General features: G+C 42.1%; 2 protein-coding genes across 4 annotated transcripts; both read right to left on the reverse strand.

The window, feature by feature from the left end:
- Nucleotides 1-24840: 24840 nt before the first annotated feature.
- On the reverse strand, nt 24841-89345 carry ifngr2 (interferon gamma receptor 2). 2 transcript variants are annotated; one of them, XM_079666146.1, is made up of 7 exons: nt 89188-89345; nt 33175-33289; nt 32521-32690; nt 32110-32255; nt 30007-30148; nt 28398-28540; nt 24841-25344 (listed from the first exon to the last, which is right to left on the reverse strand). In XM_079666146.1, the coding sequence occupies exons 1-7, from the start codon at nt 89225-89227 to the stop codon at nt 25249-25251; spliced, it is 852 nt and encodes a 283-aa protein (XP_079522272.1). In that variant the 5' UTR covers nt 89228-89345; the 3' UTR covers nt 24841-25248. The 2 variants fall into 2 exon arrangements, with proteins under 2 accessions (XP_079522272.1, XP_079522273.1); XM_079666147.1 differs by lacking the exon at nt 28398-28540.
- Nucleotides 89346-97826: 8481 nt separating this feature from the next.
- On the reverse strand, nt 97827-124738 carry stat4 (signal transducer and activator of transcription 4). Of its 2 annotated transcripts, none has more exons than XM_079663400.1 (24): nt 124640-124738; nt 124375-124508; nt 123222-123357; nt 120700-120798; nt 117991-118083; nt 117819-117897; nt 117551-117642; nt 115484-115635; nt 112268-112426; nt 111279-111371; nt 110857-110916; nt 110681-110701; nt 110164-110254; nt 104953-104997; nt 104659-104742; nt 104475-104573; nt 103871-104006; nt 103195-103247; nt 102894-102988; nt 102633-102769; nt 102339-102530; nt 102209-102254; nt 101889-101994; nt 97827-98090 (listed from the first exon to the last, which is right to left on the reverse strand). In XM_079663400.1, the coding sequence occupies exons 2-24, from the start codon at nt 124500-124502 to the stop codon at nt 98067-98069; spliced, it is 2220 nt and encodes a 739-aa protein (XP_079519526.1). In that variant the 5' UTR covers nt 124503-124508; nt 124640-124738; the 3' UTR covers nt 97827-98066. The 2 variants fall into 2 exon arrangements, with proteins under 2 accessions (XP_079519526.1, XP_079519525.1); XM_079663399.1 differs by having other exon boundaries at nt 110164-110257.
- Nucleotides 124739-144179: the final 19441 nt, after the last annotated feature.

The raw sequence follows: 144179 nt of genomic DNA on the forward strand, positions 1-144179 counted from the left end.
ATAAAATATTGAAGTCTCCCAGTCCGTGACTTTTCCTGAAAGTGTGTTATGTAGCACCCTATGTTGTTGAAAATTGCATTCTAATAGCGGGATTTGACAGGTTTAGGTAGGCCTATACAAAAACCTCTGGCGGTTCTAGTGTTAAGGTAATTAGGTACAGTAGAAGCCCTTTTTTTATCAGTAACAAATTTAGCAGTTGAACATAAAAGTCAACTAACTGAGGGTCACTTGCAATGGCAGAGTTGTGTCTAACTGTAAGCTTGTCACTCAGAGTAACCTACAGTTAATTTAGCTGCTGGAGAAGAAAGATCAGGGGGGGAGGGGGGGAGAGAGCTGTGGTTGAAGGATTTATGAAATTACAATGAATATTGTCATTGTTGAAGGCTTTTAGAGAAGGGTGAACTATAAGCCTGAATTACATAACATTTTATACCTAAAAACATAAAAGCCACAATAAATAAATCACAATTATTCTAGTTATTTTTACCTCCCGTATTGCTTTCAACCCACCAGCTTTTAAGGTGTTGTTACGTCACTAACTGTAAGCTTGTCACATACAGTCTATGGTAACTCAGAGTGACCTACTGTTAATTTAGCTGCTGGAGAAGAAAGATCAGGGGGGGAGGGGGGGAGAGAGCTGTGGTTGATGGGCCATTAGTTGTGTAAATACACAGCTGAGAGCTGCCGTTTCATTCAGACTGTTTAAAAAACGGTAACAACGGACTATTTTTCTTAGCGGATGCATGTAAATTTAAATCAATACATAAATCTATTTTTTAAATCAATACAACTATTTTTTAAATCAATAAAAACATTTTCTAAATCCATAAAAACATTTAAATTAATATTGGGAGTAATGTCGTTACTTTGTTGAGAATGTGGCCATGTAATAAGCGAGATAATTTGCAGCGACTTGTTCCTTATGTGGAAAATAACACCCGTCATGTGTGTGTGTAGAGGTGTGTGTGGTTAAAACACTTCCATGAAGTGAAGGTTTTCCTTCTATAAAACAGCTGTGGGCAGCAGTGAGTGTCACGGACATGAATTCATAGATCAAGGCAGACTGGTGCACACACTCTCCTGTCCTGCCAGGCGACACGCCCGTTCTAAGCCGTGTCCCTCACTCCTCACATCCCAAACTGCATCCCCACAAGTGTATTATGTTGTTACATCTCAGATGTTATGTTTCAGTTGTGCTCTGTCTATGTTCAGTGATGCAAACTTGTCACCTTTCGGCGAAATTCGCCGTTTTGAATCCAAAATAGGTCGTTTGTGTGATTCATGTAGATATGCAATAAAAATATTTTTGGGGTATGGGGGGTTCTGGGACCCGGAGTAATCTGCGGCCGTGAGCTGTTATGTGCCATCATGACACGCGTGGTGTTCTTTTTTATATATTATAATGAAGTGCGAGCTGTTTGCTCGAGTCTTCCTGCCTGTTGGCTCTGCTCTCATGGATGTATAATAAGACTCTGCTGCTCCGACATGATGGTCTAGCTTCAGCAGCTACATTACCTACGGGTGCGTTCGTTAATATTAACTGTGCGTCCGGAATCACTGTGGCACAGACTGGACCGCTGGTGAACAGCTGTTAGAACGGGCCGTTCAGGTGTTCAGAGCAGAGCTCCCTGTCGGAGCGTCAGAGCGTGATGTGAACTGAAAAGTTTTTCTGTGGCAATATTATTTAAGGAATCGTTAAGCTAGCTAGCTAGCATACATTGTCACTATCTGCTAACGTTAGCTTTTGCCTTCTATTTCTAATAGTTTTTTTCATAGGCTATAAACAGAGGTGGTATAAGTATATATATATATATATATTGTACTTGAGTAAAAGTAGAAGAACTCAGATCTTGTACTTGAGTAAAAGTAGAAGCACACAGATCTTGTACTTGAGTAAAAGGAGAAGTACTCAGATCTTGTACTAGAGTAAAATTACTCAGATCTTGTACTTGAGTAAAAGTAGAAGTACCAGAGTGTAGGAATACTCTGTTACAGTAAAAGTCCTGCATTCAAAATGTTACTCAAGTAAAAGTAGAAAAGCATTCTCATCAAAATATAGTGAAAGTAGCGACAGTAAAAGTAGTCATTGTGCAGATTGTTCCATTTCAGAATAATATATATGATATGTTTTATAATGATTGATCATGAAAGTGTTCTCAAAGCTGGTAAAGGTGCAGCTAGTTTGAATGACTTTGTATACTGCAGGGTAGCTTGTGGATTTACTCCAGGTGGAACTAAAGTCTGATTTAACACTTGATTATATTTCACTTAATTAATCCACATCTGTAAATTAACTAAAGGTATTACATACATGGAGTGGAGGAAAAGTACAGCATGTACCTCTGAACTGTAGTGGGGTAGAAGAACAAAGTAGCAAAACATTGAAATACTTAAATAAAGTACAAGTATCTCAAAATTGTGCCCAAATTTAGTACTTGTTGAGTTTATGAACTTAGTTACTTTACACCATGTGGCTATAAAGATAGAAAGACTAAGCCTTGCACAGAGGCATGAAAATACATTTTCAAAATGCTCAACAGTGCTGCCAAAATTATAAACTGACTGCTACACAATTTAAAATAAATGCTTTTATATATTTCTATTAGATGTGACTCTTTGGCGTTTCTGTTATTATTAACACTGCTGCTTTAGTTGTTCTGCTAATATCCTCTGTTATTCCTCATTTTAAAGCCGATATTCTGTGGGGTGGGCGAGCCGGGGGCTCGGATCCGTGTCACCTTTTTCATACCTGATGAGTTTGCATCCCTGTATGTTAAAAAGCCTCAGTCACCTTAATTCATGTAATAAAAACATCTCAGGTCAGTAACACTCAAAGCTAAATGTGCAATACCATGTTCAGCTATGTTACTATTTATAATGTTATTGTTGTTACATCAGAAGATGTACATATTGGAATGATTTCTTAATTTACAGTAGGCAATTTTTTACAATGTGTGTTAGAAGGATTTATTAAATTACAATGAATATTGTCATTGTTGAAGGCTTTTAGAGAAGGGTGAACTATAAGCCTGAATTACATAACATTTTATACCTAAAAACATAAAAGCCACAATAAATGAATCACAATTATTCTAGTTATTTTTACCTCCCGTATTGCTTTCAACCCACCAGCTTTTATGGTGTTGTTACGTCACTAACTGTAAGCTTGTCACATACAGTCTATGGTCACTCAGAGTAACCTACAGTTAATTTAGCTGCTGGAGAAGAAAGATCAGGGGGGAACGGGGGGAGAGAGCTGTGGTTGATGAGCCATTAGTTGTGTAAATACACAGCTGAGAGCTGCCGTTTCATTACGACTGTTTAAAAAACGGTAACAACGGACTATTTTTCTTAGCGGATGCATGTCATTTCAAATCAGAATAACTGAGTGTGCATCCAGACTCGGTGAGGACACTATCGATACTGACTCAGCAATCACTGTAAGTTATATTCTTGTTTAAATAGACTTCTCTGTTTCATTTATTCTACTCTGTATAATTGTTCTGTAGTTATTGTAGCTAAAACGGCGATTTCTGAGAGATTTTAAAATCTCAGATCTGCTCAAAGTCCAGCAGCTGTAACTCAGGTCTCAGTGAGTCACGCCCCTCAAGTGTGCATTCCAAGAGGTAGGAAGACTCTGCTGATTGCGTGAAGTGCAAAACGCTTCCCAGCCGAAAAACATTTTAAATAGCGCATTTCAAATCAGAATAAGTGAGTGTGCATCCAGACTCGGTGAGGACACTATCGATACTGACTCAGCAATCACTGTAAGTTATATTCTTGTTTAAATAGACTTCTCTGTTTCATTTATTCTACTCTGTATAATTGTTCTGTAGTTATTGTAGCTAAAACGGCGATTTCTGAGAGATTTTAAAATCTCAGATCTGCTCAAAGTCCAGCAGCTGTAACTCAGGTCTCAGTGAGTCACGCCCCTCAAGTGTGCATTCCAAGAGGTAGGAAGACTCTGCTGATTGCGTGAAGTGCAAAACGCTTCCCAGCCGAAAAACATTTTAAATAGCGCATTTCAAATCAGAATAACTGAGTGTGCATCCAGACTCGGTGAGGACACTATCGATACTGACTCAGCAATCACTGTAAGTTATATTCTTGTTTAAATAGACTTCTCTGTTTCATTTATTCTACTCTGTATAATTGTTCTGTAGTTATTGTAGCTAAAACGGCGATTTCTGAGAGATTTTAAAATCTCAGATCTGCTCAAAGTCCAGCAGCTGTAACTCAGGTCTCAGTGAGTCACGCCCCTCAAGTGTGCATTCCAAGAGGTAGGAAGACTCTGCTGATTGCGTGAAGTGCAAAACGCTTCCCAGCCGAAAAACATTTTAAATAGCGCATTTCAAATCAGAATAACTGAGTGTGCATCCAGACTCGGTGAGGACACTATCGATACTGACTCAGCAATCACTGTAAGTTATATTCTTGTTTAAATAGACTTCTCTGTTTCATTTATTCTACTCTGTATAATTGTTCTGTAGTTATTGTAGCTAAAACGGCGATTTCTGAGAGATTTTAAAATCTCAGATCTGCTCAAAGTCCAGCAGCTGTAACTCAGGTCTCAGTGAGTCACGCCCCTCAAGTGTGCATTCCAAGAGGTAGGAAGACTCTGCTGATTGCGTGAAGTGCAAAACGCTTCCCAGCCGAAAAACATTTTAAATAGCGCATTTCAAATCAGAATAACTGAGTGTGCATCCAGACTCGGTGAGGACACTATCGATACTGACTCAGCAATCACTGTAAGTTATATTCTTGTTTAAATAGACTTCTCTGTTTCATTTATTCTACTCTGTATAATTGTTCTGGAGTTATTGTAGCTAAAACGGCGATTTCTGAGAGATTTTAAAATCTCAGATCTGCTCAAAGTCCAGCAGCTGTAACTCAGGTCTCAGTGAGTCACGCCCCTCAAGTGTGCATTCCAAGAGGTAGGAAGACTCTGCTGATTGCGTGAAGTGCAAAACGCTTCCCAGCCGAAAAACATTTTAAATAGCGCATTTCAAATCAGAATAACTGAGTGTGCATCCAGACTCGGTGAGGACACTATCGATACTGACTCAGCAATCACTGTAAGTTATATTCTTGTTTAAATAGACTTCTCTGTTTCATTTATTCTACTCTGTATAATTGTTCTGTAGTTATTGTAGCTAAAACGGCGATTTCTGAGAGATTTTAAAATCTCAGATCTGCTCAAAGTCCAGCAGCTGTAACTCAGGTCTCAGTGAGTCATGCCCCTCAAGTGTGCATTCCAAGAGGTAGGAAGACTCTGCTGATTGCGTGAAGTGCAAAACGCTTCCCAGCCGAAAAACATTTTAAATAGCGCATTTCAAATCAGAATAACTGAGTGTGCATCCAGACTCGGTGAGGACACTATCGATACTGACTCAGCAATCACTGTAAGTTATATTCTTGTTTAAATAGACTTCTCTGTTTCATTTATTCTACTCTGTATAATTGTTCTGTAGTTATTGTAGCTAAAACGGCGATTTCTGAGAGATTTTAAAATCTCAGATCTGCTCAAAGTCCAGCAGCTGTAACTCAGGTCTCAGTGAGTCACGCCCCTCAAGTGTGCATTCCAAGAGGTAGGAAGACTCTGCTGATTGCGTGAAGTGCAAAACGCTTCACAGCCGAAAAACATTTTAAATAGCGCATTTCAAATCAGAATAACTGAGTGTGCATCCAGACTCGGTGAGGACACTATCGATACTGACTCAGCAATCACTGTAAGTTATATTCTTGTTTAAATAGACTTCTCTGTTTCATTTATTCTACTCTGTATAATTGTTCTGTAGTTATTGTAGCTAAAACGGCGATTTCTGAGAGATTTTAAAATCTCAGATCTGCTCAAAGTCCAGCAGCTGTAACTCAGGTCTCAGTGAGTCACGCCCGTCAAGTGTGCATTCCAAGAGGTAGGAAGACTCTGCTGATTGCGTGAAGTGCAAAACGCTTCCCAGCCGAAAAACATTTTAAATAGCGCATTTCAAATCAGAATAACTGAGTGTGCATCCAGACTCGGTGAGGACACTATCGATACTGACTCAGCAATCACTGTAAGTTATATTCTTGTTTAAATAGACTTCTCTGTTTCATTTATTCTACTCTGTATAATTGTTCTGTAGTTATTGTAGCTAAAACGGCGATTTCTGAGAGATTTTAAAATCTCAGATCTGCTCAAAGTCCAGCAGCTGTAACTCAGGTCTCAGTGAGTCACGCCCGTCAAGTGTGCATTCCAAGAGGTAGGAAGACTCTGCTGATTGCGTGAAGTGCAAAACGCTTCCCAGCCGAAAAACATTTTAAATAGCGCATTTCAAATCAGAATAAGTGAGTGTGCATCCAGACTCGGTGAGGACACTATCGATACTGACTCAGCAATCACTGTAAGTTATATTCTTGTTTAAATAGACTTCTCTGTTTCATTTATTCTACTCTGTATAATTGTTCTGTAGTTATTGTAGCTAAAACGGCGATTTCTGAGAGATTTTAAAATCTCAGATCTGCTCAAAGTCCAGCAGCTGTAACTCAGGTCTCAGTGAGTCACGCCCCTCAAGTGTGCATTCCAAGAGGTAGGAAGACTCTGCTGATTGCGTGAAGTGCAAAACGCTTCCCAGCCGAAAAACATTTTAAATAGCGCATTTCAAATCAGAATAACTGAGTGTGCATCCAGACTCGGTGAGGACACTATCGATACTGACTCAGCAATCACTGTAAGTTATATTCTTGTTTAAATAGACTTCTCTGTTTCATTTATTCTACTCTGTATAATTGTTCTGTAGTTATTGTAGCTAAAACGGCGATTTCTGAGAGATTTTAAAATCTCAGATCTGCTCAAAGTCCAGCAGCTGTAACTCAGGTCTCAGTGAGTCACGCCCCTCAAGTGTGCATTCCAAGAGGTAGGAAGACTCTGCTGATTGCGTGAAGTGCAAAACGCTTCCCAGCCGAAAAACATTTTAAATAGCGCATTTCAAATCAGAATAACTGAGTGTGCATCCAGACTCGGTGAGGACACTATCGATACTGACTCAGCAATCACTGTAAGTTATATTCTTGTTTAAATAGACTTCTCTGTTTCATTTATTCTACTCTGTATAATTGTTCTGTAGTTATTGTAGCTAAAACGGCGATTTCTGAGAGATTTTAAAATCTCAGATCTGCTCAAAGTCCAGCAGCTGTAACTCAGGTCTCAGTGAGTCACGCCCCTCAAGTGTGCATTCCAAGAGGTAGGAAGACTCTGCTGATTGCGTGAAGTGCAAAACGCTTCCCAGCCGAAAAACATTTTAAATAGCGCATTTCAAATCAGAATAACTGAGTGTGCATCCAGACTCGGTGAGGACACTATCGATACTGACTCAGCAATCACTGTAAGTTATATTCTTGTTTAAATAGACTTCTCTGTTTCATTTATTCTACTCTGTATAATTGTTCTGGAGTTATTGTAGCTAAAACGGCGATTTCTGAGAGATTTTAAAATCTCAGATCTGCTCAAAGTCCAGCAGCTGTAACTCAGGTCTCAGTGAGTCACGCCCCTCAAGTGTGCATTCCAAGAGGTAGGAAGACTCTGCTGATTGCGTGAAGTGCAAAACGCTTCCCAGCCGAAAAACATTTTAAATAGCGCATTTCAAATCAGAATAACTGAGTGTGCATCCAGACTCGGTGAGGACACTATCGATACTGACTCAGCAATCACTGTAAGTTATATTCTTGTTTAAATAGACTTCTCTGTTTCATTTATTCTACTCTGTATAATTGTTCTGTAGTTATTGTAGCTAAAACGGCGATTTCTGAGAGATTTTAAAATCTCAGATCTGCTCAAAGTCCAGCAGCTGTAACTCAGGTCTCAGTGAGTCATGCCCCTCAAGTGTGCATTCCAAGAGGTAGGAAGACTCTGCTGATTGCGTGAAGTGCAAAACGCTTCCCAGCCGAAAAACATTTTAAATAGCGCATTTCAAATCAGAATAACTGAGTGTGCATCCAGACTCGGTGAGGACACTATCGATACTGACTCAGCAATCACTGTAAGTTATATTCTTGTTTAAATAGACTTCTCTGTTTCATTTATTCTACTCTGTATAATTGTTCTGTAGTTATTGTAGCTAAAACGGCGATTTCTGAGAGATTTTAAAATCTCAGATCTGCTCAAAGTCCAGCAGCTGTAACTCAGGTCTCAGTGAGTCACGCCCGTCAAGTGTGCATTCCAAGAGGTAGGAAGACTCTGCTGATTGCGTGAAGTGCAAAACGCTTCCCAGCCGAAAAACATTTTAAATAGCGCATTTCAAATCAGAATAACTGAGTGTGCATCCAGACTCGGTGAGGACACTATCGATACTGACTCAGCAATCACTGTAAGTTATATTCTTGTTTAAATAGACTTCTCTGTTTCATTTATTCTACTCTGTATAATTGTTCTGTAGTTATTGTAGCTAAAACGGCGATTTCTGAGAGATTTTAAAATCTCAGATCTGCTCAAAGTCCAGCAGCTGTAACTCAGGTCTCAGTGAGTCACGCCCGTCAAGTGTGCATTCCAAGAGGTAGGAAGACTCTGCTGATTGCGTGAAGTGCAAAACGCTTCCCAGCCGAAAAACATTTTAAATAGCGCATTTCAAATCAGAATAAGTGAGTGTGCATCCAGACTCGGTGAGGACACTATCGATACTGACTCAGCAATCACTGTAAGTTATATTCTTGTTTAAATAGACTTCTCTGTTTCATTTATTCTACTCTGTATAATTGTTCTTTAGTTATTGTAGCTAAAACGGCGATTTCTGAGAGATTTTAAAATCTCAGATCTGCTCAAAGTCCAGCAGCTGTAACTCAGGTCTCAGTGAGTCACGCCCCTCAAGTGTGCATTCCAAGAGGTAGGAAGACTCTGCTGATTGCGTGAAGTGCAAAACGCTTCCCAGCCGAAAAACATTTTAAATAGCGCATTTCAAATCAGAATAACTGAGTGTGCATCCAGACTCGGTGAGGACACTATCGATACTGACTCAGCAATCACTGTAAGTTATATTCTTGTTTAAATAGACTTCTCTGTTTCATTTATTCTACTCTGTATAATTGTTCTGTAGTTATTGTAGCTAAAACGGCGATTTCTGAGAGATTTTAAAATCTCAGATCTGCTCAAAGTCCAGCAGCTGTAACTCAGGTCTCAGTGAGTCACGCCCCTCAAGTGTGCATTCCAAGAGGTAGGAAGACTCTGCTGATTGCGTGAAGTGCAAAACGCTTCCCAGCCGAAAAACATTTTAAATAGCGCATTTCAAATCAGAATAACTGAGTGTGCATCCAGACTCGGTGAGGACACTATCGATACTGACTCAGCAATCACTGTAAGTTATATTCTTGTTTAAATAGACTTCTCTGTTTCATTTATTCTACTCTGTATAATTGTTCTGTAGTTATTGTAGCTAAAACGGCGATTTCTGAGAGATTTTAAAATCTCAGATCTGCTCAAAGTCCAGCAGCTGTAACTCAGGTCTCAGTGAGTCACGCCCCTCAAGTGTGCATTCCAAGAGGTAGGAAGACTCTGCTGATTGCGTGAAGTGCAAAACGCTTCCCAGCCGAAAAACATTTTAAATAGCGCATTTCAAATCAGAATAACTGAGTGTGCATCCAGACTCGGTGAGGACACTATCGATACTGACTCAGCAATCACTGTAAGTTATATTCTTGTTTAAATAGACTTCTCTGTTTCATTTATTCTACTCTGTATAATTGTTCTGTAGTTATTGTAGCTAAAACGGCGATTTCTGAGAGATTTTAAAATCTCAGATCTGCTCAAAGTCCAGCAGCTGTAACTCAGGTCTCAGTGAGTCACGCCCCTCAAGTGTGCATTCCAAGAGGTAGGAAGACTCTGCTGATTGCGTGAAGTGCAAAACGCTTCCCAGCCGAAAAACATTTTAAATAGCGCATTTCAAATCAGAATAAGTGAGTGTGCATCCAGACTCGGTGAGGACACTATCGATACTGACTCAGCAATCACTGTAAGTTATATTCTTGTTTAAATAGACTTCTCTGTTTCATTTATTCTACTCTGTATAATTGTTCTGTAGTTATTGTAGCTAAAACGGCGATTTCTGAGAGATTTTAAAATCTCAGATCTGCTCAAAGTCCAGCAGCTGTAACTCAGGTCTCAGTGAGTCACGCCCCTCAAGTGTGCATTCCAAGAGGTAGGAAGACTCTGCTGATTGCGTGAAGTGCAAAACGCTTCCCAGCCGAAAAACATTTTAAATAGCGCATTTCAAATCAGAATAACTGAGTGTGCATCCAGACTCGGTGAGGACACTATCGATACTGACTCAGCAATCACTGTAAGTTATATTCTTGTTTAAATAGACTTCTCTGTTTCATTTATTCTACTCTGTATAATTGTTCTGTAGTTATTGTAGCTAAAACGGAGATTTCTGAGAGATTTTAAAATCTCAGATCTGCTCAAAGTCCAGCAGCTGTAACTCAGGTCTCAGTGAGTCACGCCCCTCAAGTGTGCATTCCAAGAGGTAGGAAGACTCTGCTGATTGCGTGAAGTGCAAAACGCTTCCCAGCCGAAAAACATTTTAAATAGCGCATTTCAAATCAGAATAACTGAGTGTGCATCCAGACTCGATGAGGACACTATCGATACTGACTCAGCAATCACTGTAAGTTATATTCTTGTTTAAATAGACTTCTCTGTTTCATTTATTCTACTCTGTATAATTGTTCTGTAGTTATTGTAGCTAAAACGGCGATTTCTGAGAGATTTTAAAATCTCAGATCTGCTCAAAGTCCAGCAGCTGTAACTCAGGTCTCAGTGAGTCACGCCCCTCAAGTGTGCATTCCAAGAGGTAGGAAGACTCTGCTGATTGCGTGAAGTGCAAAACGCTTCCCAGCCGAAAAACATTTTAAATAGCGCATTTCAAATCAGAATAAGTGAGTGTGCATCCAGACTCGGTGAGGACACTATCGATACTGACTCAGCAATCACTGTAAGTTATATTCTTGTTTAAATAGACTTCTCTGTTTCATTTATTCTACTCTGTATAATTGTTCTGTAGTTATTGTAGCTAAAACGGCGATTTCTGAGAGATTTTAAAATCTCAGATCTGCTCAAAGTCCAGCAGCTGTAACTCAGGTCTCAGTGAGTCACGCCCCTCAAGTGTGCATTCCAAGAGGTAGGAAGACTCTGCTGATTGCGTGAAGTGCAAAACGCTTCCCAGCCGAAAAACATTTTAAATAGCGCATTTCAAATCAGAATAACTGAGTGTGCATCCAGACTCGGTGAGGACACTATCGATACTGACTCAGCAATCACTGTAAGTTATATTCTTGTTTAAATAGACTTCTCTGTTTCATTTATTCTACTCTGTATAATTGTTCTGTAGTTATTGTAGCTAAAACGGCGATTTCTGAGAGATTTTAAAATCTCAGATCTGCTCAAAGTCCAGCAGCTGTAACTCAGGTCTCAGTGAGTCACGCCCCTCAAGTGTGCATTCCAAGAGGTAGGAAGACTCTGCTGATTGCGTGAAGTGCAAAACGCTTCCCAGCCGAAAAACATTTTAAATAGCGCATTTCAAATCAGAATAACTGAGTGTGCATCCAGACTCGGTGAGGACACTATCGATACTGACTCAGCAATCACTGTAAGTTATATTCTTGTTTAAATAGACTTCTCTGTTTCATTTATTCTACTCTGTATAATTGTTCTGTAGTTATTGTAGCTAAAACGGCGATTTCTGAGAGATTTTAAAATCTCAGATCTGCTCAAAGTCCAGCAGCTGTAACTCAGGTCTCAGTGAGTCACGCCCCTCAAGTGTGCATTCCAAGAGGTAGGAAGACTCTGCTGATTGCGTGAAGTGCAAAACGCTTCCCAGCCGAAAAACATTTTAAATAGCGCATTTCAAATCAGAATAACTGAGTGTGCATCCAGACTCGGTGAGGACACTATCGATACTGACTCAGCAATCACTGTAAGTTATATTCTTGTTTAAATAGACTTCTCTGTTTCATTTATTCTACTCTGTATAATTGTTCTGTAGTTATTGTAGCTAAAACGGCGATTTCTGAGAGATTTTAAAATCTCAGATCTGCTCAAAGTCCAGCAGCTGTAACTCAAGTCTCAGTGAGTCACGCCCCTCAAGTGTGCATTCCAAGAGGTAGGAAGACTCTGCTGATTGCGTGAAGTGCAAAACGCTTCCCAGCCGAAAAACATTTTAAATAGCGCATTTCAAATCAGAATAAGTGAGTGTGCATCCAGACTCGGTGAGGACACTATCGATACTGACTCAGCAATCACTGTAAGTTATATTCTTGTTTAAATAGACTTCTCTGTTTCATTTATTCTACTCTGTATAATTGTTCTGTAGTTATTGTAGCTAAAACGGCGATTTCTGAGAGATTTTAAAATCTCAGATCTGCTCAAAGTCCAGCAGCTGTAACTCAGGTCTCAGTGAGTCACGCCCCTCAAGTGTGCATTCCAAGAGGTAGGAAGACTCTGCTGATTGCGTGAAGTGCAAAACGCTTCCCAGCCGAAAAACATTTTAAATAGCGCATTTCAAATCAGAATAACTGAGTGTGCATCCAGACTCGGTGAGGACACTATCGATACTGACTCAGCAATCACTGTAAGTTATATTCTTGTTTAAATAGACTTCTCTGTTTCATTTATTCTACTCTGTATAATTGTTCTGTAGTTATTGTAGCTAAAACGGCGATTTCTGAGAGATTTTAAAATCTCAGATCTGCTCAAAGTCCAGCAGCTGTAACTCAGGTCTCAGTGAGTCACGCCCCTCAAGTGTGCATTCCAAGAGGTAGGAAGACTCTGCTGATTGCGTGAAGTGCAAAACGCTTCCCAGCCGAAAAACATTTTAAATAGCGCATTTCAAATCAGAATAAGTGAGTGTGCATCCAGACTCGGTGAGGACACTATCGATACTGACTCAGCAATCACTGTAAGTTATATTCTTGTTTAAATAGACTTCTCTGTTTCATTTATTCTACTCTGTATAATTGTTCTGTAGTTATTGTAGCTAAAACGGCGATTTCTGAGAGATTTTAAAATCTCAGATCTGCTCAAAGTCCAGCAGCTGTAACTCAGGTCTCAGTGAGTCACGCCCCTCAAGTGTGCATTCCAAGAGGTAGGAAGACTCTGCTGATTGCGTGAAGTGCAAAACGCTTCCCAGCCGAAAAACATTTTAAATAGCGCATTTCAAATCAGAATAACTGAGTGTGCATCCAGACTCGGTGAGGACACTATCGATACTGACTCAGCAATCACTGTAAGTTATATTCTTGTTTAAATAGACTTCTCTGTTTCATTTATTCTACTCTGTATAATTGTTCTGTAGTTATTGTAGCTAAAACGGCGATTTCTGAGAGATTTTAAAATCTCAGATCTGCTCAAAGTCCAGCAGCTGTAACTCAGGTCTCAGTGAGTCACGCCCCTCAAGTGTGCATTCCAAGAGGTAGGAAGACTCTGCTGATTGCGTGAAGTGCAAAACGCTTCCCAGCCGAAAAACATTTTAAATAGCGCATTTCAAATCAGAATAACTGAGTGTGCATCCAGACTCGGTGAGGACACTATCGATACTGACTCAGCAATCACTGTAAGTTATATTCTTGTTTAAATAGACTTCTCTGTTTCATTTATTCTACTCTGTATAATTGTTCTGTAGTTATTGTAGCTAAAACGGCGATTTCTGAGAGATTTTAAAATCTCAGATCTGCTCAAAGTCCAGCAGCTGTAACTCAGGTCTCAGTGAGTCACGCCCCTCAAGTGTGCATTCCAAGAGGTAGGAAGACTCTGCTGATTGCGTGAAGTGCAAAACGCTTCCCAGCCGAAAAACATTTTAAATAGCGCATTTCAAATCAGAATAACTGAGTGTGCATCCAGACTCGGTGAGGACACTATCGATACTGACTCAGCAATCACTGTAAGTTATATTCTTGTTTAAATAGACTTCTCTGTTTCATTTATTCTACTCTGTATAATTGTTCTGTAGTTATTGTAGCTAAAACGGCGATTTCTGAGAGATTTTAAAATCTCAGATCTGCTCAAAGTCCAGCAGCTGTAACTCAGGTCTCAGTGAGTCACGCCCCTCAAGTGTGCATTCCAAGAGGTAGGAAGACTCTGCTGATTGCGTGAAGTGCAAAACGCTTCCCAGCCGAAAAACATTTTAAATAGCGCATTTCAAATCAGAATAACTGAGTGTGCATCCAGACTCGGTGAGGACACTATCGATACTGACTCAGCAATCACTGTAAGTTATATTCTTGTTTAAATAGACTTCTCTGTTTCATTTATTCTACTCTGTATAATTGTTCTGTAGTTATTGTAGCTAAAACGGCGATTTCTGAGAGATTTTAAAATCTCAGATCTGCTCAAAGTCCAGCAGCTGTAACTCAGGTCTCAGTGAGTCACGCCCCTCAAGTGTGCATTCCAAGAGGTAGGAAGACTCTGCTGATTGCGTGAAGTGCAAAACGCTTCCCAGCCGAAAAACATTTTAAATAGCGCATTTCAAATCAGAATAAGTGAGTGTGCATCCAGACTCGGTGAGGACACTATCGATACTGACTCAGCAATCACTGTAAGTTATATTCTTGTTTAAATAGACTTCTCTGTTTCATTTATTCTACTCTGTATAATTGTTCTGTAGTTATTGTAGCTAAAACGGCGATTTCTGAGAGATTTTAAAATCTCAGATCTGCTCAAAGTCCAGCAGCTGTAACTCAGGTCTCAGTGAGTCACGCCCCTCAAGTGTGCATTCCAAGAGGTAGGAAGACTCTGCTGATTGCGTGAAGTGCAAAACGCTTCCCAGCCGAAAAACATTTTAAATAGCGCATTTCAAATCAGAATAACTGAGTGTGCATCCAGACTCGGTGAGTACACTATCGATACTGACTCAGCAATCACTGTAAGTTATATTCTTGTTTAAATAGACTTCTCTGTTTCATTTATTCTACTCTGTATAATTGTTCTGTAGTTATTGTAGCTAAAACGGCGATTTCTGAGAGATTTTAAAATCTCAGATCTGCTCAAAGTCCAGCAGCTGTAACTCAGGTCTCAGTGAGTCACGCCCCTCAAGTGTGCATTCCAAGAGGTAGGAAGACTCTGCTGATTGCGTGAAGTGCAAAACGCTTCCCAGCCGAAAAACATTTTAAATAGCGCATTTCAAATCAGAATAACTGAGTGTGCATCCAGACTCGGTGAGGACACTATCGATACTGACTCAGCAATCACTGTAAGTTATATTCTTGTTTAAATAGACTTCTCTGTTTCATTTATTCTACTCTGTATAATTGTTCTGTAGTTATTGTAGCTAAAACGGCGATTTCTGAGAGATTTTAAAATCTCAGATCTGCTCAAAGTCCAGCAGCTGTAACTCAGGTCTCAGTGAGTCACGCCCCTCAAGTGTGCATTCCAAGAGGTAGGAAGACTCTGCTGATTGCGTGAAGTGCAAAACGCTTCCCAGCCGAAAAACATTTTAAATAGCGCATTTCAAATCAGAATAAGTGAGTGTGCATCCAGACTCGGTGAGGACACTATCGATACTGACTCAGCAATCACTGTAAGTTATATTCTTGTTTAAATAGACTTCTCTGTTTCATTTATTCTACTCTGTATAATTGTTCTGTAGTTATTGTAGCTAAAACGGCGATTTCTGAGAGATTTTAAAATCTCAGATCTGCTCAAAGTCCAGCAGCTGTAACTCAGGTCTCAGTGAGTCACGCCCCTCAAGTGTGCATTCCAAGAGGTAGGAAGACTCTGCTGATTGCGTGAAGTGCAAAACGCTTCCCAGCCGAAAAACATTTTAAATAGCGCATTTCAAATCAGAATAACTGAGTGTGCATCCAGACTCGGTGAGGACACTATCGATACTGACTCAGCAATCACTGTAAGTTATATTCTTGTTTAAATAGACTTCTCTGTTTCATTTATTCTACTCTGTATAATTGTTCTGTAGTTATTGTAGCTAAAACGGCGATTTCTGAGAGATTTTAAAATCTCAGATCTGCTCAAAGTCCAGCAGCTGTAACTCAGGTCTCAGTGAGTCACGCCCCTCAAGTGTGCATTCCAAGAGGTAGGAAGACTCTGCTGTCGCCCATCAGCAGAAAATAGTTAACTAATTACAGCGGCGTGCCCCCAAAGCTGTGAGAACTGAGCAATCAGGTATCCATCTTAGGTTGCGTTTTCCTGGAGCGTCAGCTTCAGCGTCAGCCAGACGAAGACTGACAAAGACATTAAGAGTCCTGTGGGAGTAAGACTGACAAAGACATTAAGAGTCCTGTGGGAGTCACGTGGGAGGCAAAGAGGAGGCAAATCCTACTCTGATTGCGCCAAGTATCGCTGGTGTTATTTAGTTTTATTCAATTCTCTTGGGTTCTCTAGCCCCTCATGCTATAATCATGTGTATTTTCTGCATTCCTGTTCATGTGTCTTCTCGCAATTATCACTGGCCCCGTGTTTCTCCTAATCGATTTCACCGGCCTGCTCTCGTCTATCCCACATGCTCCACTGAGATCCAACATCTCGTTTCAGGGGGCCTGTGGAACTGCCAGTCAGCTGTCCCTAAGGCTGACTTCATCTCTGGCTACGCTTCCCTGCAGTCTCTGGATTTCCTTGCTCTCACGGAGACCTGGATCACTCCATCCAACACATCCACCCCAGCAGCTCTCTCCACAGCATATTCCTTCTCCCATACACCCAGACCCTCTGGCAGAGGAGGTGGCACTGGTCTCCTGCTCTCTCCCAAATGGAGCTTTTCCCTCTTCAAGCTACCTAATTTCACTCCTTCTACCTTTGAATTCCATGCCGTCACAGTAACCCATCCTATACAATTAACCATTGTTGTTCTCTACCGTCCACCAGGCGCCTTGGGGGACTTCTTGGAGGAATTAGATAATCTCCTCTCACACATCCCTGAAACTGGCCCTCCCGCTGTACTTCTCGGAGATTTCAACCTCCAGACAGGGAAGATATCTGAACTAACATCTCTGTTAACCACCTTTGCTTTCTCACTGTCTCCATCCCCACCAACTCATAAAGCTGGCAATGTCCTTGATCTCATATTCTCAAGGAACTGCTCTACTTCTAACCTCTCCGCTCCACACATCCGATCACTTCTTCATTTCATTCTCTCTACCCCTTTCCAAACATAACAACCTAATCTCTTCTAACTCTGCTCCTGTCCGCCGTAACCTCCGTTCCCTCTCCCCCTCTACCTTTGCCTCATCGGTGCTCTCAGCCCTCCCTTCCTCTGACTCGTTCCAACTCCTGCCTCCAAACGCTGCTGCAAAAACTCTCCTCTCTACTCTCTCATCCTCTCTGGACTCTCTCTGTCCTCTCACATCGCGGCCGGCTCGTCAGTCCCCTCCTGCTCCCTGGCTAAATGACGCACTGCGTGCTAATAGAACCATCCTTCGGGCAGCAGAGCGGAAATGGTGGAAATCCAAACACCATGACGACCTCCTAACCTATCAGGCTCTCCTCTCCTCTTTCTCTGCTTCCATCTCTCAGGCAAAAAGCACTTTCTTTCAAGATAAGATCCAATCTTCCTATTCCAATCCCAAAAAACTATTTTCTATCTTCTCCACCCTCTTGGACCCTCCCAAAGCACCTCCCCCCTCCTCCCTTCTGTCAAGCGACTTTGTTAACCACTTTGAAAAAAAGGTTGATGATATTCGCTCTTCCTTTTCTGACTCACCTTTACTCACCGCTGGGTCACCAGACCCTCCCTTCACCCACACACTGACCTCCTTCTCCCCTCTCTCTCCAAGTGAGGTTCTTACCCTCGTTACCTCTGCCCGTCCTACCACCTGTTCTCTGGACCCTATCCCCTCAAACCTCCTTCAGACTATCGCTCCTGATATTCTACCATTTCTCACCCATTTCATCAACACTTCTCTAACTTCTGGTCACTTTCCAAACAGTCTCAAGGAGGCAAGAGTAAACCCTCTCCTTAAGAAACCCACTCTCAATCCGTCTGATGTTATTAACTACAGGCCCGTCTCTCTCCTCCCGTTCCTGTCTAAAACACTTGAACGCGCTGTCTTTAAACAACTCTCCTGTTATCTCCATCAGAACAACCTTCTGGATCCGCACCAGTCTGGTTTCAAGGCAGGTCACTCAACAGAAACTGCTCTCCTTGCTGTCTCTGATGAACTGCACACTGCTAAAGCAGCCTCCCTCTCCTCTGTCATCATCCTTCTGGACCTGTCTGCTGCATTCGACACAGTGAACCATCGGATCCTCCTTCGCACTCTCCAAGAACTTGGAGTTTCAGGCACTGCACTTTCCCTCCTCACCTCATACCTCAACGACCGCACCTACAGGGTTACTTGGAGAGGGTCCGAGTCCGACCCTTGTCAATTAACTACAGGGGTCCCTCAGGGCTCGGTTCTTGGTCCCCTCCTCTTCTCCCTGTACACAAACTCGCTCGGGTCTGTCATTAGCCCGCATGGTTTTTCATACCACTGCTACGCTGACGACACCCAACTAATTCTGTCCTTTCCCCGCTCAGAGACCCAGGTCGTCGCACGCATCTCTGCTTGCCTAGCAGACATCTCTCGGTGGATGTCTGCTCATCACCTCAAGCTCAACCTTGACAAGACTGAACTGCTCTTCCTTCCGGGAAAAGATTGTCCCACTCTTGACCTAACAATCAACATCGGCACCTCTGTTGTTTCCCCGACTCAGACTGCAAGGAATCTGGGTGTGGTCCTAGATAACAAATTGTCCTTCACTGCAAACATCGCTGCTACAACCCGCTGCTGCAGATACACGCTTTACAACATCAGGAGGATACGTCCCCAGCTGACCCAGACATCAGCGCAGATTCTGGTCCAGGCTCTCGTCATCTCACGCCTAGACTACTGCAACTCCCTCCTGGCTGGTCTACCTGCATGTGCCATCCGACCTCTGCAGCTCATCCAGAATGCAGCGGCTCGTCTGGTCTTCAACCTTCCCAAATTCTCCCACACCACACCGCTCCTCCGCTCCCTTCACTGGCTTCCAGTAACTGCTAGAATCCACTTCAAGACACTGGTACTTGCGTACCATGCTGTGAATGGATCCGGCCCTTCCTACATCCAGGACATGGTTAAACCGTACACCCCAGCACGTGCACTCCGCTCTGCATCAGCCAAACAGCTCGCTGCACCCGCACTGCGAGGGGGACCCAAGTTCCCGTCAGCAAAAACACGTGGGTTTGCTATCCTGGCTCCAAAATGGTGGAATGAGCTCCCCATTGAAATCAGGACAGCAGATAGCTTACACATCTTCCGACGCAAACTGAAAACTCATCTCTTTAGACTCCACTTCGAGCGATAGAATTACTAACAAAGCACTTATATACTAATAAAGGGCTGGCTTTCTAAATGCCAGTTGAGTAGCACTTGAAATGTTTGGCTCTATGAAACCTGATGTACTTATATGATTCTGTTTTCTTAAAGGTTGTATCTTCCTGGTCGAATGCACTTATTGTAAGTCGCTTTGGATAAAAGCGTCAGCTAAATGCAATGTAATGCAATGTAATGTAAATCAATACATACAACTATTTTTTAAATCAATAAAAACATTTTCTAAATCCATAAAAGCATTTCAATTATTACTGGGAGTCATGTCGTTACTTTGTTGAGAATGTGGCCGTGTAATAAGCGGGATAATTTGCAGCGACTTGTTCCTTATGGGGAAAATAGCACCCGTCATGCAGATCAGGATCCCTCCGCCACGCTTTGGGATCCTGATCTTCCGACGAGGCTCCATTAAAATATAAATATTTGTAGTGAATTACTTTGTTTAGGCACGTTAATAACGTTTTAATGAAGTTGAATACAGTATATTCATATGTGTCAGTGATTTCATGTCAATTCGGCGAACATAAACATAAATGATCGTGGTGAAGATGATTAAATTAGGATTAAAAATCGAGAGCCGGGCTGCATTTCCTCCTTTTCGTTTTTTTCGACGAAACAACATTATTTTGTTAAATAAGAAAAAAGGTGATGTTTTGTAAATGATTACATGTCTCTTATTTAGCACAGAGTATGATATCCGTGACATATGGATCTTAAAGTTCCGCTGTACATCCAGTGTACTGTCTCTGATTTTATTTCACATGAGCTCCAGTGTGGAACCTCACTGCACCCCCTGGTGGATCAATGATCCATTGCAGCTGGCTTCATTATAATTACATTTATCTATCACGGGGGCGGTCTCAAGTCAAGCTGGAGGTTTTCCCTTGAGCGAGGGCAGATCACGTACCAATCACGGCCCTCGCGTTTCAAACTGTCTGAAATGAATCGCTACATCTGTACGTTGGATTTCTGTATTCACTTTTCAGCTTGATAATATCTAAGCATTGACAAGTAGAAGCAGTATCACCAGGAAATTATTCACTTTGTCAGTATCATGATTTTAGTTGTTTTTTAATCCATAACATTAGTGTGTTCCATTACCAGAAACATTAGCAGTTAATATTATATTTAGATTTTAAATAGGATCTCAAGGATTTCATTTAAAAATAACACAGATGCTTGTCAGAAATTCAGAGCTATTGAAATATGTTATTTAGTTCACCTAAAGATGTTGGGGTTTATTTTGTTGACACAGGCCAAGCATTAAAATTCTGAAGCTGCACTGGCAGATAGGAGGTCTGCAACTAATTTAGAAAACCTGTTCACAGACAGCTGTTGTTTTAAGACACCCCACCAACAGGCTCGAAGCAGCCTACCAGTGGTGGGTCAAACACCTGAGGGCCCAGAAGCCCTGAGCGTAGACTTGAGGGGTGGGTATCAGATTTCTCCACACAGGTTCCTGACGCCAAAAGGGGGACCTGAGGAGCAGGAGGCCGACACAGCGGAGTTCGTCTGGCTGAAGGTCATCAGGTCTAGGTGGCTCTACCCCAGGTTCTCCGGCCTCTACAGAGTGACCCAGAGGACATCTCATGCCGTCCGCCTAGGACAGGGGTCGGCAACCCGCGGCCCACGGGCCGCATGCGGCCCTTTAAGCCCTCTGCTCTGGCTCCCTTGAGCTTAGACAAAAAAATAAGAAGGAAATAAAATAAAAGTATTTGTAGGACTATTTATATTTTGTTGCATGGTTGAAAATGTTTCGTATCTTGTATTTTGAGGTGATACTGTGACACATAAATAAAAAACAAAACGGTTTTAATTAAGTCAACTAAAATATGCGTCACATCCTGCTACGGTCCCGCGCGAGCGCCTTTTCCTGCGGGTGAATAACCTGATCCCCCGGCTCGATGAGCGAACTATGGATAAATCAAAGAAAAGTACCGGAGGAACACAGGATTTAATTCTGTGTGGACAGAGTTATATGCTTTCACAGCAAACGATGCTGGTTTACCGGTATGTTTGATATGTAGAGAGAAGTTGTCAAAGGTGCTGCACTGCAGCCTTTACGTATCGAGAAACAACGGGAACAACACGGAGAGGAAGACAGCTGACGATCTTCAGTCATAATTCAATGGGGTATGTAATTTATTTCAGAAAACACTTTTTGTTATATTCCATGGAATGCTCTTAACATCCCGATAGCAATGAATATATTAAATGCTTTGACAATAAATATATACAAAAATTAATCTCTGGAAGCCGTAGCGCTGTAAAAAGCACGACCAATCATCTGAGCCGGCCCGGCTAAAATAACTGGATGGCCTACCTGCCTGTCAGCCTGTCAGCCTTCCATCTGTGCACACATTTATCTCGTGCCCTCATTGGTAATGTGCGCGTTCGTGTGTGTTGGAGGAGGGGCTCTGTGAGGAAGTCTGAAGGAAGAGGCATATTTTTCCCGGTTGTGTATTTTCAAATTCTAGCGCACTCGAGCTGGTTTCTCCATTCTTACCTACCCTACCTTTAACTATTTTTAGGGTGCAGCTATATGTTTTATTTATTTCAAAGTGGGCCCATTTTAATAATATTTTTTTTCCTTCAAATGTGTAGAGGACTCCCCAAGTGCTATGTTTAATTTATTTTAAAGTAGACCTGTGTATTATTTGTAATTCTCCTTATAGGAGTTCTTTGTTTCTTATTAGAGGTTAACAGTTTTATATAATGTAATAAATAGCCTAATAAATGCAAAAAAACTGTAGTTTTTGTCTGATATAACAATAAATACAACTTTATTAGCTATCAAGCTATGAAATATGTTTTGCGGCTCCAGACAAAAAAAATGTTTTGGAAAAAGAGCAAAATGGCTCTTTTGGTCAAAAAGGTTGCAGACCCCTGGCCTAGGAGAAAAGGGGGACATCTGGTACTACTGGAGCCAGTGTGCGGCGGGGAAACCTCCGGCTAGGACCTTGGACGACATCAGGACGGACCTGGCTATCGTCAACGAGGACATCCCTACAGCAGACGACTCGGAAGTTGTCATCAGCGGACTGGAGGAGAAGGACCTCGCGGACATCCCTACAGCAGACGACTCGGTAGCGGCTGTCAGCGGGCTGGGGGACTTCTCGAGGCAGCAGAGGAGTCTACTTCTCTCTGATCAGATTCATCAGTTCTACCTTTGAAGGAAAGGCCGCATCTCCCCCTCCCTATCAGCTACCCTTGTTGGCGTATTCCTTTGAGGGGGAGGGGGGCCCGGATGGTTCAACACACAAGGATGCTGCTTTCTGGCACTCAGGATCGTACTCTGATATGAAAAGTTGTGTTCTGTTCCCAAAGGTTTAATGTAGGGGGACAGACGAAGTAGCAAAGAATGACAGTAGTCGTGTTTCAAATGTCTTATGTGAGTTGGTCTCGTGGGGCGAGACCAAAAGGGGGATTTGTGATATATTTATTTTAATGTCACCTTATATATATTCGTGTGTGTTAAATTTGAAGGGACAAAGTACATTTTTCTCTTTTAAATATAGCGCAATAGTCTTTTCTTCCACTTTTATGTGTAATCAAAAGGGTGTTTTTTTTTCTATCTGTGGTTAGGTATAATACAAATGACCTTTGACATCTGCTTTGCAGTTCCCAGAATATCAGGAGTGTTAGGGTCTCTCTGTTAATCATCCACAGTTTTTGCAATTAACAGGGGAATTCCCAGATACATTTTCAGATATAAGGCAGTTAAAGTCTTGTAGAATTAATGATTTATCTCCTACAGACCCCAAAAGAGGCCTTGAGAATTGAGTCAAACTCTTACCGAGGCCATAGTCTTTTGTTCTCATTAATGTCTATATTAATTCTAAAGTAAGCTGACTTTGGGGTTAAGGGAAGTTCAGGGAAGGCCTTAGGTCATGGGAACAGTTAAGCTTTGTTATTTACCTAATCCTAAAGATGTCATGGGACGATGGCGTTTGGATATTTACAAATATGGCTTTCATAGAGAAAAACAGGTGACTGTTGTGTGACAAGATACATGATAGGATGTGTGTGTGTGTTGAAGATGTTTAGGGGGAATGAGTATGTGTCCTGTCAAAGAGTCCTCTGTCATGACTCCAAATCATTGATTGGGGGATCTGCCTAAGGGCAGAGGGACAAACACACACACACACGCGCACAGAAGCAACAGATGGAATCAACAAACTGCTGACTCACTACCTGGGGTCCCGCCCAGAAGGGAAACACTGCCAACTCACTGGCTAGCTCGCTCAGAAGTGAACTCGCCAATAACAAATAGCTATGGAAGAGCAAGCGATAAAACTCCTACCCACCTGTGTATAAATGTTGTGATCATTTTGAAGATCGGCGCTCTTGTTTTTGACTTGCCGTTCCTGAGACGTGTCTCACACGGTGGTAGAACCTGAGTCCGGAGTACTCTGCAGAGTGCTTCTTGATTAGGTGATTGGGTGATGTATTGTATGTTTTTACCATTAAAGCAGATTATTGTTTAACCCTTATCCTGGTGCTTTGACTTTTCCTTCTTTTAAAACAAACTCATAGAGGATCGCGCGAAGCAGAGATTCTGCCTCAACAATGCTCATTCCAAGGTTCAGAAATTCTGCCAATAAGTCCTTATGTCTTTAATTCCCTAAAATTCTTGAAGCCACATTGAAGAGAGAATCAAGGTGGATTGTAATGGGACAGGCCCGGTTCCAGAACAAAATGACTCAGGGTGCATCTGAGATTAGAGAGGGTGCAGTGATAAAGTGTTATTTTTATAAGTGGGGAGTGGACCTAACACCCTCTGGGGGGTCCTCACCTCCTCTAGGGGGGTCCGGGGTCATGCTCCCCCGGGAAGATTTTTTTTTTTTAAATATTGAAGTTAAAAGCATCAATCTGGTGCACTTTGAGAGCAAAATGAAGAGATCTACATCTCAACACCCATATGAAACAGAACTGTAAACAGATTTACTTTTTCTTTATGGATATTTTACAAATCACTCCCCTTTTAAGACCAAAATGTCTACATGCACAGCAGAAGATGGCATCTTTTTGACATGAATATTCCAGCCAATCTATGTTTTGAAACCATGAGCTGCAAAATGAGCGCCTTACCCCACTGTACAGGCGAGTTGGGTACTTTTTTAAATATACCTGGGCAAGTTCTGTTTTGCCGAGGTCCTCTGGCACTTGCGGGTCGCTGAGGGGTGGCGGTGTTTGGGGCAACGAAGATGGCTGCGGCTGCTCCACCTCCGTGGGCGAGGCGGGCAAAGCCGGCGAGTCGGTCGGGAGGACGTTAGTGTCCACGACAGTGGCCGCGGGTAACGTAATGTCCCCATGATCTGTTATTACCTGCAGTAGATGCATTGTTACTGCTGGCGATAAGGGCTGGTTGTTTGAACCATTTTCTGATGCCCATCATTGACTGCTGTGTAAGCACCTTGCAGATGACGAACGTGTAGCGGCACAGGTCATGCGCACCTGACATAATAACGTTACTTACCGTTTAAATTGACCAAATAAATGCAGCAGACAATGTTATTTAACCACAATTACAATTTATTTTTATTTCAACTATATTCTTATTATTATTATTATTACTACTATTATTATTATTGTTATTATATATGTAATATTTTTCACTTTTAATTTTTCAAATGAGGGTGCATAACGACTCAACTGAGGGTGCAATGCACCCTCATGCACTCCCGTAGAACCGGGCCTGAGTGGGAAGCTTGTTTACTCGATGTAGACCTTATACCCTCTACCCAGCAATCACATTTCAACCTGACATCAAATCATTACTTGTAATGAGTTTAAATCCATCCCAGCAGAAAGTTTGTCCTAAGGGAGAAGCAGTGTCTCCCTACAGCTCAGTGTTGAGGTCTAATCGCCACACAAAAAAATAAGAAGGCCACTTAGAGGAATAGTAGTGCAGAAACAGTTTCATTCTCTGAGCTCTACTGGGGACATGGAAGTAATGACATCATAGGGCTCCTCAGTGCGGATGGGAAGGAAGGGCTCAGGAATTGGCTCGAGTAACTAGAAGAAAAGAAAAAAACAAGGATATTGTGGAGATAGTGGCATCATATGAAGGTATAAAACCTAAGAAATGTATCGGTGAGGGTAAACAGGCCCAGTGTTTCCCCTATGGAGTCATAGCAGCGATGCTAAGGCACGTGGGCCCAGCATAATGTGAGCGCGGAGCGCGTGGAATTCTTTCTATGTGTCAGCCAGCACAAGAAAGGCTCTTGAGGCCTATACCTAGCCAATTTGCTGCCCGAGGCGAGATGTTATATATAAAGAATAAATAAAAAATCTCTACAAAAGACAAATACACTACAAAAACAGAAACGTATTGACATAGGTAATATACGTCAAAATGGGTTCAAATGTATTCAGTATAGTATGAACATGTTTGACGTCACATCCTCTAGGGGGGTCCGGGGGTACGCCTGCCTGGGAAGATTTTTTTTGAAAGTAAAATGCTTCAATCTGGTGCACTTTGAGCACACAATTACTAGAGACCTGATCTAGGGGGTAAACTCTAAAACACCCATATGAAAAAGATCGGTTTACATTTTAATAATCAAATAAGTATGTGAACATAACCAATAACCTACCATAGCCAATAACAAATACATGTAGCTTATTTGATTTTTGTTGTTCATTCATATCTTATTTTACCTAGTTAACATTTATTTATTCATGCATATTTTGTATCTCTCCAACTTTAAACAATATTTTTGGTTTACTATCCTACAGTATACATTGGAATGATTTCAAACCTGTTTTTATTAATCCTAATAATTATAAAGGAGTGCCTTGGAAATATGTGTTTACATAATTTGTAAACACATATTTGTTTGAGACCCACTGAGATAACTTAGACTAAAATTAACTCTCTAAACACTCAGAGAGTCTTTTACCTCACTGAGCCTCTCAGTCTGACAGGAGAGCTCTCCTCCACCCTGGTTGTAGAAACATCTACTTCCTATATCCGTTAGCGCAGCTAGCACCAGATTCTAATAACAACAGAACCGGTACCGGTGCGCCCTCTCTCTCTCTTTCTCCTTCGCTCGCTCCCTCGCACTTTGGCTGTGAGCTGCGGGCGCCAGATAAGCCAACATCCCCCACTTTCATCACTTACAGCGCCCATCGTACAGGGCAAATGAAAAGTGTAACCGGGGTGAAAAGGGTGTTACATTTACTTAATTATGAATGTTGTTACATGAAGGCCGAATATGAGGATGACCCCCAACGGTCAAAAAAATGTTTTTCCCTCCCAGAGCTACCAGTGCAGCACCTCCCAGATCTATGCCAAAAATCGGCCCTGCCTAGTACATACAGTGGCAATGTCTCAAGATTTTGCAAAAATACACCTTTATTGAACATACAGTAACACAAATAGTACAAATCCACATAACAAACAATCAAAAATGAAAAGGGTCGCCACTTATTATTATTTTAATAAAAAAGTAAAAGAACATTTTTTCTTTTTTTTGCGTACCTGGCTGGCGCCCCCCTAGCAGCGGCGCTATTTGTATATACGGGAAACACTGAGGCCATATTCACCCCTCACCTCAAGATCTGTGATGCCCCTTTCCCATCAAAGCAGTTCCAGGGTCAGTTCGGAGCTAGTGCCCGATTAAGCACCGGTTCTTTCTGTTTCCAACGCAGCGGCCCCGTTCTAATCTGGCCCCACTCGACTGCCCGTCAAGAAACAAGATATAAATAGATAAAATACGTTGCGCTTATGTCTGAGGCGGGCCAGGGGTGCTGAGCAAAGTGACAAGACTAGGGGGATATTTATCAGCTGCTGTGTGACAGTCAGACACTGAATACTTTACAGCGGACGCTGCCTTGAGTTAACGGTAGACTAAACGGTAGACTAATCTCCGCTGGACGAGCAGCACTGCAGCAGTTGGTAAATGCCGCTGAACCACATTAATAAACAATTAACCACTGCACTCCGGAGAAAAGTGTAAGGGTTGAGAAGTAGTTATTTAATTTAATCTGGCTTTCTACGATTAATAGCAACACGATCATCGACGTAAGCGGTGATGTCATGACGACACAGCACCAGTCGGGCTCTGAGCGGTGGAAACACACCTGGGGCTAAAAAGAAGAACCGGTTCGGAACCAGAAACGCCCAAGCATGGAGCCTAAACTGGAACTGGTTTGATGGGAAAAGGGTATGAGTGAAAATGGTTCTATGGATTCTTCCCTTTAAAAAGACATTCCCACATTCTGTGATCCTGTTTGGGGTAAAAAATTATGCAGTTTTTTGATCAAGTATTTCTGCATGCTGGGGTCCCTAAACGGTCTTTGAAATTCACAAATTGGGTATGACTGGAGAGGCGGCTGGAAAGCTGACTCGTGTGGTACCAATGTGTTCATGTGAAAATATATGGTGACCAGGGGCGTCGCCTGGACCTGAAAACATTCGGGGCTTAGCCCACAGTGGCGGCGGCGCTACAGTGGAATTTTTTACTGCAACACTCCCCACACACAATACACCGCGACTGTTACAATGAAGGCTCGATAATCAGCTCACGGCATTAAGGCAGGGGTGAAGTGCTATTTTTTATGAGTGTGGTGCGGACCTCACCTCCGGGAAGATTTTTTTTTAAATATTGAAGTTAAATGCATCAATCTGGTACACTTTGAGAGCAACATTAAGAGATCTATGGATACATCTCTCAACACCCAGATGAAACAGAAATGTAAACAGATTTACTTTATGCATATTTTACAAATCAATCCCCTTTCAAACTGTATTCTTGTTTTACTGTCATATAGTATTTCATACCTTTTTTTCCCATTTATTCTCTTATTTTTTATAATAATAATCTGTCGTCATTCTCTCTCTCACACTCACACTCACTCACTCACACTCACTCACTCAAAAGCACCGGATGCCCAGGCCAGGCGACACCACTGATGGATGCCTTTTTTACCTTTAGGATAACAGTCCAATCTCGGTCCAATTGACAAATTGAAAAATGCATTTGCTGTGTGTGTATTGTATATTCGCTGTCTGAAACAGTGTGTACAGTGTGATTGAGGGGTTGTGTTTAAGTGTTTGTGCTTACGTGTTCTCGGAACGTGTATCGAGGTTGCAACCAACGTTTGAATCTCCCACGCTGGAAGAGGAAGAAGTACGCTATCACAGGAAACACAAGGAGCAGGACGCCCACAAGCACCACAGAGACTATGGTGACTGTCCTTCTGGAGTCTGACACACACACACACACACACACACACACACACACACACACACACACACACACACACACACACACACACACACACACACACACACACACACACACACACACACACACACACACACACACACACACACACACACACACACACACACACACACACACACACACACACACACACACACACACACACACACACACACACACACACACAAAAATACAGAAGAGGCCAATAAATTACAAGCACAGATGAAGATATGTTGTGGAGAATATCTTGAGTGCTACTGCTGTTTCAGAGCCTCATTTTTATCTCGTTCCTATCAAACCAGTTCCAGTTTTGGTTCCGTGGTTGGGCGTTTCTGGTTCCGAACCGGTTCTTCTTTTTAGCCCCAGGTGTGTTTCCACCGCTCAGAGCCCGACTGGTGCTGCATCGTCATGACATCACCGTTCACGTTGCTGATTTATTTCTGCGTCGGGTCGATGATCGTGTTGCTTTTAATCATACGAAGCCAGATTAAATACATTTTCTCCAAGAGTGCCATGGTTCATTGTTTATTAATGTGGTTCAGCAGCATTTACCGACCACTGCAGTGCTGCTCGTCCACTGGAGTTTAGTCTACCATTAACTCACGACAGAGTTTAGTCTACCGCTAATTCACGGCAGAGTCCGCTGGAGAGTATTCATAGTATCCCCCCCCCCCCATAAGTGAATGTGTGTCAGTCTGAATTGACACTGAATCACAACACTGTTATTAAAGTGTCTCTGGTATAAGACATGTGATGTTAGCATAGCAACCTAAGCTAATGTGACTATATTGACTGAAGGTTGTTATCATATTGTGGCATTAGCCGTTTTCTACAGGCACATTTTACCGGCTTATTTTTCTTTATGATTTAACTTGTTTATCCTGCCAGCGGGTGACTGACTTCACCCGCTGTTATAATAAAAAAAAAACAATCATATGAGACAGTGTGCTGATCTTCAAGACGGGAAATAACAGAGAGCAGATGGTCAATAAAAGTAAGGTAAAAACAGACAGCATCACACTATGCCTGGTTATTGTTGACTGGCTTTATAGAAGTGTGTTTTGTATGCGTGGCTCTAGTCACTTTGCTCAGCGCTGGTGCCCCCTCCGAAGTAGCCAGATGAGAGCCGGCCCTGCTGCGGTGGAAACAGGAAGAACCGGTTGTTAATCGGGCACTAGCTCCGAACTGACCCTGGAACTGTTTTGGTGGGAAAGGGGCAACATAGTGATATGATACTCAAAAGGAGTACATTTCAGCGGAATATTTAAAAATCTGTAAAATAATACCAGCTTCCATGCCAAGGAATGTTCATCTGAAATTGCAAAACCATAAAAACGGGGCAACTTTTTGGGAAAACTGCAGAAGCCAACCAAAGTAATGCGGCCAATGTGCTTTTTTAATGCCTGAACACTGGCTTTGCATGGCTGAAAAACTACCATGTCCTTACCTGACTCGGGGATGAGCTCACACTGGGTACAGGTGGGTAGTCCCTCGGTTTGTTTGAAATACAGGTACTGCACCCTAGTACAGTAGCGCTGTCCCTCCTGCAGCTCATCAATGGTCACTGAGGCCGGACCATCTTTATAATCCTGCATAAGAGTGCAAAGCGTTTGGATAATATCACTGCATTTTACACACACAAGGCCAATATTTCCTTTAGTGATGAACAAATGTAATTAAATATATAATTGCCATTATTATGACTTATTTCTACTATGACTGATATTTGCGATACAAGATAGAATGATCATTTTTGTTTTCCTTTTCATTGATAAACATATTAAATGATTATGGCGTTTGCCGGACTCTGTACAAAATGAAGAGAAATGCCTTGCTGAAGGGAACTCGACACAAGAGGTGAGCCTGCTTCCTTCCAGGGGTTAGGCCACACTCCGTACTTAGTCCATTTGGGTGGTGCATGTTAGTGCATGTGAGTGTAAGTTAGTGTAAGTTTAGCATTTTAGCACATTTGAGCGCAGTGAGCACATGTTAGTGCAAGCTCTGCACTGTGCTCAAACAGCGGGTTCGCTCAAAACGTCTATAAATGTAGTGGCAAGCGAGCGGTTCCCTCTCATGTAAACACTGTTGCTGTTGTTAGCACTGCAAGCACTATACGCTTTTGATAGCACTGTTAGCTGTTGTTATCACTGTTAGCTGTTATCCTCTGGCTCAGCAGTCGCCATGTGGAGGCAGTCCCTCTGCTTTACCCTTAAGTAAAACCATACAAATTGGAGGAATTGTGTTAAGACTCATACTGAGCCAGATAAAATTGGAAAGTGTTCTGCATTTTGGCCTTCTAATATAAGATGGATTTCTTGACAAACGAAAAAGATAATTTAGGTATTCAAAGCCTTGACTGTGAAACAGAATGTCAACATGTGGACCATTGCTGCACACCTTTGTTCTCAGTCTGTTTTCCTTCCTTTCAACTGTCTACATTGTATTCAATCATTAATTATCATGATTAGTCAATGGAGCTGTTGACACGGTTAGCATTTATGAGCCACTACCAAACACATCATCATACATAGTGAAATTGGCTTAAAAACACAGCACACAGGCAGGTGATGGCAGAGACAGTAGCAAGTCTGTCCTTCCCAATGCTGATCTCATCTTGGCTGTTGTCGACAGGGAGAGGAGATTAAGCCTTTTATTTAGTGTAAAAGGAGATCTTCACAAAAATGTTAACACCTAAACAGCACTTCGAAAATGAACCAGCTTAGTGTGAAAACAGTCTTAGATAACCTACAAAGTGAAACAGGTAGCAAAAGCAGGTGTCTAATAGTGCATTTCCACTGCAGGGCCTCGTGCGGCTTAGTACGGTATAGTTAGGCCCTGGTAGGACAGGCTCACTTTATGCTGCGTTTCCATTACAGTTTAGGAACTGGGGCAGTAACTATAGTAACGCAGTGTAGGCGGAGCCGTGAAGCCATCTTCAATGTGAAACACAAAACCAACATGAGCCGTTAGCTGTTAGCCCTCAGAGCTCACAGCTCTGAGGGCTAACAGCCATATCTGTTCAGAAACTAGACAAAAGTTAAACGAGTACAAACCACAGACTGTCTGTGTCATGGCGAATACAGTCGCTAGTTTATTTGTTCTGCAGGCCGTTGCTGTGAGTGTGGACGGTCGGTGCTTATACAGCGTTAGCTTAGCCGATCTCCATTCAGAAAACACGCATTTTAAAAGGTTTCTAGCCTGCCGTCTGTCTGCAGACTTGTCAAAGCATTAATTCATGGTTTTTACTAACCGGTATCAGTATGTTGTTACTTCGGCATCATTTTGAAATGTGTATTACAATTAAATCACGGTCAAATATGTTCATTTTGTTGTAGTTGCCAGCGATTCTCTCACTAGTTTAGCATACTCAGCCTGGTTGTTGGCCCGGAAAGAACCTCGATTTTGGAGAGCCAGAAAAACTGAAAAAGTACCCACTAGCCGGAACTACGCAGAGTGGAAACGCAAACAAACACGGGCGGGGCACGGCACGGCACGGGACGCTTATATCGCGCTGTAGTGGAAATGCGCCATAACTGACAAGGTTCCTCACCTGGAGGGCCTCTCCTTTCTTGCCATAGTAAACCCTGTACTTTGCATGGTCGGCATTTTCCCGAAGAAAAGTGGTGTTCCTACTCAAATGTACAGTGAGGGAGCCAGGACTCGCAGTGAGAATAAAGTCCGGAGTACAGAGGTGACCTGGAAAAGCACAATAAACATGTTGAGTGTTGACAAAATTAAGACAGAGATCAGTGTTTACTGTATTTGGGAATTGAAAGGATTTCTTCATGCTGTTATTCATAATGTCCACTGAAAATATTTCCCTCTAACCAACATTTGAATTGTATAGAAAATAGGCAACCATTTAATATCGACATATCTCGTTCGCACCACTGAGCCAGTGTGAACAATGCTATCATGGCGATCCACAGCACCCTCTTTACATGGTAGGTGGTGCTCTTACCATGTTTGCTACAGGCTTGGACTGATGAGGAGTTCTGCCCATGCCTCTCTGCTTGCACACGCAGCTTCACGCAGCCGTACTCACTCCTAGCTTTGATGGAACTGACATTGCAGGAATTTAAAGATGTATGGACACAGTATGGAACATCTGTCCACACAAAACTGTCAAAGCTGAGAAAAAGAAACAGGAGAAACCATTAGTTCTGTCATGATGCAACTGTCATGATAACTACTAAGAAAAAGACTGTCTGTGAGCTGTTTCACAACAAATAATACATCTGTCTATAAATAGAATGGATATAATAATAATAATAATAATAATATAATAATAATAATGTAAAAAGTATAATTCTACAGAAGGAAAAAATAATCAATATTCCTGCATTTTACATGCATTATTGTGTCACTTGCACTTTTATACTGCACATTTACTTCCTCTTTTATGTATATTACTTTATGTTGCGCTGTTGGAAGTGCCTGGGACTTGAGATTCTCATTGCCAACAAATGCACTGTGGCTATTGTGCATATGACATTAAAGCCTTTGAATCTTAACATATGTCCAGATATGACAGACAACAAAGAATCTTACTGATCGCTCCTCATGCAGGGTGTTGATTGGCACGCTGCACAAGGCCCCCACCATCAGAGCTCACCTGCTGTATTGAGCGGTGTAGGTGACATCTCCGTCGTCAGGGTCAGGACTCCATCTCAGCAGCCAGTTATCTACCTGGATGTCCTGTGGGGGTGCTGGAGGGGCTTCAGAAAACACTGGGACACATGGGGAGGGACATGAACAGAGAGGCGGATGAGAAGAGGATGTTCAACACTTTATGAAGCAGGCTTAATACAAGCTAAAGGCACATTGTGTCATAAGATCTGAGCTTTTTGTAGGAGTTAGTACTTGTCTGCAATTTTGACACAAATAAAACGTTTTTGAATTGTTAAATTAGACTTGGAAATTCTTTTTTTAAGATTGACTAACATCATAGAGTGGGGGAAAAAAGTATTTAGTCAGCCACCAATTGTGCAAGTTCTCCCACTTAAAAAGATGAGAGGCCTGTAATTTTCATCCTAGGTATACCTCAACTATGAGAGACAAAATGAGAAGAAAAAAATCCAGAAAATCACATTGTCTGATTTTTTAAGAATTTATTTGCAAATTATGGTGGAAAATAAGTATTTGGTCACCTACAAACAAACAAGATTTCTGGCTCTCACAGACCTGTAACTTCTTCTTTAAGAGCCTCCTCTGTCCTCCACTTGTTAACTGTATTAATGGCACCTGTTTGAACTTGTTATCAGTATAAAAGACACCTTTCCACAACCTCAAACAGTCACACTCCAAACTACACTATGGCCAAGACCAAAGAGCTGTCAAAGGACACCAGAAACAAAATTGTAGACCTGCACCAGGCTGGGAAGACTGAATCTGCAATAGGTAAGCAGCTTGGTGTGAAGAAATCAACTGTGGGAGCAATTATTAGAAAATGGAAGACATACAAGACCACTGATAATCTCCCTCGATCTGGGGCTCCACGCAAGATCTCACCCCGTGGGGTCAAAATGATCACAACAAGCAAAAATCCCAGAACCACACGGGGGGACCTAGTCAATGACCTGCAGAGAGCTGGGACCAAAGTAACAAAGGCTACCATCAGTAACACACTACGCCGCCAGGGACTCAAATCCTGCAGTGCCAGACGTGTCTCCCTGCTTAAGCCAGTACATGTCCAGGCCCATCTGAAGTTTTCTAGAGAGCATTTAGATGATCCAGAAGAGGATTGGGAGAATGTCATATGGTCAGATTAAACCAAAATAGAACTTTTTGGTAAAAACTCAACTAGACGTGTTTGGAGGAGAAAGAATGCTGAGTTGCATCCAAAGAACACCATACCTACTGTGAAACATGGGGGTGGAAACATCATGCTTTGGGGCTGTTTTTCTGCAAAGGGACCAGGGCGACTGATCCGTGTAAAGGAAAGAATGAATGGGGCCATGTATCGTGAGATTTTGAGTGACAACCTCCTTCCATCAGCAAGGGCATTGAAGATGAAACGTGGCTGGGTCTTTCAACATGACAATGATCACAAACACACACCGCCCGGGCAACGAAGGAGTGGCTTCGTAAGAAGCATTTCAAGGTCCTGGAGTGGCCTAGCCAGTCTCCAGATCTCAACCCCATAGAAAATCTTTGGAGGGAGTTGAAAGTCCGTGTTGCCCAGCGACAGCCCCAAAACATCACTGCTCTAGAGGGGATCTGTATGGAGGAATGGGCCAAAATACCAGCAACAGTGTGTGAAAACCTTGTGAAGACTTACAGAAAACGTTTGACCTCTGTCATTGCCAACAAAGGGTATATAACAAAGTATTGAGATGAACTTTTGTTATTGACCAAATACTTATTTTACACCATAATTTGCAAATAAAGTCTTTAAAAATCAGACAATGTGATTTTCTGGATTTTTTTTTCTCAGTTTGTCTCTCATAGTTGAGGTATACCTAGGATGAAAATTACAGGCCTCTCTCATCTTTTTAAGTGGGAGAACTCGCACAATTGGTGGCTGACTAAATACTTTTTGTATGTGTAATTCATGGCTCAATTCAAACGGGATCGAAAGGTAACTTTTCTCTCGCCATTGACTTCAATACATAATTTTTCTGAAATAGAGAGCCGAATTCCCTCCCTTTCCGGTGGAACTCCATGGGACCTTATTTCGGAAAAATTATCTGCCTGCTCTCCACAATGATCAATAACAGCGAACGGATGGTCAAAGTAAGGTACAAATAAACAGCATCACACGAAGCCTGGTTAGTGTTGCCTGACTTTATAAAGTCTGTTTTTTTTTGGTTGTGTTCTAGTCACTTTGCTCAGCGCTACTGCTTGTTACAACTTTCATTTGCCTTAATCGCTGTAAACTGTTATGCTTCTACACCGACAATGTTTGGGTGCTTGGTAAGCACCGGTTTTCGGTGCTTAGAGCAGGCTCCGCTGCGGTGTGAACAGGAAAAAACTGTGCTTATCAGGCTCTAGCTCCAAACCGGCCCTGGAACCGCGTTGGTGTGAAAGGGAAATTCAAAACCCTGAGGGCTGGCGCGCACCGGCTGAGGTGGGATCCCGGCCCCGCGGGGCTGGGCGCACCACCGGCCCGTCTCACCCGCACCGTCTGGGAGGTGGAGCATGAGTACGTGCAATAGGACCAAGCGGCAAACTCTGGGGAAGAGCCGGGACGCCAATACGGAAGTGCCTCAAACTGCAGTTCATCTAGTGGCCACTAGGAGCAGTCTACAGAAGGGAGCAATTTCCATAGACCCAAATGTTAAAATGCCCAACTTTAGAGCAGAATTAAACATGTTTACATCATGGTTCAAAAAACCATATTCTCTGAATAGTTAGATCCCCCCTTCATGAAAATGGATTGGGGGGGTGAATTTTTTCTCAACTCATCTGTTTAATTAATATTAAGCCTTAAAGCTTTTGCATAAATTAGGGCGTGGTCACTTTGATGGACATGTACATGGCTCACTGTCAGCTAACAGCAACTTGTCCACTCTGCTAGGCTACAACCATAGAGGCTACAACGTTAGTTAGTTGTAGTTACTGTACTTGACCCTTTAGCTTTAGCCGTGTTCGTGGTGATTGTGCCTTTTAGGGAATATTGTTACAAATACCAGACAATTAATTAAAACTTAATTAAGTCTAAAATGATAATATTATACATGTCCCGTTCACAGGTGTTTGTGTGCTTAGTAGCTTAGCTTGTTACTTATTAGCCAGCTAAGGACGTAACCCTTTACACATACATATACATTTTAGTTTATGATTCAGCCTTGGGTAAGACTTTTATAGTCTATGGCAGGGGTCGGCAACCCCTGGCACGCGTGACAGCATTGGCACGCGGCACCGTAACCAGTGGCACACTAGGAATAAGTGGAATAAGTGTGCAAAATATTTAAATTGTATTTTCGGATCCTGAACGAGACCGCCGCCAGAGCGCGTCTCCCCGTTACCTGCAGAAGGAAGCCATGCACGCAACGCAGCCCCGCTCTCTTTACTCCAGGTGACTTTCTGCCGCTTTCCTCCGTGGTGCAGTGCTGATCGTTTCACCACGGAGGAAAGCACTTCACAAATTGCAGTACCCATAAGGAGCTGTACTGTTTAGTTGAAAGCCCAGTGGCGATCTGCTCATCTCTCATCGAAATAATATGCTACAAAGGGGCGGACTGGCCATCTGTGTGTTGAACTTTCCTGTCGGCTCCCAGACCGTAGTCGAGGAGGGCAGAAGCAACAAGCTTCAGGTTCAATAACCCACTTTAGCTTAAATGACTGGAGAGAGGTGAGCTCTTCTTGGGAGGCCATTGCATTTATTTAGCTGTTCTTCTGTTTCACAAAATACATCACAGACATCTGTTTTTCTGCTTTCCCGTTTCACTTCCAGAAAAATACACACGCTCGCTCACTGTCGCTCTACCATCCACAAACACATGCACAAGCCACACCCCTCTCTCTCTATCTCTCTCTCTTAAAGGGACAGCGATCTCATCTCACTCTGCATGACCGGACGCGACCCTAATATCATAACATGTGTGCTCTGGAGAATCACAGAACGGACGATCGCCCTTATTATTATGCCGTTTAAACCAATTACTTAAATTTGTTTGTTAAATTCGGCATCGTGTATGTTGCGACACTGCTTCCCCGCAGCGAGGCTCCCCCGCCTTCCTGCTGATAGTTGACGAGCGTCAAGCTCCTCAACCCCCCCCCCCCCCCCCGTTGATAATTCTCGATAGTTGGCACGCTGATAAAACTTTTTTTTTTTAAATGGCACTTCATATCAAAAAGGTTGCCGACCCCTGGTCTATGGCTATGACGCCCATAATGCTAAATTTGGAGCAAATGTTAATAGGGGACCCAATTATCCCAGTGGTGGCCGCCAGAGCTAACGGAGCCGCAGGGGGCTAGCTCCAGCCGGCGTCCCGGAGCTAGCCCACTGCGGCTCCGTTAGGTCCGGGCGGTGGAGTCCGTCTTTTCTTAACGTGTTAATGACAAGCATTAAGAATAACAAAATATAGCTAATTCTCTTGCAGATTGTCTCATTTGATTATGAATATAACGTTTATATAGGGGAAATACACTGTTAGCAGTAACTTGGTATGCATGTATTTCATGTTAGCTTAGCTTCTTAGCCTGAGCTAGCTCTGTTTACTTCCAGTTCTGAGGCAGCAGGTCCCGCCTCGGCTCCGCCTCTTTGCCCTTATTTGGAGCAGGCGGGATTAGACTCTGACGTCGCTGTCAAGCCGTTAGTGGCCGACTCCGCCTACTAAGGGCTTCTCGGCAACTCTGCAGAATCCTATGGGTGACGTCACGGACACTACGTCCATTAATATATACAGTCTATGGATAGGACCCGAAAGATGGTGAACTATGCCTGGGCATGGCGAAGCCAGAGGAAACTCTGGTGGAGGCCCGTAGCGGTCCTGACGTGCAAATCGGTCAAATGCCTCAGTGCTAGGGATGGGTACCGAGCCCCGGTATTAAACAGGCCCCGGGGCTGAATTATTAAAGAGCGTGGTACAGTTAAGCTCCGACGTTATCCGTCTTTTTATCGGTACTGGAGACATGTAAAAAATATGTCATCCAAAAAATATGTCATTTCCAATCCAGACGAGATCTCTCTGCGTGCGAGGGGGCTGGGCACACCCACACACACATAGGGATGGGTTACCGAGCCCCGGTATTAAACAGGCCCCGGGGCTGAATTATTAAAGACTGTGGTACCGTTAAGCTCCGACGTTATCAGTCTTTTTATCGGTACTGGAGACATGTAAAAAAATATATGTAATATGTATTATTGCTATACAAACATTATATTGCAGTTTTAGTGTCGCCAACTCCGTTTCTAATATCAGTGATGCAAACACAGGTATGGTGAAAAAAGACAGAACTATTCGAAGCAGAAAAAAAACAGCGTAATATATACGTATATATACGTGCACGGTTGTGGCATGACCACCTAAAAAGAAAGATATGGACACAAGATGTGTGTAAATGTATTTAGTATCCTATCCATGTAAACATGATTTAAGTGGGGGGGGACCTAACCTCCTCTAGGGGGGTCCGGGGCCATGCTCTCCCGGGAAGATTCTTTTTTTAAATATTGAAGTTAAAAGCATCTGGTGCACTTTGAGAGCAACTAGGAGATCTATGGATACATCTCAACGCCCATATGAAACAGAACTGTAAACATATTCTTCTTTTTGGATATTTTACAAATCACTCCCCTTTAAACTATTCTTGTTATTTTTTACTTTTTTGTTACTGTCATATAGTATTTTATACCTGTTTTTCATGTAGTCTCTCATGTCTCATTAATAACTATAATGATCATATCAAGGTGTGCCTTAACCTCACTGAGCTGAGGTTATTTGAGCCTCAGGAGAGAGCTCTTTTCTACCTGGTTGTAGAAAAGCTCTTTAAATTCGTTAGCATAGCTAGCTAACCAGATGCTAATAACAACAGATCGCCACTGTGCTTACAACTAAAGACACAGCCACGCAAACACTGCGGTATGTGTACGGCTCCTTATGGTTACTCCAATATTTGAAGAGTTGGAGCGGCGTTCCGGTGCTCTCCGTCAGCACTCCTTTCAGACGAGACATATACCACGTGAAGACACGTTACGCTCGTGTTGTGTTCAAGGAACCTGTCCGTGGCCAGGAAAAACAGGCACTCGCTTGTTTAATTATTTTGCGGTCTAGATTTCTTCTTCTTTTTTGAAGTGAGAAGTTGTCCGTCAGTCGGACGGACGGAAAACTGGCAAACTATTCGGTTCTCCACAAATTACACAAGTCACCCAAATCAAGCTTAAAAAACCGGGAGGCGCCGAAAAGCGACTAATTTGCATCACTACGATACCTCCACACAGCGGCCTTGGAAAAAGCTTGCCGGCAGGCGTGTCTGAAGCTCGACCAACAACCAATCACATGAATCTCCCGCCCCTGACACACAAGTAGTGTAGTGACTTGTAAAAAGTTTCGGTTCAAGTCCGGTTAAAACCGGAACGTCGGGAACCGGTACTTACGTATATTCTCCTTTTTGTTCTAAACCATCTAAAACCTTCCATAGATCGAGAAATTTGCGCTGAGAAAAGACGAAAAAACATTGTTTTGGCTTCTGATATGGCGGCCATTACTGAACTTACGAAGTCTCGCAAAATATCGCAACTGCTCGCGAGATCTGTGTGACGTCAAGGGAAGCTGGCTTAGACATAGTGGACACTGACAGCGTGGGATGCTGGTTGCCATATTTGGGAGTGTAGCTTACTGACAGCATGGGATACTGGTTGCCATATATGGTAGTGTAGCTAAGCTAACTCCTTTGTATGTATGGTGATATAGTGTCTGCCGAAAGAGCAACACTTCACCCAGACAATGTCAATATGCTGTTGTTCTTGAACAAGAACCCATAGACTTGTACTCTTGCATATTGAGTCTTGTATGTACATCACTATGTATGTAGTTGTGTTGTGTAGTTAGTAACACATGTAGAGTTCTAGAAAATACATGGTGTAGACACAAGTTGGAAGGGGGCACAATAAACCTGACGAGTTTGAATTTGAGTTGATTATGAGTTTATTTTCAATTGATAATTAGCTCACAATAAGTTCACTTTAGTTACTCACACAACTTGACATAAGTCCGGACCTGAACCTGAACTTCTGGACCTGAGTTCGGACCTGAACCTGAATGTGAGTCCAGGTACACAGCACTACACACAAGCAGCGGTTTGATTGGCTAGAGCTTGTACTGGCATATGATTTGATTGGCTGACGCTTCCACCGAAAGCTTCAGAAGATTCAAAAGTTGAACATTGCTCAACGTTTGATTCCTGACGGCCCCTACACACGGCGGCGTGCGTTGCCGCTTCAACGCTTCTGCCCATTCACTTTGAATGGGGTGACGTCACGATTCACCGAACTGCATTGTGGGAGCAAAGCGTAGCTTCTCTCGTGGTGCTCGCTGCAAAAGTAGAGCAATGTTCTACTTTTGCCGCCTCGATGGAGGCGTCAGCCAATCAAATCCTGTATATGCAAATCTGCCAGTAACAGCGCGAGCCAATCAAATTGCGTGTATGCTGGGAGTGCCAGACCGCAGTTCATTTCCTCATATGCCAAAAAATGGAGGAGAAAATAATCATAGCGGTAGGGAATCACCCGGTGCTTTATGGTCAGTCCCTGTTCACCCGGCAGGGGCGTGCCAGGGATTTTGGGCCCCATGAAAAGATATCACATTGGGCCCCACCACAGGCCACGCCAACCAAGCACAATTGCTGTAACCACACCTTCAGAAACCAACCGACTCATTTATGCTTTAAATAACTCCTGTACAGGCTTGCATCTATCTTGTAGTCCAATACTAACCGCACAATATTTACTGACACTGAGCGGTAAAAATATAACACTGTGCTCACTACAAATTCTACTGCAGTAGAATCCACTATTTGATATAACACTAACATTCCTGCCAATAGATCTCAATAGTCTTCTTTTATGGTGTACATAACATTTTTGAATAGAACATTCATAAATCAAAAATAAATATAACTTAAATATACATGACCTCTTAAATTAAAATAAAGTGAACATTAACACCAATATTATAATTTATAAAATGCTATAACAAAAAAACAAAGTACAAAAAACAACAACATAAGCAGATTATTTTATTAAATATACATACCAACTAGAAAATAAGCAGGTATTAAAGTGTAAATGGACAACAAAACGGAAATGCCTGATGGTGGTGCTAAATCAGAGCCTATTACCTGTTCTCAGTCTTTTTCTCATCATGCATCTTGTGTGTAGTGATCCAATACCGTTACCATAGCCTTGCCCTTTAACAGTTATTACGAGCCCTGGCTCATCCTTACTCACCAAGAGCCCAGCGCCTAGCCTTCTTACAGGCAAAGTCACTGATCAAGTTCTTGAAGTCCAGCTTTCTAGCCAACTGGCTTTCAATGGACAGCATGGCAAGACTGCAAAGCATTATGGGGGGACAGGGCTGCTGAGCCTTGTTGAGGCAGAATCTCTGCTTTGCGCGATCCTCTATGAGTTTTTTTTAAAAGAAGGAAAAGTCAAAGCACCAGGATAATCAACAATAACAATAATCTGCTTTAATGGTAGAAACATACAATACATCACCCAATCACCTAATCACGAAGCATTCTGCAGAGTACTCCGGGCTCAGGTTCTAACACCGTGTGAGACACGTCTCAGGAAGGGCAAGTCAAAAACAAGAGCCCCGATCTTCAAAATGGTCACAACATTTATACATAGGTGGGGAGGAGTTTTGTCACTTGCTCTTCCCTAGCTATTTTTTATTGGTGAGTTCACTTCTGAGCGAGCTAGCCAGTGAGTTGGCAGTGTTCCATTGGTCGGTTTCACTTCTGGGCGGGACCCCAGGTAGTGAGTCTGCAGTTGTTGATTCCATCTGTTGATTCACAGTGTGTGTGTGTGTGTGTGTGTGTGTGTGTGTGTGTGTGTGTGTGTGTGTGTGTGTGTGTGTGTGTGTGTGTGTGTGTTTGTGTGTGTATGTGTGTATGTGTCCCTCTGCCCTCAGGCAGATCCCCCCAATCAATGATTTGGAGTCATGACAGAGGACTCTTTGACAGGACACATACTCATTCCCCCTAAACATCTTCAACACACACACACATCCTATCATGTATCTTATCACACAACAGTCACCTGTTTTTCTCTATGAAAGCCATATTTGTAAATATTCAAACGCCATCGTCCCATGACAGTCACCGAATCAGTCAACCAACATAAGTTAATTGTTCTTGTGGCTTAATGGCTTCCCTGAACTTCCCTACACCCCAAAGTCGGCTCTCTGGAATGAATACAGACATTAATGAGAACAAAAGACTATGGCCTCGGTAACTGTTTGACTCAATTCTCAAGGCCTCTTTTGGGATCTGTAGGAGATAAATCCTTAATTCTACAAGACTTTAACTGCCTTATATCTGAAAATATATCTGGGAATTCCCCTGTTAATTGCAAGGACTATTGATAATTAACAGAGAGACCCTAGGGGCCTCTTCTTGGTATCTGCTAGGCAGAAGTCACTCAATGCAGAAATCACAAGTTGAACACACATTCTATAATTTTCGGCGGCCGAATATTCGGTGCATCTCTACCTACAACTGTTTTATTGTGAAAACATTTCCGGTTAGCATTCGTCTGTGGCTAACGTTGATGCTAAATGCTTTATTATGAAAAGCTTTACCGGAAGAAGTCTCCGAATATCAACAGTGAGCTCAACTTCCGGTTTTGTGTGAACAACGATTGCAGCCGTTAAAATGCATTAAATAAAAAGTCATGAAAGAGAGTAAAAGGAGAAAAGGTGTGTGGAGTTATACAATGTAGACACTACGTCTAAATCCTCTGTTTTTACGCGATATCGGACATAGAAGATAGCGGAGGGAGGTCCCCGACAACAGCTGGAGCCATGAGAGGAGGAGCCAACGGAGGAGATAAAGCGAGCGGGCGAGCGATGTTCGACCTCTTTTCACGGCCGCGACTACGAGTGAGCAGCTGCAGCATTCATTTAAACTGTTAAACTCAGATGTATACGGACAACAGTGTGCAAACAAAGTAAGTGAGATTCAATATAGGACATACAGTGTCTCCCACAGATCTGAAATATACTTGGGGGGGTGCTGGTAACGGGGGGGGGGGGGGGTTGAGGTGACGTGCCTTTGTGACGTGCAACAACATTAACCTTTCTGTTGGTCGCATGTTAGCAGACCCTTCACGCGATGGCAGAGCGAACAGGTACAGGCAGGGCCCATAGTGATAGCCCTATAGTTTAAATCTACTACCCCACGAATAAACATATGGACATGGGTTACTATTTTAAAAATGGTAAATGTATCTGTGACGCTGACAATTGAGCGGCCCAGACAAAGCAAGGAGGCAGAGGCAGAACGTCCAAAATACAACCCGGTGTGGGCATTTATTACTCACAAACATATGACACAGCCTCAATCTGCTGTTCACGTGAGCACAAGCCACCACAAGGATCTCACACACACTACCTGCCCAACAAGAAAACAGCACCTAAATACACACAAAGTTTATTTACATAAATTACATATATTCCCATGCTTCCTGTGCAATGTTTTTATTGCTATATTACCCATAACGGAGGCAGAGATCTCAGAACTCAAATCCTCTAGGGGGGTCCGGGGGCATGCTCCCCCAATTTTTTAAATGTTGGAGTTAAATGCATCAATCTGGTGCATTTTGAGGGGAAAATAAAGACACGAGATCTATGGAAACACCCATAGGAAACATAACTGTATACATTTCAATAATCATAAAATCATGGCCATAACCAATAACATCCCATTTCCAATATGAAAAAACACTGAAAATTGTTTGTTTATTTATTTTTGGTTCATTTATAGTTGTGAGTGTGTCTGTGCTCCTGAATCAGCCTCACCTGTCTCCCTCCTCTCCCCCTGCTCCTCTTTGAGGCAGCAGCAAAGACTCGTTTTAGCTCTCAACAAGTTTTAAAAGTTTATCTTACCTTTTTTTCGCCTAGTTAACTTTGTATTTATTTATTCATGCATATTTAATAATAATAATAATAATAATGTCTGTCTCTGATTTTACTAATCACTACCCCCTCAAATGGAAATATGTGTTTACATAAATGGTGACCATTTGAGACCCACTGAGAACTTAGACTAAGTTAACCATCTAAACACTCAAGAGTCCTTTACCTCACCTGAGCTGAGGTTATCCCGAGCTTGAATGACACACAGAGACCAATCAAGGGCTTTGATTTATGATCTGTATGACAGTGGCCATTTACATGTAATAGAGGGGGGTGTTCAGAGGCTTTGGATAATTAACTTTTGGAAGAAAAAAAGTGAAATGAATCGTAAGTTTAGTGAGTACATCATCAATATAACGTTATATTAATGTTAATTATTGATGATTGATGAAAGGTTACTTAAACATTTTTTCTTAATGTTCTAAAAATGTTTGGGGCCCCTGTCAGTCAAGGGCCCTTAGAATCCTCCTAACTAACCCTGCCTACCGGGATACAAACCGGAGGAGCCAGGCATGGAGGGAGGTGGCAGAGACAGTGGGTGAAACTGGTAGGTTTTCGCCTGTTTGGGGAGTTTATATCCAGTGTACTTCGTTTGAATGGACAGCTAGCAGGCATATACAGTATTTAGCCAGCATGTAATGTTGCGTAAAATAGCACCACAGACATTAATGTCATAAATGTTCATCATATAAAGTGTGACATGTAAAACCTTTTATGCAATTGACAGGAGAGATTCATGTGATTGGTTGTTGGTCGTGTTGCTCGCTTAAACTCCCCAAGCTCAAGACACGCCCGCCGCCGTGTGTAGGGGCCGTGAGATGCCTGGAAATCTCCGCTTTGCTTCCCACAATGCAGTTCGGCGAAAGGTGAGGCAGAGTGACGTCACCCCATTCAAAGTGAATGGGCAGAAGCGTTGGAAGATTTTTTTAACGCTGCTGTGTGGACGGGCCATAATATGCAAAAAGACAGCAAAATGCTAACCTGTCTATGATTATTTTTTGTATTTTCGATCTTTCCAATCCAGACGAGAGATCTCTCTCCCCCGCCTGCTTGCGAGGGGGCGGGGCAGTTTACACACACGCAGCTGCTACATGCAGCAACACACACACGGAGGAGATGGTAGAGAGAACCAAGCGCTCCAAAGTGTTGTTAAAACTGTACCCGTCTCGATGTGGACAATGCTCATTGCCAAAAGTGCAATAAGAGTTTAGCATGTAAGGGCGGTAACACGAGCAATTTGTTTAAACATTTAGCAAAAGTGCACCACATTCAGACGGAGAAATGCACCGGGTTCGACTGTCTTTCTAGTAGCTCTGTAGCCACATCCACGAGTAACGTTTCCACCTCAGGTATTATGTATGCTCGCAGCAACACACAGAGTTAACTAAATTATACAAACATGGGTTAATCATTAGAGGTGACCGAGTTATTTATTTTGTTAAAGTTTCAGCTATTTTGTTTACAGTTCTGTCATCACTGCTCCAAGTACTGGTGCAAGGATGGGTTAAAACAGGGGCGGACTGGCCATTGGGAATACCGGGAGTTTTCCCGGTGGGCCGGTGCTGTGCGTGGGCCGGAGGGCCAAAGAAAAAAAAATGTAAAGATTTTTTTTCTTTGCCTAAATCCTACCGGCCCACATTTGTAAGTGTTCCGGCCACTCCCTTTTTTATTTTTTTTTGCTTACCTAAATCCTACCGGCTTACATTTGTAAGTGTATAAGGCCACTCCCAGGGGGAGTGGCTGTACCCGTAGGATAGAAAAGGTGGAAGTGCCGTCTGACTCAGAGGTCGCGCGGCTGTGGAGAAGAACGTGTTGCCCACATTCTGTTACTGAGTTTAGGCTAGTTAGCTGGCAGGTTTATTGTTTTGGGTGCAGTCACTTTTGCCTCCACTTGCTGTTCAAATAAATGTTGAAAGAAAAAGTAAATCTGTTTACAGTTCTGTTTCATATGGGTGTTGAGAGATGCATCCATATATTTAGTCCCTAAATTTGCTCTCAAAGTGCACCAGATTGATGTATTTAACTTCAACATTTAAAAAACATTCTTCCTGGGGGAGCATGCCCCCGGACCCCCCTAGAGGAGGTGAGGTCCACCACCTGCCCACACCCCCTGTTAAATTGTCTCACCCACATTGAGGATGCTTCCTACGCCCATGTTTTATTCCATGCGTCAAGTCAGGCAAATTGGGTCCAAATGTTATTGCATCAATGATCTGTTAATCAATAAATATATGCTGTAACTATTTTGCTCTAGGCAACTCAAGGGCTCAGGTAATGTGATTACTATATGAATAATGGTCCAAAATAACATTAAATGCATAGGATTTTTTGTTAAGTAACATACAGTACTTTCTTCGCCGGCCGGCCGATACATGCCGCAAATTAAGTGGGCCTGTCTGTCAATTAATCCCCGGGCCACTTTTTCCTCCCAGTCCCCCCCTGCGTTAAAAGCAGAGAACACATTTCACTGTGTGTGCTGTGTGCTCTGCATGTGCAGGGCTCGACATTAAGGACTGCCCGATGGCCCGGGGCCATCTAGTATTTAGCTCGGGCAATGAAGCCTCACCTGCTGGTTGCCCGATCGGGCAATCTATTATGCCAGTATCATGCAGCTCGCGGATCCGGTAATGAGTGACCCGACAGTAAAACTAAACATATCTATAACTAGTTTAGGTAGTTTGAGAGGTAATTAAAATAGCTACGAGTGATATTCTAACCTGAAGTGTGAGTTTTGTCCGCTCACCGCTGCATGTGATCATGCAGAGCTGCGTGTCGACTTGTCAGCAGCAGCTGATCTCTCTCTCCCGTCAGATTAGACTTCACTCGCGTTTATGTCCATATCGATCAGATCCAGCTAGTTCTAGCTAATGATATGACTACCTGCTTATTAAAAGACACTTAAACAATAAGTGTCTCTATGCAACCGGGTGAGGCCACAAAGTATAGCGCAGCATTATGCATTTGTTTACATGCCCACCGGAACCCCGAGGCATTACCAACAGATCAACGCACAATCAACCAAGACAGGACATCTCTTTCTCCACATTACGTGTTAGACAATATAATTGACTATTATTGTCTGTCACATACTCTTCTTGTCTGTCACATAAGTGGCGCAACTGAAGCGGTATTGCGCTAAAGGGAAATTATTTTGACCGAAGAGATTTAGATTTGCCGGCTAACGGGAACTCCAACGTCCCCATGTTGTGTGCTTCGCGGATGCGCTCGTCTGCTCGGTCAGCTTCCGGATGAGGAAGCATTCATTCGACCAATCTACAGTAGATAACATTACAAACATTTTTAACAGGGGCCATAATAGTGTAAATAATGTTTGTTTTGGCAGTTATAGCTGAATGTAATGTTTTCTACTTTTTCACATCTGGGAAGGCATTTGCCTTCATCAGATGGAAAATGTCTTGACCAACAACTTAAGTATTTCTTATAGCTATGCAGGGCATGCAAGCGAGCAAACAAGAGCAAACAAACAAGTGAAATGAAGAATATAATTGAAATTGTACAATATAATATTGTGGTGGTTCATCGTATAATTCAGTCTAGAGAATGCACCAGACAGCATCTACAGGAAGACCTGGAAAAATCTAAATGTTCTAGGGGAAGGCCCCCCAAACCCTTCGTGCTATTTCGTCCGCGCGCATTTTTCAGGGCAATCTCTATTGGGCTCAGGGCCATCTGTAAATTAGCTTACAGATGTAGCACTGAATTTCATACTCCAGCTTACAGCTTCCTGCCTACGACCTGCCAAAGACCAGTATAGAGGAATGTTAAGCCCTCCCACTATTTTCCAAGAGGGCGTTGCCAGATTTTCAATTTCAGGTTTTAACTAGACCCTCCAGAAAAACGCGGGCCAAAATCCTTAATTATGCGGGCTAAAATCATTGATTATGCGGGCTAAAATCCTTGATTATGCGATAAAACTGCGGGGTTTTTATGTGATTTTATGCGGGAAAATTGCGGGAAGTTGCGTAATATGCGGAAAGTTGCGAAATATGCGGAAAGTTGCGAAATATGCGAACAGTTGTGAAATATGCGGGAAGCGGAAAAAAGGTGATTATTCTCCCGCACCCTGTTACTAGGCTACTACTGAATGAAAGGGAGCACTTTTAAAGAGTTGCTATGATAAACAAGCATACTAGAAGCAAGCTACATCACAGAAACACACACACACACACACACACACACACACACACACACCCACCCCACCCCCTCCTCCTCATTCTGTTTTCATTTACTCGTTCGTTATCTGACCAGCTTCAATATTGTAGGCTACTCACCTCGTTTCTTGCAACCCTCGAAAGGGTTTTGGAGGTTGAAGCCTCTGTGAGCGTGAGTTGTTTGGCTTTCTTGTCTGCAGCAGAAACCATTTTTGAATGTTTGAGCGAATCGAAGTGGGTATTCACAGTCGATTTCCTTTTATGCTCCAACACACAGTTGCACGGGGTACAGAACAGTTTCCCCCCACTTTCGTGCAAGACATTGGGGTACTGCTTTGCCCGGTCTTTAGCTGAAATGTTCGTGGGTAAATGTGATGGATTCGATTTGTTCATCTTGGTGTGTGAATTCCACACCTTCACACGACGGTGTTTGCCTTCTGTGATGCGCGGGCTGATGACGTTGCGTCATCATCATTACTCGTGGCTGACGAGTTAACTTTTTAATTTTTTTTCTCAACTTTGTGTGGAAAAATGCGGGGATTATGCGGCCTTTTGATAAATATGCGGACGTTTAAAAATCTGAGGCATTTTGCTGATTATGCGGGAAATTCTGCGATCGCAGAATCGCGTTTTTCTGGAGGGTCTATTTAACCAGGAGATGGCGCTTCATTCACAAATACAGAAAGACAAGTTTCATGGACTTTCAGTAGTGTTTTGAAGAGCATTTGAACACATCAATATTTTAGATCAACTAAAGTATATCTAATCTTGTAATTCAATAATATATAGTCTTTATATATTAAATAATCATAATGTAAATGTTTACATTACACTTCTTTATTTGTTATGCTCATACTTTAACCTTTACAATCGTTTGCTTTAATATGCAGTATATTTTTGTGTTTGCTTCCTCCTGCTCCCTTTCGGACACATACTGTATGATTTATTATTAATATGAAGATATTATTAAGATAAGATAAGATGTTACTTTATTGATTTAACATTTTAGTTTACAATGTGCTGACGCACGGTAATTCAGAAGGCTCACAGGTCACATTCCGACCATTATTTAAAACAATAGGTGCTTTCACACCGTCTACGGTTTGATTTGTATAGAGGGAGCTCTGTCAGTTTTCGAATTACCCATTTGCTTTCGGGGAGCCCTATTTTTCAGAGCACATCCTGCTACTAAATATGTCACACGCACGTTCTGTTGACTGGCGCAGCAGCGCGGATGCGATTAATTGCTATAAAAACTCTCTTCTACTAATACAGACGGTGTCACTATGCCGGCGGATGTGGCCGTTGTTGAAGCCTCTTCAGGCTCCGCATCGGCAGGCCTCTCCCTCGGTGTGGAGCTGTCAAGCTCGACCCTAACGCCGCTTACAGCCGGCCAACTAAAAGTTGTTTTCCGTTCACGTTGTAATTTTTAGACTCCTTCGCTTCTTTGCTTGTGAATCCAAAAGCTGTGACGCTTGGCTGTTTTCGTTTTGCCATATTTTTTTATTACACAGCCAGAGTTAAAAAAATATCAATATGAACATTTCAAATACCGCGCCGGCATCACCGCCATAACCATAGCAACGTAAGTAAGAATGCAGCGCCGCCACGTACAGATGGCAACACCCAGACATATTCACAAATATAAAACGAATATTCAGAAACTGTAATGAACAATAACTATTATTTATTTCAAGAACTGTTATTTTTATGGAAACTCAACATTTCTAATCTGTGTGACACAAATATGCACGATTGTTTTGGGCTCCCCCTATTTATCTCAAAGTCTGCCTTCAGGGGAGCTCCCTCCCTCTTCGGGGGAGCCAAGCTCCCCCTAGCTCCACCCCATTTCGAACAGTGTCTGTGGCTGAATGGCCAGCGATTAGGTGCGGCGCATTTATCATATACCGCCGACTGCCGTCAGATTTCATTTAAAAAACAGATCTGATTTTAAGACTATTTCTGCGCTCATAAAGAATGATAAGAATAAGAATAATGCGTATTGAACTGGTTTCATTAATTAGTGAGTTTATTTAACACTAGAACCGCCAATCGGGTCAATTTGTGTGATGTGTGTTGTGTGTGTGCAATGTAACTTTTTTTCCAATAAAATATTACAGTCTCCCATTCCGTGACTTTTCCTGAAAGTGTGTTATGTAGCACTCTATGTTGTTAAAAAATGCATTCTAATAGCGGGATTTGACGGGTTTAGGTAGGCCTATACAAAAACCTCTGGCGGTTGTTAAATTTGTTCTTTATTCTCGCATCCAGGAGAGAAGCTTTAAAATGAGACTAAATGGAGTCTCTGAAAAGATTCAAATGGGATACTTTAATTAAAAAAGGCGCGGTAGTGTTACAGACAGAATATTGTTCCGGCAGAAAACAGCTGTGATCTGGCTCTCCTGAGCAAGAAGAGAAGGGCTAATCCCCCGTTCGGTGCCGTTATATATCCTCTGCTGGCTCCTCCCCGCCAGCCGGCTCGCCTCTAATGTCCGTTGTTGCATTTAAACAGAGGATCGGTACTTTTCACCTTCAACATATGCTTAACACGCCTTTTCTCCTCATATTCTCTTTCATCACTTTTCATGTAACACATTCTAAACGCTGTAATCAATACTCTAAAAACATACAGAAAATGCTTCACGGCTGGTTTGGTTTCCGGTCATTCCGGATGTTGTCACATGCTACTCTCGTCTGTAAACAATAGTGTATTCAAATAAACTGTACTTTCATTTAATATTCAGCATGGTAGTATCTCGACATCTATAGTTGTAGTGTTAAATCAGTAGGTTTCGGTTTGCACCACTCCATGTCATTTCGCTACTCAATTCACCTCTTTAGGAAATCGTATATTAGCCACATGCTAAATGCTAACCGTAGATGAAGGATTTTCAGAATAAAAGCTTAACTGTTTGTGCAAAAGAATTTCTGGTTTTTCAGTATAAAAGAGCGTTTAAACTGACGGTATGTTTAAGCTACATTATACCATCAAAACATTGATTTTAATTTCTAACACGGTTCTAGTGTTAAGTTAATTAGGTACAGTAGAAGCCCTTTTTTTATCAGTAACAAATTTAGCAGTTGAACATAAAAGTCAACTAACTGAGGGTCACTTGCAATGACAGTGTTGTGTCTAATTGTAAGCTTGTCACTCAGAGTAACCTACCGTTAAGCGTTTCATTCAGACTGTTTAAAAAACTGTAACAACGGACTATTTTTCTTAGCGGATGCATGTCAATTTAAATCAATACATACAACTATTTTTTAAATCAATACATACAACTATTTTTTAAATCAATAAAAACATTTTCTAAATCCATAAAAGCATTTCAATTAATATTGGGAGTCATGTCGTTACTTTGTTGAGAATGTGGCCGTGTAATAAGCGGGATAATTTGCAGCGACTTGTTCCTTATGGGGAAAATAACACCTGTCATGTGTGTGTAGAGGTGTGTGTGGTTAAAACACTTTCATGAAGTGAAGGAATTTCCTTCTATAAAACAGCTGTGGGCAGCAGTGAGTGTCACGGACATGAATTCATAGGCATCAAGGCAGACTGGTGCACACACTCTCCTGTCCTGCCAGGCGACACGCCCGTTCTAAGCCGTGTCCCTCGCTCCTCACATCCCAAGCATCCCCGAAAAGTTTATTATGTTGTTACATCTCAGATGTTATGTTTCAGTTGTGCTCTGTCTATGTTCAGTGATGCAAACTTGTCACCTTTCGGCGAAATTCGCCGTTTTGAATCCAAAATAGGTCGTTTGTGTGATTCATGTAGATCTGCAATACAAATATTTTTGGGGTATGGGGGGGGCTGGGACCCGGAGTAATCTGCGGCCGTGAGCTGTTATGTGCCATCATGACACGCATGGTGTTCTTTTTTTATATATTATAATGAAGTACGAGCTGTGTGCTCGAGTCTTCCTGCCTGTCGGCTCTGCTCATGGATGTATAATAAGGCTCTGCTGCTCCGAGATGACGGTCTAGCTTCAGCAGCTACATTACCTACGGGTGCGTTCGTTAATATTAACTGTGCGTCCGGAGTCACTGTGGCACAGACTGGACCGCTGGTGAACAGCTGTTAGAACGGGCCGTTCAGGTGTTCAGAGCAGAGCTCCCTGTCGGAGCGGCAGAGCGTGATGTGAACTGAAAAGTTTTTCTGTGGCAATATTATTTAAGGAATCGTTGAGCTAGCTAGCTAGCTAGCATACATTGTCACTATCTGCTAACGTTAGCTTTAGCCTTCTATTTCTAATAGTTTTTTTCATAGGCTATAAACAGAGGTGGTATAAGTATATATATATTGTACTTGAGTAAAAGTAGAAGTACTCAGATCTTGTACTTGAGTAAAAATAGAAGTACTCAGGTCTTGTACTTGAGTAAAAGTAGAAGCACACAGATCTTGTACTAGAGTAAAAGTAGAAGTACTCAAATCTTGTACTTGAGTAAAAGTAGAAGCACACAGATCTTGTACTAGAGTAAAAGTAGAAGTACTCAAATCTTGTACTTGAGTAAAAGTAAAAGCACTCAGGTCTTGTACTTGAGTAAAAGTAGAAGCACACAGATCTTGTACTAGAGTAAAAGTAGAAGTACTTAGGTTTTGTACTTGAGTAAAAGTAGAAGTACTCAGATCTTGTACTTGAGTAAAAGTAATAGTCCCAGAGTGTAGGAATACTCTGTTACAGTAAAAGTCCTGCATTCAAAATGTTCCTCAAGGGAAAGTAGAAAAGTATTCTCATCAAAATATAGTGAAAGTAGCGACAGTAAAAGTAGTCATTATGCAGATTGGTCCATTTCAGAATAATAGATATGATATGTTTTATAATGATTGATCATGAAAGTGTTCTCAAAGCTGGTAAAGGTGCAGCTAGTTTGAATGACTTTGTATACTGCAGGGTAGCTTGTGGATTTACTCCAGGTGGAACTAAAGTCTGATTTAACACTTGATTATATTTCACTTAATTAATCCAGATCTGTGAAGTAACTAAAGGTATTAAATACATGTAGTGGAGTCAAAGTACACCATGTACCCCTGAACTGTAGTGGAGTAGAAGAACAAAGTAGCAAAACATTGAAATACTTAAATAAAGTACAAGTATCTCAAAATTGTGCCCAAGTATAGTACTTGTTGAGTTTATGAACTTAGTTACTTTACACCATGTGGCTATAAAGATAGAAAGACTTAAGCCTTGCACAGAGGCACAAAAATACATTTTCAAAATGCTCAACAGTGCTGCCAAAATTATAAACTGACTGCTACACAATTTAAAATAAATGCTTTTATATATTTCTATTAGATGTGACTCTTTGGCGTTTCTGTTATTATTAACACTGCTGCTTTAGTTGTTCTGACTGCTAAAATCCTCTGTCATTCCGTGGGGTGGGGGAGACGGGGGCTCGGATCCTTGTCACCTTTTATATACCTGATGAGTTTGCATCCCTGTATGTTAAAAAGCCTCAGTCACCTTAATTCATGTAATAAAAACATCTCAGGTCAGTAACACTCAAAGCTAAATGTGCAATACCATGTTCAGCTATGTTACTATTTATAATGTTATTGTTGTTACATCAGAAGATGTACATATTGAAATGATTTCTTAACTTACAGTAGGCTATTTTTTACAATGTGTGTTGGAAGGATTTATGAAATTACAATGAATATTGTCATTGTTGAAGGCTTTTAGAGAAGGGTGAACTATAAGCCTGAATTACATAACATTTTATACCTAAAAACATAAAAGCCACAATAAATAAATCACAATTATTCTAGTTATTTTTACCTCCCGTATTGCTTTCAACCCACCAGCTTTTAAGGTGTTGTTACGTCACTAACTGTAAGCTTGTCACATACAGTCTATGGTCACTCAGAGTGACCTACTGTTAATTTAGCTGCTGGAGAAGAAAGATCAGGGGGGGAGGGGGGGAGAGAGCTGTGGTTGATGGGCCATTAGTTGTGTAAATACACAGCTGAGAGCTGCCGTTTCATTCAGACTGTTTAAAAAACGGTAACAATGGACTATTTTTCTTAGCGGATGCATGTCAATTTAAATCAATACATACATCTATTTTTTAAATTAATAAAAACATTTTCTAAATCCATAAAAGCATTTCAATTAATATTGGGAGTCATTTTGTTACTTTGTTGAGAATGTGGCCATGTAATAAGCGGGATAATTTGCAGCGACTTGTTCCTTATGGGGAAAATAACACCCTTCATCCAGATGAGGATCCCTCCGCTACACTTTGGGATCCTGATCGACCGACCAAGCTCCATTAAAATATACATATTTTTGGTGAATTACTGAGTTTAGGCACGTTAATAACGTTTTAATGAAGTTGAATACAGTATATTCATATGTGTCAGTGATTTCATGTCAATTCGGCGAACATAAACATAAATGATCGTGGTGAAGATGATGATTAAATTAGGATTAAAAATCGAGAGCCGGGCTGCATTTCCTCCCGTTCATTTTTTTCGAATAACAAAATTATTTTGTTAAATAACAACATTGTGATGTTTTGTAAATGATTACATGTCTCTTATTTAGCACAGTAGTATGATATCCATGACATATGGATCTTAACAAAGTTCCGCTGTACATCCAGCATACTGTATCTCACTTTATTTCACATGAGCTCCAGTGTGGAACACCACTGCACCCCCTGGTGGATCAATGATCCATTGCAGCTGGCTTCATTATAAATTACATTTATCTATCACGGGGGCGGTCTCAAGTCAAACTGGAGGTTTTCCCTTGAGCGAGGGCAGATCACGTACCAATCACGGCCCTCGCGTTTCAAACTGTCTGAAATGAATCGCTACATCTGTAGATGGCCCACAGGGCCGTCTCCCAAAATCCTTAATGTCATGCACTGATGTGTGACCAATAAAGAGGGTTTCATCCCTGCCAATATTGTTATATCATTATTATTATTATTATTATCACATTATTTAATACGATTTGTATTAATTAATTATTAATACTGTTGTTTCTTTTGATGTGAAATATTATTTATTTAAATTTAAATAAAAAACATTGTTAATTTTGTTCACAATTTGTTATGCGTATACCGTACCTTACCGTTAAAGGACCGGATCGATAAGCAGTATCGATAAAAGTAGTAGTACCGTTAAAACCTTAACGATACCCATCCCTACTCAGTACCTTAGATATTACCATGGTACCTCAAATATTACTACGATACATGTCTCTGTACCTCAGATATTACCATAGTATCTTAGATATTACTACAATACATGCCTCTGTACCTCAGATATTACCATGGTACCTCAGATATTACTACGATACTCGCCTCTGTACCTCATATTACCATGGTATCTCAGATATTACTATAGGCGCTTTCACACCAAGTACTTTTCTCAGGAATAGTTCCCGGAACTTTTTCCCGGAACTTTTATGTCCCCGGAACTATCTAGTTAATCGTGTTCACACCGGAATAAGTCCCTGAGGGAGGATTACGCAAATGAAGCCGCTGACGTCACTTCTTCTTCTTCTGCTGCTGCTGCTGCTGCTGCTGCTGCTGCTGCTGCTGCTGCTGCTTTGGGTTTAATGGCAGGCCGCAAACAACTTCACAGCGTATACTGCCACCCGAAGTCCCGGAGCCACCCGGAGTCCGGGACTTTGGGTGGCAGTAAATCGTCACCCGAAGCCCCGGGTAAATCGCCAAAAGCGCCGACACCTCCTCATCACTCCAACAATCCCACGTTTTATTTTGTGTTGCCATAAGTTAGTCTCTCTCCGTTGGTGCGCTGGGCTAATGCTAATAATGCGAGGAAATAAAATGGTGGCTTCACAAAAACTTTTTAGAGTTTTACGGGCCGTGGTTTGCAATTCGCCCAGCAATCAGAAATTGGAACCTTTTTCTCCCCAGGAAAGTACCTGCTCTCTAGCAGGGAATAAAAAGGGGTGAAAAGGTTCCCGAAAAAAAAGATATTTTTGGTGTGAACGTAACATCCCAGGAACTATCGGAACTATTTCTGGGAAAAGTACGGGAAAAGTATTCCGGTGTGAAAGCGCCTTATGATACATGCCTCAGTACCTCAGATATTACCATGGTATCGCAGATATTACCATGGTATCTCAGATATTACTATGATACATGCCTCAGTACCTAAGATATTAACATGGTACCTCAGATATTACCATGGTATTGTAAGAAATTAAAATCAATGTTTAATGACGTAATTTAGTTTAAACATACAGTAAGCTTAAAACTAGGGGTGCACCGAATGGGAAATTCTTGGCCGAAACCGATACCGAAAATAGGAAACAGTTGGCCGAAAACCGAATGCCGAAAGGCCGAAAATGATTAATAGAAATATATATATATATAATGTATACATTTTTTACCAATGTTGTTCAGCTACCTGATTATGGAAAAAGACATGATTATCGCAAAACTTAACTTAAATAATAATCACTATTATGGGTCCATAAAACATTTATTCAGCACTTTTGAATGCATACAGTACATTAATTCCAAGTCAAGTGCATTTTCTTTTCTCTGTAGGATAACTACAACAAAGTGCATTCAGAACAAAGCCAAGGTGCTTTAAAACTGCATAAACATCTAGGCCAGTAGGCCTAAAACAAAAATAATGTAAATAAAGACTGTAACAGCCAGGCCTTCAACACCAACAAATGCACCTATAAGTGCATGCATACAAATGTGCAAACTGGATAAATCCACATGAATGTAACTATTTACAAATGAAATTACAATTGAATTTCAAGAATCTGTAAATAAGGCTGTCTGTCCTCATAAGCAAAGTCAGGGCCGTATTCACCATATACATTGGGGGGGGGGACATCCCCCCCAATATTCAGATACACTCAAAATGTCCCCCTCAATAAATAGCAAAACAAAAAAAAGTTTTTATTTTTTAATTAAAATAATATTGCTATTCTATGACTTCTTTATTTTGGTTATTTTTATACTTGAAAATCTATATTTTCTGTTATTGTGAACTTCACCAAAATGATATTTCTTTTCAAATGTAAATTGGTTCCTTATTTTATACCCGGGGGTGTCTTTCGCTGTTGCACGTCTGAGTCCACCTTCAGTTAGCTTGATGCTCCAAGCAGGTCATTCATGTTTTAATTTGCCCTCCATCAGTTCTGGTAACTTTTCTAGTTAGCCCTAAAGTAATCTATATTATTTTTATTTCGTAATGGTAATGTTAATGAACCCTCCGGTTTAGCTTCTTTGTGTAAGTAACTTGTAGTTCTGATGTTAAAACCGAACTTTTCAGGAATAGTAGCTAACTAGCTGTGGGCTAGCTGGTTTCAGTTGTTAGCCAGGGTTTGGCGGGCTAGTGTCAGCTATGTGGAAAATGACGGTGTCGTTTTGGATGTAATCCAATAGATATTTATTCATGTGGATTATTTATATTTTATTTTGTCATTTGTAGGGTGTGGAAAGATTTAAAACTGTGATGTGTGACACCTATGGAATAACAAAAGTGCCAGAATTAATTAAATAATAAATACTCTACAATTATTATGAAATAGTATTTCATAATCGTCAGAAGCATTTAAAAGATACTCACACGCAGGAGGTTTGCAGTGTGCATCATAGCTTGTGCTGGGTGTAGAATGCTCTGAATTGCTAATAAACATGTTTAATTATCTTATATCCAGCGCTGCTGACCCGTATTAATCACATCACTAACTGCAGATCGCCGAAGTCAAGCTGTAAGCATGAGCAAGAGGAAGGGTGGCAGTGACATTAGACAGTTTTTTGGGCAGCCTCAAGTTAAGAGCAGTGAGAAAGTGAGTATTTTTACCAGTCAGATAGCTTGTTTACTGATAATATTTCTTCCATGTTCACTCTGGTGTGTTCAGAGTAAAGAGAGAGAGGGAGAGAGAGAATGTGAGCATGGCTACCGGACAGGGAGAGTGTGCGCTGGTGAAATGGAGGTAAGCCAGAAAGGAGCTATATTGATGGTTAAGACAGAATAATGACAACATAGCAGTCTAATGTTAATGTTAATTTAAGATGAGATCATCCTCATATGTATTTCATATAATACCATCAAGCAGGGAGAGTGAGTTTGACAATTAGAGAGAGAGCAGCCAGGCCGGCGAAAATGAAGGTACAGGAAAGGAAGGGGAGGAGCTTGGACTTTGCCCAAATCATCCAAATGTCAAAGTCATACCCAGTCAAACCCTATCAAATAGAATACTCTACTTTCAGGAGAAGTGGTTTTAAGATCATACATGGCTCCATTACAGCCCCTCTGTAAAAGGGGTCCTCTGTTTCTATTGTGCTAAATACTTTGCAGCACAAAAGTCTAAGCTTGCGTCAAAAGCAGATTCAGCGTTTGTCAAGACTGGTTTTAACAATTGGAAGAAGGCACTGGAGAAATGTAGTGTGCATAAACAGAGCCAGTGTCACAAATTAGCTGTGATGACTAGGATTCAGGAGCCAGAGCCTGTTAATGTGCAACTTTCTCGTGAGCTTGAAAGACGGCAGCAACAAGCAAGAAGAAGTCTGATGAAGATTGTTGAGGGTGTGAGGTACTTGGCGCGGCAAGGTCTGGCTTTTCGAGGCAATCAGAAGGAGAGTGGGAATTTAAGCCAGCTTCTAAAGGAGAAGGCAACGGGCGATGCAGAGCTGACCTCCTGGCTAAAAGGTCCCCTTGATTTCACCAGTCCGGAGTTGCAGAACGAACTGTTGAAGGTGATGGCCAATACAATCATCAAAGAAATTGTGTCGGAAATAACATCAATGCCAGTGGTCCAGTTCTCAATTATCATTGATGGCACCCAAGATATATCAGGAGTTGAGCAGGAGTCAATATGTGTGCGCTCTGTAGATGCAGATCTACAACCAAAGGAAGAATTACTGGGAATCTGCCAAGTGTCATCAACAACAGGGCAAAATATAGCCAAGATGGCATGTGATGTGATGACGCGCCTACAGCTTCCTCTGTCTCAACTCCGAGGACAAACTTATGATGGTGCCGCAAACATGGCTGGACGATTGCAGGGAGTACAAGCCATTTTAAGGAAAGAACAACCGCTGGCTGTGTATTGTCACTGTGGTCCCCACTGCGTGAACTTAATTACGCAGGCTGCCTGTGGAGCCTCTCCACTAGTAAGAGATGCAATGGGTCTTGTCCATGAATTGGGGGGCTTCTTTAATCAATCTGGGAGGTTCAAGTTGATTTTCCAGAATATTGCAAAATCAGAGCATGGTTCAACTTTCACCTCATTGAAGCCTCTCTGTCCCACCAGGTGGACTGTACGTACCCCTGCCATCCGCTCAGTTCTCAAGCAGTATGAGTCAGTGCTGATGGCCCTTGAAGAAATGGCATCATGCAGCTCAGCTGAAACTTCAGCCAACGCCAATGGTCTTCATGGAACATTTCTTAAAAGGGAACACTGTGCTCGGCCTTTTAATGACTGAAGACCTGATTGGGGATTTGGAGTGCCTGAACACCTCCCTGCAGCTTAGGAAACAGACCGTTTCAGGCATGAAGATGAGAGGTCTCTTCGGTCAAGTGGAAGCTTTAGTAAGGTTAGTTGGTCGTCCCTGCCTCTTCTGCAGAGGCTGAGAGGAGTTTTAGTGCCCTGAGGAGGCTTAAGACATGGCTTATCATCGATGAGTCAAACGAGGCTGAATAATGTGGCCATATGTCATGTGCACCAGAAGAAACTGGACAGACTGGACCTTGAAGGAATATGCCAGTCTTTTATCAGGGCCAACGATAAGCGCAAAAAGGCTTTTGGGTCCTTTACTTGAGGGTTGGGCTTTTTGGGGGGGTGCCTGGGAGGAAGTTGGAGGTCTTTTTGATTTTGAATGAGCGGCAAGCAGCTAGTGCGAGTCGTGGATGTAAAACAAAAGGGCAATAAAGTGTTCCTGTTTCTACTGAAATTGTGTGGCACAGACCTTTCTATGGATTGAAATGCTTTAATGTGATTATGGTTATAGTTGTACTTTATTCATCCCTAATCTCTGCCATTACAAACAACAAAACAGGATAAGCTAAACTAGATAAAATAGGGCGATGTAATACAATGCACAATTAGACATTATGGTAAAACATTTTAACCAGTTAAGCCCCAAGCCTGTTTTTCAGGTCTCAGGTTTGAAAATGACATTCCCAGAACAATTGACTATGTCTTCACTTCTAAAAATTGTTAAATGAATAATCTTTTTTCTCAAAGCAATGATAAACCTGTGAGTTGGATGTAGAAAAAGTCAGAATAAATATTGATGTTTTTAAAGTGAATTCAGATTGAACATAGTAAAAAAATGTAAATGATAGTGTCCGTGCAAAAGATAAACCATTACTTATTGTGAAAACCACTCTTGAATGATGGGATAGTAAAACTATAATCCAAACTATAACATATAATAAGTACCCTGTATCAAGATTGATGCAAAACAAGTATTTCCAAGGCACACCTTTATATGTTCATTATAGTTATACAAAATAAGAGAATAACAGAATAACAGGTATGAAATCATTCCAACTCATACTACAGTTTAAAAAGGGAGTGATTTGTAAAATATGCATAAAGAAAAAGTAAATCTGTTCAGTTCTGTTTCACATGGGTGTTGATGAGATGTATCTATAGATTTAGTCCCTAATGTTGCTCTCAAAGTGCACCAGATTGATGCTTTTAACTTCAACATTTAAAAAAAAATCTTTCCGGGGGAGCATGCCCCTGGACCCCCCTAGAGGAGGTTAGATCCCCCGCCCGTCCACGGCCCCCGTCAAATTGTCCCACCCACATTGAGGATGCTTCCTACACCCATGCCTGAGACACAGTTTCGTGACTATTGTTGTGTTTTGCCCCCACGGGCAGGGGCATGGGGTTTAACAGGTTTTAAAGTATCCAATGTGTTGGTGATTTCTTATGTATTTTCCTTTAGAATGGCAGGAAATTAGTATTCCAATTTTTATTGAATTTTTGGTCCCCCCCAATGTTGACTCCATGAATACGGCCCTGAGCAAAGTAGTAAACATTGTATAAAGATACATAAAGTGAAAACTGGATACAAAATCCACAATCAATTACAAATTAAATTACAATTTCAAGAATCTGCAAATAAGGTGGTCTGTCCTCATGAGAAATGTAAACAACATTGTATCATTTAGATACCGAAAGTACAATATATTGAACACTGTGCTGCTGTCATTTCCCCCTAATGATAACCTGAGATGGTGAATTATAACTCACAATGAAAATTGTTCAGGAAAGTGGGTATAGAGTAGACATGTAGAACTAGATAAGCTTATGATAAGCCAGCCTTGTCTACTTATTAAGGAAAAGTGGGAGGTTCCTTTTAGTGAACAGTAGCTTCTCTGCTTTATCAGCCATAAGTCTGTTCCTCTTCTCATCAAGCACATGAGAGGCAGCGCTGAACAGTCTCTCGCTGTCCAAAATACAACCCGGTGTGGGCATTTATTACTCACAAACATATGACACAGCCTCAATCTGCTGTTCACGTGAGCACCAGCCACCACAAGGATCTCACACACACTACCTGCCCAACAAGAAAATAGCACCTAAATACAAACAAAGGTGTGTGTGGGGGGGGGGGGGGGGGGGGGGGGGGAAACACAGGGCACTAGGTGCACACAATCAGCAACAGACATGGGGAAAGGGGAACACTTTTCAGAATAAAACCAGGAAACAGAGACAGACAAACTAGTTACATAAATTACATATATTCCCATGTTTCCTGTGCAATGTTTTTATTGCTATATTACCCGTAACGGAGGCCGAGATCTATGGGCCATGAGATCACCTCCGTTACAGTATCTAGGAACCTATCCATGTGATTTTAAGTGGGGGTGGAACTCAAATCCTCTAGGGGGGTCCGGGGGCATGCTCCCCCGATTTTTTAAATGTTGGAGTTAAATGCATCAATCTGGTGCATTTTGAGGGGAAAATAAAGACACTAGATCTATGGAAACACCCATAGGAAACATAACTGTATACATTACAATAATCATAAAATCATGGCCATAACCAATAACATCCCATTTCCAATATAAAAAAACACTGAAAATTGTTTGTTTATTTATTTTTGGTTCATTTATAGTTGTGAGTGTGTCTGTGCTTCTGAATCAGCCTCACCTGTCTCCCTCCTCTCCCCCTGCTCCTCTTTGAGGCAGCAGCAAAGACTCGTTTTAGCTCTCAACAAGTTTTAAAAGTTTATCTTACCTTTTTTTGGCCTAGTTAACTTTTTATTTATTTATTCATGCATATTTAATAATAACAATAATAATAATGTCTGTCTCTGATTTTACTAATCACTACCCCCTCAAATGGAAATATGTGTTTACATAAATGGTGACCATTTGAGACCCACTGAGAACTTAGACTAAGTTAACCATCTAAACACTCAAGAGTCCTTTACCTCACCTGAGCTGAGGTTATCCCGAGCTTGAATGACACACAGAGACCAATCAAGGGCTTTGATTTATGATCTGTATGACAGTGGCCATGTCGGCAGGCCACATCATGTAGACAGCCAGTCACCCTGTGTGAGGCAGGCCACTTAACAGGCCAGGCCATCGGGAAACCCACCGGTCCTCCCGATGGCCAGTCTGGGACTGGGTACAGGAGGCGTAGAGCGAGGGATAATTGTCCAAAAGTTGGCATGGTGGTCGCGGATGAAAAAAAACAAAAACTAAATGGGTCGCGAAATATACTTGGGTGGCCGTTAATATACCTGGGCGGCCCGGCCGTCAGATCACTCTGGATCAACCTCTATACGCTGTGGCAAAACAAAACCAGTGGAGCTGGCCAGCAACTCACAGTGAAGATCATTTTATTGTGATGTTTTTTTGGTTTCACATTGAGATGGCAGCACTCAAGGTACTTGGCGACCTCCTGGAGGGGTAGCGGGTGGACAAGAGCAGTGTCATGTTCGCAGTTCCACTTCTGGTCTATCATCCTGCAGCTGGAAATAGAGTTGATGATCTATGTGCGATCAATAAGAGAGGCCGACTTCCTACTCTACATAAATGCCTTGACCAAGATTGTGCCTTGGTTCATTTCATTTCATTTCAAACCTTTATTTATGCAGGTGAATCCCATTGAGATCATTGATCTCTTTTTCAAGGGTGACCTGAAGGGTCCTTTCCCTGGGACACACCCAATATGCCGGATGGATACCAGTCCACTTACGTGACATGATTGTGCTAAAAGATAACCATCCTGATGTCCATCAACAGTTTCTGAAAGGAAACTTTGCTGTGAAGAAGACGACACGCAGCTTCTCTGCTATTGTCATTGACAAGGCCCACAAGCAGAACAATGCCTCTGTGAAAGGTGATGGTGGTGCTGTAGGCCTGACAGAGAACCCTGCAGCTCTGCGATGCTCGATGGTGTCTGGCACCGAGATGGCATGTGTGGTTGGGGAGTTTAAGGCCTCCACTGAGAAGAGAAAGAAGACTGACACCCTGCACCATGAGCAGACCAAACATGCACAAATGGCATTTGCACAAGATGTTAAAGCACTAATTGGTGCTACATAAGACATGGGCAATCCATTCTGTGAAATAAGCAGTGAATATTTTCTTGTACTGGATACTAGAGACCTTGCAGATGCAGCAGTCATTGACACTCTGAACCAGATTGAGAAACTCGGACAGGACGGGTATGACACCTACAGTGGAGGAAATAAGTATTTTATCCCTTGCCGATTTTGTAAATTCACCCACTTACAAAGAAATGAACAGTCTATAATTTTAATGGTAGGTTTATTTTAACAGTGAGTAAGAATATCAAAAAGAAAAACCAGAAAATGAAATTATATAAAAGATAAACAATTATTTGCATTTAACTGTAGGATAAAAGTATTTGATCCCCTTGCAAAAAACAAGGATTCTGGCTCCCACAAACCGGTTACATAAGTCCATTTCCTTTAGGAAAGTACCCCTCATATCAACTTGCTACCTGTATAAAAGACACCAGTCCACAGAATCAATCAATCAGATTCCAACCTCTCCACCATGGGGAAGACTAAAGAGCTGTCTAAGGACCTCAGGGACAAGATTGTAGACCTGCACATGGCTGGGGTTGGCTACAAAACCATCAGCAAGCAGCTTGGGGAGAAGGTGACAACTGTTGGTGCGATTATTCGGAAATGGAAGGGAAGAAAATGGACATCAATCAACAATCAATCATCCTCGGTCTGGGAATCCACACAAGATCTCGCCCCTTGGGGTATTGATGATCAGGAGAAAGGTGAGGTATCAGCCAAGAACTACAATGGAGGAACTTGCTAATGATCTCAACGCAGCTGGGACCACAGACCCAAGAAAACTATTAGTAACACACTACACCATAATGGATCAAACTCTGCAGCGCCCGCAAGGTCCCCTGCTCAAGAAGAACATCAAAGGCCCTTCTGAAATTTGACAATGAATATCTGAATGATTAACAGAAGGCATGGTAGAAGGTGATGTGGTCAGATGAGACCAAAATGGAGGTGGAAACATTATAATTTTGGGGTATTTCTCTGCTAAGGGGACAGGACGACTTCCCTGCATCGAGGAGAGGATGGACGGGGCCATGTACTGTAACATCTTGGCCAATAGCCTCCTTCCCTCAGCCAGGACACTGAAAAGGGTCATGGATGGGTTTTCCAGCAGGACAATACACCTGAACATACGGCCAAGGCAACACAGGAGCTGCTAAAGAAGAAGCACATTTAGGTGATGGATGGGCCTAGCCAGTCTCCAGAAATTAATCCCATAGAAAATCTGTGGAGGGAGCTGAAGTTTTGAGATGCCAAGAATCAGCCTCAACACCTTAAGGATTTGGAGAGGATCTTCAGAGAGGAGTGGACCAAAATCCTTCCTGAGATGTGCACAAACCTGGAGACCAACTACAAGAAGTGTCTGACCTCTGTGCTGTCCAACAAGGGTTTCTCCACACAGTACTAACACATGTTTTGCAAAGGGATCAAATACTTATTTCCCACAGTTTAATGCATATCAAATTGTATCTTGTATATAATGTACATTTCTGGATTTTCTTTTTTTATATTCTTACTCTCACTGATAAATTAAACCTACCATTACAATTATAGACTGTTCATTTATTTGTAAGTGGGCAAACTTACAACATCTGCAAGGGATCAAATACTTAATCCTCCACTGTATGTAAGAACAGAAAAAGCCCATAAAAGATCCCATTAAAAAGGAAAAACCTCCCTCTATTCAGCCAGCCTCCAGTCCAAGATAAGTGCAGGTCCCAACAACAGCTCTCATCTCTGAAGAATGACTGTTATCTGTTCTCTAGGCTGTACATTGTATCTGAGATACGTGATGGAAGTCTGGATGAGTTTTTTGGGATTAATTACGTGAAATATAATAAACTTGAAAACCAGGCATGTCCATCATCATTGTCACAAATGGGCAAACTCAGAACTGGTACCAAGTCAGACTTGGTGGGCTGTTTGGAGGACCTGATTTCTTTACAAGAGAATGCATTCCACCACACAGTTAATGCCTCATCCTTGATGGGGCTACTCTTGTGAACATGCTACGACCTGGTGCTGCTAAGCCTTTTTTTATTATGCGCAGAAAGCATTCTCACCATACATCCTGTCTCAGCTGGAGCATGTCAGCAGAATTGATGTCGTGTGGGATGAATATTTCCCCGAAAGTCTGAAGGCTGAAACACGCAGCAAGAGAAGGAAGGGAGTTCATAGACGCGTTGAGCCATCCAGTGTCATTCCTGGAAACTGGCCAGAGTTTCTGCGCATTTAAGACAAGAAGGCTGAACTGTTCTTCTTCCTGGCAACAAGTGTGACAGCCCTCAACACTGGCAAACAAATAATCAGTACTTGCAACATGCACACATGAGGAGGCTGATACCCGCATCCTACTGCACCTAGGAGATGCTGTGAAGGAAGGAAGCAAGGTGTCAATACGCACAGTTGACACGGATGTGGTAGTAGCCTACTGGCAATCACAGCAGCCCAATCGACCCAGGCCTGTCGTGAACTCCTCCTGAATGTGTCAAGGTAGCAATTCAGTACACTGCCCTTTGCCACTGTGGTGGACTGTGTTTTCAGACCTAAGTCTGTATTTAGTTGAAAACCTGTAATATTTCATATATATTATGTAACATGTATGACTTCACCATAATAAATATGTTAATGGTTTACTGTGTATTTTGTTCCCTGAATATCAGATACATATAGTTAGCTACATTCTAGCACCAATGCATTCCCCATCCTTGAAAATGTAGGATTAGCCACCAGAATCAAGATCCTAGGTGGTCTAGATCAGTGTTTCCCAACCGGGGGTACGCGTACCCCTAGTGGTACGTGGGTGGTCCCCAGGGGGTACGTGAAAAGATTTTGAAAAGTAAAAAATATATATATATATATATATATTTGATTTTAGATTTTTTTTTTATTAAAGTTTTTACAGGAAAACTGTACCCAAATAAGGAATAATGCATATTCTGTAATAATGTAACCACAATTGGGGGCATTCACATTAAGTAATAATTTGCTGGCTATATATTATTATTGGCGCGGCGTTCAGTTTCCCGCCGGACTGTCAGGTGTGACATCATCATCATCATCATTATAGTGGCGCGCTGGTTTTTTTGCTAGCTAGCAAAATATCAACATCCTATCAAGTGAATGCGCTGGTTTTATTGAGATCAAAATTTCTGTTAACATAATCATTATGGATCAATGGCTGAGTCGAGCTGGTTCACAACAGCACAGGTGATACTGCTGAATCAGGAGAACCCGTTCTCAAGAAAATGAAAACAGAGAAGGTGAAGAATCGTCAGTTTGGTGAACATTATGTGCTCTCCGGGTTTACGGTCACAACTACAGAGCCACCGCAGCCAATGTCTTTCATCTGTGGCGACGTGCTTTCTAATAATAGCATGAAACCATCCCATTTACATCGGTACCTTAGTACTAGACATCCCGCCTTTGTGGGTAAGCCTGCAGAGTTTTTCCACCAAAAGCTGGCTGAATTTAAGGAAAGCCAAGAAAAACTAAAGAAAGCGACATTGGTTTCAACCAAGGCCTTGGAGGCATCTTATGCCGTGTCGCTACTCGTTGCTAAATCGAAAAAGCCATTTACCATAGCCAAAGAGCTAATCTTGCCTGCTGCTATAATTCTCACAGAAACTATGCTCGATAAGAAAGCAGCTGATGTCCTGAAGAAAGTGCCGTTGTCAAATAATACTGTGTGCCATCGGATCGACGACATGGGAATTGACATTATTGACCAAGGGGTGGAAAAATGTAAAGCGTCTGGTACGTTCGCTTTGCAGTTGGACGAATCAACGGATGTCAGTGGGGAAGCACAACTGATTGCGTTTGTGCGTTACAAAGACACTTTGGAGATGAACGAGCACATTCTGTTTTGCAAGAAACTCACAGGGAGAACTACCGGACAGGACATTTTTAACGTTATTGACAATTTTTTCTCTCAACACAAGCTGGATTGGAAATCCTGCTCTCATGTGTGCACAGACGGCGCTGCGGCGATGACCGGCAGAGTAAATGGATTAATGGCCCACATAAAAAAGGTAAACCCTGACGTTACATGGACGCACTGCATGATTCACCGAGAAGCATTAGCTAGCAAGAGAATGAGTCCAGAGTTAAACGATGTTTTGAATGATGCCGTAAAAGTGACCAACTTCATACAGTCCAAGCCTTTGAATCATAGACTGTTTCAGTCACTTTGAGAAGACGGTGGGTCAGAACATAAACAGCTCCTGCTTCACACTGACGTCCGCTGGTTATCCCGAGGGAAGACGTTACAGCGGCTGTTCGAGCTACGCAATGAAGTGAGGGCATTTCTGTCGGAGCACACACACCCACTCGTGGCTATGTTCGACGACGCTGACTGGGTAGCTCGGCTGGGATACCTCTCTGATATTTTCAGCAAACTCAACCAGCTGAATCTCTCTTCAAGGTAAAGACACAAATGTTCTTAGCTTGTATGACAAAGTGTGTGGATTCATGGAAAAGATCAAGCTCTGGCAGATCAAATGTGAAAAAGGGGATACAAGTATTTTCCTGCAGCTGAACGCATACATTGCTACTGGTGAATGTGACAGAGCTCCAATTGTGAAAATAGTAAACACACATTTGTCCAAGCTCAAGAATGAGTTCAATTCCTACTTCCCTGATATTGACAACAAGTCATCCACACTGGCCTGGGTGCGTAATCCATTTGTGACGTGCATTAACAGCAGCATTCCCGCCAGACTGCAAGAAGACCTCATAGATGTGTCCTCAGATAGGAGCCTGAAGATGAGGTACTCAAGCACACCACTGACACAGTTCTGGTGTGGTTTGGAGAAGGAGTATCCTGAATTGGGGAAACATGCCCTGAATGAACTGTTGCCTTTTGGGTCCACATACTTGTATGAGGTGACATTCTCCGCCATGACCCACATCAAGACTAAACACAGGAACAGACTCAACTTGGAGAATAACCTGGTCACAGCTGTTGCAACAATCTCCCCCAGACTCACAAAACTGATGAGGGAGAAACAGGCTCAAGTGTCACATTAATTGGTGAGTTACCTTACTTTTTTTTTTGAGTCTTTAAACAATGGCTATTATAATATATATGATTAGTTATGATTGAATATGATTTAAGTGTCACATTAATTGTCGCATTGGGACACACGTAGACAAAAATATACACACACACACACACACAGCCACAATATATAGACTATTAATATATCCTGGGGATCACCACGATTGATTGCGTAGTAGGGGGTACTTTAGGTTGGCTTGAAATGCTTTGGGGGTACAGTACTCAAAAAAGGTTGGGAACCACTGGTCTAGATCCTAAACTACTGGTAAAATAACAAGCAATGGCGGCCATTTTGAAAATGGCCGCCAAATCTTCCTTAGGGCATGCTCCAACAGTGTGCCAAATTTCATGCTTTTATCATCAAAAGCACAATTCTTTCACATATCTGCTGGACTAAAGTAAAGTCTATGTGTGGGAAACCCTGACATAGTGTTAGCAGGGCTGCCAAACTTTGAGTTCAGCTTGGAGTGAGATTTTTTTTGGTGAACCGAAAAAGAAACGTTCATGTGTACACTGTTACAAATGTATTGAACATGTACAAACTAGGGTTTCCCATTAGTGTACCGGGCGCTACAGTGGAATACGCACATACACAGTGTACCCGCGACTCTTACAATGAAGGCTCAATAATCAGCTCACAGCATATAACATGGCATATAGGCCTAGGTGTAAGCCAGGGTCGGCGTCATGGGGGGTCATTCACGGGCCATGCCCCCCCCCCCCCCAAATGAGTCACTGTGACAAGCCTTGCCACTTTGCCGTTTTTTTTTTTTTATATAAATCATATACAGTGGGGCAAAAAAGTATTAAGTCAGCCACCAATTGTGCAAGTTCTCCCACTTAAAAAGATGAGAGGACTGTAATTTTCATCCTAGGTATACCTCAACTATAAGAGACAAAGTGAGAAGAAAAGAAAATCCAGAGAATCACATTGTCTGATTTTTAAAGAATTTATTTGTAAATTATGGTGGGAAATAAGTATTTTGTCACCTACAAACAAACAAGATTTCTGGCTCTCACAGACCTGTAACTTCTTCTTTAAGAGCCTCCTCTGTCCTCCACTTGTTAACTGTATTAACGGCAACTGTTTGAACTCGTTATAAGTATAAAAGACACCTGTCCACAACCTCAAAAAGTCACACTCCAAACTCCACTATGGCCAAGATCAAAGAGCTGTCAAAGGACACCAGAAAGAAAAATTGTAGACCTGCACCAGGCTGGGAAGACTGAATCTGCAATAGGTAAGCAGCATGGTGTGAAGAAATCAACTGTGGGAGCAATTATTAGAAAATGGAAGACATACAAGACCACTGATAATCTCCCTCAATCTGGGGCCCCACGCAAGATCTCACCCCGTGGGGTCAAAATGATCACAAGATCGCAAAAATCCCAGAACCACACAGGTGGACCTAGTCAATGACCTGCAGAGAGCTGGGACCAAAGTAACAAAGGTAACACACTACGCCGCCAGGGACTCAAATCCTGCAGTGCCAGACGTGTCCCCCTGCCAGTACATGTCCAGACCCGTCTGAAGTTTGCTAGAGAGCATTTAGATCACTGGTTCTCAACGGGGGCGGTACCGCCCCCCAGGGGGAGTTCAGAGAACATGGGGGGCGCTGGAAGCAATATTTTTTGAAAGGGGGGCGTTGAGGTGTTCTTGGGGGGCGTTCACGCATAATGTATTTTTGTCATGAAAAACGCTGGCCACAGCGCCTTTTCCTGTACAAAAAGCAGCTGTCAGCATCTTTTGTTGCTATAGGAAACCACAACTCTGCTTGCGATTGGTCAGCTGTCAGCAGTGTTATTACGGGTACGTTCGTAAATGCACGAATGGTCAGTCCGCTCGGACAACCCGTCTGTTCCATCAGAGCACCCAGCTGTGAGCGCTCAGAGCGCAGCGCTCTGGACTGTGGAACGGGGACGCTCGGAGCGCTCTGAGCGCATTTACGAACGTACCCTACAAAAAGCAGCCGGGAGCGGACCGGAAGTCGTTGTAATTTTGGGATCGCGACTGTTAATAATCTGTGTCACTTTGTTACATTTTGATATGTTTTGATATGACAAATTCCACTAACAGATTCGAACTAAGTGGTCAGTTTATGAAAATAATACCCGTTTCTATGTCTGCTACGACATGGAAGAGCTGGCTAGCCAGGCTGCTCCACACAGAGCTCTGTTTGTTCAAAATTACAACGACTTCCAGTCCGCTCCCGGCACGATGTCTTGTCATGTCACCAGCTAGCCCTCTAGCGTTTGCCGCCATATCGTGACACTACCCCCTCACCCCCTAAATATTAGCATCATAAAACAACAAAAATCATATCAAATCAGCAAAATGGCCACGAAAAAGATAAAATGCAGACAGTACTCTATTGAATATCTTAGCTATGGCTTCATACCGTCTCCTAACAATGCACAACTCCCAATGTGTTTACTTTGCGAACATGTATTTTCCAATGAGGGAATGAAACCCTCACGTTTAAAAGGAGCACCTTACCAAGATCCACCCGGATAAGGCAGATAAGGAGCGTCCGTTCTTCCAGGCCCTCAAAGAGAAACATGGTAGGAGCACGATCAGCAGTCTCTTCGCTAGGAAGACCACCCAGACTGACAGCGGGCTAATAGTGTCATATAACAGCTCCTTGCTGATAGCCAAATGTGGGCAGCCGTTCACAATCGGAGAGAAGTTGGTACTCCCTGCCATCAAAGAGGTCATATCTACTGTGATGGAGCGTGATCCCACACAGGTGCTGAAATCCATCCCACTCAGTAATGACACCGTAGCACGCAGGATTGATGAAATGGGCGCTGATACAGAGGAGCAGCTGTGTGCCATCCTGCGGGAAACTCCATTCAGCCTTCCGCTGGATGAGACAACCACTTCTGACAACAATGTTCTGTTGATGGCCTATGTCCGCTATAGCACCTCCAACAGTCAGGAGATGGCTGAGGAATTTTTATTTTCCAAATATCTGGTCACAGACACCAAGGGCCAGACCATTTTTAATGCACTGGATGCTTATCTACAGGAGAAGTCAATCCCGATCAACAACATCCTCGCATGTGCTACTGACGGTGCTCCTTCCATGGTTGGCAGGTACCGTGGCTTCACCACTCTGCTGAAGGAGCAGGTCCCGCATGTCCTCACGGTCCACTGTGTCTTGCACCGCCACAACCTTGTGGCCAAATCTAAAAGTTCACCTCTCCACGAGTCTCTCAATGTTGCAGTAAAGGCAATAAAAAAATAAAAGCCCACGCCCTGAATAACAGATTGTTCCGACAGCTGTGTCAGGAAAAAGATGAGACCTTTGAGCGTCTTCTTCTCCACACTGATGTCCGCTGGCTCTCAAAAGGAAACTGCCTTGCTCGTTTTTGTGAGCTGTTTGACAGCATCGTGGAGTTCCTGGAGGAGGTGGATGCAGCTTTCGGGGAACAGGTGTCATCCAGCCGCTGCGACATCATGTACCTCGCAGACTTCTTTGGCAAAATGAATGAAGTCACGCTGAAGCTCCAAGGAAAAGGAGTTACTCTGATCCAGAGCAAGGCGGTCATCCACAGTCTCACCTCCAGGCTGGATCTCTACCGGCAGAGCATAGGCAGGAGGCAGTTTGCTCATTTCCCGCTGTTGACCAAGGTGATCTAGCCTAGGCTACTAAATAATGCTAATAATAAATAATACATGTAATAAATGTAGGCTACTCTATGCAACACTATATTTGTGTTCCTGGTTAGTATAAATAACTTATGTTCTGAATGTATTATGAGAATAAAGAAACATCAATTAGTAAACTAATTAGCAATAAAATAACCAGTTTAAAATCGGATGGTAACATTCTGCACCGATAACAATTTCCTGGTTATACTCATTGCAGGTGTTTGAGGCTCTTACCGATGAGCGTCTCCTCATTTACACAGACCACCTGAGGATGGTGAATGCCGACTTGAAGATCCGCTTCAGAGATCTTTTGGACCTCGATGTTCCCACCTGGGTGGTGCAGCCCTTTCAGGCGGACGTGGCGGAATGCGAGCCAGCAATACAGGAGCATCTCATCGACATCCAGAGTGACGATGAGGCCCAGGCTATTTTCCGCACCTCTGGCTGGGGCAACATGTGGGTCAAATACTCTCAGCGTTACCCGGCTCTCTGGGAGAAAGCGAGGCTGCTTCTTCTGGCTTTCCCAACCACATACCTGGTGGAGCAGGGATTCAGCCAGGTCCTCCACATGAAGTCCAAGTACCGCAACCGCTTGAACTTGACGGCCTCAGGTGCACTGCGACTGAAACTAAGTTCTCTGCAACCCGCAGTGAAGAAACTGGCGGAGAACCACCAAGCGCAGGGCTCACACTAACCTTCCCCCCCCCCGCAATTTGGCGAAATGCAACACCTTTCCGACCTGTTAGTTCTGTAGGCCTAATGTACACTTTTGTAGCCTACTGTTTGTTCTGCAGTGGACATGTGTGAAATTGCTGCTGTTCCGTAGCAGTCTGTTTGTATTCTCTGCTCTTGTCTGAGTTTGTTTAACACTCATAAATATCATTTTTATTCACATTCACATGGCTTTTCTGTTCTCTGGTAAACTAATGATAATGATATTCCAACTGCCCAGTTAAATCAAATATATTATTTGGCATTCAGTGACATGCTTTTTAAATGATATAACACAGAATATTAGTCAACATTAATATTCAGGGAAGAAAATAAGTCTACTTTTTTTGATGGGGGGCGGTAAGAGACCTGGATAATGGACAGGGGGGCGCTGGCCCAAAAAAGGTTGAGAACCCCTGATTTAGATGATCCAGAAGAGGATTGGGAGAATGTCATATTGTCAGATGAAACCAAAATAGAACCTTTTTGGTAAAAACTCAACTAGACGTGTTTGGAGGAGAAAGAATGCTGAGTTGCATCCAAAGAACACCATACCTACTGTGAAACATGGGGGTGGAAACATCATGCTTTGGGGCTGTTTTTCTGCACATGTGGGCAATGATGGAGACACTTGGAGGGGAGTGATTGGGAGGAACGGCCCCCCTGATCTGTGCCGGAGTGGTGGTTTGTTAATGGACTTCTGTGCTAGTCATGGATTGGTCATAACAAACACCATGTTCGAACATAAGGATGCTCATAAGTGTACGTGGTACAAGAGCACCCTAGGCAGAAGGTCCATGATCGATTTCGTTATCGTATCATCGGACCTGAGGCCGTATGTTTTGGACACTCGGGTAAAGAGAGGGGCGGAGTTGTCAACTGATCACCATCTGGTGGTGAGTTGGGTCGAGTGGCGGGGGAAGCCTCTGGATAGACATGGTAAGCCCAAACGTGTAGTTCGGGTGAACTGGGAACGTCTGGAGGAGGCCCAAGTTCAGGAGGCCTTCAACTCACACCTCCGGCGGAGCTTTTCGGGCATTCCTGTTGAGGTTGGGGACATTGAACCAGAGTGGTCGGTGTTCAAAGCCTCTATTGCCGAAGCCGCGGTGGGGAGCTGTGGTCTCAAGGTCCTAGGTGCCTCAAGGGGCGGTAACCCTCGAACCCCCTGGTGGACACCGGTGGTCAGGGAAGCCGTCCGACTGAAGAAGGAGGCCTTCAGGGATTTGTTATACCGGGGGACTCCCGAGGCAGTTGCAAGGTACCGACAGGCCCGAAGGGCAGCAGCCTCAGCCGTGGCCGATGCAAAGCAGCGGGTGTGGGAGAAGTTCGGAGAAGACATGGAAAAGGACTTTCGGGCGGCACCAAAGTTGTTCTGGAAAACTGTCCGACACCTCAGGAGGGGGAAGCAGGGAACCATCCAAGCTGTGTACAGTAAGGATGGGACGTTGTTGACCTCAACTGATGGAGTGTTAGGGCGTTGGAAGGAGCACTTTGAGGAACTCCTGAACCCGACAACTCCGCCCTCTATGTTAGAGGCAGAGCTGGAGTATGACGGGGGATCGACACCAATCTCCCGGGGGGAGGTCACTGAGGTCGTCAAACAACTTCACAGTGGCAAAGCCCCGGGGGTGGATGAGATCCGCCCAGAAATGCTGAAGGTTCAGAGGGTGTGTGCCAATTACAGAGGCATCACACTACTCAGCCTCCCCGGGAAAGTTTACTCTAAGGTACTCGAAAGGAGGGTCAGGCCGATTGTCGAACCTCAGATTGAGGAGGAACAATGCGGATTCCGTCCTGGTCGTGGAACGACGGATCAGCTTTTTACTCTCGCAAGGATCCTGGAGGGGGCCTGGGAGTATGCTTAACCAGTCTACATGTGTTTTGTAGACTTGGAGAAGGCGTATGACCGGGTTCCCAGGGAGTCACTGTGGGAGGTGCTGCGGGAGTATGGGGGTCTCTACTCAGGGCCATCCAATCTCTGCTTTGTCACCAATCCTGTTTGTAATATACAGTGGGGCAAAAAAGTATTTAGTCAGCCACCAATTGTGCAAGTTCTCCCACTTAAAAAGATGAGAGAGGCCTGTCATTTTCATCCTAGGTACACCTCAACTATGAGAGACAAAATGAGAAAAAAAAAAATCCAGAAAATCACATTGTCTGATTTTTAATGAATTAATTGGTAAATTCCTCGGTAAAATAAGTACGTGGTCACCTACAAACAAACAAGATTTCTGGCTCTCACAGACCTGTAACTTCTTCTTTAAGAGCCTCCTCTGTCCTCCACTTGTTAACTGTATTAATGGCAACTGTTTGAACTCGTTATCAGTATAAAAGACACCTGTCCACAACCTCAAACAGTCACACTCCAAACTCCACTATGGCCAAGACCAAAGAGCTGTCCAAGGACACCAGAAACAAAATTGTAGACCTGTACCAGGCTGGGAAAACTGAATCTGCAATAGGTAAGCAGCTTGGTGTGAAAAAATCAACTGTGGGAGCAATTATTAGAAAATGGAAGACATACAAGACCACTGATAATCTCCCTCGATCTGGGGCTCCACGCAAGATCTCACCCCGTGGGGTCAAAATGATCACAAGGACGGTGAGCAAAAATCCCAGAACCACACGGGGGGACCTAGTCAATGACCTGCAGAGAGCTGGGACCAAAGTAACAAAGGCTACCATCAGTAACACACTACGCCGCCAGGGACTCAAATCCTGCAGTGCCAGACGTGTCCCCTTGCTTAAGCCAGTACATGTCCAGACCCGTCTGAAGTTTGCTAGAGAGCATTTAGATGATCCAGAAGAGGATTGGGAGAATGTCATATGGTCAGATGAAACCAAAATAGAACCTTTTTGGTAAAAACTCAACTAGACGTGTTTGGAGGAGAAAGAATGCTGAGTTGCATCCAAAGAACACCATACCTACTGTGAAACATGGGGGTGGAAACATCATGCTTTGGGGCTGTTTTTCTGTAAAGGGATGAGGGTGACTGATCCGTGTAAAGGAAAGAATGAATGGGGCCGTGTATCGTGAGATTTTGAGTGACAACCTCCTTCCATTAGCAAGGGCATTGAAGATGAAACGTGGCTGGGTCTTTCAGCATGACAATGATTTCAAACACACCGCCCGGGCAACGAAGGAGTGGCTTCGTAGGAAGCATTTCAAGGTCCTGGAGTGGCCTAGCCAGTCTCCAGATCTCAACTCCATAGAAAATGTTTGGAGGGAGTTGAAAGTCTGTGTTGCCCAGCGACAGCGCCAGAAAACATCACTGCTCTAGAGGAGATCTGCATGGAGGAATACCAGCAACAGTGTGTGAAAACCTTGTGAAGACTTACAGAAAACGTTTGACTTCTGTCATTGCCAACAAAGGGTATATGACAAAGTATTGAGATGAACTTTTGTTATTGACCAAATACTTATTTTACACCATAATTTGCAATAAATTATTTAAAAATCAGACAATGTGATTTTCTGGTTCTTTTTTTCTCATTCTGTCTCTCATAGTTGAGGTATACCTAGGATGAAAAGTACAGGCCTCTCTAATTTTTTTAAGTGGGAGAACTTGCACAATTGGTGACTGACTAAATACTTTTTTGCCCCACTGTACATGGATCGGATTTCGAGGCGTAGTCGTGGGGGAGGGGGTCTGCAGTTCGGTGGACTAAGGATTGCACCACTGCTTTTTGCAGATGATGTGGTTCTGATGGCTTCATCGGTCTGCGACCTTCAGCACTCACTGGATCGGTTCGCAACCGAGCGTGAAGCGGCTGGGATGAGGATCAGCACCTCCAAATCTGAGGCCATGGTTCTCAGCAGGAAACCGATGGACTGTCCACTCCAAGTAGGGAATGAGTCCTTACCCCAAGTGAAGGAGTTCAAGTATCTCGGGGTCTTGTTCTCGAGTAAGGGAACAATGGAGCGTGAGATGGGTCGGAGAATCGGAGCAGCGGGAGCGGTACTGCAGTCGCTTTACCGCACCGTTGTGACGAAAAGGGAGCTGAGCCAGAAGGCAAAGCTCTCTGTCTACCGCGCCATTTTCATTCCTACCCTCACCTATGGTCATGAAGGATGGGTCATGACCGAAAGAACGAGATGGCTGGTGTCTCCCTTAGGGATAAGGGGAGAAGTTCGGTCATCCGGAAGGGACTCTGAGTTGAACCGCTCCTCCTTCGCGTCGAAAGGAGCCAGTTGAGGTGGTTCGGGCACCTAGTTAGGATGCCACCTGGGCGCCTCCCTAGTAGGGCTGTAGCGATACACTAATCTCACGATACGATACGATACGATACACGATATTGAGCTCACGATACGATATCAGGGTATATGCAGGAATCCTGAGGTCAAATTTAATACCTTTTAAGACCTTTTTTAAGACCCTTTCCATACATTTTAAGACCTCATCGCAACTTTGAGTTCTAACCGGTTACATTGGCAACACACTTTACCTCACATTTACTATATTGATTGTAAGATAGCACAACTAAACAGAATGCAGACAGACTACTGAAGCCTCCTCTCCACATGAACTTCAACCTCTCTGTGAAGGTCAGGTTTAATGTAGTATGCTGCTTTGTTGCTTCTGTACTATGTGCTCTTTCATTCCAGTAAAACTCCTCAGAGACCATTAGAAACCAGTATTTGACCAATAAACAAAACAATTGACAAAACTTTGAACTATGAAATATATTAAACTTTGGTGAGCTTCAGTGGGGTAATGCCATATAGGAGCTCCCTCACAAATACCCAGGGGTTAAATTGGGCTGGGGCTGTCCGGGGCTAAGCCCTGGCACATAGGACGATGCTCTGACGTCATCACCCTCACACATTTGTCATATGTTTACAAAAAACGATATATATGTTAAGACTTTTCTAGTTCTTAATATAGACTATATTTGGGTCGATATGTGTTGACTTTACTTTAAAATAGCAGATCTCTGTGACCGGATATAGTTTGGCTTAGACCCCGGCCCCACGAGGACGCATACGGTAAAACGCATACGCAAACGCAAAAAAGTCTTCCGTTCACACTTATTCGATTCATTAACGTGTCCGTTCACACTAGACTGCTGGAAATGCTGGAAACGTTGTAGTACATATGCCAGGCCTGTAAGTGGCGCTGCTGCCGCCACAAAATACACCAAAAGCAGCAAAGAAGACCCCGGAGCATGGTTGCCATGGTTGCCCTTCTGTTTATTCTCCGCAGTGGACGGCGTGTTCTCCTGCTGTATATCTCTCCGGTGGTCCACCAGCAGATATAAAACACCCACCTCTCCGCCTCTTCCAAGGGACGAGGGAACCGTGCGGCAGTTTCCGTTAAAAAAAATGTTCCGCCGGTCAACATGTCTGTTAAAGTTTAGATCTTCCGTACAAAATTAGAAAAGTGCCAATCAGAGGTCTTCCTTGTTATTTATTGAGCTTTAAAACAAATTGATAACGACTCTGTTCTCTGTATAATAATATTTAATAAACGGTGCCTGCCTCTCTTTTCCTCCCCCTCTTCTGACAGCCCAGCAGCAGCAGGAGACGTGGGGAGATTATCAGAAAATGATCATATAGGGCTTGCACACGGAGCCGTTGGACCCCCAGAGCGTTGCGTATGCCGGTCTACCCACCTTGGGACCCCCCCCACAGAGCGGAGCAAGGCAACGAAACTTAAAATAAGAAGCAGCATTTTACGGCGCGCTGTGCATGGGGCCGCCTTGAGGGGGTTTCCCGACATGTCGTTTCAGTAAATTAAAGGATGTTTCATGTTGTTGTTGCTGTGGGACTTCTTAATACCTTGGAAAATGCCGTTTAATACTTTTTAATAGCCTTCATTTTCGCTAAATTGATTTATCAACTTTTAATACTTTTTAAGACCCCGCGGACACCCTGGATATATATGACGATATTCAGTCAACAATACGATTCGATATAATTCGATACACTTACATCATTTTCTGAAAGATTTTAAAAGGGACAGTGTGATTTTGGTGACATCTTGTGAGTGTTCCATTGACTTGGATTGAATTGATTCAACTGAAAACTGAAAGCATCAATTATACAATATATGGCTCTGACTAGACAGAGAGTCTACAGCTTGCAAATGCTGGACAAAATGACTCAAAAGATGTGGTGAGAATTTGTTTCATTTATTGAAACAGTGCCAACTGTAGCTTACAAGCCTTTGAAACGTAAGTACATAAAGTGCAGTATCACCATAGACAATGGAGAATTAAAGGTGCAGCAGGTGGCCTGTTCTGAACAGATTATTTTACAGCATTTTTAGCTTAACACAGAATATGAGGTAGCCAATAATTCAAGTCACTAAGAACAACATTTAATGTAAAATGTACCTGCCAATAATTCAAGTCCAAAGGAGTAACATTTAAGCCAAAAACACTAAACAGAAAGGCTCCTCTCTACATAACTGCATCTACATTCTCTTCAGATTTTTGTTCAGGAATATAATCTGATCAACGTGGTCTGGGAGAAGTGCACTTCTCTGAGCAGTGACGATGGCCCATTCCCAAACCGCCCCCTACACCCTACCCCTCCGTTTGCGCGTTCACGCGGAGGGTCCGCCTACGTGTGGAGCGGTGTGGAGGGGGAGTGGGCTATCAAGCCCTCAAACAGCGAGTCTGCAGCGGTGCTGACTTGAGACCGGTCTCTACCTGACCGGAGTCGCGCTGTGTGTGTCCGCTGCTGTCAAGCTGTTAACAAGTAGTTCCAGCAAACATCCACTGATAAACTGCGATGTTAACAACCTCATGATAACCTCATATGTTTTAACTTAGGATTATACCTGTGTTTAGTCTAGAAAAAGGTAAATGTGTGCATTTTATTATAAAGTTGTGTATATTTACTGACCGTTGCAAAAACTAAGTAGCTTATAAACATCAGGTTTAAAACTAAAAGAGCTTTGAAACACAATGAAAGATGTTAGGAGTTTTATTTGAGTTATTAATTTAAAGTTTTTGTCTAAGAGATGCTGATTTGAAACCGTTGTTACATACAGTTACGGCATTTCCTGTTTCTGCCGGAGAGAGGGGAGGCCGTCCCAAAGCTTGCTGCTGTATTTACTCCCTCCATCTGACAGGAGGGAGTCTCGTTGAGCTGCGAGTGTGGCTACAGACGGAGTTCACTCCGTCGAGGGAGTGGTTTGGGATTAGGTCGATATCTCCGGCGGTAGAGAAGACCCTCTCCAGTGTGGTTAATGTTTGCCGCCATTCTCCTGAATTGCTTCACACTCACTGCGAGAAAAAGACACCAGCGTCTGTGTATCTAGAAATGCTCTACAGCGACACTAGCGGCTCGGCTGGCTGACGTAATCGCTCTTCATGCAAAGCGAATGGGGGGGAATGGGCAGCGAGCAGAGTGCCAGGCGGAACACGGGGGATTTGAATGGGAGTTAATGTATCGATACCCGCGGCTGAAATATCGATACTTTCTCGGGAAACAAAATATCGATATATATCGCAGGATCGATTAAATTGCACAGCCCACTCCCTAGGGAGGTGTTCCAGGCACGTCCAGCTGGGAAGAGACCAAGGGGTAGACCTAGAACCAGGTGGAGGGATTATATCTCTTCACTGGCCTGGGAGCGCCTTGGGATCCCCCAGTCAGAGCTGGTTGATGTGGCCAGGGAAAAGAAAGTTTGGGGCTCTCTGATGGAACTGCTACCTCCGCGACCCGACCACGGATAAGCGGGAGAAGATGGATGGATGGAAGGATGGATAGTTGAGGTATACCTAGGATGAAAATTACAGGCCTCTCATCTTTTTAAGTGGGAGAACTTGCACAATTGGTGGCTGACTAAATACTTTTTTGCCCCACTGTAAGTGAAAATGTTTCCACTAAAGTTTTTTTGTGTGAAATACATCAGAAATAAAGAATACAAATATAAAACACAGCCTGAGGTGAGCTCACTGCTGCTCTCTGATTCGTGTGTTGCTTGACCAATGACCCCCGACCTTTGTTTTGTTATCATTACATGGCTGTGTGTTTAGATGAAAGCCCAGTGGCGATCTGTTCATCTGTTACACTGATTATACAGTAAAGCCATCGAAAATAATATGATATACAGTACAGTACAAGTACATGGGTCTCTGTTTAATTCAAGCTTGGTTGTGTGTGTGTGTGTGTGTGTGTGTGTGTGTGTGTGTGTGTGTGTGTGTGTGTGTGTGTGTGTGTGTGTGTGTGTGTGGCACGAGCGCATTTTGTGAGTGCGCGAGCGGTAACGTGGAATGTTGTTGTTAGCATCTGGTTAGCTAGCTATGCTAACGGACATAAAGAGCTGTTTCTACACCAAGGTGGAGGAGAGTCCTCTCCTGTCAGACTGAGAGGATCTTATAACGTCAGCTCAGTGAGGTATAAAGGACTCTCTCAGTGTTTAGATCAGGGGCCTCCAACACGTCGATCGCGAGCTACCGGTAGCTCGCGGGCAGCTTTTCAGTAGCTCGCTGCTTGATTATCGATCATAGCGTAGTAACGTTGCTTCTTGATTTTTCGGCCACGGCTGGACAATAAAGTTTTTTTATTTTAGAATTGTTTTCTGTCACACAAATATAAAATTGGACCATGACGCAGAGTTCAAGGAACAGATGTGACAGCGGCACAGCGACACCACACATTGAGCAGTCTGCTTTGTCCACCAACACCAGCAACACCAGTCCAGAACCAACAGCAGAATGACCCGCTCTGAATCAGTCCGTGTCGCTGCGGCTGAGACACACAGCAGGGATTTGTGTTTCTAAAAAACACTCGTTATCATCATGTCAGGTTTTTGGTGGATTCAATCAAGTCTTGGATTGCAGAGTATGAATGTCCTCTTTATATTTTCAGTTGGTTAATACGTGTGTAAAGTTTGTGAAGGCAGGAGGAAAGCTTCCACGAACACGGTCTCCTCTGTTCCCCCAAACCCTGCCCCCTCCTAAAAAATAACTACTAATAAGAGTGACAGGCTGATAGTAACCTGATGTTATTATTCACTTAATCACTGATTGAGATATGATGAAGCTAACTTCATCTCATACATTTATGGGATTTTTGCAACAGTAAGACAGAGAATGTAAGTGTGCACCCACATGCACTATTTTTGTTTTTATAATGCTGTTATACTCCTGTTGTCGGCTGTGTTCAGACTGAAGTCATGTTTGTGATGTCACATTCAGGACATTCAGTGTCCTTTTTTTTTTTACAGAAGACCATTGCTAGAAGCTGCAGCTAGACTACAGAAGCATTAGGTTTTTGTTTTTGAGGATGGAACAATTTCACACACAGGGAGGCTAGACCTATACAATTGATTTATTATGGTTTATAATTTAATGTCAAGACGATGAAGAAGAAAAAGATGGCTGCATTGTTCAGTGTCAATCCTATGGAGATGGAGCTTATAAATCTCCAAAATCATGTTCAGCTTAACGGCCCGTCCACACTACAGCTTCGACAGCTTCAAAAACGGTTTCCAACGAGTCTGCCCATTCACTTTGAATGGGGTGACGTCGCGTTGCCTCGCTTTTCGCCGAACTGAATTGTGGGTAGCAGAGCGGAGCTTTCCTGGCGTTTCAGGCTGCAAAAGTTGAGCAATGTTCAACTTTTGAAGCTTCTGAAGCTTTCGGTGGAAGCGTCAGCCAATCAAATCATATGCCAGTACAAGCTCTAGCCCAGGGGTCGGCAACCCGCGGCCCTCGGGCCGCATGCGGCCCTTTAAGCCCTCTGCTCTGGCTCCCTTGAGTTTAGACAAAAATAAGAAGGAAATAAAATAAAAGTATTTGTAGGACTATTTATATTTTGTTGCATGGTTGAAAATGTTTCGTATCTTGTATTTTGAGGTGATACTGTGACACATAAATAAAAAACAAAACGGTTTTAATTAGGTCAACTAAAATATGCGTCACATCCTGCTACGGTCCCGCGCGAGCGCCTTTTCTTGGAGGCACTCGCGCGGGGACCCCCGGCTCGATGAGCAAACTATGGATAAATCAAAGAAAAGTACCGGAGGAACACAGGATTTAATTCTGTGCGGACAGAGTTATATGCTTTCACAGCAAACGATGCTGGTTTATCGGTATGTTTGATATGTGGAGAGAAGTTGTCAAAGGTGCTGCAGCCTTTACGTGTCGAGGAACAACACGGGAGAGGAAGACAGCTGACGATCTTCAGTCATAATTCAATGGGGTATGTCATTTATTTCAGAAAACAGTTTTTGTTATATTCCATGGAATGCTCTTAACGTCCCGATAGCAATGAATATATTAAATGATTTGACAATAAATACATAAACAAATTAATCTGTGGAAGCCGTAGCGCTGTAAAAAGCACGACCAATCATTTTAGCCGGCCGGGCTAAAATGATTGGATGGCCTACCTGCCTGTCAGCCTTCCATCTGTGCACAAACTTATCTCGTGCCCTCATTGGTCATGTGTGCGTTCGTGTGTGTTGGAGGAGGGACTCTGTGAGAAAGTCTGAAGGAAGAGGCATATTTGTTCCGGTTGTGTATTTTCAAATTCTAGCGCACTCGAGCTGGTTTCTCCATTCTTACCTACCCTACCTTTAACTCTTTTTAGGGTGCAGCTATATGTTTTATTTATTTCAAAGTGGGCCCATTTTAATAATATTTTTTTTTCCTTCAAATGTGCAGATGACTCCTCAAGTGCTGTGTTTAATTTATTTTAAAGTAGGCCTGTGTATTATTTCTAATTCTCCTTATAGGAGTTATTTGTTTCTTATTAGAGGTTAACAGTTTTATATAATGTAATAAATAGCCTAATAAATGCAAAAAAAAATTGTTTTTGTCTGATATAACAATAAATACAACTTTATTAGCTATCAAGCTATGAAATATGTTTTGCGGCTCCAGACAAAACATTTTGGGGGAAAAAGGAGCAAAATGGCTCTTTTGGTCAAAAAGTTTGCAGACCCCTGCTCTAGCCAATCAAACCGCTGCTTGTGTGTCAGGGGCGGGAGATTCATGTGATTGGTTGTTGGTCGAGCTTTAGACACGCCCGCCGGCAAGCTTTTTTTGAAGCTGTAGTGTGGACGGGCCGTAAGTCTCAGCAAAACTCACAACATTTCTGGAGCCTAGACCCAGAAAAATATAAGAACATTCAACAAGCAATACTGGAAATGTCTGCTTTATTTGGTTCTGTTCTACATACCTTTCTGAAGCAGCTGTTTCTGACATGAATGTCATGAAATCTAAATACAGAACAAGACTGACTGATGAAGATTTAAATGACTATTAGAGTGAGCCTAAGTGGGTCCAGCATACACCTCTATGGTGGACTCCATGCAGTGCCATTCATCTCACTGACTGTAAAAAAAAAATGAACGCACTTATTTTACACATGTGCCATAAGATGCTTGTACGGTGGTGATTAATATAAGGTGATGTACTTACTATGTGGGCCATAATAATATGTGAGAATTTGTCGTTTTCTTGGACCTTGATGTGAAGTTATTTTTGACAAGCTTTAGGTATTGCAATTTCACACGTGTACAAAAGTAGCCTAATTCAACTGATGAAGGCTTTGTAAATAAATGTAAGCGATGCAAGTAGCTCTTTGCCACTTTCATTTTTTCAAAGTAGCTCTCAGATGGAGAAAGGTTGGAGACCCCTGGTTTAGATAGTTCACTTTAGTGTAGGTTAACTTATCTCAGTGGGTCCCAAACGGTTTGGTCACCATTTATGTAAACAAGTATTTGCGAGGAATACCTTTATATAATCATTATAGTTATTAAAGAATAAGAGAATAAATGAAAAACGAGTATGAAATACTATAGGACAGTAACACAAGAATACAGTTTAAAAAAGGGGAGTGATTAGTAAAATATCCATAAAGAGAAAAGTAAATATGTGTACAGTTCTGTTTCATATGGATGTTGAGAGATGTAGGCTATCCATAGATCTCTTCATTTTGCTCTCAAAGTGCATCAGATTGATGCATTTAACTTCAATATTTTAAAAATAATCTTCCCGGGGGAGCATGCCCCCAGACCCTCCTAGAGGTTAGGTCCACCCCCCACCTAAAACATGTTCACATGGATAGGATACTAAATACATTTGCACACTTTTTGTATGGTGGCCTATGTCCATATGTTTCTGTTTTGGTGGTTGTGCCACAACCGTGCATGTATGCATAACACGGTGCGCTATACAATAGCACTACACCCCTGCAATGTGTGTGAAAGACAATAGACTTTAAAGCATGTTTTTTGAAGTTGCGTTGGTGTTTGTGTGTTGGTTGTTGACGGCAGTGTGTGCACCACCCTTGGTAAATGATTGCCCCCCCCCATTCGATTTGTTCTAGAGCCGACCCAGGTGTAAGCAGAGGTCAAATGATATTTCATGGGGGGGGACCTCACCTCTTCTAGGGGGGTCCGGGGCATGCTCCCCGAGAAGATTTTTATTCAAATTCATCAATCTGGTGCACTTTGAGAGCAAAATGAAGAAATCTATGGATACATCTCTCAACACCCATATGAAACAGAACTGTAAACAGATTTTCTTTTTCTTTATGGATATTTTACAAATCACTCTCCTTTTAAACTGTATTCTTGTTTTACTGTCATATAGTATTTCGTTTATTCTCATAAATGGTGACCAAACCGTTTGAGACCCACTGAGATAACTAGACTAAAGTTAACTATCTAAACACTCACAGGGCTCAACAGTAACTTTTAAAAGTGGTTGCAAGGCTGGCAACCAGGCATCAGCTTTTGGTTGCCAAAACTGAAAATACGGTTGCCATTTTTAGTCACCTTATATTTTAAATAATTAAGATACTATACAGTTATACATCAACTTAATAATGAACATGTGACACAAAATAATGCTCAAATGCTTTACAATAAGTAATTAACACAATTATTTGAAACTAAAGTGGTAGTAAACATGTCCACCCTCAATTGCTGGTATACTAAACACCAGTAGTGCAGCTGTTGTCATGTTCTTCACAGACCATTCAAACATGAATTGAGCAAGTCACTAGTTTCGTCATCTGTTGTCTCCCTTTCAAATGTGGGTTCTCTTAATAATAATAATAATAATAAATGGGATTTATATAGCGCTTTTCTAGACCCAAAGACGCTTTACATTATGAGTCAGGTCGACAAACAAAACAAAACAAGAACAAAAACACACAAAAAAAAAAAAAACAGAAAAGCAGTCAGGAGGATGTTGGTTCAGAGGGGGGAGGGGCGGGTTTAAGGATAAGCAGAGTTGAATAGGTGGGTTTTGAGACGGGACTGGAACAGGTTGAGGGAATCAGACTCACGGAGGTCTTGGGGGAGGGAGTTCCAGAGCTTCGGGGCTGCCACAGAGAAGGCTCTGTCCCCGAAGCTCCGGAGTTTGGCCTTGGGGATTGAGAGCAAACCGGCTGAGGTGGATCTGAGGGACTGGGGTGGTTGGTAGAGGATGAGGAGGTCAGTGAGGTAGGGGGGGCCAGATGGTGGAGGGCTTTATAGGTGAGGACCAGGAGTTTGTAGTGAATGCGGTGTGAGACGGGAAGCCAGTGGAGTTCTTTGAGGACCGGGGTGATGTGATGCCATGATTTGGTGTGGGTGAGGAGTCTGGCGGCTGCGTTCTGGACACGCTGGAGTCTGTTGAGGGATGTTGTGCTGATGCCGAAGAGGAGTGAGTTGCAATAGTCAAGGCGGGAGGAGATGAAGGCTTGAATGAGTCGCTCAGCTGCGGGGCGGGTGAGAGAGTGACGGAGTTTGGCGATATCGCGGAGGTGGAAAAATGAGGTTTTTACAACTTGGCGGATGTGAGGGTCGAGGAAAAGGGTGGGGTCGAATATCACGCCAAGGTTGCGTGCCTGGGTGGAGGGGGAAACAGGGGTGCCATCGATGGTGAGTGTCAGGTTGGGGGTTGGGGGCTCTTGACCTTTGTGCTGACCCCCACCAGATTCAGAATCCATTGGCCCTTCAGCATTGAAGTCTTGGATTGGCCAGACTAATACATTTCTAATGTTAAATAAATGAAAAGCATTCACAGACAAGAATTAGATATTAATTATTAATGCTGTAAATTGCCTTTAAAGGTGGGTTAGGTAAGTTTGAGAAACCGGCTCGAGATACACTTTTTGTTATATTCCATGGAATGCTCTTAACATCCCGATAGCAATGAATATCTTAAGTGCTTTGACAAAAAATACATTAAAAAATGTCATCTGTGGAAGCCGTAGTACTGTAAAAAGCACGACCAATCATCTGAGCCGGCCCGGCTAAAATAACTGGATGGCCTACCTGCCTGTCAGCCTCCCATCTGTTCAAAAACGTATCTCGTGCCCTCATTGGTCATGTGCGCGTTCGTGTGTGTTGGAGGAGGGGCTCTGTAAGGAAGTGGCAGATTTTTTCCGGTTGTGTATTTTCAAATTCTAGCGCACTCGAGCCGGTTTCTCAAACGTACCTTCCCCACCTTTAATATGTCTAACTACATTTAAAATGTGTTACCTTTTTGTAGAAGTGATTATAATTGTATGCCAATATTTTCCTATGGTAAAGTTTCGTTTTGCACTTTTATTTTGGTAGTAATAAGATCGGAACTCTTATTTTGAAGGAACTTTTACCGGAAGTAAATGCACAGTGTAGCAGAATGTACATATAGATTTCGCCTCCCAAGACTTTACACATTTCCTCTTTGCTTTTCGTTCGGGTTTATTTTGCGCTTTATCAGTTGAATCACTTTGAACATTTATTTGAGATGTTGATGGGTTGGCCGAACTTTTTACCCAACAGTCAAACAACTTAATTTGCTTCGCCATGTTTTGTAAAAACAAACACACTGCGCACACGCGAGTAAACGTGCATTGCTTTCTGGCTCCGTAATCACACCAATGCACATGCAACTTAAGTATCAGGTTCCGACTGGTCACAACAATAATTAAATATCACTCTTAATACAACAAATAATTAACATTTATCTATTTTGGGGAGCACAGTTAGCTGTCCTTATTTCTTCATGTTAAAAAGTGGTTGCAACTGATGGCAACCAAAGGCCAAGAAGTGGTTGACATTTTTTTCTGAATGGTTGCCAATGGCAACCTGGCAACCGTTACTGTCGAGCCCTGACTCAGATTCCCTTACCTCACTGAGCTGTAGTTATCTCTCAGTCTGACAGGACAGAGCTCTCCCTCTCCTTGTTTTAGAAACAGCTTCTAATATCCGTTAGCGCAGCTAGCTAACCAGATGCCAACAACAACAATGCAAATAGTGAGTTTGGTAGAAATATACTATTCAAAAGCATATTCTTTAAAACTCCTTGTTGTAGTATGACCAACAAAAGACTATTGATGTGTGTAGTGAGTTTGGTAGAAATATACTGTATAATAGTGATTGAATATTATATTCTCTTTTTTGGGAGTTGCACTTTGCAGACGGTCCCTGAGCACTCGTTTCTTCTCCGGCTGCGGATAGAGACAATTGTAACGTGTCCAGCTCGGAGGACGGCGCGTATTGCCTTTTTTTTTTTATCAAAATGTGATTGTTGTTCATTGTCAACCTTACCACGGTACTTACTGAATAACGTTTTGTTCATGAGTTAGTGATCCGTGAAATCCGAATCTCCCAATATCGTTCCAAATTCACTGAACTAAGCCGGAAGACTGTCTCATTTCGTAGACCGCTCGGTTTGCTATTCCTTCACTTTATTTTTATATTTAATATACTATTACGAAAACTTAGCGTGAGGAAAGGCGTGAGATATGGGTTAATTGCGTGACTCTGACGCTCAATGCGTGAGGGTTGGCAGCCCTTAGAGCTTGTGTAGTTTTACAGTGAATAGCTATAGCTAACAGCTCTTTCCTTAAACACGGCTGTGATTAGAGCTGAGGGAGGGAGCCTGTTTGCTTAGCTAGCGTTAGCCTGGGTGAAGTGAGGATACGGGATGTTGCCAGCACAGGGTTAGTTAAAATGGTTAAAGCTAACTAATGACTTACCTTGGGGGACGACTAGAATGCACAGGACACCGAGAAGCATCGTGACAGCGTCATTTCATACCGTTTTCGAACCCAGCCGTCATTATCTGTCTGTATAGACCCGAAGCACTTCCTCAATCCGGACGTGACTCACGGGCACGCGCAGCAGATTTCCTGGCACGCCCCTTAAGGAGCCACAGGGAGCTCTATTCCTATATAGCCTGTATGTACTTATAGTTAGTTACTTTACATATTCACACTATGAACTAATACAAAATATAAAGAAACTAATACATAAACTATGATATCACATTATAGGTAAAGATATCGAGTAGCAGTATTTTTGTACTTTTACTCAAGTCTCAAGACTTTGTAAGCAGGACTTTTACATGTAACAAATATTTGTAAACTGTAGTATGAAAACTTCATGAGTACTTCAACACCAATGTGTTTGTACTATACTTATACATACAGTCTATGTACATCCGGGGCTCAGCAAAGTCCAGAAGTTGAATATAGTCCATATACGTTTAATTGTCTGTGGGGGTTGGACCTCAGATCCTAACGGGCTCCAGGAGTATGCTCCTCCGGGAAGATTTTTTTTTTTTTTACATTTTAAAGTTCCATTTTACTTTGGGACAGCAATTATCCTATTCTCACAAAGGATGATCCCAGGCTAAAGGAGATACTAAAGGAAAACTGAAGCTCCTTTCCTTATCTTCTGAGAGTTCAAATAGCTCTTCTCATGCCTGACAGTTGGGTTCTTCTTGGTCATTTCCCTCAGATTGGAATCTTCCTAAGCAATCTGACGCAACTCCACACCTGTTTAGCCCCAAGCCTGTTTTTCAGGTCTCAGGCTCGAAAATGACATTTCCACAACAAATGACAATAACTTCACTTCTGAAAGGGGTACATTAATAATCTTTTTTCTCAAAGTAATGATAAACCTGTGAGTTGGATGTAGAAGAGTCAGAATCAATATAGATGTTTTTTTATTTTAAAGTAAATTCAGATTGAACATAGTAAAAAACTGTGAATTATAGTGTCCGTCCAAAATTTCTTTTTTACCTATAGTGAAAACTACCCTTGGATGGGTTAGTAGACTAAAAGCTTTAGGAATCCAAAGTACAACATATAATAAGTACCCTGTATCAAGATTGATGTAAAACAAGTGACATTTGATCTTTTTAGAGAGGTTTAGCAAAAGAAACTCCACCTCTGGGGTCATTTGGGTGGAAATGGGCGTATTTGCCGTTTCTCTGGAACCCATTGGTCGATTTTGAAGATTGACATCTCTTTCGAACCGTTAGAGCCAATAGAATGGAAGGGATTTTCCACATACACACACACACGTTACCATTGAGAAGTGATAGCTATGCGCACGTAGTTTGCCCAAAGCGAAACCTAACTTACGCTCTGAAATCTGAAAACTTAAAACTAGGTTTATTGCTGATGGATTATCAGAAATAATTTCAAAGTGACACAGACACATTGGATTAACCTATGGATTAACCTTCAGCAGCGTTTTTATCATTTTGATGCCATTGAAGACCACTTTTGATCAGACAACAACAAAGGTAAGACATATTGCCGTGTTGCTAAGGCCACGTGTTGTGATGTGTGTTTTTGTTTCTCATGTCGCAAGTTCTGATCATGGAGTGATGATACAGATACCTATCGAATCTGTGTAATCTCACGATGCTAATCGACGGGTTGGATGTGCAGTTACGATAAGTAATAAGGGTGTTATACCGTGAGTTCTGTGAGTTCTGTGTTAACGGCGTTAGAATTTTTTCGCTCAGCGTTAGTCTTGTGTTTTCTTTTGCCAAAAAGAAGTTTACACAATTTTCAAGTTCAATTCTTCAAGTATTTCGATCTCTCTGTCTGTACACACAAACTGAAAGATTGACAGTAAAGTTGACCTTGAGTTGACTTCAGTTTGACCCTATAAAACAGGTTTCAACTGTCTGCATTTACCATTCATAATCAGATAGCTGGACCATACAACTTTTAATTAGGTGGACACACTTTAAAATGTGTTACCAGGAAAAGCCAAGGTTTCATTCATATAAATCATGGCTTGATTCAATTGAGGTCTACAACGGCATACTCACTGTATTGCTTTACTGGCATCTAAATACATGAGCCTTACTTAATTAATGTTTTTCCATAATGAAATCTGGCTGCTAGCATGGCCTCCAAACTAAACAAGGAAAAGTCAAGTTTAATTATTTGTTTTCTGCCGCAGAGCAGAAACTTTACTTTAATTACTTTTTAAAGAAATTGCTTGATATTTTGGAATCTCAATACCACTTTGGAGTGGGAGCTGCTGTGCATCTGTGGAGGATAGCTTCTATAGCAATAGCAACATTCATCAATATAATAATAATAATAATAATAATTTATTACATTTTTATTATAGCGCTTTTCCAGGTGCTCAAAGCGCTTTACAAATAAACATACACATATCAGACATGTAACAGTCATTACTGTGGACAATACCCGCCGCTCATCTATCAGCGGGTTTGCATCCAAAATGAATTAAGTATGCGCACAAATATAAACGCCCTTACAAAGCGAAGCACTAGTCAGAAACAGTGTTATAATATAATAAATGACGATCTACAGGTTTAATGACAACTATAGTCATCCCGACAGAGATAAGACACTGACTAACTGAGGGTTTCAAAACATCATCCCATTATTAATAATTAATCTCCATGTATATGTACGTATACTGCAGGGGCGGATCTAGACAAATATTCATGGGGTGGCAAGAGGGTGGCAGGAGAATTTCAGGGTTGGCGTCCCCTGGCAGAAGTATATGCTGATTTAATCGCAGTCATATCAACAATGTTAACTTGGAAGGCCACAATATTGATATTTTAACTCAATAACATTAGGTGACATTATTGTGGCACATCAGTAAAGCCTTACATATAAATATATAAGATGGCAGAATTAATTTAATGAATTTTAACTGAACAATAACTGAATGAGTTTGTTTCACTCTTAGAATAGCAGGGGTACCAATCTATGCAGACTTCTGGAATAAGTACATTAATTAACTGTCTCATCGATGTGTGTCTGTATGAATATGATAATATTAACAATCATATTATTCCTATCAGCTGTCAATCACTGTTATGATTCAACTATTCAGTGTTATTATTAAATAAACTATATTTTTTGGAGGAGTTAATGATGAATGTTCCTCAAAATGCTTGCTCACCCTCCTTCAAATTTGAAAGACAAGTAATTATACCATAAATCAAAAGAATCAAAAGAACAGTTCAGCGCCGCACAACTTCATTGAAAACAGTTAAAACCTTGACTTTACATCAGAAAGAACAAACATTAAATAAGTGACTAACTACATCAATTAGGGTTAAAAAACGGGTATTCAGCTAAAACATATACATCGCTGCAGTTATTATCCAGTGGAAAGTCATTACCTACTGGCCTAGTTAAATCAAAGTGGTTACTTTATTTTGGCTGGGCAGTGTATACACACCGTCTTATTTGACTTTCTCAGGACTTGAAACAGTTTTTGGGGGCAGACCCCCACAAAGAAGAAAAATATTATACACACGTAAGGTCATCATCTTAACAGTTGATTATTCTCATCGACTCATCCGTGAGCAGAGCATCAAGCTGGCATGCCTATTACAGCTGAATGTGGCGATTACCATCTTGATCAGCAAAACGCCTCACAAACTGATTAAGATTTAAAGAGCCTGTGACACGAACCCAACAACTGTTGTGCAATGAAATAGTGGGCTACTAGTAATCTCGAACCGTCAGTTTAAAAAAGAAAAAGCGATACCGTTCCGATAAATATCAATAATTTCGAAAATCGCGGGAAAATTCCTTCGACTCATTTTGAGGTTTTGGGGGAAGCCGGAAGTGACGTCAATGCGGGAACGCTTCACTATGCGGCGAGAGAGCCAAACACGGACAAAGTGTGTTGTCATGCGTAGAAATGGTGAATTACTGAGTTTAGGCACGTTAATTACGTTTTAATGAAGTTGACTACAGTATATTCATATTTGTCAGTGCTTTCATGTCAATTCGGCAAACATAAACATAAATGATCGTGGTGAAGATGATGATTAAATTAGGATTAAAAATCGGTAGTGAGAGCTGCTGAATTTCCTCCCGTACGATGTGATATAAAAACAAATCGATTATTTTTGTAGTTGTAAACTCAAGTGGATCAAACTACATTTATTAGTGCTTTCATGTCAATTCGGCGAACATATGATACATTAAATGATCGTGAGGATGATGATTTAAAAATCTTTTGTTTGAGCCGGTCTGCATTTCCTGATGAGAAAACAAACCGATGCTTTTTGTAGTTGCAGTCAGTGGTGTAGTGGGCGTTGGACGCGGGGGTACGCCGTACCCCCACTTATTTGAAGCATGATTTCTTTTTTTAATAGTCTAATACATCTAAAATCATTGCCAGTGTTATCAGTTGCAAGTGTGTGTTTGTTGTAATAATGACGAAAACATAATAGGCAGATTTCACAGTAATTATAATAAAAACGTAGCTCAAGCATTTATGCAACTTGATTCGAAGCGTGTGTGTGTGTGAGGGGCAGAACCGTGTGTGTAGGGTGACCAGGTGTCCCGCACTGTGGGACTGCACACACAGCATTTTTATTATTTGTCCCGCGTCCCACACATTGAGACTATGTCCCGCATTTGAATGATATTTGCGCAGAAAGGCCGGATCGGTTCGCTGACAGCCGGCACCGCCCTTTATTATTATATTGTCTAAACGGCATCATGTAAGTTGCGCTGACAGGCGACACAGAGGTCCCCAAGCCCCCCCCCCCGTTGACAGTTCACGAGCGCGTCCATAGTGTCTCCCGTCCACCCACCACCCCGTCCACCCAGTAAAAACATCCCCACTACACCACTGGTTGTAGTAGTACACCAACATGGATTAAACGTGTGTTTTTTTTTACCAAAATGTTGGGGAAATTAATGGATAAAATGCACGGATTATTATTATTATTATTATTCCCACTCCGATCGGGACACTAGGTCCACCGTTTCCCCGCAGCGAGGCTCCCCCCGTTGACAGTTTACGTGGGCTGGGCTGGGTGCAGTGGCGGACTGGCCATCGGGACAAATCCCGATGGGCCGGTACCGAAGTGGGCCGGTCGGGTAAGTCACTAGCACATCCCCCACTCCTCCCGTTGACAATTTACTACTGGTACCGAAGTGGGCCGGTCGAGAGTCCCGGGATGATTTTTAGTCCCATTCCACCACTGGCTACATGACCGTATGATCGCCCATATTGACGCACCTAATTCCTAAACTTCTAACAGATACAACATAAACCGATCCTTCAGCCTCATATGAGCTCTCAGACACGTTCAAAATTAAACTGTCATCGCTGTCTGAGCTTGCTGCTGTGTGCGCCATCGTGCCTTTACATGCAGATGCTGGGATCCTGAATGGTGCAGCTGGAGCGCTGTGCCCGCAATGACGTCACACATCATTTGGCGGGAATTGAAGAATCCCCGAGAAGATCCAGAAAATGGTCAACATTGAAGGGCAGATTAATGGTTATCAAAGTACAAATATCCAAAATCAGTTCAGTAACGGTTTTCAAGGGGACAATATTTACTCATATTGATGGGTTTGGATGATGGGGGAAACTCGTGTCACAGGCTCTTTAAAGCTATGGTGCATTTTGATTCAATGCTGAGTACAGCCAAACTTGACAGGCTCTTCTCTGCAAACAGTGGCAGCTCCAGAGTATTTTTGTTGGGTAATCTATGGTAGGGCTAACCCATACAGTGGTGGGGCTCAAGTCAGTATTTGCAATTTAATTACATACACGCTATATCGCCCCTCTTGCAGTGAAACGCGTGAGGTTTAGATTATTTCCCTGTCTCAATCCAAATGGAACTGTATGAAATAAAAAGGCACATTTGTCTTGTAGTAAATAAAAAGGGCGACCTGGAGCCAATCCTGCAATTTCCCCACAGGTGAAAAAGTTGACATGCTGAAAACCCAACCCCTGCAGTGGGGTCTGGGGGGAGTCTCCCCCAGGAGATTTTTTGAAATACTAACATCAAATACACATTCTGGTATTCTCTTGAGAAGAAAAATAAATACATCTATTACTGCACGACATATTTAAAAAAAAAAATGAATGCCATTTTAGTTTTTTGTTACTTTGTTCTGAAAGCTGAACCTGCTGCTCCTCACAGAGAGAAGAGGGGAGAGGCTGTGTGAATTACTTTACATTGTGGATAAGGGTGGATAGCCCCCATTGTTCTGTGTGTCAAAATGAAAGACAGCCCACAAACCTATCAATCATCAAACCGTGGGGTCTTATTTCATTACGTGTTGATTTCTATCAACACGTAATGAAATACGTGTTGAAATACGTGTTGTCGATACAGTTGTATCGATGTATATAGAGATGTACTACAGCAAAATTATTCTCCGTCAGGACTTCCTGCAACAACACCACGCCGTTATTTTGATTCTGATTGGCCAGAAGACATTATCAAAGATGTTCTATTGAGAAGACGATCACTACGTGACAAAAGTTTTCAAAACCGTTTCTAGTCTTCGGTATTTCCAGACAATGTGGCTACTGAAATCAATCTCACTAACTGCTGTCTGTGCAATTTACTCCGCGCGAGTTGGCGGACTTTATTTAGCTTACTTTAACATCATTTCTCATGGTGGGGCTATTTGCCAACCTTGAGACCTCAGAAATCGGGAGCATTTAAAAATGCAAAATAGGGGGGGGGGGGGGGGGGGGGGGTGCTAGTGCTTCGCCGGAGCTGTTAGATTAACATTAACATGCTCATTGTAGTTGTAAGTGCAATGCCTTGCGGCCTGTAGCACCATCCTTGATGGAGCATATGTGTGGGCTGGACCTGTATTTTACAGTAAAGGAGTGAGCAGAGGTAGAGTAGTTGTCGATTTTTGTTTTGTTTTCTGTGACTATCTGCCTCACCCACTCAGACTTTCAGTTGCGCGCCCTACTAAAGACACGTGTTACCATGGAAACCAAACAATGGTGTAGCTGTATTAAAGTCCGAGTGGAAACAGTGGTGTGTAAATCTGATTTTGTCAGAAATCGGGAGAATGCGGGAGAAATATGACCCCGGGAGGAAACCGGGAGAGGGCAATGAAATCGGGAGTCTCCCGCGAAAATCGGGAGGGTTGACAAGTATGAGGTGGGGCTAAGCCATTTCTTGGTATGGCTGTAGCCTACCCCAGCCATACCCTGACCGCAAATACCTCATTCCTTCCGTCTACTTGGATCCGAAATGCTTCTCGATTTGCGCTGTCCCCAGTTCAAATGAAATCGCCGCCAATCATATTTCCACGCTCGCGCCAGGGCCGGGGGAGGGGTTACAAGGCTCGCGTCTTGTGCTGCATTCACTTGCACTCGGACATTAGAGATTTTCTCTCATCAATGTCGATGAGCCACAACTTTTATTTCAAAACAAAGCTGCCAAATGGGGTGGCAGCTGGGGTGGCAAGGCCTTTTTCTGAGGTGGCAGCTGCCACCCCGTAGAACCGCCACTGGTATACTGCCATATTTTATGTTTTAAATCATATTCCTGCAGTGTAGTGGTTTGTGTTACTGTGGTTTAGCAGGTGGCTGACATCCAACACATACAGGCCGTTCCACTCTTCGTTTTCCGAATGCCAGGAAGGATTCTTGCCTAGCTTCTGGAGGAAGTGACTCGGAAGACATGTGCTACCAAGCAAGCATCCTCACGATCGAGAAACGGCCTCAGCCTCTCCTGCTGATGTTTGCTACGTCTCCCTCGTTTCCCTGTTAGTTTAAAAGAATAAAATGTAATCCCATGGTCCCTTTCTTGTTTTGTTCATTGGTCAAAGGGGTGTCTGTTACAGCTAGTGACATAACAGTGCCAACCGATTTAAAAAAGTTTGGTTAAGTTAAGTTAATAGGTTGCATTCGCAGGTTGCGAGTACCCTCCAAAGATGGACGACTTAGAGTTGATGACGTCACATTCCCATTCCCATTGCGTATTCCTAGCTAACGGTTAGCTTAGCATGAACACTGGAAGCAGGGAGAAACAGGTACATTTTTACATCTACATTTTAAACAAGATTTATTCTCTTATAATATGTCTTTGAACATTTAGGTTGCTTAATCCTTAAGCAAACATAAATGTCAATGGGTCCACAAGTAACCATAATTCCCATATAGAATATTGCATTACATGATCTTTAAAGATGAATTACAGTTTATTTTCTCTCTGTATGTTTCCTCATTTAATTCAATGTGTTTGGTTAACCTAAATGTTTAAAACGGTCTCCATATGTGTCCTGCCGTTAGAAATGTATGATCACTTTATCTGCATCAGATTAAGCCTTTTTAGTTTTGAAATACTGACTTGGCAAGATCTTTTTGATCCTAATTAAAATAATTAAATCTGGGCAAATCTCGATAAACGGTTTGTGGTGAGTTGCAACTGGTTCTGCTTGAAAATATGACCTAAACCGGTTTCCTTATACACAATTGAATGATGAATATGGGTGAGTGTTGTAAGCAACACAGGCAAAATGGCTAAAGAGAAAGTGTTGCTACAAATGCAGAAATAAAGAAGCAAGCCGTGTCAACAACATAGTACAAAGCAGACACAATAAACATGTGTTCTTTTTTTAATATACTGTTAAAATATAATTTAAAATTGAGTTGTCACAATAGAAACAGATACTTTTTTAAAGAACAATTATGAATATAAAAAAAGCAGTAAACAATAGTTCAAGATATGAATCTAATTTTACCACAAAATAAACACAGCCAACAAAGATGTAGACGTTGATCGGGCAGTGGCATCAGATGAGTAGAAAACTCGGTTGGGAGTTACATATTTCCCCTCGCCTTACTCTGAATATGGAGAGCTCATCTGTAAAAGGAAAAGGAGAACATTACCAGCAGCAGAACATAGAGGACTCGTCTATAAACTTGAATCGTTTTTCGGATGACCTTCCCTGTCTGCGGCTCTCACTTAGTTTAAGAAATACATCTTTAAAAATGTAGAGATTAGAGACATATTGTGTCATTCTTGAAAAACAATCATCAACTGCCCGCACAGCTAGGTGACCTTCAAATGTTCATTCAAAACGAGTCTATACAGTAGATCATGGGCGGCGCCAGAGATTTTCTTTTGGGGTGCTGTGGGATAGCTTGACGTTTCATAGAGGTTCTCAAACATGTAGGGTTTCACATTAAGGTACCGGCCGCTACAGTGGAAACACTCCCCACACGCACATACACAGTGTACCCGCGACTGTTACAATAGGCTCTTTCAGACCGCAGTACTTTTCCCACAAAGGTTCATGAGAACTTAGTTCATCAGAACTCTTTAGTTCTGATGAACTAAGTACAGATCGCGTTCACAACGGAATAAGTCCCTGGGGGTGGATTCGGCAAATGAAGCCGCTGACGTCACTTCTTCTTCTTCTGCTTTGGGCTAATGCTAATGCTAATAATGCTAATGCGAGGATAATAAAATGGTGGCTTCACAACACTTTTTTTTAGTTTTACGGGGCGTGGTTTGCAATCCGCCCAGCCAATCAGAAATATACCTCTTTTCTCACAAGAGAGCTGCATGAGAGTCCCTGCTCTTTAGCAGGGACGGAAAAGGAGGTAAAAAGGTTCTCATGAACTAATTTTAATTCCGGCTCTTTTTGGTGTGAACGCGACATTTGGGAACTATATCCATGCCCGGCCCCGTGTGAGGGCCAGGGAGGGCCAGGCCCTCCCATTTGACATTCCTGCCCTCCCCCAATAAACACGTTTTTTATTATTTATAACATTTACATTTTTTATTTCTTTAATTTTTTTAATTATAAATAAACGGTGAACTTTTATGCTACGATGTATGTGATGTCAGATACTAAAAAATAAATAAATAAATTCATGTGTCTGTTGTGATTTGTGATTCGTCCACATTTAGACCAATCACTACAGACGCTACCTTGCAGCACATCAACAGGTAGGCTACTTTTGGGCCAGCAACCGCTCAAAGACCAACCGCCCCAGATGATCTTGGGGTTGATAAACCCAACCAGGTGAAACTGGATCGTTATCCAGGAAGATTGTTTTCAGGGAAGAAGCGCACTTTTGCCATGGTACTACAACAGACTTGAATACTTGAAAACTTGACTTGAATATTCGTTAAAAGCAGACACAGCCTTTTGTTTCCCATGTAGACAGTTTAAAGTAAATACCTCTTCATCTGATGCGGCTTTTACTGTCAAAGCTTTTTGCGACTAGTTTATCACCCGGAAATGTTAGATTAACATTAACATGCTTATTGTAGTTCTGAGTGCACTGCCTTGCGGCCTGTAGCACCATCCTTGATGGAGCATATGTGTGGGCTGGTCCTGTATTAAATACAGGAAAGGAGTGAGCAGAGGGTAGAGTTGTCGATTCTTGTTCTGTTTTCTGTGATATATTTTACTCACCCTCAGTTGCTCGCGCTACTAAAGAGACGCGCTACCATGGAAACCAAACAATGGTGTAGCTGTATTAAAGTCCGAGTGGAAACAGTACCGAGTAAATCTGATTATGTCAGAAATGCGGGAGAAATATTACCCCGGGAGGAAACCGGGAGAGGGCAATGAAATCGGGAGTCTCCCGCGAAAATCGGGAGGGTTGACAAGCTGTGGCTCGGCTGAGCGAAAGGATGCACCTACAGTGCATAGGAAAATAAACCATGCCCAAGGCGGGCCAAACAGTTCATCGTCTCCGTCTCTACTATTTCTCTCCGAGTGCAACGATGCGGAAGCTGCCATCCTTAACCAGTGTGCCTTGCTCGTGATTTACCAGTGTTTGTGTTGCCACGGAAACAATGTTTCAAAAGTGGTTTCTATATTGCCCTTTATTTGTGTATGTGTTTGCGATAAGTGTGCATCTTTACGCAATGCTGTTGGCTTTGCTGTTTGATATATATTGTGCCACAGGCCCGCAGCACGTGACGGTTTTGTGTGCCCTCCCATGAAAATCATATGCCCTCCCTTTAGATTCGTTCTGGCGTCGGGTCTGACTATATCGGAACTAAAGTGGGAAAAGTACTCTGGTGTGAACGCGGCTAATGAAGGCTCGATAATCAGCTCAGGGCATATAGGTGTAAGAAGGGGTAAAGTGCTGTTTTTTATAAGTGGAGGGTGGACCTAATGTCCTAGAGGGGTCCGGGGGCTTGCTCCCCCGGGAAGATTATTTTTTAAATATTGAAGTTAAAAGCATCAATCTGGTGCACTTTGAGAGCAAAATGAAGAGATCTATGGATACATCTCTCAACACCCATATGAAATAGAACTGTAAACAGATTTACTTTTTCTCTATGAATATTCTACAAATCACTCCCCTTTTAAACTGTATTCTTGTTTTACTGTCATATAGTATTTCATATCTGTTTTTCATTTATTCTGTTATTTTCAAACTATAATGATTATATAAAGTTGTGCCTTCGAAATACTTGTTTACATAAATGGAGACCAGACAATTTGAGACCTGAATAACTGAATAACTTAGACTAAATGTATCTATCTAAACACAGATATACTCCTTTACCTCACTGAGCTGACGTTATCTGACAGGAGAAGACTTTCTCTTCACTTTGTTGTAGAAACAGCTTCTAATATCCGTTAGCGTAGCTAGCTAACCAGATGCTAACAACAACAATCTCCAGTACTGATGCTCTCTCTCTCTCGCTCGCTCACTCACTCGTGCGCTCGTGCCACACACACAGAGCCGAGCTTGAAACACCCAGAAGTACTTGTACTGTACTGTAGCATATCATTTTCGAATCAATACATTTTCAAATTATGAATTTCACATATATAAAAAAAAACATACATTTCTTGGGGTTGCTTAGCAGTTGCTACGCCAAATGTTGGTGTTGCCGTAGCAACTCCTAGCTACCGCCTGGCGCCGCCCCTGATATAGATAGTGCTTTGGTTAGGGACTATTATGAGTTTTGAATAATACAAATCATCGGTTCATGACCGACCGATGATTTTGGGGATGAAGTTTGGGGCTCTCTGCTGGAACTGCTACCCCCGCGACCCGACCACGGATAAGCGGGAGAAGATGGATGGATGGAATAATACAAATACATATTTGGCGTGCTGGTGAATATTTCAGCGCAAGGACGGCGTATTTTTTAAAGTTTTGCACAACATTGGAGCATTAAAGCACAGGGGAAGAAGATGTATCAGGCTTTCGTACAAACGTGATACCTCTACTTCTATGTCCATAATGGATCAATGCATTGTTGGTGTTGGTCTTCTCATAGGTTTGATTAACAAAAAGTACAGTGGTACTGTGATGGAAACTTCGGAAGCATTGGAGACGAAACTCAGAGAGACTTGTCTTGTGAAGAATTCACAAGACATATCGTGTGCCACGAGTTGACACAGCGGATGCCAAACCAATTCTGAAGATCTCTACCCCCTAGCTAGTTCTGAGAGAATAATCAACATTGTGCATAACAAGATAGAACCATAACACCTCTATCAGCTGACGCCAACAGGCAGGAACAGAGAGACAAAACACTGAGAGCACAGCACCCAAGGCTGCAGCTGCCTGTGCTCAGTCAGGACAGTATAGCCTGATAAACTAAGTCAAAGTTATGGGCCCAGGAAAATATTTTCCCAACAGGTACTGTCCACCAAATAGCAAAGAATGGCAAACTTACGCTGTTAATGTCGAAGCATAGGTGCTCACTGAGCATGTCGAACTCCCGAGGAGTCATCGGGGGCTCAGGAGACTGACAGGAAGAGGGTGTGGTGGTGGTATTAGAGCTGCAATCACAGCGAAAGGCAGAGTGAGTCCAGAGACAGTGAGGCTGCTTCTGTGATATTATAGCATTTTCTAGATCATTTTCAGTTGTGTAATTCTGCTGTTGGTTGATTTGATAGCACACTCAATATCCCATAGTCATCATCTTAAGTCTGATAACTACACATCAGGGTAAAATTGATGATCAAAAATGTATAAGTCTCTTAATGAACTCACCGCAATTGTGAGATTGGGATCAGGGTAGATGTTATGTATGGATGGACTGGAAGATAAGAGAGATGCGAGAGAGATTAGTGTTAGTGATTTAAATCAACCACTGAGAAACATGAATGGTTTGCACTCTTGCCTTTGCTTGGCTGAATGTTGTAAAGCCGTCCGAAGGCTTCATCTTTGGGAATGTCGGGGTAGAGGAACTTGAGCGGGTTCTCTGGGACCACCCCCTCTGAGATCACTTTGTAGTCTCTAATGATGTCGGCAAATGGTAGGGCGCTAAGCCGATTTTTGGTGTATGGCTCCACAGAGTTGAATTTAACCTCTCCTGTTGTGAAAAGACAGTGTTAGCATAGAGGAGCATCAATAAAGAAAACAGGAACTATGTAAGAGAAGATTTAAAGAGCTAAACGCATGGGTTTTTTCTCACCATTGTCGCCGTGCTCCACCCAGGTGAAAGTTATTCCTCCAAGGTGGCTCTCACTGAAGCGTAGTAGGAATGTGCCTGGCTCTTTGTCCTTCAGCAGAGTGCGCTCCATCTCTTTACTCACAAAACCCATGATATAGCTGTATGGATGGCACAAGGGAAAATAACAACTATATTATTTCCTGCTTCTTCTACCACTTTTTAGTTGGGGGGAGGAGGGGGGGGGGGGATTGACAGTGAGTCTGGGGTGACCCAGGGTCTTACTTCTCATTCCAGACTGGCAGCAAATGCTTCTTGATGAGCTCTAGGATGGAGTCCAGCCACATCCAGAAACTGAATGGCTTTCCTGGAATATTCTCCTTAAAGAATGTTCGACACATTGAATGAGTTCTTTGGAAATTAAAACATGTCTTAAGAGATGTAACATATATGAAATGGAATGTAGAAAAAGATCCAGGGTCATCGAAACAGCATGGGGCACAGATAATTATATCCCATTGGCCACTAGTTGGCACAACCAAATTGGAGATGAAACCACATGGTACATGAGGAATTGAACACTTACCTTGGACAACTTGGACCAGGATACTTGATAGTCACTACAGGAGGCATGCTGGCCTACAGCAACATACAGTAAACAACATGAATGACTACTACCCAACACCCGTGAGCCTGCAAAGACTAACAGCTATAATACCAACATTAACTCGTGTAGTATGAAGGGGGCGCTATTCTGATCATATCAGGTTGATATTAGTATTCAGTGTCTCTACTGAGACATGTCTCCATGCTTTAATGTTCAAAAAGCTCTTTATCTTTCTCATACTGCCTATGCTGCAGTACCTCTTTTCACCCTCTGTCTGAAACCAGAGCCCAGTCTGCTCTGATTGGTTAGCTGGCCGGCCCTGTTGTGATTGGTCAACCGCATAGTGATGTCCTGCCCCTTAGCCAATCACAAAGGATGTGACACATAGTGATGTCAATATACGGAAGTAAACAAAGGAGTCCAATGGAGGCTTTTTAGGCAGGGGGGGAGAAACTCGCTCTAGAGGGAACACAGGGATTTTAGCCTAGAACATTAACATGCACAATAAACTATATAACACACTACAGGAGAGGGAACACCACAAAATCAGAAAAGGGCCCCTTCAAATGCCACCTGAAACATGTGTTATCCCAAAATCTAGATTTCGAAATATACAGTACAAATATGTTGTTTGAAAGCTGTAGGGCAGAAATACCGAGAAGCTTTCCTCCCAGCATGCTGAGCTGCTCCTTGTTGAGGCCTTTACCAGCGAAGGTTGAGAATTGCCAGCTGAGAACCTCAGAGAGCTGGCTCCAGGTGGCCCGAGGGGGGTTTCCAAAGAACGCCAAGTTCTGTGGATTATAGGAAAGAGGTGGGAAAAAGGTAAAAGTGGAGTAGTTGGGATGTGTGTCGAGGGCCCTGTTCAACTGCACCATACAATAAATCCTCTAAAAATGATCATAAAAGATGAATCAACTGCTTTCTAAAACAGTTTAACCCTAATCCTTTTAGCTCCAAAGTCCTTAGAGGACAAAAAAGTCTGTGTCAAAATACTTACACTACAGCTTACATGTGTATATTATTTTCTACTGGCACAGAGTACTGTTTTTTAACATTAGTCCTGATCATAACCACCACATATTTAGTCATTTTGACTGTTAAGTGAGACACAAGGGTTTAACACATTCCGAACCTTCATGAAGGTAGAGAATATTGCAGGACTGTTGTATTAGACAACATTGGTTTAATTAACTGGCAACTGAGGGATAGTAGCAGCACTATCCACTTTTAAACACATCAGCAACAGTGTGTCAGCTCACCCTGGGCTCATCAGTCAGAAGGTTATACCACATGACGGACACCCAGCCCCCAGGCAGCTGGCTCACATTGGAGATGACCACAAGAGGCAGGGAACATGTCTGGAAGGATTCACATACACAATGAGTGAGCTGGGCACCAAGAAAAAGGAGCCGAATATCCAGTCATATGTACAGTGCTCCTGACCTCCAGATCTATGGTGAGGCCCTGTACTGTGAAACACGCCTCGAAACTGAGAGAGTGAAGTTCCTCTGTCACGGAGAGGAGGCCCTGCGAACACACAACACACATCCACACAGCATATCCCTCATTAGGGACAACACTTTTGCAATAATAAAAGTATATGTAGACAACAATAGTATTACAAGCACTTATTTTTATTCAGGGATAATGCACAGACTCAAAATAGTGGTGTAGGAATGAGTCCTGAACCCAGAAATGAGTTGATACATTAATGATCAACTCATCCGCATGTCGTACCTCGTTCCCCTTTGTGCCATTGATATATTTCTTCTCTTTCAGCTGCTGTTAGTGAAAGGAAACAAAACAGAAATTCAACAAATCACCACTTTGACAAACTGGTTAATGTCATATCCATGTGTAAGTGAACATTTGCCCATTTCTGTCTGTAAAATAACATAAATAAGATCAAATCATAGTCTAGTGATGAAGAATACCATTCTGTAGGTCAATGTAATGACATTATCTAAAGCAGTGGTTCCCAACCTTTTTTCCCAAGAGCCCCCCCTAAATGACACACACAAGGGGGGAGCGCAACAGCGGTAATTAAAGTTTAAAAGTCTCAAAAATGCTACAACTACTGTCACAAACTAGATGAATGTGAAGCATTTTGTTAAAGGAGGATGAAAGCGTAATTAAGGAGCACTATTGGAGTGACTTTGATGGTTATTGGACTCAGGATTAATTCATTTGGATTCCCGCTGTATGAAGAAATTAAAGGACGGCGCGGAAGTGGAAACAATTCACAAAGGGATTAAACTGTTTAAAACACATGCTCAAAGTAAGCCGGATTTTGCCGATGTGTTTATGTGGATTCAAAAGTCGTAAATAATCTACAAAATGGAGGAGACCGATCTGATCGGAGCAACTGTGACAAATAATCCAACTGAAACCGGCATGGACAATGACTATGTTTTAAAAATGCGCCTATCCAGAAAAGCCCGGTTTGGACAATTTACGGGCAGAAGAAATATTTCTATTAAAGAAAGAATTATACATTTCTGTCTTTTTATGCCTTTAATAGCTACTAAATTGAATTGTTATTCAAATTAATCAATTAATCAATTAATTTTTTATAATTTAATGTAGGGACAAGGCTTTTAGTGACAATCATGTATTGCTTTACAATTATATGTAAAAAAATAAAAAATAAAAGTCTAAATATGATATTTGGCCTCAAATCATCTGAGGCCTGGCGCGCCCCCCAGGTTGGGAACCACTGATCTAAAGTAATGACTCAGTTCTTGTACAATCTTCGGCTTGAGAGGACGCTGGCGCTGACTCGTCGCCGCTTCTCTGTCCGAAAATCTCGTCTTTCTTTGTGTTAATCTAAGAGTTTCTGACCACTTTCTACTGCTATAGATTTCTAACTATTCTGTGGCTGTTGTGTTCTGATCTGGACATATTTCTTACACCCGATTGCCATTTTTGACGGACGCTTTGGTTTTCTACCCTGCTACACCTACCTGCTAACGCTGCTCCATCCATCAAATAACCAGCCCCATTCTTCGTCCTGCCCCTCCCCGTGGGCCCTGACTCTGGTTCTTTAAACCTCCCGCTCCTGCCGGTCCCCCCATCTGCTGTAAAGGACAGCCTGCAACTGACCTCTCATCCTGTCTGACGGCTGCCAACAGCTCCACTTTCAGCGCCGCTGGTCTACAACCATAGCCAGCGCTGTGCTAACGCTAGCATCCTACCACGGCACTACGATGTTACGATACTCTGTCTCCCAACTTTTTAATCTCAATAACTTTTCTGCGCTTCCTCTAAGCTTGTCTGTCATCAATTGCCTCGGGCTTCTACGCAGACCGAGGTATGTCCATAGAGGTTCCAAACGCAGATTTGTTTACTCCCAGTCCGGGAAATCATCCATAACATCTATCTGGTCGACTAACCGCCATGTCCCACAACTGTCATGTCATATGAGCGCACTCATTACTCCATATTATACACCCACCACTGGTCCGTTACAATCCCAGCTGTACCGAAAACCTGGAGTGGATTCCACTGCCCTCTTCTCAGAGCTGGCCCAAATACCTGGAGTGGATTCCACTGCCCTCTGCTCAGAGCTGGCCCAAATACCTGGAGTGGATTCCACTGCCCTCTGCTCAGAGCTGGCCCAAATACCTGGAGTGGATTCCACCGCCCTCAACCACCAAAAACTGATAATAACACACTTCCTTCCACCTCCTCTCCGCTCCTCCCCCCCATCTCACATTCCTCCCCGCACTGTCAACCTGGACAACCTCTCACCTCTTCAGCCTGTGACCATACCACACCCCTCCCACTCAACTAATATTGCCCTCCTTAACATCCGATCACTCAACAAGAAAGCCCTCATCCTCCATTAACTAATCTTGGAAAAATCCCTTGATTTCCTTCTGCTCACCGAAACCTGGCAACAGCCCGATGACTTCTTCTCCCTCAACCAAACATCCCCCCCTGGCTTTAAATACATCACTAAACCCCACCCCTCCCGCCGTGGTGGTGGCCTTTCTGTAATCCACAATCAGAACATCCAGATCACAGAATTAACCCTCCCCTCAGTATCATCCTTTGAATGCATTGCCTTCAAAGCCCCTCCCTCACTGACAGTCATCCTTATCTACCGGCCTCCTAAACCTCATCCCTCCTTCCTCTCCAATTTCACTGAGTTCCTCACACTTGCCTCATCCCTGTCTCAATGTCTGTTACTACTTGGTGACCTCAACATTCACATTGACTCACCCACCTGCAAGCTGGCATCCGAATTCACAACCCTACTGGACAATTTCTCTATCACCCAACATGTCACCTTCCCCACCCATGACAAAGGACACATACTTGATCTCGTCTGCTATACCAACCTCCCAGTGATTGACCTCCACCCTTGCCCATTTCCCCTCTCCGACAACAAACTCATACAATTCACCATTGCCTCCCCCACCCGAAACCCCTGCCCACCCAGAAACATCACCTTCCGTAATCTACACTCCATTGACCATAACCATCTCTCCGAACTGCTATCGTCTAATCTCCCCCTGGACGCAACCCTCAGCTCACCTGATGATCTGCTCAACCACCTCAACTCCACCCTACTCACCTCCCTCAACACTTTAGCCCCCCTCAAAAATAAAACTTACTTTCAAGACCTCCTCACCCTGGTTCACACCCGCACTGCGTAAAATGAAGCAGCGAGGCCGCCAACTTGAACGTCTTTCAAAGAAATCATCCCTCACAGTCCATTACATAAGCTACAAACTCCATCTCAATGCATACAGAGATGCTCTTATTGCCGCTAAATCTGCCTACCTCTCCAACATCTTCACTGACCCCTCCCGTAACCCCAGGACCCTCTTCTCCACAGTTAACAAGCTCTTTAAATCTCGTGCTGATAACCTCCCTACTTCTACTTCCGCTACTTGCAGCTCATTCCTCCAGTTTTTCGCAGACAAAATTAACGCCATTAACCACTCCTTCTCAGCTCCATCTGATATACAAGCATCTCCCCCAACCTCCACCGCTACCATTTCTCCCCCCATCTCCCTTGACCTCCTGACTCCTCCTCCCCAGCGCCGCCTTTCCCAGTTCAACCTTGTTACCCCACTTGAAATACTCCATCTGATCGGTTCCTCAAATCCCACAACCTTCTCCCTTGACCCTCTACCCACTCCTCTCCTGAAGTCCTGCCTCCCCGTCCTCTGCCCCTATCTTGCTAACCTCTTCAACTCCTCGCTGTCCCATGGAACCGTCCCCTCTGCCTTCAAAACTGCTGCCGTTACTCCAATCCTCAAAAAACCTGGTCTTGATCCCTCCTCCCTCACTAATTACCGCCCCATCTCCAACCTACCATTCCTCTCAAAAACTCTTGAACGCATTGTAGCCAAACAAATTCACTGCCATCTCCAAACCAACCAGCTTTATGAACCCCTTCAGTCTGGATTTCGTCCTCACCACAGTACAGAAACTGCACTCGTCAATGACCTCCTCACCTCTGCTGACACTGGTTCCCTCAATATTCTCATCCTCCTCGACCTGAGTGCAGCCTTCGATACCGTGAGCCACAACATCCTGCTCACCCGACTCAGGGACATTGGTATTGAAGGTATTGCACTCAGATGGCTCCAGTCCTACCTCACTGAATGATCCCACTTCATCTCCCTCCCCAACCACTCCTCTGCCACAGCTTCAGTCACCCAAGGCGTTCCTCAAGGATCAGTACTTGGACCCCTCCTCTCCATCATTTACATCCTGCCCCTCGGTCAGATACTCCGCCACTTCAACCTGGACTTCCACTGCTATGCTGATGACACTCAGATCTACCTCAGCACCAAATCCCTCCATAACCCATCCCTTACCCACATCGATTCCTGTCTGACAGCTATTAAAACTTGGATGCAACATAACCTCCTCAAACTGAACAGCAACAAAACAGAACTCCTCCTAATTGGCTCCAAATCCACCCTCAACAAGGTCACTAACATAACACTCACCATCGATGGCACCATTGTTTCCCCCTCGAATCAGGCATGCAACCTTGGCGTAATCTTTGACCCCACCCTCTCCCTCAAACCTCACATCCGCCAAACAGTCAAAACCTCATTTTTCCACCTCCACAATATTGCAAAAATCCTACCGTCTCTCACCCGCCCCGCAGCCGAACGACTAATCCATGCCTTCATTTCCTCCCCCTGCAACTCACTTCTTTACGGCATCAGCACTACATCCCTCAACAGGCTCCAATGGGTTTAAAATGCAGCTGCACGTCTCCTCACACATACCAAATCATGGCATCACATCAGCCCAGTCCTCAAAGAGCTCCACTGGCTTCCTGTCTCCCATCGCATCAATTACAAAATGATGGTCCTCACCTACAAAGCACTCCACCATTTGGCCCCCCCTTATCTCACAAACCTTCTCACTCCTTATCAACCCCCACGTTCCCTCAGATCCACCGCAGCCGGACTCCTATCCATTCCCACATCCACACTCTGCAGCTTTGGGGACAGAGCCTTCTCAGTGGCAGCTCCTAGGCTCTGGAATTCCCTCCCCCAAGATCTCCGTGACTCTGAGTCCCTCACAGTCTTTCAGTCCCGCCTCAAAACACATCTTTTCAACTCTGTCTACCCATAAGCTCTCAATCAAATTCCTCTTGACTGCCTTTTTATTTATTTTACTATACTTACTTGTTTGCCTGTCCTTGTTTGTCTACCCTCCCTCATATTGTAAAGCGTCTTTGAGTTGTGAAAAGCGCTATATAAATAAAATGCATTATTATTATTATTATTATCTCAAAATACTGAGAATTATTGTCAACATATAATATCTCTCAAAAACAAAGTTAGTTTTCTAAAATAATTACTTTTAAATGTTTCGAAAAGACTTACAGGATATATTTTTTTCAAACCGACAGAAATGGTTAATGGTCACATGTTCTGGTAATAAATGACACACAAGCACGAATTGTATTACCAGATGTCTGAACTCCACTGAGAGGCAGCCGTTTGAGTAGTCCTCGATGTCCATAACTTTAGTGTTGTTGGTCAGGATGAAAAACTGACGACTTCTGAGGAGAACAATAAGGTAAAACAAAGAGGCCTTGTGGGTTTGTCAAATTTGTATCTATGCTGGCTGTTTTTATATGATACAAATGCAACTGATAGGAGAATAATTGTCTGAGCATATCAATACTCAGCTGTAGAATGTTAACAACTAAAGCACCTGCTTCAAGGATTGATATATTTTCAAGGTATTTTGATGAATCAAAACAGAAAAAACTTAAAGAAAGATTTATTGTAATGTTTATGTTGCAAAATAATTTCACCTTTAAAATAACTTTCCTCTTAATTGATATGTAGCATTCTGCAATGAAACTCATTCTGGAAGCAGTAAAGTAAATGCAATGTAATGTGATGTTGTATAATGTTTGGAGAATATGTTTAAATTTAACATCAGCAGTACTTCCTGTCTTCAGCTTGTTTGTACTCACACTCTGCCGGGGGGTAGGTCCCTAGAGACACAAAAAAACACACAGAGATTTGCGTTTTGATAAGTGTGTGTGAACACATTTTTATTACGTTTTTAATATACACATTTGTTTATTTAAGGATTTTTCATCTCCTGGAAATGCAAACCAGTTAAAAAACTTTGAGCCAAAAATCTCACTTGTCAAATGTTGTTTTGACTTTCAGCTGATAATCCACTTCTGGAAGTTTAACCAGGAGTCTGGAAGAAGAAACAGAGAAAAGTAACTGAGTTATCATTCAACATTACTACTCAAATAAGACAAATGTTAAAACAGGAGTGAAATAGCACTGAAGGAGCCATTTATGTGTATTGTTGGTATGTCAGTTTATTTTGTTTATATTTATAAGGGTGGTGTCAACCCAAGGTACTGTACACTCTTTAATAAACATCAAGCTGCATCCAACCACCGGAAATCATCTGTTTGTGCCTGCGAAAGATCACTCTTACCCCTCACCTGCTGGCAACCACAATATAGGACATTGGAATACTTCAATTGACCTTACAAGCACAATAATTCAGAGTTTCAAAAATCATCATCAAGAGTGTTTTGTGTCACAAACCTGACTTTGGTGGTGAATTGCACGCCAGTCTTGATGATGAGGGGTTTCTGGGGATGTGTGGGCATGCATGGCTGCTTCTCCACCACAAACGAGCTGAGAAAAAACCACAGTCATTGCAGAGTTTCACCCTTCACTTCACAGCAGCTGGGGTCATTCGATGGTTGTGTGTGCTGGTCCTGTATTTAGCACCTCACTAGGCCTGTATTGTGTAATGTGTTGTTGGTGCTGCTAGTTAAAGAGGACGTTTTTCGTACAGTACATATCAGTGTTTCAAGTACAATCTGTATATATTTGCACATGACAAAAAGCAATTCAACTTTCAAGCTATAAAACAAAACGATTACATAGAGACACAAAATGACCAAGAAGACTAAAGTAACACAAAATGGGCAAAACAACCAGAGATATAAAATGGCCAAAGAAGACACACTATGACAACAGCGACAAAGTGCCTAAAGAATCAGAAGATGACCACAAAGAGGCACAAAAGGACAACAATGAGACAGAATGAACACAAAACACAATACATCACTACGAAGTTAGACCAAATGGGACAGAAAAACATACTATGAACACAAAGAGACACAATATGAGCAAAAAATACACACTATGCGCACAACATATCAATAAATGAAAAAAGTGTAAAAATAACTATAACGTCTGTGGCTCTTGGCAAAAAGATAGGAGAGATGCTGGGGCCTTTTGCATGTGTGGCCTATTGTCTACAATCTATATCATTATACAAAATGAAAGGACTCTTAGGAACAGCAGAGAACACCAGTCATGATCCAAACACATAATAATAATAATAATAATAATAATAATAATAATAATAATAGTGTTCAAAGCGCTTAAAACATAAGAAGGGTTCAAGGACACTAAAAGAGAAAAGATCCATCTGCATTATCTTGCACTGTATGGTTGCCTTTTTCAATAAGGGTACATCCTTTGGGTGTGTTGAGTGGTACGTTGTGTGGTGTTAAGGTTACCTCTTGATCAGGTGATAGATGAGGTATTTGACTCGCTCCTCCATCTGAGGTTTCTGCAGTGGGATCGGGTCACTCTCGTAGGTGACCTTCACGATCAGATCGGCCAGTTTGTCCAGCTGACGCTTCATCTGGAACAGACTCTGTGCTGTCAGAGTGAACCTGGGGGGGGCAGAGATTAGTATCTTGAAACACCATTCGGTCTTGTGTTCTCCTCTTTGCCTCCATCCTGACCAGCAGGGGGCCGCGGCAGCCAGAACACCTGATGACATGGAGGAGTTGACAAGCATGGCAAATCTCTTGTCTGCTCCCATGCTTCCAGAGATCAGCAGTTGGAGAAAGAGGCCACGCCCCAAGAGCAGAGATGGAGACATATGCAGCACCAATTCGAACAAATCCAAGCACAGGTGACGGAATTGAGAGAAGGATATGATAACAAAGAAGAGTGACGTGACAGTGTTGAAGGTGACGACGTGGCCTGAAGGTGAGGCTCCACCCACCCAGCAGAATGAGCCGCCATCAACAACAAGGGCAGCACACATGCGCAGAGACCCCAAGTCGAAACCACTCAATCCAGAAGATGACATTGAGCACTTTCTGACAATTTTTGTAAAGAGTGGCAGCTGTCTGCCGATGGCCGAAAGAAGAGTTAGCTTTTCACCTTGTCCCTCTGCTCACAGGTAGGGCACGTAGTGCCTATGTTCTCATGGACATCATATTCCTTAGGCCAGGGGTCGGCAACCTTTTTGATATGAAGTGCCATTTTAAAAAAAAATTGTGATCAGTGTGCCGGCGATCGTGAACTTTCAACCGGGGGGGGGGGAGGGGGGGGTAAAACAAATGTAAATAATTGGTTTAAACGTTGCACACGACGCGACGCAAGGCGCTGCATAGCGGGCAGGAAGTGGACTGGCCAGAGCATCCAGTCAATCCTTAAATAAACTAATTTTGCAGGCCCTATCCCTCAGTAGTCTTCCAAGTAGGAGGAGAAATGCCAGCGTTCTCCTCCGGTTTACAGGCACTGTGTAAATTAAATATATAGAATAATTATGATGATGAATGCATTTTTTTACCACTAAAATACAGCAACACATCTTTGATTCATGTCGTTTATAACTGGGATATTACAATTATTATTAACTTTGTCTGTACAAAGTAGCCTGTCCAGGAAATATGACCAAATCAACAAAAACTGCGAGCCGGCACGCAAGATGCTCCGCTTCTGAAACGCGCCCGGTAGGGTATGATGCCGGAGGAGGCCGGACCAAAAACGGCGGCGCAGCCATGACGCGGCGCAGACGGACCCGGTGGAATCTAGGGGTTACACTGTAGGTGCGCCGCATTTGCCCTTCAGATGAGGCTCCCTCCGCAAAATGAAGCACCCTCCGCAAGCTGAGGCCCCCTCCGCGAGGTGAGGTGAGGCCTCACGCAGTCTGCGTAATCGGCCTGTAGGGAGGGGCGGCCCTGCGCGTGCCAGGGGTTGCCGACCCCTGCCTTAGACTATGGACAAGTCAAAGAAGCTATTCTGGCTAAGTATGAAATTACAACCAATACCTAAAGAAGAATGTTTCGGTCATTAGACATGAATCGGGGGAAACTCCACGCAGTAAGGGTTGGTCAAGCTCAGGTTAGGCATCAGAATTATTCTCTCTAGACAGTTCCCTCCCAGTAAAACTAACAACAGTACCAAGCCTTTTTCCAGCTCTAGGCAAGAGACACGCTGCTATCAGTGTAATGGCATGGGTTCCACTCTGTACACATGCAACCAGGGTGCTAGTGGAGCCTCGCAGATGGGGGTGCTGCAGCCCCCTCAGCACCCCTTCCCACGTCCATTCGCTATGTCTCACCGTCTCGCAGATCCCACGCAGCAAGCAGAAAATGAACGCAGCTCACACTGTCCGCTCCTCGCAGCAGCGAGCCGCGCAACGTCCCGCCAACACGGCACCCATACCCCACGCAGCATTCTCATCTGTTTGTCATTACTGGTGTCATTTCCTGGTTGCTAACGCCATTGTAACACATAATCATTGATGTTCCGCTGTAACGGTGGTAGACTCATCAGAACAGAGTGGGCGAGCTGACCAATCAGAGCACAGTGGGCTCACAGGGAGGGGGGGGCAGAAGCTCCAACAAGCCGTTTAGGACAGAGAGTGAATACACATACTATGCAGAGATATTGTATGAGAAACCAATGTGAGTTTGGAAAATTGCACAATGTAAATCTATTCTAGTAGACCTCAACAATGGAATCATGATCAGTAGAAATGACATGGGACCTTTAAGTATCATTATCTACACACACTTAAGATCACGCTTACACACATTTAAGTGCTGAAATGCAAAATAATTGGCTATTGCGGTTTCTTCAATTCCACAGTTAAATAGGACTTGGATTACTGTAATATAGGTTCATTTAATTATTTTTTAAATAATTATTTTACAAAGCATAGGCCTACTGGTCTTTTTAAGTAACTAAATATGACACTTCATTACTGAACAAGTATTTCAGGGCACCTTTTTTTGTTCTTTTTTAAATCACTACAGCTAGTAATAAATATAAATGTTGTTTGGGCTTCAGTTCCTGCAGAGGCTCTACTTCAGAACTGCTGAAGGATTTTTAACGTTCAACTTCTGTTTGTGCACACGGCCTTCAGTAGAGATTGGGATATTGACATGTTATTTAGGATCAACTGGCACACACAATCAATTCACAGGTTAAAAGGGATTCATCATTACAGAATACGAACACAGGTGCAAACTATTCCTCCGTTTGAAACACATCATGAATCTTACCTAGGGCTAGGTGAATTATATCAAATATCACAATATTTTGAAACAAGTATCTGGGTAGTGGTGGTCTAATGGATAATGAGGTGGGCTGAAGATTGGAAGGTTGTGAGTTCAAATCCCACCTGGAACACCACCACTAAGGCACTTTGCTTAGTTACTCCAGGGAGAATGTCCCTGTAATTGGTCATTGTAAGTCGCTTTGGATAAAAGCGTCAGTTAAATTAAATCGATATTGCGACAATTGTAGGTTGACTAGTTGTAGCTCAGAGAATATTTACACATTAGATTTTTTATAAAAGTTCATCATTAATGTCTATAAAGAGATTGATTCAGCTTTCAAAGCAAACATGTTCTTATAATACATTACAATGCATGTTAGGCCATGTACCTATATGAGAGTACACGTAATAATCCTATAGAAGTCCTCACCAGCTGTGTAGCTGCTCCAGCCCGGTGAGCTGCGGCCCCCCGATGGCGGCGATCTGCTGCCGGCGCTTCCAGTCCTGCAGCTCCGGGTTGAGCTGAGAGCTCATCAGGTCTTCAATCTCCTTGATCACATCGTCCATCTTTGACAAGATCTCCTGACAAAGGTAAGGAAAGACCACTGTGATGCTTGAAATGCTTTACAATCAAATACTGCTGTGTCTCTCACATGTTTTAAATCAAGGCTAAAGACTTCTCTATTTGCTGTTGCCTTTTATTACATCAAATAACTATTCAAATCGTTTATCTATTCAACTTTTTATATTGTATTCTAAATCTGTCTAATTTTACTTAAGCTTGTTTGGTTTTTTGCAGAATCATTTTAACTAAAGCATTTATTTTGCACTTTGTTGTAGCACCATCTTTTGTAAAGCATTTTTAGTGGACTTAAAGAGCAACTTGCAGGTTAGAGACACCAGTGAATAAATGTGTAGGAAAATGATGAATACACTAGATTTTCCCAAAAATATACAGAAATATAAACTACAGTGACATCTGGCGTCGTTTTAGTAAGACATTTTCACTTCCGCATAAAAAAGCCTCCGCATGTGACCTCCCGCGTGTGACGTAACATGGGGGAAACAAGGGGGAGAGCGGCCGGTCTAACGTATGAATAAACGTGGATCACAATGCTAGTTTTGACACAGAAGAGGTTGAAAATATATATTCGAATGCATATGATTATAATTATGAGCCTGCTAGGCGTCCAAGAGACCAGGAGCAGCCAAGGATTAGAAAAAATAACGGCCATCGGAGAGAAATTGAGCTTTGGTGTGTGGAGAACCAGTGGAGAACAGAGCAGCTGTCTTGGTGAGTGACCGGCGTTAGCATTTTAGCTAACGTCAGTCACATCACAACATTGTAAAGTTAGCAATCATATATCAGGCTATAACTAAAGTAGTATTGATAATATAGTAACGTTACTGGCAGGACTGTTGATACTGATCCATAACAGAAACTAATGCGCAAGTATCAGCCGTATCTCGCGTTACCTAATGCAACTCCACACTACGGTGCTGACCGGAGGGGAGATGCGAGATACGGCTGATACTTGACGATCTGGCGGAGAAAGGTTGTGGAGCCTCCGTTGATTTGCCGTTGTAAATTACTTGATGGAAAGCAGGTGTGTAGTCGGGGAGGGTGCACAGCTGATTGCAGCAGGCGAGTGGAGGTTGAGCCGGGAGCCAGGAGTGACAGCCACCACGCTCACACAAACAACACAGACAGGGGGAAACAAACAAACACAAAGGAGACGGCTGGAGCAGTACAGCCACCACAGCGTTACCTAATGCAACTCCACACACTCTTACGGTGCCGTGTACCGGAGGGGAGAGAGAGCAGCGAAGGGGGGAGAGAGATGTAATACGGTTTCTTGATAAAGCTGTGGAGACGGAGTATGTGCTGCAGGGAGGTGGATGCACAATTCACCCAGGAACGAACGCTAGCTCCGGTCCTTTTCCCGTGAGGGAAACTGTGGACTCAATGCCCCGACAGGCTTGAGTTTGTGCAACCTGCACAAACACAAGCTCACCATGATTACAAATGGTGAAATGCAATGTAAAATTATCGAAAAAATACCAGCTCACTAAATCACAACCGCTCAAACCAACTAGAAACTACTACCGCGGATTGGGCAGAGAACGAGTCCGAGAAAGTTAACGCCCCCATTTGACATAATATGACGCGTTTGACGTATGACGTTAAAAAAAAGCAGTTTTTAGTAGCAGAGCTCAAAACGGCTCCTTTTCCTCTGAATTCCTGCCCCTATGTCTTGTAAAACATATCAAATCCTGCATTAACATTTTTAATTGTAATTTTCAGGCAAGGTTAAGCATAAATGTAGTAAAAAAAAACAACCTGCAAGTTGCTCTTTAAAGTGTTCTATCTAAAGAAAGTCGCTTTGCCTTGCCATACTTGTTGTAATTTATACAATCCTTTATTTGTACACTGGAAGGCATTTTTCTTGCTTTCTATGTTGGAGACATTTTGATACACATTGATACAAATGCATACCTTCCTTTTAAAGTCCAGACTGTTAAGCATAGCCTGCAGGGTCGTTACTTCCTGTTTCATCATCTCAGGGTTCTGTCGAGCATCTGACGATTCTGACACACACACACACACACACACACACACACACACACACACACACACACACACACACACACACACACACACACACACACACCGACAGATATTTTAGAGAAAAAATGATTGTGGTGCACGCTGTGTTATTTTAATTCACAGAAGTAAGAAATAAGTTTGCTTTCACAGGGACCACCTCGTGCCTGCAGGGTCTTGTAGCGGAAATCGAAATCATCCTGCATGTCCTCGATGGATTTTACAGCCTGGTCCATCAGCTGCACACAGACAGGCAGACATTTAAACATCATTCCATTGGGGGAACTTTATATTTGCTCTGATGTTGCCTGAAACGTGTGTGTGTCAGTTACCTGCACGCTGCCCCTGATGATGGCCACTCTGCTGTCCATGTTCTTCTGCCTCTCGAAGGCCACAGAGTTCTGCAGTGATCTCTCCAGTGGACCCTGTTGGAGAGCATTATTTTCTTCGGAATGTTTTTTGAAAGATTTATTTCAAACATAGACCTAATCTGTTCTTCAATCACTTATATTTATTCTTGTAATCAAGGATTCAGCATAACACTTTGCTCCCGGAACACATCTGATGACATGGCCTGATACTTCAAACGTAAGCACAAAGCAGCATGGAACAGTCTAACCCAGCCTAACAACTCTGTGAGGCTGCACTCAGTGGCAACGCCAGGGTATGGCTGGGGTAGGCTACAGCCACACCAAGAAATGGCTTAGCCCCACCTTAGCCCCACCATGAAAAATGATGTTAAAGTAAGCAAAATAAAGTACGCCAACTCGCGCGGAGTAAATTGCACAGACAGCAGTTAGTATTTGATTTCAGTAGCCACTTGTCTGTAAATACCGAAGACCAGAAACGGTTTTTAAAACTTTTGTCGCGTAGTGATCGTCTTCTCAATAGAGCATCTTTGATAATGTCTTCTGGCCAATCAGAATCACGATAACGGCGTGGTGTTGTTGCAGGAAGCTCCAGGTCGCCCTTTTTATTTACTAAAAGACAAATGTACCTTTTTATTTCATACAGTTCCATTTGGATTGAGACAGGGAAATAATCTAAACCTGACCCGTGGCGTTTCACTGTCAAGGGGGGGCGATATAGCGTGTATGTAATTACATTGCAAATACTGACTTGAGTCCCACCACTGTGAGTTAGCCCTACCATAGATTACCCAACAAAAATACTCTGGAGCCGCCACTGGCTGCACTCATGCTAACATTATCACAATGACAATGCATATTACCGTTATCACCATCTTGTGCTGTGTCTCAATATGGTTTCCTCTGTACTTGTAGTGTTTTCGTCCATTGCATCCAGGCACTCTTAGCGGTGAAATGGTGAGAGTGAAACGCTGGAATGATAAATGGACTCTACCAGAGATGGGGTCGTTACTAAAAAAAAGTAATGTATTAGGCTACATATTACTTTAAAAAAAAGTAATATATTACAGTACTTCGTTACTCTCTACATAAAGTAACTCGTTACTTTACTCGTTACTTTACTCGTTACTTTACTCGTTACTTTACTCGCAGGGCCGGCCCGCCCGCCCCTCCCTACAGGCAGATCACGCAGACTGCTAAAGTTTAAAATGTTCTCTTTAGTTCAGTTTCCATTGTCGCATAAGACTGATCCAGATAGCTCCTGAATGTTTTCCTATCTGACCATGTCTGTCCTCTGTCTCCTGCTATTTGTATTTTGCGCAGTAGGCTATATCTCTGAACGATGGTAATTCCACTGTGCAAATGGGCAAAATTTCCTCTACTATGAAGGATGCTACAAGCCTTATGATCTCTGCTTTGGTGACCGGTCCTCTAAATTCAAATTGTTGCTGCTTCGGTGTCGGCGGCAGGCCGGCGGCGCACTCACAACATCCTAACTCTGGGTTCGGGGGTCCTTTGCTATTAGCTTCACCTTAGCATGTGTTCTTTGCAGGTGTTTGTTGAGGTTTGACGTGTTGTTTACAGCAGTAGATAACAGCCTGGACACAGTTTGCACCTCACCGTCACATTCCTGTCTATTCTTCGGACGAACTCAAAATAATGGGCATATCTCCACCCCTCGAAAGTTATCGCTGACTCAGCCATGTTTACTGTATGCAGCACTGCACGTGGAGATGTGGACGCGCAAGTCACGCAGATTACGTACATATAAACCTGCGGCGGAAACCCCTCTTGTCTGTCAGTGTGATTATGACTGATTTTAGTAAGTAACGAAGTAACCTGTGTCGGGGCAATGTTAGTAACTGTATTGTTATTACTGAATTATAAAAGTAAGGCGTTACATTACTCCGTTACCAACAAAAGTAATATTATTACAGTAATGCTTTACTTTTTAACGCGTTACACCCAACTCTGGACTCTACTTATACAGCTCATTTACCATTTACCAGGGAGCAGTTGGGAGCTATAGCTCAAGGGCACCTAGGGAGTACTTTTCCGGGACTTGATCCGGTTACCTCCTAGGGTCGCGTGTACCATTGTCATGCACTGTTTTATTGCAGTTTCTTTTTGCACTTTTTATATTTAGTTTTATGTCTTATGTATTGTATGCTGCACTGTTGGAGGAGCTATTGAATCTTTGAGTGTTGAATCAAAATATGGCGGTAATGCTTTGTCCGGTACGTTTACGTTCAGGTCATGATAGTAGGCTAAAGAGGAAAAGAGATTGTTATTTCTGAGTTAGTAAATCAGCATGCACACTGTGACAGGAAGTACATAGTGTACTCAGTGGACTACACAGAAGTGTATAATAATCTTTTGATTTTTGCTGAATAAAGTTTTATGACAAAAATCGTCATCAACCTGTACATTTTGTTTTACAACAGCCTTCCTTGAATATTAAAATGGTATCTTGTTTTTTTCAGCACGTTCATAAGTAAAGGAACAGAAGTATTATGTCATGTAGCAGTGTTTCTTGGGAAAAGGGTGAAGCAGTTGGGAATGTGTGGGTGTGTAGTTTGCAGCAGTGTTTTCCTGGCAGCAGCTCTGGTTTACCAGCAGCAGACGTTATGAAGGAACTGGAGGGACTTTCCCTCTCAGAAACAAACGACAAACCTGTTCCTGCATGCAGGCGCTGGAGAGGATCCGCCGCTCCTCCCTCAGGCAGGTGGAGATCACCCGGGCCATGACCGTGGGGTTTGATGTGTATTTCACCTTTGGGGATACACACACAAAGATAATTACACTCACAGTCTTAGATATTGTTAATGTAAGCACAGAAAACGCCCTACAAGAACTGGCAGCAGAGTAATGCTGACAGTCAGTGTTCACAGTGTATGTTTATCTTTGCCATCCAGAAAAACCAAGCACCTGTGCAGTATCCTCAGAGATTTGTCATCATGTTGTTTAAGTGCTTATCATACAATCAGAAAAGGAATTAAGTTCAGCCTGTCTCTGGACCAAACCTCCATCCTAATAAAAGTAAAGGCTTAGAGCCAAAGGTGTGACACATGCTTGCAATATAATAAGTTGTTTCGTTATAAAACCTGTAACGGAAACAAATTACATAAACAAATACGTCTTTGATATGGAGCAGACACGACTCCTGCCTTCTATCTCACCACATGACTCAGATTCTTATGAAGAGTGTGGCATTGGTTTGCTCATGAGCCCGTTCAAAACCCTACTTAGAAAAGTACCAAACATCCTGCTGTGGGAAGAGGAACGTTTTTTTCTCGCCTCCAGGTGTGAGAAAGTTTTAATTCATCCGCATCATTGCCAGACTGATGACTGAGCTGCATGAACGCACACCTACACTCACTTTTGTTTATGTCTTTTAGTATTTATAAGCAGGTAGTTTGGTTTCTGGTATTTTCAAGCTCACTTCTCTTTTTTGTCCCCCTGCATTACTTAGCTAAAAAATTTGATCCTGGAAAGAGTGCGGAAATGGTCTTGTATTTTTGATGATCATCAGTAAGAGATCAAGCTACAAGGGGTTTTCCTTAGGGAGCCTGCTGAAATGTGTGTTAGAGGTCAGTCAAACTAAAGAGAGATTAAAACACAATCGTACTTCACAACAACAACCGCCTGCACTCTTCACATGAGTAGCTGCTTCCGCTGAGAAGTATTGACTACGACACATTGAGACACACAGGAAACAGCGGTATGAGCCTCATGGGTTTGTTCTGCAAAGGTATATTTATTTTCCAGAATAAAATGTGAGCTTAGCCTCATGACGTCGGTGAGCTCTGACCACAACATCCTGTAAAGCGCCTGGATTCATAAAAGAAGAGAAGGGAAGGTTTTTTTTCACAAAAACACCATTATTATGCTGAGTACAAGTATTTCAGCCAGCCAGCCAGCCAGCCAGTGCATCATTTGTAAAAGAATGTCTTTAATTGTATTTCAATTCCATAAAGTCGTTTTCTGTCCTTCTTAACTTCATTTGATATTGGAACGGCCAAAACAGAAGCTGCTCTCAGGTAAAGCAACCACAGCACAAACAGAAACAAGTTACACATTCAGAGTGACTTCTTTTTTTACTTCCCTTTCACCTCCAGCACACATACACCATAGACCAAAAAAACACTTCTTCTTATTGGAGACATTTTAAAATCAACTACTGAAAGTGAGTATGGTCAGCGTTTTGATGAAGTTAATTCCACCACGAAATCTACTTTCACAACTTTTACTTTTACTTTGGGTAATGGCATACAAGACACCTTCATAAGTGTAAGTGCAGAGCATTGTCATGTAATAGCAACATTTTAGTATTGTCACCTCAAATTTAAATGCTTTATGTTGTTATGATAATGAAGAAAATGACCCGACAGGAGACTACTGTGATGAACGCAGAATTTGTATACAGCCAAATAAGCAAATGTACCATAAGTCAACTTATGCAGACATACAGAACTGAAGAGAGCAGGCCCCCCCTCTAAATGTGTGTATATGTATATTTGTGTCTATGTATTTGTACATACATACATTTTTTTGCATACAGAGGTTTTTGCCTCTGTCACCAAGATACTGCAACACCATGGATCTTTTGACATTTGATTAGCTTTTTTTGTTTGATTACATCTCGCTGCCGTTGCTTGTGCTGTCTATTATTCTCCTAAATGTTGTAATTCTTGCTTTATAAACTACTTTTAAACCAAATTGCTATCTCATTCCCCCACACTGTTCAGTTCTCTCCTATTCCTGTTGTAATGATACATTCCAACAGAAAGATGTAGCCCAAGTAAAGTTCACTATAGTCATGAATGCAGGACTTATAACAGAGTATTTGTACATCGTTATGGAATGGCGACTTAAATGAAAGAGGTACTTCATACACCTCTGCGCATCAAACACATATAGTAAAAGGTGTTTATGCGATTCATAAATTACAGTATGAGCATGTTAAACAATAAAATAATAATAAGTAAATAATTATATGTTTGATTATTATCTAAGTTTCCACGGTGGGCAAGCTACAGTTTAAACTAAGAAGTAAACAAATGATTGCATTGTGCAATTATTACCGCAGTAAAGTAACTTTGAAAAGGCGTTGGTTAGGTGTGAAAATAAAGCATCTGTTTGAATTAAGGGAGCTGTGAATGTGACATAACTAGGACATAAAGAAGGTGACACACCTGTAGCTGCTGTTGTATGATCTTCATGTTGTGTCTCTGTAAGAAGTTCTGCTCCTGTGAGCGCACTCGATCCAGCTGGGACAGAAGGTTGGTGAACAGAACCCCCGCCATGGACTCCTCGTTGGCTGCTGTGTCCCTGAAAAACAGACAAAAGATTCCCAGCTAAAGATATGAAGAAGAGGGCTGGAGTTACAATCACATCAAACCCTTTCTTCACCCGCTCCACTGGCTTCCTGTCTCGTTCAGGATCAAAAACAAGATCTCACTACTCACCCATCAGTGCATCCACGGGAACTCTCCTTCCTACCTCAAGGAACTACTCTCACCACAAACCTCCACATGCAACCTCCATTCTACAACCAACCATCTGCTTCGCCCCCCCCAGGACCCAGGGGCTTTCTGTTCAGCCGTTCCTCACCTGTGGAATCCCAGACCACCGGAGGGCTCCTAAGGCCACTGACTCTATTAAGAAGGGCCTGAAGCCCTTTTAAAAAAAGGTATATTATGCCCTTGTAGCACTTGGGGATTACTTTTAGCAATGAAAGGTGCTTTACAAATAAAATGTATTATTATTATTATTATTATTATTATTATTATTATTATTATTATCATTGGAAATCAATCATATGACCTCAATGATTAAACAACCAATAAAAGGGCACAGATGCAAAGGAACACAAAGAGCTACAGAGAGACGCACAATGGCCACTTGGAAATGCAAAAAACTACAAGGTAATGCAAACATGACTACAAAGAGACGAATAGACCATGAAGAAAAAAAAATTGCAAAAACTAACTACAAAGAGACTCAAAATAACTAAGAGACAGAGAAGGACCACAAAAAGACTAAAACAAGACCATCAAGAGTTCTTTTTTTGACAGAGTGCAGGTGTTTGTTGATTTGGAAAGTTAAGGAAAAACTCATAATATTTTAAAGCTGCATTCTTTATTTTTTTCCCCAACTCGGGGCAGGATAACAAGCTGAAAACAGATGATGGGGCATATTATGACCTTATAAACTGTGTTTGTCTGCTGGTGCTGGACAGGTTTTAGTGTTTTTCGACATTCAGACTGGCAAAGATATTAATGACAGTAAAGGCTGTTAACTGAAAGCTAAACATTTTTAAAACATACATACAGGAGCAGGACTCACCAATCCTGAGTCTCGATCCAGCTGGACAGACCCTGCCTGATGTCCATGGGGAAGTTATCATCATACAGGTAGTCCACATGCTCCAGGAGTCTGATCTCCAGCTGCTGGATCTGCTTCCACTGGCTCATGCTGCCCTGCATACACACCACATCATAGGAAATGAAAAAACACAGTAGTTAAAGTATCCTTTTTTTGTGTGGATATTTTAAAAGTATAATTAGTTTGGTCGTGCAGCTCTATTCCCTTCCTTTCTCACATTGATTACCTTTGCTGTTTGTGCTGTGCTGTTCCTTCAGTCTTCTCACCATGTGCACTTGTTTCCCTCAGACTTTCGTTTTGCACGTTCAGGAAGCAAGCTAATTTATTCTAAGGGGCTGAACCAACTCATACTCAGAAAGCACGCCCATCCACACACACACACACACACACACACACACACACACACACACACACACACACACACACACACACACACACACACACACACACACACACACACACACACACACACACACACACACACACACACACACACACACACACACACACACACACACACACACACACACTGTCAAGGGTACATTTGTCGTCTGTGCATTACATTTCCTTTATCCTCCTTGTCACTCTGGTTGGATTCTAAACGGCATTTTATTGTATAAAAATAAACTAAACTTACAGGTGCATCTAAAAAAATTACAATATCACGGAAAAGTTATTTTTTTCTGTAATTGAAATCAAAAAGTGTATCCTTCATATATTCTAGATTTACGCATAAAGTGAAATATTTTCACGCCTATTTTTGTTTTAACTTGTATGATTACGGCTTACAGCTCATAATCCTATCTCAGAAATAGTATAATATTACATAATACCAATCAAAAAAGTATTTATAATACATAAATGTCATCAAGTCGACGTGGTATGGAGACAATATATTCAATTATATCCTAATCATTTTTTTAGATGCACCTGTAATCTGATTTCCATTATGCTTATGCATCTCTTAATGGTCAGATACTTATCTTCTCTCTTCAACTCCAATTTAAATGTAGACAACTCCCTCTGTTGGAATTATTGTAAACAGCGGCTTGGGGGGCGTGCTACGTGTTCAAAAACGTGTGAGTTAGGGAAAATATTTAAATATGTTCTCACAAAAACAACATGTTTGTCTTAACATTTCAGAGAATCTTACAATAAAGAGTTAATTTGAGCGTATGACTTAAAGATATGACAAACTAGACTCTAGAAAAGGGTAACCAGCCACATGTTGAGAGTGAAATTATAATGTTCTGTAAATGAGGTCCCAGACGGTGGCGGCCGCCCCACCTCTTCCCACATTGTATTACATTTTTAAATAGGCCTACAATCTTTTTTTTTTTACATTTAATTTTTTTATGAACAAGGTACTTATTATATAGGTGGTGGTGTCAGTGGCAAACCGTGTTTATCACAACTGGACCTTCTGTATGAGGTGATATTTGTGCCAAAGACTGAACTAACTGAGCAGCCAATCGTGTCGATCGTCGTGAACTATGCCGCGAGAGAAGTAACGTGACACTCTCGTCGCCACCCCTCTCGTCTGAGAAGCTACGTGACGTCTGTGTCTGAAGTTACTCTACTTAGTTATCACCAAATAACCCAGTAATGTTATAGCAACTTACCCCTAGATTCCACCGGGTCCGTCTGCGTCGCGTTACGGACGCGTTACGGACGCGTTACGGACGCGTTACGGCCGCGTAAATTATATATATAGAATAATAATGATGATGAATGATTTTTTTTACCACAAAAACACATCTTTGATTCATGTCGTTTCTAACTGGAATATTACAATTATTATTAACTTTGTCTGCACAAAGTAGCCTGTCCAGGAAATATGTCCAAATCAACAAAAACGGCGAGCCGGCAGGCAAGCCGCTCCGCTTCTGAAATGCTTCTGAAACGCGCCCGATAGGGTATGACGCCGGAGGAGGCCGGACCAAAACCGCGGCACAGCCGTGACGCGACTCAGACGGACCCGGTGGAATCGAGGGGTTAGATGCTGTTCAAGCTAGACTCTATTTCAATATAGTTTTGGTATTCAAATAATGTTACACCTCTTGTATGCCCTGAATGCAAAATCAACCACAGACAAGAATATGTATTTTTAATTTTCAAAATGATAACAAAGGCTGAAAAAACAGGAGATGCCTGTCTTCCCTTGGTCTCCAGGAGAAAACGCCACTGTATATCACCAAGTTTTCATATAGTTTTGTGTGTGAAATAGATCGCTGCAGTGAACACGACTTTATGTATTTGTTATGGTTTATTTTATATGGAGGGATTCAGTATACATAGAAGTTCAGAGAAGAAGCAACCCCTATATTGTTTATTTTATTTCATTTCATTTTGGCACCATAGCAGAGGCAAATATAGAGTTAATGTGCGGAGATTGTAATGTCCCGTTTACTAAAATATATATTGTTTTATGATGTTTAGTTGACAAAAAAGTCACTGTGCTACATTTTGCTGCACTCAAGCATACATCTGAAGACAAGAGTTGTGTCGCCCTTTGGCCACAAGGGGGAGTATATATATATATTGTATAATATATATATTTTGTATTGATGTTGCAACTATACAGAGCTTTGGCAATACTATATGTAACTGAGGTCATGCTAATAAAGCTATTGAATTGAATTGAGTATATCTTTAAGTGGGCTGTTAGGAGAAAACAAAGGTCCACCAACACATTGCACTCTACTGCTGAGAAAGGCTGTACAAAGACGTGAAACGATGTGCTGCAATGTCTGTGCATTGTTGAAAAATGCCTAGTAAAGGAAGAAAGTAATAAGTCACACTGAGTCTTGATACATTACTTTATTTCTATTATATAGAAACACTATCAATAATATGATTTATTATGTTTGTGTTACACAAACACCATTACTGAATTAATTCTAAAACCAAGAATAACCTACATACAACATTAGGGAGCCCTGGCTCAAGGACGGACAAAACAAGGACACCACACATGATTTACAGTATATTTATTTAAAGAGAGTAACTCAATTGTGATATCAGTTAATCAGTAATGTGTGTAGTGTACGGGTGTGTGATGTGTCAGCAGGGCCGGACTGGGACCATAGGTCAGGCCGGGAATTATACACCCAGCCAGGCCATACCAGTTTTCTTTGGGGGCGTTTTGCTGGATCTATTGTTAATATTTACAACGTTGATGCCCATAGTGATAGCCCTCCAGTTTGAATCTACTACTTAAATAGAAACATATGGACATAGGATGTTGTTAAAAAAAAGTGTGCATATATATTTGCAACACGTTCTCACTCCCAACCCGTCACATGTTGACGGACGGTCAGGGCCCCTCCCCGTCACTCTATTACGGACAGGGTACCCCTTGAGAGTCAGTTTTCAACGGGCAGAGCGTCCCATAGACCTTCATAGACCTCCCATAGCGTTGATAATAGACGCCATGAGAACGCACCCCGACGGTCAGTTGTTATTGTCAATATTAATATAATAATTATTTATTTTGTAATAGTCACACTCAATTTCACCGATGTTCTTGTTGCCCCAGCTGGTTGACACCTCTTCTAACAGAAACAAAGGCTACATTAATGTATTAAATCGATGTTAATCCATGTGTGTGGTTGTGGAATTGATGGACGTGCCGTTGTCCATTACAAACTCTTCAACTACAACCCTAATTATATTTTAAAACATTTTAGAAGGCCTCACGAAATACTTTAATGCACATTTAAATTTAAATGTGAAGGGATGTGTTTAATGTGGTGATTGACATTATTCACCCAATGATCTATGGGTTGGGGCAGAGCAATATAATAGAAGAGTTACGACATCTCCGTTCACTCCAATGGACCATTGTTTTACAGCAATGGCGGATCGTGGAGCCTCTCAATAGTTCCCTGGAAGTTAGCTTCTCTTGAACTCTTGAGAGGATCTGCGGCTAGCAGCGCAGTAGAGTTGCAGCATAATAGACCGTTCGTGATGGACTTTTAAAGGTAAGAAGACGTTTAAAGATTTATATTGCGGATATTATGAGAACATCTGAATCAAATGTTAGTGGATTATCCCTAAATCAGTAGATTTAGGGAATGTTTACAGATAACAGATTAGGCTAGGATAGTCTAATCCATGATGTCCATGGGGATGTCCGACACACCACGAACAGCCTATTAATCAGTTTTCCTAATGTTATTTCCTCCAACGTTGTGGAATTAGAGAAAAGGGGCTTCTTAACGTGCTTTTATCTGGGGTGTAGGGAGTTAAATATTATTAAATATAACATTGGGACGTGTGATTGTAGTGGGTGGAGGTGGTGAAATGAGGATATCCATCTTGGAGTTCAAGCTAGTATCATATAGTTAACGTTACACAATAATAAGGAAGAGAGTTATTTTTGAGATACATCGCTTTTGATATGGATTTAGAGTGGATATTTGAGACTTCCAAACGGTAAACAAAAACGTAACTTATGACTGAGTGTTTTTAGCAGAGTCATATTATGTCTTTGTGATTCTGTTGAGTATTGCCTGTCTGTATTATGTTGCAGCTCAGCTGATGTTGGATTGATGGCAAAGGGAGAGGGACTTAAGTGAGAGTGAAAACACATGGTAAGTTTCAAATAGGTCAGCAATTTCCCATCCTATAGGTTGCGAGATGTATCTAACCCTTTCTCCTGTCTTTGTCTCCCTCTTTCCGCACAAGAACCCCAGGGGGATTCAATGGAGCCTGAAGACCTGCAATGAGACCCTCACCCTGAGCCTGAGTCTCAACTCCCAAAGTTCTGCAAGCCTCTACCTGTTCCTTATTTTGATTAAACAGACGTTAAGCTTCCCAATGGTGTGGTCTTTGTTTTGTGAACAATATGATTACCTCACATGTTTTGTTGCTGTTGTTGTCTTTTGTGATTGTTAAATTGCTCCTGCTGACTTGAGCCAGCCATTCTTTCCTCCTCTCTGTGTCAGTGGGGAAACGTTACATTCATACTCCTTTCTCTGAGCGCTTGGAGCATCCCCCGGCAGCACAACAAACCATGGGGGAGACTATATGCCAGGACAACACAGAGGAAAAGGCACAGACAAACTGCATGACATGCTATTCAATGTTTATTGAATTCCATTTATTTACTGTCAGTTGACAATCATTGATAGGCACCTGTCGGTCTCCTGTCCTTTCTGAAAGTCATAAAGATGACATTACTCATTTAGATTACTTATGTCCTCAATTACCAGGGGATTACTGAAATGAATACATGAATTAAATAAATGGTAGAAATGAATCTAATCTGTATTTTAATAATAATAATAATACATGGGACTTTTATAGCGCTTTTCATGAAACTCAAAGACGCTTTTGAAACCTTCCTTCCCTCCCTCTAAATATATCAAACATTAGGAAGTGATGCTCCTGACTACCATTCAAGGTTAAGAAGATAATATGTGTTTTAAACAATTCAAAGCAATAAACAACAGGAACAGGCTCTTTAACCAACATCTATATGTTAACAGGTAAGATAGCTGTTCACACTATGTATATTTTCTGCTATTTTATTTCTATTTGAGATGTTTACATTTTCGATTGTTTAATTCTAGTCTTTTAACTGTCTTATGTACAACGCCTTGTCTTTTGCTGCTGCAAAGCAAACATTTCCCAAATTGGTATCAATAAAGTGTTTCTTATTTTATCTTAATCCTCAAATATTAGCAAATTTAACTTTTTCAAATATTGATGTACATACACATCGATATGTTGTATAAATATTGCAAATCAAAACCTTTATTCACTACTCATTACCAAAAATCGTAGTTCTATCTCCGGTAATCATGCATTCAAACGTCCCACCACGAACTTCCGGGGAACTATTGAGTCTCCCTGAACCACGTGACGATTAAGCATTTTGGACTTCCGTTGTCGTAACTCTTCTCTCTGCATAGCGCTGGGTTGGGGTATTGTTCCGCACGGACATTTTAGTTCCTGTTGATGTGAAATCCGAAAACATTTAAAAAAACAAAATAATACTTTATTCCGAGTTTTGCTTGCTTTTCTCTTTGGAGGTCATCACATAACGGCATTGTAATACACGGTTCGGCTGCATTAAATATTACATATCTGCCGTAGTTCGCTATTTATAGAGCCCTGATGAGAAGACTTCTAGACAAACAGGAACAACTGCTGCTGAAACTGAATATGTGACGTGGATCATAAATATATCAGCAATTAAACAAAATCTTCAATTTCTCTTCACAATATAAGTCTCCTCGCAGTATCAACACTAACTCGGCTGACTTTTATATTTGATCCCATCGGTATATTGATACATTTACACCATAACGGTGGAAAGCTGATAGAAAGGGACACCTGGTGGTTAAAGCACGTTCTTGAAATGTATTATTTTTATTATTAGATATTAATAGGAGACACAGACAGACAAACTAATAAGGCTTTATTTAAACATTAAAGAATACTTTATGTTAAGGTCTTATTTTGAATAAGAAAAAAGCTTTGGGGGTATACATATTAAGCCTGACAAAGTACTTTAGCAATATATTAGCATACTAATATATTGCTATGTTAACTACTGTATGTTTAAGCACTTATTTTAACTGATATTATACATATGTATTATACTCTTATAAGATGTATGTAGATAGTATAAGAAATGTGCAGAATATGACAGTTTAATGGTGGAGGTATACACACATATTGATAGATGTCTTGTAATGCACTGTTGAGGAACCTGCAACACAGGTTTTTCATCTCCGACCTTGTCAGGTATTGAACATTCAATGAATAAAGAACAAAGAATCATTCAATATAAAACACAGAATTTGTGTGATTATACTAAATGAGTTACAAATAATAAACACCACTGCATATTTACAACTGTTACACATGCTGATGTAACGCAAATGTTTCCAACTGGGGATCAATAAAGTATATCTTATCTTAAGATGATCGATGGCTACTGCCATATTTGCACAATTTGCCTCTGAACCTTGACAAGTGCATGTTTCAGGCTTATCAATGAACAACAGGAGGGGTCACACACAGACATAAGACCAGCTGTTAAATAAAGCTCTTCTGACCTTAGCTGTCACGTGGGTATTAATGCTGCCCATTATGGGCACAAGCAATTTTCACCCATTTATTAATGATATGTTTTAAATTTGAGTGTTTCCTATCCCCTAAACCTCCAGGGGTGTACACAGTTTAATACTGGCAACTTCTTATTATGGGAAATATGAAAACGTCTTTTAAAACTACAATTCCCAGACGGGGGGTGGGGGACCCGTTAAAATCCAGTTTTGGACAGTCTGCCGTGGTTCCATCCCATTTCAAAGTGCTGTTCGATGCTCGGCGTAACCCTCGGAGCACACTCAAACATCCGATCACAGGGCTTGAGGACTATCACGGGGTTTGTCAAGCGAAGCGGAGAGAATACTTACTTCCGGGTGTAAAATTCTCTAAAGCAACTACTATGAGCTGCTCCGACCCTCGGTCAGGCCCGGTTCTACGGGGGTGCATAATTGTGAGGAAGCTGTTAAATATGTTCTTTATTCTCGCGTCCAGGAGAGAAGCTTTAAAATGAGACTAAATGGAGTCTCTGAGAAGATTCAAATGGGATACTTTAATTTAAAAAAGGCGCGGAAGTGTTACAGACAGAATATTGTTCAGGCAGAAAACAGCTGTGATCTGGCTTTCATGAGCAAGAGAAGAGGGCGAATCCCTCGTCCGGTGCTGCTATATCCTCTGCTGGCTCCTCCCCGCCAGCCGGCTAGCCTCGTCTATGTTTGTTGCTTTGCTCCGGGTTGCAGCCACAGGTCTTCGCATGAAACGTGCTTGTTCTATCGTTTCCCGGCCAATGTTTTCCAAAGGAGAGTCTGGATTCGTGCCATGAGGTAAGCTGACGTTACATTTTTGTCCATGTCACGGTGAAATGTAAATAATGGGTAGTGACTGTATCGCCGTTATAGAGATGGCGCTGCTGAAAAGACCGCAACACAAGTAAAGATAATGAATACATCCTATTAAAACCTGTGTGGCTTATATGATAAGTCTAATTAGTACAAGCAGCATAACGTTTCACCATGTAACTAGAGATTGTTGTCAGGGAAATCAGTTTGACATATTGAACTAATAACAAATCACCTCTGGCTGGCAGAGAACTCTCTGCTCCATAGCTTCTCTTGGACGTAAAATCATGTACATTTTAAATTTATACTCAATTTAATATTCCATCCCTCACATACTTTTGTATATATAATAACTTATATTTAGTTTTTCTTGTTATGCTGCTGCAACACAAACATTTCCCAAATTGGGATCAATACAGTAATATCTTATCTTAATTAATTAAGAAAAATAACTATTATAATTAGTGTAGCAGCTGACACCTATTTTCAATATGGATTAATCTACCATTTATTTCTTTAGTTCAATTTTCATCTCTAAAAATGTCAAAATAGTGAAAATGTTCACGAGACTTATCAAAGTGCAAGGTTATATCTCTAGATGTTTTGTTTTAGCCTATGTACTGTATGTCTTAATGCTCTTACAGTATGTGACGGTGTGACTTCCATGAAACTATATTTGATATCTTCCCAACAGACGAGCTGACAGAAAACTTAACACTCTAACAACCACAACATTGCAAAGGCGAGTAAATGTAAATTAAAAACAATTCACAATTTTATTATTTCTTCTTCTTTCTTGCAGTGAGGTGAAGCTGACCTTGCACTTGGTGCCAGTAAGGATGTTCCTCACGCAGGCTGAATGTTTCTCCTTCCTTACTGACAAAGAAGCCCTTGATTTGCAATGCTTCACTAATTGTCATTTCCCTTGCTCCGTAGGGACACTTTACCTCAAGCACAGCGGAAGACCCTACCAGACCATCTGGAGATGCCCCCAACATTCCTGATTGGGAGAGCCACAAATCTGACTCATGGACCTGCATCTGAGTTGCAGTGGTGAATGCCCTGACGCCCTCACATTCATTCATAGTCCCCCACTGTACAGACAAAACACCATCAAGGGCCTGTTGTTGCCCTAGCACCCTGGCAATAAAGGAAGCAGTCACACGCTTTGACCTCAGGACAGCTCCAAAGTTGCTGGCAGTCAACCTTCCTTTCCTGAACAAACGCCAGTTTGGGTTGGTTAGCCACCTGAATTGCCCTCTGTTGCTCTTCAGACAATGCCATGCTTGCCACAATTGCCTCAGGTCTCTGATGCCCAACAGATTTGATAATTTCAGGAACAGTAAGTGTTTCCAAGCTGTAGTGTTCCTCTTCTGGCTCGGGGGAGAGAAGCCAAGAAATTCCTGAGAACCTGCCCCCGAGTCTGTCCCTCAGCCAGTCACGATCTTCGGAGGTAGGCTCTCTTGTCAGCGGGTTAAATTAGTTATTGGTTTCAACAGTCACATTAAAACAGTTACTAAATCAGCCTACTATCACCTAAAGAACATATCTAGGATTAAAAGACTAAAGTCACAGCAGGATTTGGAAAAACGTGTCCATGCTTTTATCTTCAGTAGACTGGACTACTGCAATGGTGTCTTCACAGAAGACAAAAAATCTATTAGAAAGCTGCAGCTGATTCAGAACACCGCTGCTCGAGTCCTCACTAACACTAAGAAAGTGGATCACATCACTCCTGTTCTGAAGTCTTTACACTGGCTTCCTGTGTGTCAAAGAATAGATTTCAAAATACTGCTGCTGTTTATAAAGCACTGAATGGTTTAGGACCAAAATGCATTTCTGACCTCCTGCTAAATGATGAACCATCCAGATCTCTCAGGTCTTCAGGGATTGGTCAGCTTTCTGTCCCCAGAGTCAGAACTAAACATGGTAAAGCAGCGTACAGTTATTATGCTCCAAATATCTGGAACAAACTCCCAGAAACCTGCAGGTCCGCTGCAACTTACTACTTTTAAATCCAGGCTGAAGACTTTTCTTTTTGTCGCTGCTCTTAATTGAACTACTAATATCTTAGACTGCACTGTAACTTTTATCCATGTATTTTTTCTTTTAATGTTTATTTTATTAGCTTTTCTTTTTAATGACTGATTTTAAATGCCATTTTCAGTGCAAGTCAGTTGAAACGATCTTAAGTTGGCGTGACGTTGAAGTCGTGCGACCCTGCTGCTGTACTGGCTTGTAGTTCGTTTATAGCATAACGTTAGCATTTTGCTTCTGCCGACTAGATTTATTATTCAAAAATTATAAAAGTAGGGTTGACATGTGGATATTATCTGGCAGAACAAAACGTGATCCATCTCTTAAATATGTGTCAACCACAGACCTTATTTCGAGCTATTTTCCAAAATCCTATGGAGAAATTGCATTGCGTTTTAGACGAAGGAACCGGAAGAAGTTTACTTCCGGGTTTAAGGATGCGTCACTACGGCTCTCTATGTCCGTTGTTGCATTTAAAGAGAGGATTGGTACTTTTCACATTCAATATATGCTTAACCCGCCTTTTCTCCTCATATTCTCTTTCATCACTTTTCATGTAACACATTCTAAACGCTGTAATCAATACTCCAAAATATACAGAAAATACTTCACGGCTGGTTTGGTTTCCGGATGTTGTCACATGCTACTCTCGTCTGTAAACAATAATGTATTCAAATAAACTGTATTTGATCAAATATGTATGTAATATGATAAAACTTTCATTTAATATTCAGCATGGTAGTATCTCGACATCTATAGTTGTAGTGTTAAATCAGTAGGTTTCGGTTTGCACCACTCCATGTCATTTCGCTACTCAATTCACCTCTTTAGGAAATCGTATATTAGCCACATGCTAAATGCTAACCGTAGATGAAGGATTTTCAGAATAAAAGCTTAACTGCTTGTGCACAATAATTTCTGTTTTTTCAGTATAAAAGAGCGTTTAAACTGACGGTATGTTTAAGCTACATTATACCATCAAAACATTGATTTTAATTTCTAACAGTCCCTCCTTACACACCTAAAAGGTGTATATAATACTGAAATCAATGAGTTCTTCATCTGAACTTCGCATAGTACATATCTCATATTACAAACATGCAATCAAAATGGAATGGTTCAACAGGCTTAACTTTACAAAAATACAAAATAAATTATTTGCCTGTGCTCAAACATAAAAGTTTTCCCTTGTGTATAACTTCTAGTTTTTGCATTCAATATCATTCTTCAAAATAGCAGCAATGGCTTGGTATCAGAACATTTCTTCCTCCCTCCTTTCACAGAAACCGTTCTCATACCACGCTCATTGTTAAGGCACTTGTTTTTACAAAGTGAAAAGAAACAACCCATTTTAGAATAGCAATGATTTATACAACATGAAATCTACCATATTAGAATAGTATAAAAATAATAAAGTCAAATAAAATGGACTATCTTAGAATAGTGTAAAATTAATTGGAATAATACAAATATACTATCTTGGAATAGTATGAAGTAAATTGTAATGGATTCACTCCATTTTAATTTTGCTCACTTCTTCACATGATTTCATCATTTAAAGAATCACATCGGCTTGACATTCATTGATCAATCTCATCTCCGAACATCCATATCATTTAAATTAACTCATCATTGTCATCAACATCTGTATACGGGGGTTGGTCGTCTTGTTCTGCTAGCATTTGTAACTGTCTCCTCATGAGAAATTTACCCTCCCTCCTTTCATACCATTTAAGGTATGAAAGTAATATGTTCTCTAGAAGGGGCCGTTGTACGTTCTACTCTGGGGTACGGTATTCTAGACAGTCATTTCTGGGAAAAGATTTTGGTCAGTTACAACAGTTGTAGAATTTCATCACTTAAAAGTTCCTACTCAGTAACTTTGGGTGGTCTGTTCTAATGCAGTGATAAAGTCCCTGAAATGGTGTGAGAACCGGTGGAATATCAATAACTCATTATACTAATTTATTTTCAATTCTGGTCTACTTAAATAGCTATGCTAACCCCTTTAACAGTGTGTGGAACCTTGGGTGCCCGAGCATGTGATAATTACTTCCTCCTTTAACAAGGATTTTAAAAACAGAAGTAATTTCATCAATGGTTTGTAGTTTAATTCAGGAATTTACACTTATGGCAGATATGTTTCTCCTTTAAATAACATCTCTAAATGTCAGGTCATCAATGATTGAATGGTGTCTTTTAAAACTCATACTCTGGTGCCGTGCGCTCCCTGTGAAGCTGCAAGTAAGATTTAAAACATCTGCAGGGTGGGTTGAGCGACCCCTTCTCCCTGAACGATATTTGTTGTAACAAATATGCACCATCACAATGAGTGATCCAAGGCCCCCATGTATTACTCCCAATTATATTAGTTTTTTTAAATTAAACTTTGCTTTCGCTCTTTGCCCAGTGTCATTTTAAAACTCTACATCTTGGACGAAAAACACATGTTATTTCCACCTTAATCTTCCCTCCTGAGGTAATAACCATGCTACAATGGAAAAATCAATACTCTAGATTGGAATACTATCTTTGGCTTGGTACTAGCTCTACCTTTAACATTTTCCATACAAATAAAGATTTGTCTGCTCTTATAGAGTGGTTACTAAAACCATCCCTTTAAACTGTAGGTCTATACTGTAACAAGTTAGATCTTCCCCAAATTCACACATGAATAAAAAACTCTTAAAGAATAATTTGTTCATATGATGAATAGATTGAATAATATGTTCTACCCTCAGTGTGTTTTTAGGGTTATCTAATAGTTTCCTCTTTTTTTCTTTATAAATTCACCAATTGATTAATTCATAGCTAATAAATATTTTTCTTTACGTATTTCTCGTTGGTGAATAAGTGTGTTTATGTGTAAACTCACTCACTCCCGTTTTCCTTCTCTCCCCCTCTGGTTGTCAAGCCACGACCCCCTCACGTTCTGCCGGACCATGCCAACTCCTCCGTCCTTTCCTCTCCTCCGTCCACCTTCTCCTCAGTCCATCTGCTCTTGGATCCTTCCGCTGCAACTCTTTTCAGTGTCCCATCTGCTTTGCATTTCATCTCCTCCTTTACAGTCTCTACTGGTTGCATGGAGGGCGTATTCCGCTCTCATGTCCCACACTCTGCTCTTGTGCCCAAATCTTGTGGCTCAGCTTGGAACTTCATGTCCTGTGGGGGACCGATGAGAGTGCGCCTTTTTATGTCACCTGTAGTTCTGGATTCCTCAGGTGGAGATGGTTCAGCTCTGCTTCTCTGTCTGTTCGATGGAGGAGGAGTCTTCCGTGGTGAGGTCTTTTGTCTGCTTGGAAGTTGGGGTCGTAGCGTTCTGACAGGCGGAGAGAGCAAGAGATCTCGGGACGCATTATCTATAGTTAATTCTAACACACTGAGGTAAGATAAATCCAACCTTTTCCACTCTATTTTCCTAATCTTACTATCCATCTTAGTTGTTAAATGTCATCTAAACACAATTCATGTCTACTAATAATTTTACCATATCCCTAAACATTGCTTTCACCCACTGTAACATGTTTACTCCAATTAACTCTTTCAGGAAACCATTTTCTTCTATAAATTTAAATACCTACATGTTTCAAGCACCACATATTTCACACACTATAAAAGAACGTCTCCATATTTTCTCCATCACTTTAAATCTCACTGTTATTTAGAACCGTAGTAACTTTTGTGACTGGACATATCTGCAATGTCGCCACTATCTGCTGGGGAATCTTGTTCATAGTGCTTGTACATACAAAGCTGTACTTGTGGGTTAGTAGCCTGTGTCTAACAATCATTTTCAATAATTGTGCTCAGGTCACCGGTCGGCTGTTCATAGCTTAACAGGGGGTGTTTCTGGTACAGACTAAAACATGGCTCCAGTGTATTTAGAGATTCCCCTAATCTGTAAATCCCCATCACTTACATATCCCGATCACTTAAACCCGTCTCATCATTTGATACAAGAACTGCATATAGGGGGGGTGAATCATCTTGATTATAACCGCCTCTTGTTTGGGACCGAGTATTTCTAACTCCTCCTCTTGTTGCTCAGCTGATCTTTTGGCTCTGGGGATAAGTGAAAGTCTGTGAAACACAGCTGGAGTCTTGTTAGTGATGTGGGCATTCTCTATGCGTGAACTAATGGTTCCATGTTTTACTTGATATTGTACTCCCCTTCCAACCAGGAGGTGCCAAGTGTAATGAGCACAATCAACAATGCTATTCTGCCTCTTATCCCTAGGGGACCCCACAATTGGTTTGGCTTTGTTCTTGTCATCCTCTCTATTTTATCCCTGGTTGTGTCCGTTACAGAATTTAAATAATGAGTACAAAAATAACATATACAAAAATTGGACTCTTTTTCAGATGTAAAACAAAAAAATAGGTTTTCACATTAATGTACAATCTATAAAAATCTATAGACAATTTGTCTTTTGAGCTGTTTCTATCTTTATCTTATTTCTATTTATTGTTTTGTTCCAGCTCTGCCAAATCAGTCCTAACTCTCAATAATGTTCTGGAAGTTGCCAGTGAAGGGTGACAATGTGTGAGGTGGTGTCAATTTGCTCCTTTTTCTTTACCTTTAAACCGGAGCGCGTGTGAAGTTTGTTACAACTTTTCACGCTTCCGTCCACCGGGGATGAGCCCACTGTCTTTTGTGAACTTTCACCCTCACCCAATCACCTGGCCGAACAGGAGTCTCTTCTGGTGTCTCGTCTGGTATCTCTGTAGTTTTCCTAGCCTGCTGTGTAGACAAAACTTGCATAATATTACTCAGAGTTCTGACATATTCATCCACTTCTATTTGTCTAATATCTAAAACTGGACCACTCCCTCCTTGGAGAAGGCCCAAGCTTCGGCATACCTCTTGTTGTTATGAGACCTATTGTTGACTACATTTTATTATTTATTAACTACAACGTCGCTGAAATCAACATATCTGTATCATGACACTCCCTCCTATGAGCATAAAATGCTCAATTAATATTGCAATGATTACCGTATTATGAACAGGACATGTAAAACCCATAACGTTGCATTAAATAAATATAACTTCTCCGTGTACCCACAAGGCGTACAAAAATGTGATGTATGGCTTTCTGATGGCATAAATGCATATTCACAAAACATTTTCCATTTGCACTTCTAATAGTTTACTTGTGTCAATAATGGCTTTTGTCATGGTATTATGCATCATCGTTGCTGCGAAAAACAATACCCCTGGTGTCGCTAATGCGTCTCAATAATTCTAGGATTAGAGGATTGGTTGACACTGCTGAGCTAACATATGATAAAATAATCTTTCTCCAAACTGGAGGGAAAATATGAACTATTCTCAGAGAGAGTGACCTGCATGAAGGGCTTGTGCCCCTCACTCAAATGAGATATTGCCTTACGCACTACACTATAAATCAGTAAAGTTACTCAAGAATAAATAAATAAAGACTGATTCTTGAAACTGTTGTAAAAACCCTACAATTTCTTCATCCAAGCTCTTAATCTGTGTTATGTTATTTAATCTGCGGCTCATGCCTTAAAACAGATACTTCAGACCGATTATAAAATTGTGTTTATGAGAAAAATGTAATCTGACTCCATAAATCACATAATTGTTTGATTAAAAACTGCACTTCTGGCTAAGAATAAATGAAGTTCCCCTTTAAACACAGCCCCGGTCTTCTGACGGGGTCTACAGATGTAGCACTGAATTTCGGACTCCAGTTTACAGCTTCCTGCCTACGGCCTGCCAAAGACCAGTATAGAGGAATGTTAAGCCTTCCCACTATTTTCCAAGAGGGCGTTGCCAGATTTTCAAGTTCAGGTTTTAACCAGGAGATGGCGCTTCATTCACAAATACAGAAAGACAAGTTTCATGGACTTTCAGTTGTGTTTTGAAGAGCATTTGAACACATCAATATTTTAGATCAACTAAAGTATATCTAATCTTGTAATTCAATAATATATAGTCTTTATATATTAAATAATCATAATTATAATGTAAATGTTTACATTACACTTCTTTATTTGTTATGCTCATACTTTAACCTTTACAATCGTTTGCTTTCATATGCAGTATATTTTTGTGTTTGCTTCCTCCTGCTCCCTTTCGGACACATACTGTATGATTTATTGTTGTTATTAATATGAAGATATTATTAAGATAAGATAAGATGTTACTTTATTGATTGAACATTTTAGTTTAGAATGTGCTGTCCCACGGTAATTCAGAAGGCTCACAGGTCACATTCCGACCATTATTTAAAACAATAGGTGCTTTCACACCGTCTACAGTTTGATTTGTATAGAGGGAGCTGTCAGTTTTCGAATTACCCATTTGCTTTCGGGGAGCCCTATTTTTCAGAGCACATCCTGCTACTAAATATGTCACACGCACGCTCTGTTGACTGGCGCAGCAGAGCAGATGCGATCAATTGCTACAAAAACACTCTTCTACTAATACAGACGGTGTCACTATGCCGGCGGATGTGGTCGTTGTTGAAGCCTCTTCAGGCTCCGCATCCGCAGGCCTCTCCCTCGGTGTGGAGCTGTCAAACTCGACCCTAACGCCGCTTACAGCCGGCCAACTAAAAATTGTTTTCTGTTCACGTTGTCATTTTTATACTCCTTTGCTTCTTTGCTTGTGAATCCAAAAGCTGTGACGCTTGGCTGTTTTCGTTTTGCCATATTTTTTTATTACACAGCCAGAGTTAAAAAAATATCAATATGAAAATTTCAAATACCGCGCCGGCATCACCGCCATAACCATAGCAACGTAAGTAAGAATGCAGCGCCGCCACGTACAGATGTTTTGGGCTCCCCCTATTTATCTCAAAGTCAGCCATCAAGGGAGCTCCCTCCCTCTTCGGGGGAGCCAAGCTCCCCCTAGCTCCCCCCCATTTCGAACAGTGTCTGTGGCTGAATGGCCAGCGATTAGGTACGGCGCATTTATCATAGGTGATCAGAGCTAACTGCCTAACGTCAGATTTCATTTAAAAAACAGATCTGATTTTAAGACTATTTCTGCACTCATAAAGAATGATAAGAATAAGAATTAAAGCTGCGAGCAGCGTTGAGCGGGTCTTCGACGCTCCGCAGGCTGTTGTCCGCACGTCGACGTCAGGCAGATGTCTCGAGGACTCGGCCGTTGGCAAACGTGGGAAGTTTCAGGCCGATCGGACAACGTACACAGGAGTTACAGCAGTATCACAAACATTGTGTTTGATGGGGAGTGATCTGTCGCCATGGCAACGGAATTTGATGACACCCCATAATACGCCTAGATGTGTTGAGGGCTGCATCGTTATCAAACCTGTGAAGTTTTGGGCCGTTAAGAGCAAGTTAACTGGAGTTATGAGAGAACCGTGTTTCACGGCGACCATTTATTTACCATAGCAACGACATTTGACGAAATCTCAAAACTGACACATATATGTCTCGAGGGGTTGACCGTTAGCACACATGTGAAATTTGAACACTTTTTGAACATTTAAACAGGAGTTTTAGCAATATCGTGCTTAACGGCGAGGGATGCGTTGTCATGGCAACAGCTTTTGAGGAAAACTCACTATTGTGACATTGAGGTGTTGAGGGCCGGACCATTAACTGTGATCTGAAGTCTGGTGCCGTTTGGACCATTTTCCATTGAGTTAAGACAACATTGGGTTTTATGGAGGGGGATGCGTTGCCATGGAAACGGCAAATGATGACATCCCATAATTGGCATAGAGCTGTTTAGGGCCTGACCATCACCCATCATATGAAGTCTGGTGGCGTTTGGACGATTTTCCATTGAATTACGACAACATAGAGTTGTATGGCGAGGGATGCGTTGCCATAGAAACGGCATACGATGACATCCCATAATTGGCATAGAGCTGTTTAGGGCCTGACCATCACCCATCATATGAAGTCTGGTGCCGTTTGGACGATTTTCCATTGAGTTAAAAGAACATCGTGTTTTTTGGCGAGGGATTCGTTGCCATGGAAACGGCATACGATGAGATCTCAGATTTCATGTAGAGCTGTTGAGGCATTCACCGATGATATAAAAGTGAAGATTGGGGGACGATGGGACCGTGTCCATTGGAGTTACAGCGACACCGTGTGTTATGGCGAGGGATCCGTTGCCATGGTAACGCCATATTAAGTAACATCGGATTTGACGTAGAGCTGTTCAGGGCCGCAGTGTTAATCATCATGTGAAGTTTGGTGGCGTTCTGAGCATGTCAGTTTGAATTATGACATCATCGTGTTCCATGGCGAGGGATGGCCTAGCATTGAGCGAATGCAAACTTTGGCGCCAAATCACGGCTGCGCCGTGCGAAAGAAAAAAAGTTCCGTGATAAATTTAGATCGCCCAAAAAAGTTCTGTGATAACTTTAGATCGCCCATTTGTCGAGAAGCTACCGGACGAATTTGGAGTCGTACGGATAAATTCCCTAGGAGGAGTTCGTTAAAGTGCGGAGGACGAAAAACGCGATAAATCGCGTTTTTCCAACGCCAAATTCAAAATGGCCGACTTGCTGTACGTTATTTTATACCCCTCCAAGAAGCTTTTTTGCTCGTCTCCGCACCCTAGATATGCGTAGCGAGTTTCGTTGGTTTACGTGAAAGTTAAAGTAGGGGGAGTTAACGTTAAAAACGGAAGTGGGCGTGGTCTACACAATTTTTTACGCAAAGTTCCGGTACCAATTACACATCGCTATTTTCACGACTTGTGATGCGCATGCGAAATTTGGTGAGTTTTCACATATGTTGCAGGGGTCAAAAGTGCGCGCAATGTATTCAAATAATAAACAGAAGAATAATAATAATAATAATAATAATCGGACCGATATCAATCATCAATCATCGATATCAATCATGTTTATGGACGGCCTAGGATGGCGCGAGCGCCCATGTGACTCGGTTGGCGTGGGCTACCTACTGTCATGATTTAGGCCACTTTTGCCCGTCTTTTGCCCTGTTTTGTGTGGGTTTTGCATGGTTATCGCTCGCGTTGCGAGCGACTAAATTGATCCTACCGATATCAATCATGCGAGTTGCACTGGGCTCACGCGGCCTATCACCCGTCATGATTTCCGAACCTTTTCTGTGCTTTTGCCGGTCGTTTTCCCTGTTTTGTGTGTGTTTCGCAGGTTTATCGGTCGCTGTGCGACCGATTTCAATAGGGTCTTCGCCGACCTAGGTCTCAGACCCTAATAATGCGTATTGAACTGGTTTCATTAATTAGTGAGTTTATTTAACACTAGAACCGCCAATCGGGTCAATTTGTGTGATGTGTGTTGTGTGTGTGCAATGTAACTTTTTTTCAATAAAATATTAAAGTCTCCCAGTCCTTGACTTTTCCTGAAAGTGTGTTATGTAGCACCCCATGTTGTTAAACATTGCATTCGAATAGCGGGATTTGACGGGTTTAGGTCGGCCTATACAAAAACCTCTGGCGGTTCTAGTGTTAAGGTAATTAGGTACAGTAGAAGCCCTTTTTTTTATCAGTAACGAATTTAGCAGTTGAACATAAAAGTCAACTAACTGAGGGTCACTTGCAATGACAGTGTTGTGTCTAACTGTAAGCTTGTCACTCAGAGTAACCTACCGTTAATTTAGCTGCTGGAGAAGAAAGATCAAGGGGGGGGGGGGGAGAGAGCTGTGGTTGATGGGCCAGTAGTTGTGTAAATACACAGCTCAGAGCTGCCGTTTCATTCAGACTGTTTAAAAAACTGTAACAACGGACTATTTTTCTTAGCGGATGCATGTCAATTTAAATCAATACATACAACTATTTTTTAAATCAATACATACAACTATTTTTTAAATCAATAAAAACATTTTCTA

The sequence above is a fragment of the Notothenia rossii genome (assembly GCF_949606895.1).
Source record: "Notothenia rossii genome assembly, chromosome: 2".
Taxonomy (NCBI): domain Eukaryota; kingdom Metazoa; phylum Chordata; class Actinopteri; order Perciformes; family Nototheniidae; genus Notothenia; species Notothenia rossii.

What these genes read in the sequence shown, in the direction of transcription:
- ifngr2 (XM_079666146.1), bottom strand. Translation starts at nt 89,227, where the DNA reads ATGCTTCTCGGTGTCCTGTGCATTCTAGTCGTCCCCCAAG. An exon ending in CCAAGCCTGTAGCAAACATG is followed by an intron (nt 32,256 to 32,520) that starts GTAAGAGCACCA and finishes GTGCTTTTCCAG; the next exon opens with GTCACCTCTGTACTCCGGAC. An exon ending in GATACACGTTCCGAGAACAC is followed by an intron (nt 25,345 to 28,397) that starts GTAAGCACAAAC and finishes CTTTTCTTCTAG; the next exon opens with TTACTCGAGCCAATTCCTGA.
- stat4 (XM_079663399.1), bottom strand. Translation starts at nt 124,502, where the DNA reads ATGAGCCAGTGGAAGCAGATCCAGCAGCTGGAGATCAGACTCCTGGAG. An exon ending in TCATCAGGGGCAGCGTGCAG is followed by an intron (nt 117,898 to 117,990) that starts GTAACTGACACA and finishes GTCTGTGTGCAG; the next exon opens with CTGATGGACCAGGCTGTAAA. An exon ending in ATCTATCACCTGATCAAGAG is followed by an intron (nt 111,372 to 112,267) that starts GTAACCTTAACA and finishes GTTTTTTCTCAG; the next exon opens with CTCGTTTGTGGTGGAGAAGC.